Genomic DNA, 126,733 nt, shown 5'->3' with positions numbered 1-126,733 from the left:
AAAGGCTCCAATAGATTGCATGCTCTGAATTTATCTCATTTCTCTTTTGCTAGGCGTGTGGTGGTTTTAATTGGCTGCAGGAGGTTCGCCTGACATGACTGCTGTGGAAATAGCACATTACGAGCAAAGGAAAGCCTTACTCATACAGCGCACACATAGAAGTCTCTGTAACTGTGTCATCAGTGAGCAGGCAACTCAGCTGAGAGAATGAGCTCCCCACAGCCAGTAAATGACTCCACCCAGCTGGTCTCTGTTGTCTTTATCCAAAAACTCCCCTCTGCACCTCATACTAACATCATCTACATGGCCTGCACCACAACTGAGAGACATGGAAGCAATTAGCAGCAAGCACAGAAACATATTGTATAGGCAGGGTAAAGTCCAGTCTGAGCTTCCTAAGACAAGCACTGGCTCTGTTTTAGCTTGCAAGCAAACTGATCACTGCTGTCAGGAGTGGTGTAAGGAAAACGGAAACTCTTTATGGATGTCTTATTCCAAAAATGAGTAGAAATTCCCACATGGAAAAGACATAAAAAAACTTGTTGACAAGCTGACTTGATTCATATTTAATTCTTAGAATTATTTTTGGCTCAAAAATATGCTTTTGGGCTGCATTCCTGGCTAAATAACACTCTGAACCATATTAGTTTCACAAGTAATAGAAAGTAGTCTCATTATGGGTTAGGTTTAAGACTGTTAACGGAAAAAACAATTAATGAGCCAGGGAATGGATTTTGGGGAAAAAGACGGAGTAGTAAAGAGACGTTTAATGAAAGCTGCAATCAGATTAAATGAATCAGGACTTTACATTTTTGGACTAGCTGACTAAATGTCAGAATATTTCAAAATCTGTTGAATGTAAATTGTTTTCTTCGATGCCTCCTAACATTATGAACGTGGACTGTTTATTTGCTCCATACCAACAGTATATATATGAAGTTTTTGTACTTTTTTTTAGCCTTTTAAATGATTGCTTTCTCATTTTCAAAGTGTGTCTTAAAGTGGGCGAGAGACCCATTCTGCATGTAATGATTCAAAACCCTAGGTTCTTTGTGAAAACATTTTCATGGAAGAAATCACCAGATTACAGATTTTACAACTTTTTGTTTCTGGGGTTTTGAATTTAGTTCCAGGAGTTAATTCTCGGATGTCAGAGCAGTTTGGATGCAACTAAAATATATTTTTCCAAACCAGTCAATTGTAATATTTGCATGACCAGACTGGTTAACAGTGTGTTGCCTTGGTTAAAGGTTGTTCATAGTGCAAAAAGAAAACTAACTGGAATACTTTATAAATGGTCAGCACTAGTGTGAAATATATGCAGTTTATAGTAATTAGTTTATAGTTAATATATGCAGTTTATAGTGGTCTTTATCCGTCTAATTAATTCTGAATCCTGATGATATTTATTTTCACCACTCAATGCAACATTTCCTGTGATCCTCCCATCGTATCAGTGCTTTTCTTTCTTGTTACTCCGTCCTTCCACCCAGCCGGAGGTCATTATCATTCATATGGGGTATTACATAGTCAACAAGTTATTTCTTCCAAAAGTAAACCAACTCCTTAGTGACTGTGGTTCTGCCAGGTCCTGATGAACGGAGGTGGATCTGTCCAGAAAAGCTGGACGCGCCCATGACAGCAGCTCCTCAGAGAATCCAGCTCTTCTTGTTACTCATGGAAACCAACATGTTAATACACACAACTTTGCTGCAAGACTCAAATGTTCCGGGTTGTCTTCTCCTTCTTACAGGGGTGGGACAGTGGGGGATAGCTGTGCTTTGATACATTCTTTACACTATAATTGCATCAGTCAAAATGACAGAGGCAGACAGAGGGATTTCTTGTAAAAGAGAGTTTTTTGTCCTCATAACAGCTCCTTTACCTAGGCAAAATGTGCACAGTGATCTGTGCCAAATCCCTAATAAAAGCCAGGCACATGGTGCATGACGAGTGAGGCTTTCACCGCAAAACTCCAGAGGGAAGCGCAGCAAGAGCGACGAAGAAAAAGGAGGAGAAGGTGGGATGTAGGCAAAACTTCCCAAGATCTGGAGAGATAACAAACTTTAACCATTACACGCCCCGTGTAGTCAGGCTGAGCTATGCAAGCATTAAATCCTTATTTGTTTCTGGGATTTCTCCATTCTTTCGCAAGATGAGTACTACTGACTGATAAGAGGAAAGTCAGCAAAACACTTTACTGAGATAATTCTTTAAAACAGAGCCAGCTGCACTTTTGAGAAAATTATCTCCCGCTTGACATCTTATTGATTTGGCTTAATGGATAAAGCACCTAACTGCAACCACATGCGCGCACACACAGATAACCACCCAGCATCAACTTTGAACTCGCTGACAGTTTACTGAAACGCTGCCAGAAATATTTTAGAAGATAAGCAAGTGCTGAGAAAATGTTAAAAACTAAGAATGGTGTAATACTGTTTTTTTAAAATCACTTTGTCTGAAATGGAAAAAGAGGGGAAAACGGTGGGATAGTTGGGTAATTTAGGACACTGAGACCTCAGATTAGGTGAGTCATCATCATAGTTTTGTGAATCAGAAGTTTTATCAAGACCACCAGACTTTTTACCCTCCTCTGCTGGTCATGTGTGAGACATCGGGCAACTAAGAACAGAGGCTCCACTTTAGTTTAGCTTGTACTCAAATCAGGTCATAAGCTTAAACACTGAGTACTAGTACTGTGTGATGAATGGTACACAGAAGTCTGCTGCCTTATTTAGAATTGTACTTGGAAGAGAGTTTGAGTCACAAGACATTGACGGCACAGTCTCTCCCAAGGGAATTCATTACAGAGAATGAATCAGCATTTTATACAAACACAAGGTGTTGGTGTTTATGCTCAGTAGAATTTGCGTGAGTTCGATATTACCATGAATGGTCAGTCTCTCCTTAGAGTGAGACATTTGGTCTCCAGGTTGTTCAACATGAATCAGCATTTAGAACAATGCTGTGACTTCCTGAAGGATGCTGGAAATGGAAAAGTCATCTTTCAGTGAATTTTTCATTGGACAATGATATGAACTGAAATGAAACTGTAGAGGAGACATAACCTCAACTTATGTTTTCATTATTGTTTTATTTCATAAATGAGCATCATGACAGATATTTAGACATTAGCTTTTTATTCTAGTTACCTCATCAAAAATGGGCGTGACCCTTCAAATCAGGCTCTATTAAAAACAGCTGTACTTAGTTTGTCATGTTTCTCTGGAAAAATGTTGGAGAACCCATAACCACAATAACTAGAGAAAGACTATTTACAGAACATTGTTTGTTTCATTTAGAGGAGACCTTAAAGCTCATACTCCTTAACAAGGATGTCCAAGTATTTCCAAAAATAACATTAACAGCTATCAATAGGTGTACAACTTATCCCTGTTAGATGTCATGAAAAAAAAAAGTTTTGCAGTTTTGCTGTGTTAAAAAAAATCCGTTAAAGTGTTAAAAAATTAATAAAACAAAATGGTTTGTTCAGCTGTCTGATGCAAGCCTTCCGTCTCCTGTTTTATGAGAACTTTTACGAGAGGTTGGCAAATGGCAAGATAATGTTTTCCAATTGTTTTCTACCTGGGTGTTCCACTATAAAGAATTTATTTAAAGTGAAATAAGAGTTGAAGCTCTGTTGTTAAAAATGTATGTTTTGTCATTTTCCCCACAGGGCAGAAGCTACAGCTGTAGCAGAGAGTAGGTGGTCTTTCTCTAAAAGCCCGGAGCTGCGTTATATTCCATTACTGGTCAGGCCACAGTTATGTGTGGCCAGGAAAATGCATTTTAGCCATAAAGCAATTAATGTAATAACAAGGGTTTTACATAAATTCCAAATGAAAGTAAAATGGTGCTTTTATAGTGACAGAATTCATTGCGGTCTCAGATTCAGTAACAGGAATGAAGACATCAACACAATTGCATAAACAACATGTGACGTTAAGTAAGCTGTGAAGTGAGTCTCCGTTCCCCTGAGGTGAAGGAGATTCATTAGCGGCATGAACAAGCAACATTCCTTAAGACAAATGCAGGAAGACTGGGAATTGTTTGACTTCAATGCTTGACTGTGCTGGCGACCTGGCACTCTCCTAATAATGCAACACAAACTCCCTGATAAAATGTGCCAGGATGTAACAATCATTAAGATTTACACAAATTATGCTAATACATAGAACCAGGCTTCATGCAACGGATAAACCTGTATTTTCTAAGCAAAACAAAAGGCAAAATGAAAAAGTTATTTTTCTGTTTTTTCACTCCAGAGCACGCTGTTTGAATTATGGATTCTTTAAAGACCCATCATACAAGCTGTGGCAGATTCAGTATCAAGTCTCAGTGATGGTCTTAAAAGCGCAGGCCTTTGTAAAAAAAAAAAGATTTTCCATGGAAATGTACCAGAGCGGGATGCAGCAGCAATAAAATACCTGCCTGTGTGGTTTTTCCTGCTCTTTGATACGTGCTATTGTTTGAATTTGAATTGACTCACAATGCGGTGATCTGCTGCTTACAACACCTGCTTATTTATTTAAAGGCTTATCATATCACTGAAGAAATAAACTCAGAGAACAGGTGGAGATGTTTAAATGATAACACATAAACTTTGGCGACGAGTCAGATTTCAACTGGAGGAAAAACCTGCAGTTGAACCATAATATTACTACAAACCCTGAATCCTTTCATTAGAGAGGACACTTCGTTTCCACTCTACTCTACTCTGTTTGCTTGTGTGCACGGGTTGGTTTGTTTGTATCCCCTCCACCAAATATTTCATTGAATTCCTCATCAATAGAAGCACCAAAAGCTGATTGGGTTTCCCATTACCTCTCGTCCTGTGCCTCCTTTACTCCTATAAGGGTAAGAGCTATTACTAAAGAGCTTCAGACACACTGCACATAACCTTGCTCTGACTTGTACATTAGCAAGCTGACAGCATACCCTCTTCATGTTGGTTCAGACCAGCTGATACTAATAATGCACTGATCATAAACCTCAGAGGGCTTCTATATAAGGCTGCACAAGCATTCATGACACCTCGGTGGTCTGCACAGCATTGACATCAACATTGACTTATAAGGAGGAGCCGCACAGATTAAGGGGAGTCAAGGGATACTACATTTTTAATGGGCATTTGTTAGTCACCATACCGAGTAGTGTCTTCTTAAGGTTTCCAAAGGGTGACACGACTGAAATATGGTACATTCTTTTGAGGCCGCCACATAGTTTACGACCTACTGTGTTGTTCATCAGCCCCAGTAAGCAAAGTCTGCACAGGAAATAACACACAATACATCAGGAAGTTGACAGAGATGACAGATAGGGTAGAATTAATGGCATTTTACCCTGGCAAGTGGCAAAACTGTAATGTTGGCCATATTGGAGTAAAAGCTAATCTATTCTAAAGTATCTCAAAGCAGAAATTCATGTTATCCACATGACGGATGTGAATCATCCCCTAGGTTTTCCTCCTGTGTCACCGTGAAATAAGTATTTCTTACTAGTTTGGTGATTACTTAAGTTTCAGAAGAACCTTTAGCAACAATAATAACGGTAATTATTTTTTGTAAGACTTATTCAACTTATTCAATCTTGTGGCTGCAAAACAAGCCTGAATCATCACCCCTTCACCACCATGCTTGACAGTTGGAATGAGGTGTTTGTGGGCGTTTGTTTTGTCAAATGCGGTGCTGCTTTATGGCCACAGTCTGCACTTTGCTCTTGTCCATCCAAAAGGATTGTTCCAGAATTCTTAGAATTCTTGTGGCTTGTTCAGATGCAGCTTTGCGAGTCTTAGGTGTGCTGCCATGTTCGTTTTAGGGAGAAAAGGCTTTCTCCTGGTAACCTCTTCAAAAAAACCCATGCTTGTTCAATCCTATTCTAATTGTACTGTAATGAACTTGAACATTTATCATGCAAACTGAAGCCTGTTTAGTCTGAGTGGAGCTCCTTTTTGCAATTTCACAGGAGTTGCAGTCTGGCGTCGGGGTGAATTTGTTGGGAAGACTGTGGCTTTTTGTTAACACAAACCTGAATGCTCCAGACCAGCAAACTGCCAAAACTTCAGCTTTTATAGAGGTGGTTATTATAGAGGTGCGTTTTTCACAGGATTGCGTAGAAACCTGTGAAAACTTTCTTATCACTCATGATTTAAGACCCGTTTTTCCTTGTCCAATAATTTGATTTATGACCACATATCAACAAAAAACATAAACTTATCATATATGCTTCCATTTTAGTATTTTAAAACATATTTAGTAGGGTATTTTATTCGTGAAGAAATCAAGTGAACATTGCACTTGGGTATATACACAGTAGCCTTTGAAAAAAAATCATTAATCAGCCTTATATCTGCTGAGCCAAAATTTTAAACAAGCACTGCTGTGTCTATGTGAAGCCTCACAGAGCTGCTGAGCTGTAAATTAGTTGCTATGAATCAAAAAGACAACAGTTAAAATGCTATAAGCACAGAGGAGGTTGTTTTAATGATTCTGCACTGCATGGTTCTGTGTAAAGAGAGTGATAAATGTGAGCTTACACTTCAGGAAGGAAGCACCAACCTGAAAGCATTAACCAGAAACATTCAGGAAACTATGAACATATTTTGCCCCTTATATTGGTGTAGATGATGATAGTAAATGTAAAGATCACCCTTGGTGTATTCTTCATCTGTCAAATTAAAAGCAAAACGATGTGAACTTCATTATTTTCACGAGTTGTATTTAGAATTTTTCCATCAGTGAAATAAAATACATGTCTTCATTAAGTTGAAGAAGTGCTGAATGTCACTGCATTAGAGTGTCATGCATAAGAGTTCTGATGTCTCTATTAATGAAGTATCTGAAAGCACGATTATGCACGCGCTTAAACTGGCAGTGGGTGCTCTTAATTTTCCTGATATTGCAACAGTAACATGAGGCTATAAAAAATGAGCATATTTTTTCTTTGTCTGTGAGTAAAAGAAGAAACCGTAGCTCTATATATATATATATATATATATATATATATATAGAGAGAGAGAGAGAGAGAGAGAGATAGAGAGAGAGATAGATAGATTTTTACTCTAGTGCAGTTTGTTTTTGTTCCCGCAAAGCCGGGTGCGTCTGTTTCCATATGAGCTCTATCAAACATATTTAGCCGAGGGAGTGGGTGTGGGAAGCAAATCTGAGGGAATGTGTGAATGGTTATGTGTGTGTGTGTGTGTGTGTGTGTGTGTGTGTGTGTGTGTGTGTGTGTGTGTGTGTGTGTGTGTTAAACAATACCCTGAGGCTCTCTCAGTGTTCACACTGATTCAGTGCCCTCTCCTGCTGTACCCCCAGATCCACACATTTTAACAGTCGCATTCCTTCGCACAGGGGCCTGGCGGCAGCCCTGTAGTGCGCCTGCCCCAATAGCAAAACACAGAAGGGGGTCAGGGGGCATATCATTACTCTGTGAGACAAATAGACCATCCAAACAAAACATGACACCCTGAACGTGAATGCAAAATTGTCCAAAGGGCAGTGCACACATTTTTTTTTGTTCAATATTGTGTTTTAATTCAAATTCTGCAGTTTTGAGACCTCAACAGTCAGTGTCTTCTTCTTTTTAATGTAATAACATATAAATGTTGCTTCCTGAGTCCAGCTTGAAGTATTTAAGCACTATTAAGCTTCACTGCTGATACCAGTATTAAAGTGCGTTTTCACTCTCTTGCCAGTCTTGTTCAATGCTCCATAGCCAGGTGCTGGCATTTTGTCTCACTTTATCAGCCTGGACACTCTGAATCAGTGACCTTTCTCTAAAGGATGTCAAGTATTTTATGCAGCCTCTTAAAAAGTTGTGTATTTAGGCAAACATGTCAATTGAGGGACCACAGAGACTAAACACTCCATGAAGCGCAGTGAGCTGTAAATGCAGGCAGGTTAGAGAGGCTTTGTGTGTGTGTGTTATGGATCGTAGAACAAGGCTGGTGGAGTTGATAGTGGAGTCATTTCCCCGCTTTAGTACCCTGCTTCCTTAAACTGATTTGCAGATGCACATAAAAACCAAAATTGCTCATTTTCAGCCATTTTATGACTCTTTTAAAAAAGGCAACAAAACAACGGACACTGTTTGAGTTATCTTACTACCCACACAAGTTGTCTCAATTTGTTTGTATTGACAGTAAAAGCTCATAAGAGGAAACCATAATGCACCAGGGTGGGTAAACTTTCCCTTGTAAGGAGCCTCCGGAAAGATTTCAACATCTGAAACAAACATATGATTCAGCCACTGTGTTGCTAAGAGCTTGTGTTGAAAACAATAGACGGGCTTCTCAGCAACACGGGCCGGCTCAGGACTTCCACCCCATCATGACAAATCTGTCATCCAGTATGAAGTGTCTCATACTAGCGGGAGATATCAGCAACACTCACCACCCTTCTATTATAAACATGGGGAATGTTACAGAGTGCAGATGGGAAAGCAAAGCTGATAGGAACTGACTGCGCATATATTCAAGGTGTGTTTGCGAGTGAAGTGTAACAGAGTGAACAGTATGAACCCAGTGAAACAGGAAAACCAGGCAGGCTTTTACACTAGAGGAATTTCCTGCCTGTAAGATGTGTGTCATTGTGTTTCTCCTGCTTAGGAGAAACAGACAGACAGCTTTTAGGCTTACCATTTACATTAGCTGAAGAATCTAATTTCAGTGTCCTATTCCTCTCAAAGTCTTTGTTAGGTTTTACACAATAATATAGCCCTCTATTCAAAAACCACATTCTCCATCATTGGCATCATTTTTCTTGATTAGAAAAACTTTTTATTCTGAGCAAAATTCCACTAAATGTTAAAAACACAAGAAACAAACAGAAGTTAAACTTCTTAATCATTGTCACTCGTGACCTGTCTGGGTTTGAACTACTGAGTTATCTGTTGTGGCCTTTATTTACTGTCTGTTTCCCGGTGGTAAAATGGTGTTTACTCTGTGACTTAAAAGCAAAACAGTTACCGTCAGGGTGTCTCTCCAGCCCCGTGGAGCCTATCAGTATCATCTCACAGTTGGTGACACAAAGAGAAATGAGATCAGGAGGTGGGATGGAGGTCGGTGTCTTCTGGAACAAAGATTAATAGCTGGTAATGACTGTTTGCTGAATTAGAGCTAGAGATTACCTTTATTTTGAAACTTCGAGTATTTTACAAAACTGTCTTCTTTGCCACAGTACACCTACAGTACAACCTAATTTCGGTTGGGGATTTGAGTGTTTGTGGTATTAGAAACTAATGTAGTGTTAAGCTGGTAGACACAAACTGCTTAGGAGGTCTGGGAAGCCTGATTCCTTCTCACTTCACACTCCAACATTTTTCATCTTTAAATGTAAAGTTTAGTCTTTGCATCCCAAAGCACTCTTCACAGAGCTCCCTCTATTTAACAAAGCTTAAATGATTTTATTCACTGTGAATATATTTTTTACAGTTGAAGTGCACTGCTCTATTGCAGATCCACTTTAAAAGGGAGAACAAAAGAAATAACTGTTGTTTATTAGTAACAGTCTTATATCTAAGCTGGGGCCACCACACCCTTAGCTTAAGACAGTGGTTTTCAAACTGGGGGATGAGCCCACCTGGAGGGTCACATAGTCTTTGCAGGGGGTCATTGAATACCAAGGAGTGAAAATAACCAGAACAAATGTGATTTATTTAAGGAGAATAAAAAGTGAGAGTTTTCTGATGCTATTAGACTAACCTTTCATCAGAAATTTCTTTGGATTTATTTTAACTTAATCATTAATTGAAAACGATGTCTGTTCTTTCTTTGCCTTTGGGGGGAGACCTCGACCTTGTTGCACTGTGTAAACCAACCGAGAAACAGAACTTACCCATGTGAAAGCATGATTTCACACCTTCACATCTTGATATAGCTGTCCTAACATGTGATAGATGCTTGTTTGTTGTAAAGCATATCCTCAGTTATTACAGAGAAAGAGTCAAGAGACACTATACGTGTGTATGCATGGGTTCGCATACATGTACGTACTGCATAGAGGCTATACCACAGTGCCAATATGTCAGTTCTATATTTAAAATAGTTGACCAGCTGTGTTGAGTCCTGTGAAGTGTGCTATAAGTGTTTTGCAGCACTTCAAATCTGTTGCCATAGAGGCTGAGTGATGATGTCAAAGTCCAGGCATTGGAATAAAACCACACCCCCTTTTCAACCGAAAAGACAAGATGGAAAATACTGTTCAGTTAGCCAGACCCAATTACACATCACCGAAAGCAAAAGAGACTCTGGTTTTAGGCACAGAACATACTTAATAACGGAGCACGCTTTGTGCACTGGCTTGTTCCTGCTTGATGGCGTACATGCAGGTATGCATGAAAAGAAGTAGAGGAGGAATTACTTCAAAGGAAAATGTAACCAATACTCTGATGCTTTAACAGGTCACACAGATAAATGTGTGTGCACAGATAGCACGAAACCTATGGCTGTCAGTAAGTAGACAAAAAAGAAGCCCGTGATGACTAAGAGCTGATTATCATTTGCTGATACTATTATACCCTGTGTCTAACCTCATTCATGAGGTCATAGGACTCTGATTGCACCACCATGACTACCTCCAACTGCTTCAGATTTCAGAACATCCAGAAGCATCATTATAAAACAGCAGTGCACCTTTGCACTATCTTGTTATTTGAGAGCCATCGTGTGTTGGGGTTTCTGAATAACAGACCATGACCTCAGCTGAAAACTTTCAACAACAAATGTTTTTTATGGGTACAGCTCGTTTGTCTATTAACCACACCTTGTGCTTTGGCTCAAAATGAACCAGCACTCTCATCTTAGGGACTTAAAAACAGAGTAAGAGAATGAGACCTCTCTGGGATTAAGGCTTTGAACCATCGAGCACCCCCGACAGCTGTGAACTGCCCCCCCCCGACCCTCTGGATTACTCCCATCAGTTTCTGCTCTGTGTGTCAGAGCACTTAGAAGAGTTATAAATATGAGCAGCACTTGACAGAGAGTTCATGTTGCTACTGCCACACAGCCAAATTTGGCCCCTGTGTTCAATTCCTGAGGCCTCAGATGAATCAGCTAAACCAACAGTCACTAATTCCAGTCGGCCTGGATTGGTTTATTAAAGGTCTCATTGCAGTGAGTAGATGCTTTTCACAGCCTAACCACTTTCCTTGCTCCTCTCTCGTGTGACTCAGACAGAAATACATAATCTTCCTACACCCCCCCTTAAGCTCCCCAGAAGACATCATATGCCCAAATCAGATCCACACTGTAATTAGATAGAAATACATATGGATCACACATTGAGATCCAAGAGTGGCTGATGGACGTATAATTAGTACAGATTTATGCAAATAGGTCATAAGGGAAGGGGAAAAGGCACATGGGAGTCTTGCATTTGGAAAGCGAAGCAGTTATATTTATAGTTTTAAAAAAAGCGTGAAGTGACGTTTCACTGACCTTTCAATCACCTAGCAGCCTACCTTCTCTGCCAACAAATTTGGTCTCAAAGGGTCACGATAAGTGTGAGATAAAATCAGAAAGAGGCTTTAAGGTCCATTGTTAACAGTCTTAGTGTGAGTGATAAAAGCATTTCTATCACATTAGTAAACATATGGGTTAGTGGATTAGAAGATCCCTCTTCGAAGTTTTTTTTTTCTTCTCCCCTCTCTCTCTTCGTTTTTTTAGGGAATCACAAACTCCTCCTCTTCTAAACTCTGTTACGGGTCTGGGAACTCCCTGCTGTATGTATCCTGATTAGGTGAGCAGAGAAGGCGTGGGTCTGAAGAGGGGCAGAGAGAGAGAAGCCGCAAGAAGAGCGGGGACGCCGAGAGGAGCTGACGGAGCATTAATGAGATATTGGTCGCTTAGAGTTACAGGGATGCAACTGTAGTTTTACTCCCCACTGTTTACAGGCTTCATCTACGGACTAGAAAACAAAACATTTGGCCAATTTCGCCATTCAAAACTAACTTTAGTGGATTAATTTATTGTCAAAAATGGGCTTGGTGAGATTTCTCACAAAGACGCCGGGGATAGTAGCCTTTCTCGCACGCTCATTCCTTTGTATTATCGGGCTATTACTGACTTTTTCTAAGCCTGCCTGCAAGGCTTTCAACTTGGATGTGGAGAACCCAGCTGTTTACAGCGGACCCAATGGGAGCTACTTCGGATATGCAGTTGACTTTTATTTGTCTGATTCTGGCAGGTAAGTGTGCTTAATATAGAAAACAGAAAATGTAACTGCAGAGCGTTATGTAGTAAAAAAAAATAAAAAATATAAATAACATAGTTTCCGTATAAGGTCTGAAACATTTGAGGTTTATCTGGGCAATTCAAGTTTCCCAGTTGTACGCAAATATTGCGCACAGATTGCAGTGTTCATTGAAGTATTTCGGAACTTCTGGCCAAACTTCAGCCATCTACAGCTCACCCGTTAAAGTCAGAAGTTTCCAATATTTCATTTGTGGGATGTTGTTTTGGCTCGGAAAATCGGGGTTTTGTGTGTATACTGTGCTTCCTGGACGCATGCCTTGCGCACAGAGCGCACACGGTCAGTCTGCCTACAACTTACTGCAATTGAATTTATCCAGAAAATTTGATTTTTTGTTGTGTTTTCTGAAATAAAGCCCACATAACTCCAATATAAAAGACTGAAAGCTTCAGTCTTTTATATTGAGATGAAGATCAAAGATCGGAACATTCGGAAATCTTCCTCAAAGCTTAATCTCATTGTCCCACCAAATTACAAAATTAAGATGACCTTTTAATCCGCCCTTGCCTCGAAACCCCAGAACATGCTACCTCACTGCAACCTTTAGCGATCAAATCTCGGTATTAAATGCTGTGGCTGATTTTGATGCTTCCTGGTTCATCTGGGATGTGATCCCAGTGACTCGTAGCATGCAGTGACCGTCTCAGTATTCTTCCCGAGGGGTTTTTGGCATCAGTCACTTTTGGAAGTAAAACTTTGGCAGGCATGGCTGTGACCAGGACTTATACTCCAGTATTCTGTGGGGAATATAAATAAGGGGTGGGGTGGGGGATGCTCTGTCCCAGGATCATATAGTCTTTCTACCAGCTGGAATGCAGGAAAAGATAAGACATAGATTACATTAGTTCCTGACAGTTCTGCATTTGTGTTTGTTTTTTGTGTTGCTGACCATTCACTATATTTTGGTGAGTCCACTCAAACCTGTAATTGCAGTAATCATTAACAAAAGGTTATACAGCTGGAGTCAGGACTTCACTCCAATGTAATCACACTCTCTGGCTGACGATGTGTCTGCTGAACAGTTTCTCAGACCACTGTTCAAGCAGCCAGCATGCAGCGATTTGAGAACGGGCTTTGTGCCGAGTGGGCTGCGAGCATCAGCTTTAGTTTCCCTGTTTCTCCTCCCCACTTCCCTGGACGGCAGACTCTCAGACATGAACAGATTTCCTCCTCTTCTATGGCCCTGACTGTCTCTTTAAACTCCTTCTGCTATTGGTTTTTATTTCCCTGCCTGGGAAGCAGGGGTTTTAGGAGAGCTGTATGATTTAGAATGTGAAGCTTGCATGCACAGAACCCTCTCCCCCTCTCCGGCTTTCCCCTCCTTATTTCCTCCTATGCTGATGTCATTCTGCAGGCTTTTTAATTCACCCATCGCCTAAACCTTCCCCCACTGTCTAGCCTTTCTCCCCATCATAACTCCTAGTCTCATTAAGTATCAGACACTGTAGACGTCATCTTACCGATGACTTAATCTGAACTTTTTTACAGTTGAGTCGCTCTGCTCTTGGAAGCGGACGTGAGACAATGGTTTATATGTCCAGGACAAGGATATTGCTTAAATGTAGTTTCCTAAAACACACTGCCCTGTAATTTTCCTCCTGGTGATCTGTGTTCAAAACGCAGACATCAAATAAAACGAAAGTCTGAGAGAGCACATTTAAAACCATTACTCATCGCTTTATCTGCAAACCACATTCATCTGCCACATTTCATCCACACTTTCTTAGAAGTGTACACATCAAACATTATCAGCAGTGACATGAAATGAGTTCCTATTATCTCTTGTTTTGCCATCACATCATCATCGTCCACAATTTTTGGAGCCATAAGATGTGGGGGAGTATCTGGAACCACTGTGAGGTCAGTTGAGGGTTGCACAAAGAGATTCTTCTTGTCAGGATGAACTGCTGTGAGCCTGGCTCCAACCTTTAGGTAAAATTATTGCTGCTTTTCATCCATGCAGATTGCAGATGTGGATTCAGAGACTGAGACTTTCTCCTATCAATAAAGCTGCTGTCAAGTCAACAAAGAAGTGGGCTGCTTTCATCCAGTTTGATGATCCTTGACAGCTAGTTTATATATGTGGGTCTGCCATGCCCTTTGGCATGACATAATAAAGTTAAATTTAGACATTTGTGGATGGCCCCCCATGGAAGGACGCCTGAGGATAGAACTATGTGTGACAGCTCTTGTCAGAACAGGGCAGGAAGAGCAAGAGGATATATGGTTCCCTGTTGTGTGAGCATGTTTCTCCATGTTGAGTGAAGATGGACATTTCACAGGCTTGCTGTTTTCTGTGTACATCAGTCCCCTTGTGTACCCTCCTCTACATGGACTTTGGAGGGCCTACTCTTTCCTCAACCACTTAATCACAACCACTAACTGACTGCTCTTTCACTTTCTCTGGTGTCTGGCATGGATAAGGGAGTGGATCATACCGAGATAGAAAAGGTTAAAGATCAGGAGCTGTAAACAATAACATACCTTGCCTGGAGTGTATGAGCAGAAGAGACAGGTTGATGTGTTTCAGTGATGTGTTTGGTGATATGGATTAGCTTAGCCCTGTGCCTGTCCTGGTTTGGCCGTGACAAACACATGGCAAGGTCAGCCAGTCCATGTTGGTAACTCTCCTACAGTTTAATCTCTCAAACAGTGTTAGAGTTAAACTAATATTGACACTGGACTGGCTGCTAATGCAGCAGTGTTTTTTCTGTGCCTATGCAGGGGTCGCTCTCCATATATGATCAGTCTTATTTCTGTTATTGTTTTCATTGGTGTCCTGTTCTATAGACCTGGTTCTAAATCAAACCAGTAAGTGTTTGAGCTGCAGCACAGCACAGCTTGTATATTTGGGTTGCCAAGCTTTTCTTCATCCAGGTTCTCGTTGTTACGTGCAGACAAAGGGGCCCTTTGTCTAATGGCAGAATTTGTTTACCATTTTCCACTGGAGGAGCTTTCACTGTGACTCATTTCTTTTTTTTAATTTATTAGCCTTAAAAAGCAGCTTTAATCTTCTGTTGTCAAATGTTGTTTTCACCTACTGGCCAGTAGGTGGGAAATATTCATGCAGGTTTTTGTGAAGTCAGGCGGGAATAGTTAGCGAGGTTACACTGTAGTCTCTTTCTAAGTTTTGCTGTTTTTCTTTTAGTTAAAGATACTTTTTTATACTGAGTCTCTGTGTGTTGCAGTGGAAACAGATGTCAACGTGGATGGTGATGATGGCTTTAAAGGGCCACTGGACCCCACTGTAATGTCTATTCTATTAGCAATGTCCCGAGGATGTCAGGTTTACTTTGGTTCTGGAATGGTCAGGGCTGGCCGGACTGATACTTCAGATTTAATGTCTCACTGCCAGCAAGCCTGGTTTGTTTTACCTTGAATCATGAAATGACTCACTTCTATAGTAATCTGATATGGGCTGTCCTTTATATGGCAATAAGCACATGACGCCATTGTCCTCTTGTGAAATTCAAATTGGAATCAGTTTTATTATTTAGGAATATTTAGGTAACATTTAGCCTTTCTTGCCTATGAATGTGAGCTTCTGTATATGCATGTGTGGGTGCAGCAGGGGTCAGAGGGGTGGAGAGGCAAAGTGCTCCAACAGCTGCAATCCCCCATGTTTAATACAACAGCTTCTCTATTCTGAGGTGAGAGCATTAGACCCCCTGATGTGGCCATTGTGGAGAGGTGTGAACCAGCAGCAGTAAAATCCCTGCAGAGGACTGTGAAAGAGGAAGAGACTGTGATCGTGGTTGGGGATGGGCAACAGTTTGGTATGAGCAAATGCAAAGATGAAAATCTGAGTCATTTTGGATGTTTTTCTTAGTAGCTGGGTGTTTTAAATGTCTTGCTTGCCACTTGTGAAACAACTTGACACATCGACGGTTTTAACAAAACAGCTGATGCTTTCCCCACATTCACTCTAGTGAGTTCAAACTGATTGCTGCTTGTTGAAAAGTTGGAAGGAAAGGCAATGATCGCTGAATGAACTTGTTGTCAAGTTGCTGATCCGCGTAACAGCTCCTGGTTGAGAGCTGTGAAGAGAGTCAGCTGCTGAATAGCATAAAGTATTGAAGCCTTAGCTGTTATTTCTGGTTGTGACATCTGCTTGGATGCGCACACATTTTGCCTGTGTGACAATAAACAACATTATTTGGCTACCTTAGCTAGCAGTGCCTCAATTTCCAGGCCACCTGTTGCCCGGCTATATTATCCTTCTGAGGATACAGAGGAAATGGTTTTGCTGTGATATGGGATCAGATCCTTGAGAGACTGGGCTGTTTATCTTATCATCACTGGTGGGTGCTTTTTCAGATCTTAATGACTTCTTTTCAAGTCAGTGCTGGGATCTGGAAATGTCTGTAAATTGTTAAAAAAAAGGACATAACTTGCTCTAGGCTTTTAGAGCTACATATAGATCTGTTCCCCGTCCTGCAACTTACAGTAACATCTGACTGTTAAGAAAAAGGTGGCCTCTGCTCAGCGTAGTAGACTCACTGTAGTCAGCACGCGCCAACCAAACACTGCTACTCTCATCATATTCAGGCTCCTGGACAGCAGGACTGACAACATGTGTGTATGTGGTGTGTGTGTGACTAGACGAGCGTCCATATGGCAGCTGTAAGGACTCAAACAGCTTCTGTCTGGCCTTGACTTTGAGAGTACTATCCTATTTGTATGGGTCCATGTGATCTGCAATAAATCATCAGACACTACTGCCTCTCATTTCTGTCATTCAGCTGATCTCACTTCTCAAGTGTCAGTCACGCTACAGTTGGAAATCATTCAGCTTTTCTTATACGTGTTCCACATTTGAACTTGATTTCGAAATTTTGTCTCTGCTCCCGCTGATCCAGGTTTCATTCAAACTGTTCATGAGAGGGACGTTTAAATCTCTTTTTTTCACTGAAGGAATGAGAGCAGCGAAGGTCATGAGCTGTCTCTGGCTTAGATCAGATCACTGCATACGAGATCCTTTTTCTGATATGGAACCACTCCAGTGTTTAACCATATCCTAATAGGTTAGTGCAAACTCTGGGGCACATGTGTTTTACTTAGGTGTTGCTAAGGTTCAAGGGACGCTGGTTCTTTTCTCCGGCCCTCTTTGTGCACAAGAACCGTAGCATTTGTTGAGCCGTGTTTATGACTGCAGATGGTGACTGCAGCCGGCACTGGAGGCTTAAAATGTGATTGTAATTTTTCCCTTTTCGAGCTTAAATCTTTTTTTTTTTTTTTTTTAATAGTGTTCAAGTGACATCAGCCTTGCAGCTGGGTGGAAGACAATTAAATGTGGAATGGGGGGAAAAAATGCTGTGCTGAACAGGAGGGGGGTAACAGAGGAATTTGACTGCTGACAACTTCCCTCTGTAACCTCATCATAAAGCGTATTAGTTACGGCTACGCACTGTTGTGTCACATCAGCAAGTTCCAGCACTCTGTATCACCCTTAATTTCTCAACCCCACATAAAATAGTGGTTGCAGTCTGGCAATTATGGCGTGGTGAAATGTTTTTTTGTCGAATGTCCCCTGATTTCTGACCTTCTAATGAGACAAACCCAGTACTTGGTTACAGTGAAGCTGTTGTTTACACATTCCTTACTTGCAGCCTAAATCGTTTAAACTAGTTTAATTAATGCTTAATTGTCAGCTGGGTGGTGCGCATCATTAGTGGCTGCTGTAAGGCAGTTGGTGGGACATGAAGAAGCCGCTAATGCTTTTCATCTGCCCTGACTTTCCCATTAAAACATTGCTCAAATCTCTTTGTGTGCTGTGAAATTGGCTTGCCATTTGTTCATAGCAGCATGACCAAATGAGCAGACCGATCGGTTTGAGATGATCACATTTGACCTTTTTATTGCCTGTCAGATGGATACTGTACTGCTGTTTTCACGGCACTACAGGAATTATTTGCCTAGTCTCCACTTTAGCCATTGAAGCATTAATACAGCCCATCTCAGGAGTATCTCTGTCCTGAACAGCTGAGAAATCTTGTGCCTGCCTCTAATTACGTGTCTTTTCATGCCCCTACTTTTACCAAGGAATTTGATGAGTCGCACTCAGCAGACTGACGTTTGAGCCTCATTAAATGCTAATTATGCAAAAGCTCTTTCTTTTGAGCATGCAGCTATAAGATAAGGGTGGGGAAATGCCAACGAGAAGTTGACAGATCATCCAAAGATAAAGACCCATTAAATGCTAATTCTTCCTGCTTTACAGTGCAGAACTTTGTGTGTGTGCGCGTCTTTGCACATCTGCATGTATCAGTGTAAAGTAGTCAAAAAAACTGCCTTCAACTGCCAGCTTGCTGATTAAAGCATGATGTGCTTGTTTGGTTATTTCCTGATTTTTTTTTTCCTCCTCTCTTTGAAAAGCTGCCATGGCCAACTGTGGCTGGACTCTGTTCAGATCTGATTCAACAAAAGATGCTGGAGCTTTGTTTCCTCTGCCTTGTTATTGTGTACATGTTCCTCCAGCTGTGTCATTTATTGCATGCATGTGCTTGCAGATTAATTCTTAAATTATTTTGCCAAAAAATCATTTGCTCATCCTGGTTGTCCGAGAGCATTTGGCTGAAACAAAGGAAACTGTGCTCAATGAACTTTTCTCGCATAGGTTTGGAGGACTTGTAAGAGGCACACATGAAGTGTGTGGTCTGCTGGTGAGAAACTTCTGCTACTTCTAAACTCAGATCTGAATTTAAAGATAGCAAAAGCAAGCTCTCCATCTGTCTTATTGTGAGAATTCAGAACTAGGAAATCCTGCTGTGATTTACAATACCGAACATGCAGGTCTTTGCTGCTTTACTGGGATATCCCTGAGTCTGCATATACAATAAAAAATAAAAGGGTGGGGGGACACAGGTTCTTCCTCTCCAAATTGAATTGGTTTGCTTCTTTGTTCCTCTTCCAACGGGAGTTTCTGCTCTGGATTTGGAACTGGCATTGCACATTCTTATGAGGTACAGGCTACAGTAACAGTGTGACCGTGACCTTCTCTTTGTTCTCCCACATATGTGTTTTCATAACCATAGATGCTGAGAGGATTTCAAAGCTTTGTGCTGACCATCAGTAGACCCTGCCCCACCGCTGTTAGAGGTTTTTTCTCTGTGGTTTTCTGCATCTTAGCATCTACAGTCATGTTCCAGGAGGATTAATTACAGTGGATTACACCATCCTTGGAATATTCCACCGTTTAACTGCTGTTTGACTCATACTGATTCTCCTGTCTTTTTCTGGACCCTACTGAGTAGTTACCCTTCGGGCCATGATACTAAGTTTAGCCCCAATGTAAACCTTCATGCACTATTGGTAGATCTAGGGCAGGAAAGGGTGTATTCTTCCTGTTTTTAAGCTCCCTGGACACTGTCTGGTCTCATTGGTCCCATACCTCCTCTACCCACATCAATCCCAAATACGTCTGTGATGCTTGTCAGGTCAAGTGGCTCAGGAATGAGGTAATGGCTAAACCCTTAGGCACATTATCTAGCCCCCCCCCCCAAATCTTGCCTAAGGCTTGATTGTCTCAATTTACATAGCACCCCCTTACTGCTTTTATTCTTTTATTTCTGTTTGGAACTCACCTATAACCTCACTATTCTTTCCGTGTCTACTGGTTGTGCCTCTTCACGGGTGACTTGCCTTTCTGTAGTTGTACAGTGTAGCTCCAAGGACACTGATGTTTAGTATCACAGCTGTAGAAACAAGAGAGTGACTCTACTTAGCCTGTCTGCTTTTTTGTTTTCCTTGTGAATCTGGCCCACAGGGGAGCGTGTGTGACCATGCAATTGTTTCCCCTTGTATGTGTCTTACTGTAAACAAAGGGAGTGAATGTGCCTGTCAACATTGCTGCAGCTTGCAGTGGTTGTAGGGGATTATGTAAAACAGTGCTGCAACCTGTTAGGATGTTTAAAAAAACGTGCGCCGGATCATGCTTAAAGCTGTTCAGGTGGGAGGTCTGGAATGCAGTTTTTAATTGAAGTCAGGCTGGAGATGTTTTCACACATGAACTCCCAAAAATGTTGGAAAAAATTAGGTTGGGACAGTGTCCGAAAGTTTTCCTTTTCTCACATGTAGCTCACAGCAGGAGATGGCTGGCATTTAGCTGTGTTGGAAATATTCTCTTTACTTTAGGTTTGACACCTTAACCTAAAGCAAAGTACCCATGCTGTTCTCATATCGGTGCAACTTCAAATAACAGAAACATTGTATCTGTGTGGTACATTTGCACTCTCACATGCACCTCTGATTGATTAAGGGTGTAGCATATGTGTGAAATGACTTTTGAGCTACAAACCGTGGTTTGATTAAAAAATGTACGTTTAAAAATGCTTGGTTATCTGTTAGTCACCCACCCTGTCTGTCTTTTCTTTGCAGTGCAAGTGTGCTGGTTGGAGCCCCCAAGGCTAGAACAAAGCAGTTCAACGTTACAGAGGGAGGGTCTGTATTCTACTGTCCATGGAGCTCCAGCCAAACCGACTGCCACGCCATCAAATTTGACCTTGAAGGTAAGTCTTATGACTGATATTTACACTCTGGGCTTCATTAGCGCCAAAGAAGTTTTATGCTCTTTTCTAGCTTCGCAATTCAAAAGAAATCCTTCTCCACGGGGCCTTGATGCTGCAAATCAGTTCATCCACTCTCTGAAACAAACAATTTTCTTCTGCCTTCTCCCTCCCTTTATGTCAAATTTCTTCTGTTCAACCATGAGGTTTGATCAGAAGATGTGCTGTGTTTTCAGGCTCAAAGCTGGAGCTGTTTCTCACTGACATAATGCAGAGTTAGAAATGAAAGAAAAAAAGGAGCTTTTTACTTCATAGAAGGTTATTTGCACAATCCTGCCTGTTATCTGTGCAATGCAACTACACTCTCTTTTTCCTTTAACCTGTTTGTTGGGACATATTGTTTGCTCTTAAACTATTCAGTATTGTTGTTTCTCTGCCCATTTATTTGGAGGCAATCGGAGCATTTTCTTTCTGGAAAAGGAATCATTGTTTTACTCCATTGAGTGGTTGTTGGCTACATTAGTTCCTGGACTTTGGGTGTTCCTTTTTTCCTGTTTGTCTTCTCTTCAGGGATAAAAAGATAATGAGGTGTCAAAGAGTTCTTGAAGGGTACTACTTCCTTCCTCCAGATCATGTTCGTGTTGCCTGGCCTCGGGAGGTATACGGAGATAAGCAACCAATAAACAAATAGGTCGGACAAAGAAATATCCTGTTTGTATGACAGGTGAGGTAGACACTACTAGTCTTAACAAAGAGGCTCCAGTTGAGTCAAAATCAAGTAAAGTGGTTTAGAAGAACACGAGGAAGCGTGTGAGGTTGTCTTAAGAGTGGATTCATGTTTCAGTATGTTGACAGAGTGCCCACAAGCCCTGTTTTGCACAATGGATCCACGGCGAAGTGAAGAATGAGCAGGTCAAATTATAAATGATGTAGCAAAGACATACTCCTATACAAACACACAAACAGTATGACTCATACATGTAGGAGGATCCCATCACTTCTGGCTTCTTTCCTGGGAAATCCAACTTAAATTTATTCTCCCTAATTGACAAAGTGGAGAAATATTCCACTGCATGTTTCACAAGCCCCTTTCCCCCCTATTGGACGCCACTGCTTGGTACCCTTTGCTCCACTATTTTAGCACTGCTTTTCTTGCAACATAAAATGTGTCGTGCAGCCATGGATGCTGGCTAAAGGCCACGCGGAGTGATATCATGCACATTCAATGAGCCCTCACGGTCAAGGTTAGTCTCCTGGGCTGCCAGAGTCCTTCATATTTTGAAAATGCTTTGAAAGAGCAGATTAGAGTGCCAGTGCCAGCTCTCACATCTGGATCAGAGTAAAACTGCAGTGCTGTGGAGGAACGCTTAATCCATGAACATCTGCATGCAAATATGGCTATGACAAGCAGCTGTTACATGAATGACATTTACTGCTGCAATTCATTTACTGCAGCTTTGCCTGTATTTTCTTTGCCAATCATGATAGTAAAGACTAGTGCAATAAAAAAAGACATTTAGTGATTTTTTTTTCTTTTCCCCCAATTTATTCAGTATGAATAATAAAGAAAATGGCTCTAGAGTGTCTTGTATATTCTTGAAACAAAGTGGTGTCAGAGGTCGCCTGTTTCTTGGTGTTTTTGAGCTCTGACCCAGAGGCCACAGAACCTCTTAATTAGCCTAACTAATTGGGTCAAAGTGGCCAGAGACTCCCTCCTATCCACATCCTCTGCCACTGAGATAAGAGCCTGTCTATTTGAGAGGACACATACAGGATGGGAGGCAGGGAACGAGAGAAAAGAGGAAAGGCCAAGAAACCAGAGACCAGCTCTCTTCTGTCCCCCTCTCGTCTCCTGCTGTCAGTACTCCCACAGGGGCAGCTGATGTGATGAGTGAATTTGGCCATTTGTCTTCTACCTCACTGACACACAGCAAAACACATACACACTTAAAACGAGAGGGTCTGACCACACTAATGGCTCTCCACTCACCCACAGTTCAAAGTAGACAGTGAGTCTGTATGCACTCCAGACCTTCACTGCCCCTCTGCTCCCTGGAGAGACTGGCACCACATCACATCAGCACACCGTGCTATCAAGCCTCCCAGGGGGACTTTGGTCGGATCACATCTTGTTGTGGGTCCTTCTCTGGATTTCCCTTTATCTCCCCTGTGAATCTCCTCTATTTTCATCTTAAAGGAATTCCATATGATTACAGCTGGCTGCCTTCCGTCGCCTCACAGACAACAAAAAGAGCTTTTCATCATTCATTATAGTGACACAGAGCCATGGCTACCACATAAAGACTTTGCTAACCTTGTTTGGGTCCTTACTATGAGGTGCTTCCTTTCTGTCACCCTGCAAGATAACCTGAGCATAGTTAGACAGTATGAATTACAAGACCACCTTTTTGAATGCTACTCTTGGTTATCTTGGGAAGTTAACGCAAACCAACACAGATGTTGGTCAGTCTTAAACTTCACCTGGCCGATTAGCATTTGCCTTGACCAAACAAACCCTTCTGTTATGAAAATGTTAAAAAAAAAACCCATACCATGCAGCTAAGGCAGATTAGTTAAAGCAACAAGGAGCTGTTTGAAGTACTGGTTGGGGTTTTGCCCATGCAGCAAAAGCACTTCTTATCACTCTTTTGAACACTTGAATCATAGCAGCCTGCTGCTCGCCCATGATGAATACTGTTAGCACGAAAGCCCCAGAGATGGAGATTAAACAGAAATATATTTGGGTTATTATAAAACTATATTCTCTCTGCTTACTGCTTGGGTGATGGGAGGCATCACTCCCTGGAAACAGATGGGAGAAGGGGCTGTGCAGTTGAGGAGCCTTGTGGTGAGATAGTGAAAGAAAAATGAATAGGAAAATAGTGATAATGTTGAAACTGACAACAGAGAAGGGGAGAGTGAAGTGGGTGCCTAAATAGAGATGAGTGAGAAGCTGCTGTGAGGAAGTGAGGCCAGAGTGTGTTTTCCTTGGACCCCAGCCCCTTTGCTGTTTCCACAAAGACATGGTGCAGGCCTTCATCCGCAGCTCCAGGCTGCCTAGTTGGCTTGAAAGAAAGACTAGAGGAAGACAGGCATGGACAGAGTGAATATAATACACAATTCCTTCCTCACATCCACATGGGTCTTGATCTTTCCCAGTTCTGTCTGACAGACACTAGCTCTGTTCTTTAGAAAGACACCTGTGGTTGCAGAAGTCTGAGTGAATGGGGATTATGAGTGAAGGACTCGTGGAATGGCTGATCTTATACGCACTTCCCCTTACAGATGTCAGCTCCTACACTCATATGAGCGGTATGTGTCTTCCTTGCATAATCAATTAGTTCAGATTTCGTTCTTTATTGCAGCACAGATGTAGCATCTGTTTTCCAATAAAGTTGTGTTTAAACTGGACTCCCCAGACCATCTGTCGCATCACCTGCTGCTGTCAGAGCACTAAAGTGGGAGATCAGTGATACTGTCCAGGTGGTCAAACAGGGCAAAGGGTCAGCAGGGTTAAGCCACACCAGTCCAGTCCAAACCTGGCAAAAGCTAACACAACTACTATCTGTAGAACAGTGGCCTAGTAGGAAATAACATTCTTTTCAAGTCTAACCATCTCTGTATGAAGAAAGTGTAACATAATGCATGTTGTCTGCCAGTTTTTACAGATGTTTCCAAGAATCTGGAAGGGAGGGGCAGGCAGCGTTATGATGCTTGAGGTCCAGCTGAAGGAATGCATGTGTTATCATGCTGCTATAACTCAAATTCTTTTCTCTCTCTCTTCCTTTATTTCCCCAGGGGATCGCAATGTCTTGCTCAATGACACAAATTACCAAGCTGATTTCAAATCCCACCAATGGTTTGGTGCCACTGTCCGGTCTCATGGTGACACAATTCTGGTAAGGTAGCCTTCAAAGAGATGCATTTAAAATGATAGAATCTTCCTTAAGGGATGAAAACCTCAGCTGTTGCTTTCTGCTGTTAAGATCAGGAATTTCAGACTAGCCTGATATATGACTGTGAGAAACTTTTTACTTGAGTGATGACTCACTCTCTTGGCTGGGTGATTGCACATATCCTGTGTTAGTTAGAAGTTAGGAGAAGTGGCTAGATTATTGCCCATTAAGTTGTCATTCAGGTCCACTTTTCACCCCTAGTCTCAACTCACTGTACTCACAGCCACACACATACACCATGTGACATCAAAGTTTAGCTGCCTGTTGTTTGGTCTGATTGTACGGCTTGTGACCTGGGTTGAGTTACATGGTTACCCCCACACAAGACACTCCACTGACCTCAGCTTGAGACCCATTCTGAGTTCAACGGGGGGGGGGGGGGGGGGGGGGGGGGTTCACAACTGGAAAAACATCTCCCACCTAATGGCTCACCCTGTTCATCAACACACTGTTAATCCTCCACTTTTCTTACTTGTCATTCCCACTCCTGTGAACTGCAGGCTTGTGCCCCACTTTACTCATGGAGAACTAAGGAGGATATTCCCCATTCTGATGCTACAGGAAGCTGCTACCTCTCTGTCGAAAACTTCACCAACTTTGTGGAGTATGCTCCTTGTCGTACAGGTAATCATCACCTCTCTTCAAATCTTATCGGCATGGATGCTTTAATATATCAGGATAACACCAATGGTTGTTTCCTGGATGGTTTCTGGATATCATTTGTTGATGCTTCACTTATTCTGACAGTAAGTCCTTCATGATACACTGCTCCTTTTGTCCTTCAGAAATCAGTGGTCCATCAGGACAAGGTTACTGCCAGGGAGGATTCAGTGCCGAATTTACAAAGGTAAATGTACATTTTCTGTCAGTGAACCAACACGGGTTTCTTGAATAGTTGTATTTTTTCCCACTGAGGTAATTCACAGGTGTTATTTTTCTTTTAGGATGGCAAAGTGGTGCTGGGAGGACCAGGCAGTTATTTCTGGCAAGGTATGTAGGACCTGCATCAATCAAAAGTCAAAAACAAAAAACACACACGCACACACAGAAATCTCAGTATGTCCTTCCAAGTTTCTTTCTTATCATTATCTTATCGTATTTTAGGTCAAGTGATCTCTGCAGCTAAGGAGGACATTATCAGAGCATACTATCCAGGCTATTTTATTCAGGCGGTGAGTGGCCAGATCCAGACCAAACAGGCCCATTCTTTGAAAGATGACAGCTATCAAGGTAAGCTAATTAAAACTTTATAAATTTTGCTAAATCACATGTCGTCATGTACCTGCCACGAAAGCTAATTTTTCTGTTTCCTACAGGCTACTCTGTTGCAGCTGGGGAATTTAGTGGTGATGGGGTAGAAGGTAAGTCAACAAATCAGGTAGCAGACACTGCCAGCATTAGGTGAGGTTGACAAATAGTGAAACACTTAAAGACATTTACAGAGCAACATGAATGTTATAGTTGTAGTAAGATAAACATAAATCATTTACAATATTTTACATAATTATTGAGCTGGAAATGTCTTTAGTAAATTCTGTTATCCTCTGACTGGGCTTTAACCGTATTTTTCCCACTTTAAATCTTTGCTTTGTCTCACAGATTTTGTTGCTGGGGTTCCAAAAGGACACATGCTTTATGGTTCGGTAAGATCGCTTAATCATCACTCTCATTTTGGCTTTCATTTAAGCGCTTTTAGAATGGGAAGCCTGGGATTTATACTTGGGAATGATACAAGAAAGAAAACAACTTTAGCGATATTGTCACAGTGGGGATTATTTTTGCAGTGAATTCCTTTCCATGGATCGTGCTTATATTAGACCCTATAAAAGTTCCCCATATGTGCTTGCTGTGTTGCAGGTGTCTATTCTGAACGGTACAGATCTGACAAACATGACTGAGTACACTGGAGAGCAGGTGAGTCCAAAAACTCCCACCTGAGCCAACTACAGAAAGTTCTGTAATGCTCCACTTCCTCTGTGTTTTTATTGCTCAGCTCCCCATGAGAGCTCTTAATTTGCTGATTCATAGTAAGCATAAATAATTTCCTCTACTGCAAACCACAATAGAGACAAAAATCTAGCAAACACAATACTGCAAATCTCAGTTCTTGGGGGGGAAAGTGCAGTCGCAATTTGTGCAAATGGTTCTAGGAATAGAAAAGCAATCAACTTATTTCAACACTGGTGATTGACTCAGCTGAACAAATATAATCACAAGCGAATTTGCATACACTACGGCGAGACTGCTTTTGAAATGCTTTGTTGACTGAAAATCGTGACAGAAACTGAACGAGAAATGGAACCGACAGGCCTTCACTGGACCCAACCTGTAAAACCCATCAAGCCTTTGTGATTTCTTGAGTCTTTATGATTTTTTTTTGTTCTAGTAACAGAGAAAACACGCCTGAAGTTTAGTTTAACAGTGTGAGGGTTTGGGATTTTGGACTGCTTAAATTGTAATCATGTCTTCTGTTGATGTGATGTTTAAAGTCATGGAAACACCTTTTCTTTTTTCTTTTTTTTTAATAGATGGGCTCATATTTTGGGTATGCAGTGGCCACAACTGACATTAACAGTGATGGGTGAGTAGTAGCTGTCTGTCTTTCTTTATTTTATTTTTCAGTGCATCTTTTTTTTTCTTTTTTGTGATGTTCCTGTTTTGTCTGCAGGATGGTTGACCTGCTGGTGGGAGCTCCCATGCTCATGGTCCGAAGCTCTCATGGACGCCTGGAAGAGATGGGCCAAGTCTACGTTTATCTCCAGCGTAGCCCCTTGAAACTAGAGTCCCGCCTACCTCTAACAGGCACTCAGGTGTTTGGGAGATTTGGCAGCACCATTGCACCCTTGGGAGATCTGAACTTGGATGGTTTCAATGGTAAGAATAGGGAATTATAATATGGTAGGACAGAAATTGGTAATGTGGGGAAATGATATATAAGGCGACAATTTAAAAGAAAGAAATTTAGTAACAATCTATTATGATGCTGCTTTTTTCTCATTACACTTTGAGAATGCTTGTATGCTTTGTTATAATATCGAAGATTACGCTATAACACAATGACGCTCTGTAGAAATGTGCTTGCTTGAACCACTTATGGTCTCTAAAGAATGAAGCCGAATAGCTTTGGTGACTTCAACAATATTTATAGCCTACAATACATTTCACTTTATGAATGAACCAAACTAGAAGACTAATAATGCTAAACCTAAAGACTGTTATGGATGGTAACTAAGTGTTTAGCTTAAAAGATAAAACAGTTATTGGTTATGAACTTTAAGTGTTGCTGCTTATGTCACAATGTAAGGCATATAGTCAATAAATGATATAGTATATACAGTGATGAGTATGTTAAGTGATCTTGGTATAAGAGGATGAACATGAGAGCTTATCAGTAGGGCTGAACGATTATGGAAAATAATCTAATTGCGATTTTTTGCCCCAATATTGCGATTGCGATGCGATATGCGATTATTTTTTAAGGTCTTTGTCTTCTGTATTATTAAACAAAGACAAGCAATACATCATATAGTATGGCCAATACTATATTACATTAATTTTAAACTGTTCTTTCCTGGAAGACAGACCTCTGTTATGATGACATGAGGTGATGCATGAATTGATGACTGACATTTTTATTTAACTTCTTCAATCACAACAGTATATTTGAACATACACAATAGTTTATTTTTAGCTTACAAACATCTGAGCATAAAGTGCTGACAAGGAACCCTGGTGTAAACATTAAAATGAAAGTCAGTACAATGTGCAGATTGAAATATACATAAAAAAAATCAGTGGCTTTACCACACTCAGTTTTTCGACATCTGTGAACTACTAGACAGTCATTCAATTAAAAAAATAATATTAAATAAATAAAAAATACACACATCTTACTGATCTCTGCAGTCAGTAACATTACACATAAAGTGCAAACATAATAGCAATTGTATAAACACACACACAAACACGCCTTTAAAATTTAAAGGCGTGAAATTGGACGGTCTAGCCTTCTGATTAGCGTCACCGCTGTCTCGGTGGAGTTTAATAAACTCGGCCGTCTGCTTCTTGCTATCTAAAATATAACCAGACACTGGTGTAAATTCTCGACTGTCTCATACTTCTGTTTAATAAGTTTTCTGTTTGACGTTTAGTCAGCTGTGTGAAAACCAAGGAGGAACCCACTCGGGGGATTAATAAAGTTTTATTTTATCTAATCTAATAACTTTAATCTCAGCCAAACCGATTTACTCACGAACAAACAAAACACTGAAAAAAGCCCAACAATAACATTTTTAGGTTGTCTAAGTGACTTATATATTACGTTTAACCCGAGCAGCGAAACTCCGCGGTGATCTGAAAATGATGTGCCGGGAGTTGTGCCGTTCTCGGCCGCATCAGTAACCCTCGAGCTCCCGGCTAGCTGTCGAGCTGGTGGGTAGCAGACGCCTCTGAAAACGTCGAAGCACTTTTGCAAATATGGGATATCTTGATAAACCGAGCAGATATTTGATGTTTACACAACTACTTTCTCGCCTGAAAATATGTTAAAAGTTTATTTTGTGACCCAGAAAGATTAGTATGAGTAATTTTAAAACTTAGTAGCGGCCGCCATTGCTGGAAACTGGAGTTTGGCTGGGCCGCGCTATGAATTCTGGGATATGGTAGTAATTTGGACAGCCTTCGGCGCGTCGCTGTGACGTAATCGGTCTACAAATGCGGCCTCAGGAGGATGCAGCCCATGAATTTGGACATGTCCAGAGTATAATCGCAGCCTTTGCGGTTAGAAAATTGCACTTGATCATGTCGCGATATTATCGCAAATGCGATATATCGTTCAGCCCTACTTATCAGCTAGGATTCAGTTTTAGCTTTAATCACAGAAATGGACTGGAAGTTTCATTCCTACATAACTGGGGATTATGTAGATCACACAGAGCATCATCACATAGGTTGACTTCTAAATACCCCTGTGTCCTTATGTCAAAGAAAAAAAGTTTTGCTTCTTTGTGCAATTTCAAAACATTAGCAACACTTTGTAGAGCAAGGAAACCTACATACTGTAGGCTATTTAAGTAAATCATGCATATTAATTTTGTAGTGAAAAACAGCTGAAACTGTAAATAAAGTGCTCTGGGATTTTAGTTTCTTTCTCTAAATCTCAACGGTAATATAAGTTAATTTTTCCCCCTGCAAGATGTGGCTATCAGCTGTCCATTTGGAGGAGAAGATCAGCAGGGACTGGTTTATATTTACAATGGATACTCAGAAGGACTCAGACAAAAGCCATCTCAGGTGATTAGGGGGCAGTGGGCTGCAGGGACTATTCCTGCTAGCTTTGGATTTGCTCTCAGAGGTGCTAAGGACCTGGACATGAACGGATACCCAGGTAAGTGAGGATGAAATTTGTAATGAGCATCATTAACGGTTTATTTATTTATTTTTTGTGTGTGTTTAATTTATCTTTCTTAATTTCCTCAGATCTCATTGTTGGAGCTTTTGGTATTAATAAGGCTATTCTATATAGGTATGTTTTATTTTTATGTATGTTTTTGCTTGATCGAAAAGTCAAATTCCAAAATTAAGTCTGGGGGAAAAAGCATGGCTGTGTTCGTCTGCCTGGTGTGCCAAGATAAATGTTTGGTCACTCTACAGATATAGTGTAAGAACAAAACAAAAGGAAAGACATAGAAATAGAGTTTCCAAAATCTGAAGCTAATCTATGAAGCACTTAAAGTGGAAACTGTAATATCTGATGACTGTGTCTTCAATCAGCATTCTTGTTGTTGCCTACAGATCCCGGCCGATAGTCAACACCAGTGCCTCGCTGACAGTTTCCCCCACCATGATTAATCCTGAGGAGAAGAACTGCATTCTCACCACTGGAAACTCCAGCATTCCCGTTTCCTGGTGAGTATTCAGACGGTCCAGAATTACAGAACACTCTGTTTCCTGCAGCTCTTCACTTTTGGTATTTATTTGACCCAACTGCAGAGACACGGGCTTCCCCATTTCCCCCATGCATAAACATTTCTATCATAATAGGAAGTTTTGATAAAGAATATCCTTTACACAGTGATGGTATTCTGAGGACTGCTCTTATCTGACCTATTTTCAGAGTGTCTTCATATAACACACTTTATTTTGTGGAGTGGAGAGAGAAAAAAAGTTGAATAGAAGCATTGTTTGCAGTTTTCAGCCTGATCTAACTGTGCAAAGTATCCAGCTCCAAAAAAAAAAGAAAAACCCTAGAGGAAGGAGACCACGGTAGCTTGCTGCTCGACACGGTTGACACTGTGCTCCTGTTTCAGCTTCCCCCCCTTCTCTACATGCTGATCCATAAAGGAAACTGTTGTATACACATATGTCTTGATTGTGCTACGTTGCCTGGTGATGGGGAGATTTTGGTGATCGGGGGGAGGAGAGCAGAGGAAATAATGGGAGGGGAGGGGCTGGAAGGTTTTTGCAGTTGCTTTGAATGAGATATTGTTTGGTGGTGGAACACAGCTGGGAAACATCAGGACACGTAGACTCCCGTGAGCGTGCGCACACAGTTGTGCCGAAAAGGGCAGACACAGGAGCATTCATATGAAGTTACTGCTACTCTTCAAAAGGAGGCTTTGCACTTTCTCTGTCTTTTGCTCTCATTTTTCACCTCTCTTCCTGTTACTTTGCTTTTTTTCGGTAAAGCCCATCCATCTTTCTTTTCTCTTTTGCATTATTTTTTTTTCTGTGACTCTTTCAAGGGGTTACTAGTGATAGGGGTTGGGGGTTTTGGGGTTGCAGACTTGGACAGCAGCGGCATGTTGTGTGGCTGATGTCATGGGAGAGAGCTACAGGCTTATATAGACAGCCACTCACTGGTCAGCACTGAAACCTGAGTCGTTGCTCAATTTCACCCTTCTTAACTCTGCTATTTCTTTGTGCGTGGGGAGGGCTGCGGGTGGAAAGCGGAGACACACTGATTTATCAGCCTGGCCGGCAAAAGTAGTTTTATGCCAGCCTATCTCCAAACATGTGTGGTTTTTGTCATAATATTCACTGAAAGCTCAGTGTGCTCCACGCCTTGTAATGTGAACCATGTAATGAGCTGACACACACAAAAAAAGTCACCCATGAGAAAAGGCGAGAGAACAAGGGAGGGCATCTGAGGTGTCTTATGTGTACAGTATTTACACAGAGTCTCTGCCATTAATGGATATGCTTCTCTCATCATGTCCTTGTCCTTTCTTCCCAAAACAGTGTCAACCTGAGTTTCTGCATATCTGCTGATGGGAAACACCTTCCAAAGAACTTAGGTGAGCCAATTTTCCACATCTGCATTTTATTACAAACTGTCAAATAGCCACCAGTGGTAATGTTTTAAATCCATAACAGTCTGTAGGTTAAAGTGTTTTGGCAGCTAATGCAGATTTTCAGACTTTGTTATGACAAAAAGGGAGTGCAGCATGCCAAATGTCCTTTGTGATCCACCTTGAGTGATCTAACCTCTTCTGTCCTCAACATTTTTCCTCGTTACCTCTTAGTTATCATCTCTTATTAGTCCCCCTCAGTACACAACAGCTCTATGTGCCATTGACTATGTTGTGTGTATTTCAGAGTATTTACGGAGGTCCTTTTCAGACCTGTCACTTTGTGACTCTAGAACATTCATCACACCATGAATGGTCATTTGTGTGTGTTATGCGTTCCAGATTTCCAGGTGGAGGTGCAGCTTGATAGTCATAAGCACAAGCAGAAAGGTGCAGTGAAGAGGGCTCTGTTCTTGGATTCCCAGCAGCCTTTGCTCCCGATGACTGTGAGGCTGAACCACGGAGAGCGAGTGTGCCAGCATAAAAGAATCTACCTAAGAGTAAGTCCTCTCTTTCTCTAACAAAAAATGACATTTAAGCCTGTGCAATGCTTAGAATCATTATTGAAAAACTGCATATAAGTGAAGTGTAACTAATAGCTGTAGTCATTTTATAGTTGTGTTTCTGTGTCACTTTTGAACAGCCAAATTGCACGGTGGTATGACACAAAATGTGTTTTTCTCACTGTAGGATGAGAAGGAGTTCAGAGATAAACTCTCCTCTATTTATGTGGCCTTGAACTTCAGCTTGGACCCAAAAGCTGCAGCTGACTCCCACGGCCTGCGGCCCATCCTCAACTATCAGACCACACACGTAATTGAGCAAAAGGTAATTTGACGTGAACTACACTTCTATCAGCTAGGTTAATTAACCCGGGTATCTACAGAGCTGTTTAAATTATTATATAGTAAGTTCACTAATAATCTGCATGTGCGACTGAGATTCCTTCAACTCATTCTCTCTGATCTCTCGATTGCACTTTCCGCCATCATTCAGTAATCACTGGCCAACTCCTTACTGACTCTTCCGTTCATGATGAAAGTGTGAATCTTTTCTTTGTCGGCTGGGAAGAGATCCAGGGTGTCTGGAAAGTTGTTTTCAAAATGAAAATGTGAGACACATGTACAGTGGCGTGTTTCCTTGTCCCAGCAGGAGTAGCTCTTGGCCTGCTTAGCTACTGAGGTGAGTGTTTTCAGAGCTGCAGGCACAGAAGGATGGTCAATATTTCAGGGAGGGGCACGGACAGAATGTTGGCCCCTCTGGTTGAAGTGTCTCAGCATTTCTACATGAAGGCATCTTTTCAGCTGTGGCACAGCACGCACCATATGTTTAATTCAGCAACAGCCACCAGATTGGAGCATTAGGGGAATAGCAATCAGTCTAGTTTGATCTCCATCTCTTTCTTTTTCGTTCTCTACCCTTGTGTGTTTCTCTTTTTTCCTTTTGGACCTTGTCACTGCTGTTTTTCTTTCCTAAATATCAAAGCTTTTGGGCCTCCAACAGATGTGGTCTACTGCTGTACCAAGACCTTGAGACAAGCCTGAGAGAAAGAATTAGCCATAAACCTGAATCCGTTCTTTGAATGTATAAAAGCAGAGTAGGAGTGGTGTCAGACTGCCAACAAATTTAATTAATTTTGCTTTACTCTGTATGAATATAACGGTATACAAACAGAGTATGGTGACTATTATACCACAGCCTTGGCCTAGAATAGATACATGATGCCCTCTTGATTTCCACACATGCTTTGAGAATGTGTGGAAGGCGATATAACAGTTCATAGACTCTGCCAAGTTCGTACTCTCTCAAAGCTGGAGTGCAGTCTCACTCTCTCACCCTAACATTTTCCACATGTATCTGTGAAGATTTGTGGCATTATGATGGATCTATTAATTGCTATCGCATCGCTCGTCTTGCACATAGCATGCATTTGTATGCATGCCAGTAAAGATTCAAGTTGCAGCCACCTTTGGAGAACTTGGAACCGGCTGAAATTGTGAATCAATGCCCTCCTTGTTCTTAAAACAAAGTCGTCTGACCAATTGAATATGATTTTGATGAATGTGCTCCAGTCATATTGCCAAGGTTGTGTTTTGTTTTTGCCAAATGATACTTGGACTCATTATGTCACATGCTGATGTCAGTGTTGATGTTGTTTAAGTACAGTAATGGTGGTACGAATGTTGTTTTCCTGCCCCAAACAGACATATGAGCTGGGGTGCACATGCGGCCAAGTTAGCATGGTGGTTACCATGGTGTGCATAATTAGAGCTCCTAGATGGTGTAATGACAAGGGGGGTTCTTGGCTCTCTTTAATCTTCTTCTCTATTTCTATTTATTGTCTTTATCATCATGAACATCATCACACTGTCATAGTCGCGGCGAGATGCAATTTAGCAATCCACAGGGCTTTCCCTGCCACACGTTCAGCGGTCATCCACTTATCCGGCAGTGTTTCTGCTCCTTTCTTGTCTTTCCCTCCACTGTAATCTCTGAACCATCCCTCCTGCTGTCAGGTCACCAGAGATATCTTATGTCTCAGCAAGTTCCTTTAGGCTGTAGGCTTCTCCCTTTACATTTGATCATGCTCCACAGTGGTGTAGTGTGTGGTGAAGGCGCGGTTTACCACATAGCGCTGTGATGTGGGACACTGGTTAAAGTTGGGAGCTGGCTGCTTTGTGCTCAGCTCCATAGGAGTATCTTCTTTTGTACAGGCTCTGATCTGCACCCTGTTTATAATCTCCCCCAGTTTTACATTGCAAACAGAAAGCACGTGCGTGCCGGGACAGCTGGCTCATCAGGCTGTCTGTTGCTGTCATGACCTCACTGAGGCAGTTATTGTCTCTGTGTTTTTAGCTGTCTGATGTGTAGTGATGATGTCTTGTAAATAAGAGGGGTTGCAGTCCAGGTGTGTGTGCATCTTGGGTGGTGGTCCAGAGACAGGTGGTGGAATATATTAGTCATACTGCATGTTGCATCTTGCTACACTCATCTTGTTCTCTTCCTTAAACAGATCTTGTGATTTATCTTGTGTACCTAATTCTCTTCACGTGTAGAATAAGTGTCACAACCTACTGTGTGATGTTGGCCTGCACCCCTATATTCAGACTTTTATCATCTTCAATTTGTATCTTCTAGGCACAGATTCTGTTGGACTGTGGAGAGGACAACATCTGTGTTCCTGACTTGAAGCTGGCAGTTAGCGGGTGAGTCTTTTTCCTTAGCTGTTGCTAAAAATCCCAGAGCATATAGGTTTTAGAAAATAGAATAAAGTTCAATGGATATTACACAGTGAACCCTGAACAGGATTACAAACACTGAAATTTTCACCTCCGCTATGCAAAAAGAGACCCTAAAGCATAAAAACAGCTGTTATTGTTGTTCTCTACTTTCTGTGAGTGTGAGTGTTAATAGCTACAATTTTGAAGTACAGTAGGGGCACCATTCGTTAAAAACAAAACAAAGCAGGAAATAGCTCAGCTCCACAGGTGCTGTGACAAATGCTAAAGGGGGAAAGACAGAAAAGATGAAAGGAATCTGTTTGCAAGAGGCCCAACCCTGTCTTCATCGCCATCCCCGCTACACTTTGATTCGAGAAATCTGTTAGCAGTTTTCTCAAAAATAACTGCCTCCCTGATACTCCCTGCTCTGCTCTGTCATTTTGATTTCACATTCCTATATTTATCTACCATCTGACCCCATTTTTCCCAATGTATAACTTATCTATTACATATGGAACAACCTGCTGGGATTCTGCTGCGCCCCATCCGATAGAAACCCAGACGCAGAAAGTGTGATTAGTGCAATTAAAATTATACTTTGTTGATTTTCGTCTGCTCTGCAGTAAATTATGGCAGCCTAATAGTTGTTGGAGGGGGTGATCAGATGGTCATGATTTAGTGGAATTTCAGAGAAAAATGTATCCAACATTTGTACGATGTTTTTTTTTCTATTCCGCTGCCAAATCACATAACCTGTTAGACCAAGGGTCCCTCAGGGAAGTCTTAGGGTTTTGTGGTGTTTTCTAATTTTGAGGCTTTGTTTGCTTTAAAAAGTGCCATGTCAGTTAAAATCAGGCCCCAGCTGAATCTTTGGCCAGCAGAGGATCGGCTTTATAACTCGTCTCCCTTTTGCTGTCTCTTGCTTTTATGAGAATAGACTTTAATTAAAAGTGCCCTTGTAGCCCTTCTTGTGGAATTTCTCTTTGTGCCTAGCTTTGGAGGAAGGTGTAGGGAGTGAGAAAAAGCAATAATTGGGAGATGCTTTATAATTCTGCGCCTTTTGTATGTCTTTAATATCACATGGGGAAAAAAATTATGTAAAGTGGGCTATTTTGAGATTAATCTAATTGTTGCATTTTTGCAGCCAGGTTCTAAATAAAATAGATCTTATAAGCACAGAGCATGCAGTTATATTAGTTTTATTAGAGCAATTTGCAATTTATTGCCTGTTCCACTGCCAGCAAATGGGAACAAAGAATGCCCTCGTTTACTTGGAAAACAACTTAATCCATGTTTATTTATGGAGGCATTTATCTAGTGACCCAACTAATCATTTGGGGGTTTCTTTGTTTTGTATTTCTTTTTCCTTGGGTCCTCAGTGACAGGAAGGAAGTCTACCTTGGTGATGACAACTCACTGACCTTGACATTCAATGCCAGGAATGAGGGTGAGGGAGGGGCGTATGAAGCAGACCTGTATGTGGTGCTGCCCCCTGAAGCTGACTACATTGGCATTGCCCGCAATAATGAGGTGAATAGAAACAATCAAACTGACACCCTGATTTTGGGACTATTGGGACTTTAATCTTGATGATTTTCTTTCGATGTGGTTTGACCAGTCTGTCCTCTTTTCCAGACCTTGACCCAGTTGACTTGCAGCTATGAGACGGAGAACCAGACCCGATACCTCAGCTGTGATTTGGGGAACCCAATGAAGTCGGGCACCAATGTAGGAGCAATGTTGTCTTTTGGCTGTCTTTCTCTTTTAGCTCAGTGCTTAAGAAGTTTAAGTGTTGTGACACAAACAAGGTTGTTTGTTTGCTTGTTTTGTTTACATAGGACATATAAATAGTATCTGAAATTTAATGTATCAGTTATCAGTTCATAGAAACTAAAAAAGGAAGTGATGCGATCTTCATTTTGGGTGTGGACAGCACAGGAAAAGTCAACGTGTGTCAGGAAATGGTGTGGCAGGAAGTACAGGCTACATTTGTTCTATTGGTTCCCTTTTTTATTGATTGAGTCACAAGTCAGCATGTTTTTAATAGGTTTGCGGTGCAAGACAGTTGGCTACATGTTAACTCAAAGCGACAAAAAGACTTCTTTATTGTAAATGGATCTGACTGAATGACCCCTTAATAATGTGCAGCACAGGAACAAGAAGTCACATTTTTGTGCTGCAACATGCTCAAGCAGTCAGTCAGTAATTTTAGGTCCTTTCCTTTTCTCTGTTACTTGTAATGAGAAAAAATTCAGAGGATGTTAATATGTCTGAACTTCCTTTCCTTAGCTCTGGGCAGGCCTACGTTTCACAGTGCCGCGGCTGAAGGACACACACAAAACGATTCAGTTCGAGGCGCAAATCCGCAGGTACAATTTCATGTGATCACCAACACAGGAAAAAATAGCAAAAGTGTACACAATATCAACTACTTCTGATTTAATAGTACTGATTTTCACAACTCTCAAATTACATCAGCTAATCAGATCTTCTTTTTTTTCCATTCTCTGTTTCCACAGCAAAAATGAGAATAATTCCCATAGTGAGGTTGTAGCCTCCAAGCTGGAGGTGATTGTTAAGGCTGATGTCATTCTACAGGGGTGAGCTGAGTGTTAGAATTCCCCCATTCGTGCTTTTGTGACTTCATTAAATCCCTAGTGCCTCCCTACACATACTCTCATACCCCTCCTTCCCATTTTAAGTGTGTCTCGACCAGATAAGGTCTTCTTTCCGCCGGCCAACTGGAAACTGACCAAAAATTACAACGTGGAGGTGGACGTTGGGCCTGCCGTGGAACACATCTATGAGGTAATCGATGTTAGCTGTGCATGCTCAGTGGGGTTGAGCAGATTGGTTTGGAAAGCAGATATTATAGTTTAAAAAAAAAAGAAGGAGGAGGAAGACAGAGGAGGAAAACCAGATCACACGGTGGGATTTGCGCCAGTGCAGATCCATGGATTTGTGGATTAAAAAAAGTACACCAGATATTAATATTTCAACATGGGAAAGAAACTGCTTGGAGAAACAAATGAAAAACTTGAGGGGACTCTTACAGTTTTTTTAATGTTTGATATAGTAAAATGTTTCTTTTTCACTCCTTTTTCCAGCTTGTGAACAATGGCCCTAGTAGGATCAGCCACACCCTACTTGAGCTGCGCTGCCCTTTCCGTGTCCAAGGTCAAACTCTCCTTTACCCTCTGGAGTTCTCCACTGAAGGCCCCATTAACTGCACAGCTGACAAAAACATGAACCACCGAAACCTTAAAGTGAGTGACATTCAGATGAACACCTCTCAGGGTCAAATGAGGCAAAGTCAGAGAGTGAAGATCTCCCATCATTTCCCTGTGTGATTCCCAACGGTTGGCCCACACCCACCTTCTCCACCCTGAATCTCGACTCCACCCAGGACACTTTCCCCACCACTGCTTTGAAGTTCAAACTCTTCCCTATGCTCAGCACAGCTTGATGAACCACCTCACCCAGCAACACACTCATTCATCTACAACACCCCCTCATACTAAGTTGTAACTTGGGGATTTTGTGGGCAAAACATTTTAGTGTGGTTGTTTGTGTTTACATGTGACGTTTGACAGATGTTGAGCAGAGCTGTGAGTGGTCATCTGTCTTAGCTGTGATCTAATGTTTTTCCCACCCCCTAGTGAATTGCTAAGTATGGTGTATTTCCATGGGAATCCATAAGGAGTAGAGCTCACATGCTTCTGATTAATGACGAAAAGCCTCAGGGTCATGCTAACATTAGGTCTTATATTGACAGAAAGGGTGGTGCACTTTTTTTGCCTAGTGAGGTCAGTATCTGTGTTGTTCTAATGGGTGGCTGGTGTGTTTCTGTTTTCCTTTAGCTCCAGCGCTCATCCACGGAGTCACCTATTCTGGCGCTAAAGGGCCATGAGCATCGCCTCGAGAGGAGGGACGTCCACAAGAATCAGCTTGCTCATTTGACTAACCTGGTAAGGCACTTAGCGGGAAATTGTCACATTCTGTAAGAGCAACATGTTTTATGCATGAATGAACCCTGTCGGACAAAAGGGTGGAGTCTAGCAGTCGGGGACTTTAGTTTGTAGTTTGGAGTAAGTATGATGATGGAAGTAAATTCATTTTTGCACCACACATAAACTTATATTTGAAACTATAGATTTGATGCTTTTCTGTGCGACCCTGTTTTGGTGACACTGGCCCTGCTCCTACATGAAGCTCTGGGGACGGGAAATTAGGTTATGATGTCGTTAAAAGGGAGGGGTCAGAGGTTACAGGCTTGTCCCATTGTGGTGATTAACATTAAAGAGCCTTTAGTAGTGGTGGGGAAAAAGGCATGGGAGGCTTTTTGACTGTGATGCACTGCTTAGTTCACAGACTTGTCTCTAATTTTTGGCTCTGGGTGTTATAAGCCTGCTCAGCCCCCACACACTGGTCCTATTGATCCACCCAGCTGTAGGTAGCTGCTCTATCTCCCTCTGTCTGTGGATACCTGCCTCTACCAAAGAAGTCTTTGTCTCTGTGCCCGTCTCTCCTAACTGTGGTCGTTTATCAAGCATGTCCAATGACACTCTAGTATGAAGCAGCCCTTTCTCCTGTTTCTCTTGTGTCTGCACTTTTTCCTTATGCCTGAGAGAATAGACATCTCCATTCAGCACGAGTCTTGATCAGAATGCTTTACTGTTTTGTGGTCAGAGAAGGTGAGATGGTGAGAATTGTAGATGACCTGTTTAGTTTTTGAAGGACTGGGATTAACTGCACCAAAACTCAAAAGACTTCCAAATTACTTTGATTTAAAATGGCCTCACTTTCATTGTGTTGTGGGACATGCAACATTCAGTGGCACTGAATGGGGAGCTCTTTGAAGATAATAGTGGTATATCTTATTGTTCTAGCACATGTAATACATTTGAAACCACTTTACAGACTTTTCTGCTTGCTAAAAGCAGGACTTCTTGGTTCAAAGATACCAGACGACTGGGGTGTTTCTGTGCATGTCCTCTTTGTGCTTGTGTGGGCTCTCTCTGGGCACTCCAGCTTCCTCCCACAGTCCAAAGACCTGCATGTTAGGTTAATTGGTGACTCTAAATTGTCCGTAGATGTGAATGCCTGTTTCTCTGTGTTAGCCTTTCAAAGGACTGCAAGCCTGTCCAGGATGTACCCCGGCTCTCGTCTTATGACAGCTGGGATAGGCTCCAGCCACCTTGCTACCCTGAATTGGACAAGCTGCTAAGAAAATGGAAGGATGGAAAAAATTTGTAGGCTAATAATGGCCGAGCGCTTTACACGTATGTTTAAGGCCTTTAAAACCTCATGGGTTTACCAAGTTGGGATACCTGGCAGATGTTTATCTTTATCAGGGGCTGAACCAAAGTCCTCTTTATTAACAATCTATTAACATACTGACTGTAGACACGTATTAGTCTTAATTCTGTCCTTATTAATGTTGAATGACTGCCATATTTATGAACCAGCAACGGTAACTGTCAGCTTCAAGATTAACTAATTATAAATCTAACATCAAGCATGTCATATATGAAAAAGGGCTTCCACGTATTTGATAGTTCTGTTATGTTTTACCTTACCAAATGCTCTCATTATCTTACTTGAAATATGGCTGCAGTTAACAGTAGTTTTACCTGATCAACACTCTGATTCAAAACCACCTAATTTATTATTAGCACCATTGAAGCGTAATTGTAAAACTTTACAGACCGCTTCCGTACAGTAGCTGTGTTTTCAAGCTCAACTGTCATTTTATTAAGGATCCATGCCTCCATGATCCAGCTCTTGACCACATAATCCTGCCAGTGAGGATATATGTGGGAACTGGGTCTGAGGCATCTTTGGCATTCGACCATGTGCATGTCATTTTCACAAACCTTTGAGGCCCTGCTGCCCTTGGGCATCAAGCATGACTACCGAACGGAAACAGACTGATATGCTCTCTGTCTGTCTGAATAATTATTAAGACTGTCTAAGACTGAGCCTAAAGGAACTAGGCGGGTACCCTCTTCTCCTACTTTTGCCTTTCTCTGTGTAATAAGTAAACTAATGGGTTCCCGCAGGAAACCCGCCGAAACCTCTCAGTCTAGGGGTGGTCTGGCTACAGCACCTTTAAAACAGAGTGTGCACATGTTTTAAAATGTTAAATGTATCAAGCTGCACTATGGGGATCTAATTAAGATTGTGTACTCTACAGTCTTGAGAAAAATGGGCTGGTTTTAGTGGTTGGGCAATAATGTGGCGAGTGGTGCATGCTGCATTTTTACAGTCTCATGACATTCCTTCAATCTAATTCGAAGCAGGCGTGCAATAGGGATCATAACATTGGGTTCTTTGTTATATTTGTATATTTGTTCCACCGGCTTTTATTTATCTGTTCTGCTAGTTTTTAGATTTGCTTTAATAACTTCCACTTGAATTTAGGCTTTGTCATATTATTTAAGTTTAGTGGGAATAAATTTTTTTTTTAGATGGTATTCTCGCACAAAATGGCTTGAAATGTATTTAACATCGCAAACCACATCATAATGATGGCATTCTCTCTGTTTGCACAGAACTGCTCTACTGTGGACTGCTGGAAAGTTGAATGCAATGTGGGTCTTCTGCAGAAGGGGACTACAGCTATCCTTAAAATGCGATCCCGTGTCTGGGCTGAGACCTTCACTGAGGTTTGTGGGGGAAGAACCTTGCCATACAAACTCCCCACACACATACTGTACATTTTACATATCTTCCAAACATAAGACAAAATACAGTAATAAATTGATCTTCCCCTACCAGTGGCTGTATATTTTCTCATGTCAGGCTCTGGGAGGAAGTAAGAAGCCATTTTTATTAAAGCGTTATTAAAACAACACTGAGACTCGACCTCAAATGTGCTGCTAGGAAAGGCAAATAGTTGGAGTTGTCAGTAAGACATGTTTGGTTGTGATCAATTTGTACTCAGCAGCAGCTCTGAATCAGTTAACAGTATTACCAGTTACGCATATTTGCCTAAACAAATGAGACACCGGTTGCTTTCTGAGGATGCAGTTTGCTCCACACTGGTGTTCATACTGCAGCTTCTACCAGTGTTTGTCATGTCTAAAATACACAGATTATTTCCCATCTATGTGGTATGTACTGAAAATTTAATATTTGGTTATCACAGCTTCTCATAGGGTAGGAATGCTAAAGGGTGTTTCGCAGGGAGATGCACATGGTCAATGTCGCCACCTAGTGTATAACTAGTATATTATATGCATTTTGAATGTAATTTCTTTTTTCTTCTTCAGAGAGCTTATAAGCAATATGTGCTGGAGTGCCTGGCAGAATACCGTGTGAAGAAGATGCCATATGCAATCCAGCCTAAACTTTTTCCCAGTGGAAACAAAAAGGTATTTAATGTGTTTATTAAGTTATTCAATTTATTAGAACTTGTTCATTTCACACAAATCTATATTTTTAGTACATATTTTTGTATTGTTGTAGTTTGGAAGAAGACATCTTGTCTTGTCATCCTCAGGTGGTGACTCCAGTGGTTTGGAACAAGCCGGATATTGAGAACTCAGTTCCACTGTGGATCATCATCTTGGCTATTCTGGCTGGTTTACTGCTTCTGGCTCTTCTCATATACATCTTATACAGAGTGAGTACTGCTGTGATATAAAAAGAATCATAGCATGCTTTTGATCTGAAAGATCAATTAATGGGCTGGTTTTCTGTTCTCATTTATGTTTCCTGCATTTCTGAAATGTTTTTTTTTCTTCTTGCAGTTGGGCTTCTTCAAACGATCTGACCCTTACGGCACTGCCATGGAGAAAGCGGAACTCAAACCGCAGGCTGCCTCTGAGGCCTAAAAGACCACCAAAGCTACCAAAACCACAGTACCTGGCCATATGATTGCAACGGAGAATTGTGGTGGAATATGTAGAGTGGATTTAAAAAAAAGAAAGAAAGACAGAAGCAGTTGAAGAGTTACAAGAAAGAAAGACTACTGGAACTCCACTGTGCTGCACTAGAGGAAGACAAAACTCCAAAGATCTCAAAGCCAAATGAATGTTTTCTTTTTCTATTTTTAATTTATGTCTTTTTTGCTGGCAGGGTTGGACTGTTATCAAATGGAACTTGTGTCAATGCATAAGGCTAACATTGGACTGTACAACAAAAAACGACTGCAGAAGAAATGCAGGCTACCGTCAACCTGCAGATGCAGGAAGATGGGTTTAATTTTATGGATTCTTGGTATGGATCATTTTGTTATTTCCCTGTAACTGCCTTATATTGGTGCTAATGATCTGATATGATTGCTGCCTCTAACAGGATATGGCCACATGTTGCTTGTGGCATCTAGGAGCTGTGAATTATGCTGCCTGCTGAGGCCTGAAAGTATTCTGATATCTCCTAAACACATTTAATTGACAAAAAATAAGAAAACTGTTTATCTGCCTTTAGTAAAGGCTACATTACATCGACAAATATTTAACAACAAAACCTGTTTTAAAGCTCAGATTTCATAGCTAATTGTAATTCAATTCCTTTGCTAAAATTTAAGTAATTTTAAATCCCAACTATTCAGAGGTGCTGATTCTTGCCCAGTGCATGCTGGGATATGCTCCACCACTCCACCACTCCGGAAATTTAAAAAAATGCATAGATGGACATTTCTCACCCGACCATGGAACTGATCTCTCTCTGCCTCAGGTTGGTGGACAGTGCCGGGTTAAGTTGTTTTTGCACTCAAAGGAAATCTACTGATATTATTCCAAAGACACCAAAGACTGACTGACCTTCCTTTGAGTTCTGAATTTGACTCCTACTGATCACTTTGTTTAAATCCTGTATGTTTGAGTCGAGAGTTACCAGTGCTGGCAATGTCATTGTTGTGTAGTCGACTGGGATGGGACTGGAACCACCACAGACCTGTGAAACCTCATGTAAGGCCTGAAGCAGTGTGGTGCTTCTGTCAAAACGCAGTGTTCTCAAGATTTAGTTTTAATGTCATTACTCCTGCTTTGTTTGGATTGGGTTCATTCAAGATGGAAGCCTAAATGAAGCAAATTGTGCTTACGGTGGAGGAAATAAGCATATAATGATATATATATTTTTTAAACTGAAGACATGACAATCAGCAATCCTGTAGCCTCGACAGTAGGCTGAAGGCAGAATGATTCTTTTTCAGCATAAAATGTGTGTTGCTGTGAGATACTGTATTTTTCTATTCTTTTTTTTTTCTCTTTTTTTGTGTAAATGCTGCCCATGCTTAAAATGAGAAGTAGCTGAAGCCATCCCACACCCAGAGGCTGCAGGGACGCAACATTAAAATGCCTCGTGTTGGTTTCTTTTGACATATGCATAAGTTTAATGTGTCCTTAATGTAAATACTTAGTGCTTGTCAGTTACCGTTCCAGTTGTGTGTGTTTACATGTATACATGCGAGATTTCATGAATACATGCATTTGTGTGGATGGTATATTTATGAATGTTTGTTTTTGCCTTATTACCTTTCCCACTGCCTAGTCCTTTTTATGCCAATCACATCAGTAGCTTGAGATAATTGAGCTTAACCAGTTCTGCGTTACTTTTAAAATTGATAGCATAAATACCTCTAACAAAGGGATGACAGCTAGGCACTGGGAACTACATGTTGTTTGGAAGTGCAATATTTATATTCACTTGTTTTAATATTACAGTGCTTTCTTTTGATTTATGTTTTGTTTGTGATTGATTTGTGATAAATCAGACCTTTACGTGTGAAGGTGATGAACATGTAGCCAAATCCTTTGTTGGTGGTTCACTTGCTTTTTCTCACTAAGCATTATTTCAGGTGTGAAAGTTTTTGTTTTTCAAGGATTTTTCCCACTTCATATGTACTCACCACTGCAGGACCTTTCTGATCTCACTTTTTGTAGCATAGATTTTCATAAAAATACAAGCACATTTCTGGTATGTTGAATTAGTTTGGTGATTTATGTGCTCTGGTGTTGCACCTGTCCAAACAGCATCATACTGACCGTCTGCAATGCATTTGTTTGCTTCATTAAATTCTCTTCATAAATCCCCTTGTAGTTGATAGATACAATTTTCCAGATAGTCCACAAAATTTGCGTTTGGAAAATTATTTTTATCCTAAAATGTAGTCAGTAGACATTGTTTTTTTTTTTTTAAACGAAACACAGAAAATCATTATTTATAATGATGGGATAATTTTACTTCTTCCTCCTCAGTTACATCAGGAGAAAGCACTGGTTTCTTCATTTTGTTATTTACATGTCTTAGCCAGGACTTTCAAAAAGGTGTTGTAAATATTAATAAGATGGAGAATTGTGAATATCCTCACCCCATATTGGGGAGACCCTTTAATGTCAGGTGGAATGGGGGCTCTTTGAAGGTCAATTTTTACCTGTTACGGTTTGTACTTTAAATAAAATGATTCCTTTTTAAACATGTTTGTACTGTCATTAAATACACATTAGTGGGAAAATAATTTATTTAGAAAATAATATACGAAATTATGCATGTCAGTTAGTGCCAAACATGATCTGATACAATATATTTAATGTGAAAACACTTGTGCACTGACCTAAAGTGGTTAATTGTGGCACAGGTCTGTGTTCTTATGGCAGTTTTGTGGAAAAAACAATGTGATTCTTCCACAGACAGCAGTATAAAAAAACTTCACAAAATGAATTTTGACACCAAAGACAAGAATACTTCACTGTACATCATGTTGTAACATTTCCTTTTGAAGGGATCACTTGAAATGTTTAGACACCAGTGTGACATAAGGCTTTCTGAATAACCACAAGTCCTGTCAACACAGAGTCAGGGCCACTGGAGCTCATTTCTGTGCACAGAGCCCATTTTGACTGTCAATGTTTTGCTGTGCAGAAAGCTTCTCCAGTAATGTCCAAACTCCTTAAGTAACAATGAATTTCCATGGGATGCTACATCTCCAAAGGTCCAGTTCCCACCTCTAATTGAGATGAGTTTGGAGGTTTTATTCCGTTATACAGAGTTAATTTTTCGGCTGTGATTTTGCTTCAGTTTCACAGTCCTTGCACATTTTCAGTCATATTTCCTAGCAATCGATTGTTCTCGATAGCTGCGTAAGCTTGCGCTGGTTGTCAATCACCTTCAGGTTTTGGATATAGTGCCGGATGTTTGTGGAAGTCCGCAGAGGAAAGGCGTGATCTGAATCTAGAAAAGATTAAAATCATGCCTGAATCTGCACATGTTTAAGTTTTTGTACTTTTGTAGAAACAAGGTTAAACTGAACCTTCTATAGATCTTATGAAGAAAATATTAAAAACTGTCGAATGGCATTAGAGATGTGGCTTACATGTAGACAAGCGAGTAGCAGCGCCTTCCAGAAACATACGATCTGCCAGGCCTCTCTGTGGAGATGAAGGCACTGCAGAGGGAAAATAAAACATTATCTTACCCGATTTATGCACAAAACTGCATTGTATGTGTTTACTCCAACATGCATGTGAATTACTTCCAACTTTTCCTGAATGCATACAGTCTCAAAGGTATGAAGTCAGTGGGCCCGATCATTTTGCTGCCAAACTATCACTTACCATAAGGTTGGCTTCTGCATCCTCGAACGATTTTCACTGTTTTGGCAAGCATTCGCTACGACAAGGTGAGAAAGGAAACTCTTCAAGTCAGTCTATACTGAGGATATGATTTGTAAGGAAACAATTACATAACAACATTTGAAAATAACTTTTCCATACCATTTTCTCAAAATTGACCAGTTTGTCTACGTAGTTTGCGTTTCCCTCATGGATAAACGTCATATCTAGATATAGGAAGGGACAGAAGTAATTAGTATCTTAATAATAAGGACTTGCCAGTGGATTTGCGATTTACTGGTGTCTGTTACCTTTCAGCAGCAGAGGCATGAAGGGAATGTAAGGAGGACTGAGTTTAGCTATAGCCAGTCTGTATGCCCTGTGGTTGCGTGAAGGGTCCTAAAAGAATAAGCGAGCATAGCACAATCAGACCATTAGAAACCTTAAAGAAAATCTATTGTTTAGGACATTTATAAAACTTATTCAAAGCTGAGTACATAGTATAATTTACCATGAGTCTCTCAAGAGAACAGTAAATCCTTTTTGTCTTGCTGGGTATTCTCTGTAACAGACCAGCAAAAGATTGCAAAGTCAATTTTAAAGTATTTGTTTAATAAGTGTGGCAGAACATTTATTATTATCATGCCTGCTGCCTCAAGGGGGCTCTCACCTCCCAGGTCTTGTAAAGCCTCTGAATTGCACTGTTGCTTAAGCCAAACATCACAGCAAAGAATGAATTTAGATTCTTCTGCTCCTTTAATCTGTGATGGAGAGGACACATGACTGTAAATAAAGTGCAGTCCTTGAAGTGGATGGATAAAGTTTAAGATGGGGGGACAAAAGTAAGTACAAAGGTCCTGCCCGGATACTCACAGTGAAAATACCTGTATGATTACAATATATGATATTAAGCAGGATATTAATGTTTACTGTATCAATTTCTTTTTTTGGTATAAGACCATGCTAATTCTTCTAAATGTATACTATATACAAAAAAAGTATTGGGCCGCACCTCAGTGGATAAAAAATGAGTTGGCCTGGATCTTTTAGTTTCAAAGAATGAAAACCTTAATGCTTCTGCTTACTAAGACATTTTCAATGTCTTAGTAACAATTCAATGGTTCGAATGTTGTGGTAACAGTTTGGTGAAAACCTGTTTCTGTTCCTGCACGACTGTGCTCCACTGCACAAAGCAATGTGCACATATTTCACACATTTCTCTGTGAACCATAAATAATAATGGATTGGATTTATATAGCGCTTTTCAAGGCACCCAAAGCGCTTTACAATGCCACTATTCATTCACTCTCACATTCATACACTGGTGGAGGCAAGCTACAGTTGTAGCCACAGCTGCCCTGGGGCAGACTGACAGAAGTGAGGCTGCCATATCGCGCCATCGGCCCCTCTGGCCAACACCAGTAGGCAAGTAGGGTAAAGTGCCTTGCCCAGGGACACAACGACCAGGACAGAGAGCCCGGGGATCGAACCAGCGACCTTCCGGTTACAGATGCGATTCCCAACCCCCTGAGCCACGGTCGCCCGTGGCCAAACGTTTGCACCAAACCATCTGAGGTTTCAATCAACAAGTCTAAACTATGAGTTGCTTACTGGTAAAGTAGATGCACCTATGGTATGACTCTGAAAGTCGTAGATGACTTCCTTGTTGTGTCATTACATTAAAATGTGACATTGACCTTGAAGCTGACGTCACTGAGATTTAAACTGAGATTTGATTTATAGTAGATGCACCTATGGCATGAATCTCAAAATCCTACATTGCGTCATTCTTGAGTTATCGCAACCATAAACTTGACTGTCCACACCGCCCACCCGGTAAGGTGATGACAACACCCCATCGGCCTTTTAGGGCCGGGAAAAAGGCAAGACATGCGTGAGGTCAGTAGGTTTCACTGTTGAGATGCTTATTTGTTCAGTGGCCAACCTGCTTTGGCTAAATGTATGGTTTATGCAATTAATTCTTACACTGAAGCGATCTTGATAAACTTCTTGAGCAGCATAGCACGTTTCACGAGGTCTTCACATAGGCACAGCTCAGTCAGTACCCAGTGCTGCACCTCATTAAAGCGACGCACAAACCGCTCTAGGTTAGCCGTGATGGCTCCAGGGAATTTGTGGCGCCCAAAAATGTAGTAGACCAGCTCCACCTGGAGAGACACAGACAATGAGTCACAACCACTGGCATAATTTAAACACACCGTGAAACAAGCAGACAGGAAGTCTTTTGCAGGTATCTTTTGTTTCTTTAGAAATGTGAGGCATGCAGGAAATGACCCAAATAATCTGATGGCAGAGATGATACTGGTAGATAAAAGGCGGTAAAGTTTGAGAGTCATGCAAAGTTCTTTGTTGCACGAATGCTACTTTGAGCTTTGGTTATGTATGTCAGTGAGCAAATAAACAGCTATGGGCGTAGTGGCCATGAGATACAAAACACAACTACAAAGGGAAATCCACAACATTTAGAAAATGCAACAAAAACAACAATTCAGAGAAAAACAAAAACAAATGCAGAACACTTCAGAACATGCATAAAGAATGTACAACAGGCAAATACACTGTTGAGAAACAAAAAGGCTTCAAAACCAAAAAGGAAATGCTGTTATAGGTTCCCTCGCCACCAAAACAGTCTTCTCCTTCCTGCATGGTTCTTTCTTCTTTCTCACTCCCGTCAGGCTGTGTTTGCTCAAAGGGGATTACCAGATCATTGTGTATCACTCTCTAATGTTGTAGGGCTTTTATCTTACAATATAAAGTACACAGAAATAGCAATTTTTGTAAAATATGCTATATAAATCAAATTCAATACAATTAAAGTTAATTACTAGTTAATACTCTAGTGTTCTGAAGCAGTTTTGAAGCAGTTGATTGGTAAAATCAAACGAAACATCAATCATAGCCGCCAAGTTACCTCGTGCATGGCAGTGAACAACTCCCAGTCATAATTGGTGAGCTCACTGGCAATGTCTTTAGAAGACATCTGTTCAAGGACGTCAGCGCTTCCTTGCTCTGGACCCTGCTGCTCCTTTAGAGGTGTCTGACAGAGAGAGAGACGGCGCAGTGGCAGAGAGAATGAAAATCATCAGGAACAATGTTGTTCAGGTGAACATTTAATGACTCGCCTTATAGTTGGGGATGCTGCTTTCAACAAAACCATAATATGAAAAACCATAATAAACAACAAACATATTTAGAATATATCCCGTGAGTTAAATCCCCTCCTCATTTTCTATGAAATAGAATAGGATGATATTAATCGTTACTAGTTCATGACCATGCTACAGTACTTTATGGTGAAACTTGGCTGTGAGATGAAAATGGCATGAGGCTTTTATTAGGTGTTGCAGGTACATAAATGCAAAATATAGGTTGTTTTAGGTTTGGCTGCTAGGTAGTTGCTATGAAACATAATAATATTGTGTATGATTCAGCTTTTGTGGCTATAAATGAGATGTTACTGTTACAAAATTAAATGATAGGATGTTTTCATAGGTGCTGTACATGCGTAAATGCAGAAAACAGATCCTTTTAGCCTGTTGATAGTTGGTTGCTAGGCAACATCATAATGTCTGCCATAGATAACAACTGGCAGCAATATCTGATGTAGATAAAGGACATAGGATGTACCTGTCTTCCAAGTCTGGTTGCTCAACCCCTGATTGTGTAGGAGGAGTTGGTGGACAGACAGACAACGAGTTCATGTATTTTAATAAGTGTGTTTTAATAAACTAAATAGACCAAAAAATGGTAAAGAAGTTATGGAAGAAAACAAATCCTCACCAGTTGTTCCACTTCGCTGATTGTGCAGATGAACAGTCTCTCGTTGAGTCCCAGGGCGGTGTAGACTGCAGTAGCATCCAGCTTTAGCTGAGCTCTTTCTGTGCGCAGTCATAGGAAACAGAGTAATTTTCACCGTAATTAAAAAAAAGGAGAGCATTTGAAATTCTGTGAACACGACATAGGTTTGATGACAAACAGAATTACTCATCTGTTAGTACATTAGTCTAGCAATCTACAAAAAACTGATTATTTTAATGAAAAATAAGTGTTGGTTCTAGAAAACAAAACAAAAACATATGACTAATGCCTCCCACCTCCTGTGGAGTTCATTTTGATGAGGACATGATCTTCTCCAGCTTTTCCTAATGCTGACATTATCTCCTGTACAGATGTATTCACCGGCAGCATCGGAGTGAGAGGTTTGTTGTCTGGCCTGTAGATCTCATACAACACTAAATCAGAAGAGGACAGAAAATAAAATGTCACATCATGCTAATTTGGTGATTAATTTAAAGACTAATGGTGCCTGTTAAGTTACTGGATACTGAGATTGTTGTCCTTTATTGACATATTGCGTGACACACACGTCACAAGCACTGATTCTAAACCCTTTTCCCAACATCTGTCATCATGGCCATTCACGTGTTCATTTAAACTAACTCTAACCTGGATATGGACTTCAGCTTAGCATTTAAAACATTTTTGACTAGTTTTACTATTCCATCAATCAATCAATTTTCCTGTAGACTCCTGGTGGAGCATAGGGCTGCAACAACACCACGCCAACGGACTGTTCTGGGGCGTTCTCTTCAGCTGGGTTCACGTCATTCAGGCGGCCAGTCCAGTGCTTGCCTTGTGAAGTTGTCGGACGGTTTTCGGAGTGTGTGACCTATCCAGCCCCATTTTCTCTACTTGATGCCTTGACCGACCAGGTTCTGGCTGGTTCTCTTCCACAGGTCTGTGTTCGAGATCTTCTCAGGCCATCTGATGTTAAGGATGTGTCGCAAGCACTTGCTGATGAAAATCTGTATCTGTATCTCGGACCCATACAGGAGGACTGCTTTCACATTGGTGCTGAAGATGCGGATCTTGCCACGCTTTCTATTCCATACTGCTATTTAATGCATATAGTGACCAAGTTGAACTTTATATTCAGTATTTTTAGTGAACATTAAACATGAACATCTAGCAAAACTGTTTATACTGTTTAGCTATATTTCAGACACAAATTTAGCCAGGTTTGATTTTGAAGTTGTTGGTAAAGATAGATGTAAAAGTTTATGTATGATGTTTGTATGATTTGCCATCAATTTCAGGTCGTTTCCTTTTTTCCATTTATTTAAATATCCCCCACTAGACTTCTATCCTTATTATGGGGATTTGGTTTTCTTGATTATTGTCAGCTGTAGTGTTTGAGCTTTACTCACCTTTATCATGTGCTCTGATTGGTTGAACCCTCCCAACTGACTCCTCAAAGTTTGAAAACCAATCAAACTGGTGGTTCTGCCAATAATATAAAAGGCGACTCAGTGACACTTCAGCGACATTAAACTCTCTAATGGCAGTAGAAAGACATTTCTTACACTCTGTCACACTTTTTGGCAAACATCCCAAAGGGTTTAAGCTCCAGTAGGACTTGTAGTATAAAGAAAAACTTTCATTTTGGCCTTTAGCCTCTGTCAGGGTTATCAAAAATATACTGCAGATACAACTTTAAATAGAACACATTTTAAGTAGAGAGTTTAAGTAGAAAAGACAAGCTGTGATATATGTCTGGTATACATATCCATCAATCCACTCAAATGTGTATTTTTGGGGAGGAAATTTTATTTTTAGTAGAAAATTATTCAGCATACATATTCACCAATAGATATAAGGCCAACTGGGCCTTATACCTTATGAGCCCCCCCCTCAAAATAAATTTAATATGTCATGGCTGTGTCCAGGCAGGGATAGAGGACCCAAATGTAGACTCAAAAAGGGCAGATGTGAGCTTTAACAGCTTTATTGCTGGACACAAACTGAACTAAACCGAGAGATACAAACATAAGCTAAACCGGTAAGGGAGACAGAACACACAGCTAGAGTGAGGGTACCATGCGACGACGAGCAGTAGAAGACACGGACACTAAATACACACACTTGGTAACAAGGAAGTGGTGCACAGGAGGGCGACACACCTGAATCTAATTGCTCAAGGGAAGCAAGACAGAATACACTAACCTGAGACACGGACCCTCAAAGTAAAACAGGAAACACACAGACAGACCCTCCAGACACAGACTCAGACACACGATACTGACTAGACAGGAAAGGTGGGACCGCGGCAGGTAAACAGAGGGTGCACTGAGTACAGGGACATGAGGAGCACAGGAACCAAAACCTAAAGAACTTGAAATGCAAAACAGAAATCAAACCCTGATATATATGAACCAAGATGAAACCAAAGACTAATAAAAAATAACAATACAAAATCCAAAACACTGGGTCACTGACCCAGGACTGTGACAAAATATGGTAAAGGATAAAAAACTGGTTTAAAACCATAGAAAACATACTATTTAAAAAGTGCTCAAATATGATCCAGTTAAGGAATACCTTAAGGAGTTGCTACTGTAAGAGAATTTTCTTGGACATGATATCTCTGAAAAAGGGCCAATTTTCTTTACTTAATGGGTTGTTCCTCATACTACAAGAGTTGCTGGAGCTTCAGCCTCTTAAGACATCTGCTCTTCTCCATGCACCTTTGAAGTAGGCGAAGTTGTGCCAGAAACCTGTACTTTGTTTCCACACACTCAATAACTTACCCTGCTCAGTGACTGATAGCCATTCTCCAACCTGAAAAAGTATAGAAGAATTAAAGTGTTAAATAGTATGCGAAGAATATCTATGACTTGTGAATTGTTAAGAAATATGAAACATGATCTGATAGTGCGTACACTTTTGTCCTCCTCCTTTCTCTGAAGTCCTTCAGCACGTTGAACAGTTGTGAATTCGGTGCCATATCTTTCTTTAATCTCTGTTTCAACCCCAACATTAAAATAAAATGATTGATGAAAAAAACATACTGACACAAAAATCACACAGTGATATGTTTAAAATTTTAATTTATGACTTTGAGGCTGAGATCTCACCTCCAGAAAGTCCAAGGCAATAGGGTCTTCTTTCAGGTGAAGGCCAAACAGTGCCACCCACTGGCCAACCAACTTTACTACTTTCTGCTTAATGTTGAGAACATAGGCAGTCTTCTCCTGCTCTGAGCCCTCAGCAAGCTGTGCCTGGTAAGTGCAATGTTGGTTAAGGGTATAACACATAAGACCTTAATTACAAAATAAAAACAACATTAACTATAACAATTTATTCTGGTAATAAAATGCACTGAGAATTCCATTATATTACAAAAATACACTATAATACAGCTTTGTTTGACTACAGTAATTCTCATAAACATCACTAGCTTCACTGTTGTCAGTATAAATGACACTGTAGGATATTGGTGCTGTAGTGCAGGACAGAGCTGGCTGGAGGGCATGAAGACTTTGTGGGTGAGCAGGAAGTCACTCACACAAGAAGCTGCAGGGACACAATCATCACCATAATACAGTGATTACAAAGTAACTGACTTGGTCTGAACATTTTTTTCAACAACAGAAAACAGGTATCTGTAATCTTAACAGTGTCACCTATAGCATCATTTCCATTACACTCCAACTTTATTGTTTCCAGTAGGTGTTCCAAGATTTTCTCAGGTGTTCCTGACATAACTGTGTACCTGCAAAAAGCAAGACAGAAAAAAAAACAAAGAATAACTTTCAAAACCTTGTGTTTGCCTTACATTGATCCACATAAATAAAGCAATAAATTAATTAAAAAGTATTTGTTGTGTAAATGTTGACTTGTTATCTCCTCAAAAAGAAGAAGCACAAAAAGTCTCTTGACGTAATCATTGCATAGTTTGTCTAGCAGACTGTGTTTACAACACTTTGAAAGTTCTTAGCTGTATATCACAGCCGCGTAGACAATAGCGCTCTGTCTGTTTCAGATCATAGCTTTACTGTGTTTGCTTAAAACACTTCACCTTCCAGCACATCTCTAATTTCCACACCCCTCTTTCGCTCATGATGCTTTTACATGACGCTACCTCATGTTATTAACTTTTGTGTACTCTCTCACATACTTTGTTATGCTCTTGTCTATTTATGCTCTCCTCTTTTCCTCTTTTCTTTCCCTCACCCCTCCACAGCCAGCTGATTGCTGCCCCTCCCTGAGCATAGTTCTGCTGGAGGTCTGTTTCTGTTAAAACTAAGTTATTCTTCTCCATAATCACAAAGTGCTTGCTCATGGGGGATCGTCTGATTGCTGGGTTTTCTCTCCAACATCAAAGGATCTCTACAATGCAATATAAAGTGCCTTGAACTGTTTTGAATTGATTGCTATATTAATCAAATTCAATTCAAAACTTTGAGAGCACAAAAAGGGACTGAATGTTCAGAGAATAAATGTTCTTTTCAATTGTGTAGATTTACAAGTAAAGAGAAGAAAGTGGTTTAAACGTAATCTAAATAAGAGTCCTGCATCAACTTAATTGACCTTCATACTTGATAAAGTGGTTCAAGACTGATAACACGTCACTCAGAAAGGCAGGGTTAAAGTCCGCCTATTATGTGAGTGTTAGGTAATACTCCATTAATAAACGGTTAACCACATCTTTAAAAAAAATTTATGTAATCATCACTTATTGTGATGCAGTGTTTGTATTAGAGCCATGCATTATCAGCCCACACCCAGGCAAAGCGTCTTCATGATCATAAACCTACTTGTAAATTAACTGCAGTATTTTATAGAAGTTAGTAGGTCAGAGTCGCTTACTTGCTGCTGTTCCCTGCTCCTCCTTGTTCAGTCGAGTCTGCACTCTTTTCCAACACCAGCACAGTCTTTCCGTGCTCTTCCAGTCGCACTGTATTAGCCTCCACGTCCTGAAGGACAGAGAAGGATGACAACCAGTTTGAAAAGTTATTTGAAAATTTGCGTGAATCTCACATCTCTTAAATTGTCACATGGGGCTACATGTGTTCAGTAAGCACCCGATGTCTGACAGACAACTTCTGGTGATAAAAATGCAGTAAGAGGAAATCCAACAAACCTTGAGGATCCTTATGAAGTCCTGTTTATCAACACGAAGGAAATGACAATTGTCCTCTCGCAAGATGATGGTGGCGGCTCGAGGTTGCTCATTTAGCAAAGCTAGTTGCCCAAAATCCTCACCTTCATGTAGAGTAGTCACCAGACCCTATATGCACACAATACTCTGAGCTATACAGCATACTTGAAATCAATTGCAACGTGTTTTATTAGAGACAGTGGGTTTTATTAATTTGGAACCACTAGCTTTACCTTGCCGTGCGTGATCACATTTACAGAGCCTTTCCAGATGATGTACCAAGAGGTTCCTTTATCCCCTTGACTGAACACTATATTGAAAAACAAGCAGAAAGAAACCACATCAGTCAGTCATATATCTTTCTAACCATTACAACTCCTAGAAGATCACACCTTGAGAGCACCTTCCTTAAAAGTACTTTGTTAAATATGGCTTTAACATTAAAGAAATGGGTAGGATTGAAGAGAAAAAAGACCTGATGATCTTCTTATCCACAGTAAACAAAGAAATTAATTATAACATTAGACGGTCTGAATAGTCTTAATCTTATTTTCTGGAAACAATGAATGTTTCACAGAAAAAGATGCTATTTTCTGTGCATAAGAACCGTATTATCGTGTGATTCAGCAACACAATGAAGCTGTGTAAACTCACAGACTGTTCCAGCTTTGGCATGTGATTCAAAGACCAGCACTGCTGCCAGCTCCTTACGCACCTACAGGCACAGCAGGACAAGAACAGACAGAAGCGCACTGATACCTTTTGCTATCATTGTTGTAAATGGGTTTTTCTTGATTTTCACTTTCATATTTCCAGTGTATTTTTAACATTTCTTTCATGTGGCATAAAATACAAAAGAAAAATATTATGGTTGATGTATGCAAGTAGAATAGTGTCTTTTAAAAAAAATATATTTTAATAAAATATATCAGATCAAATCCATGGTTAACTATCACGAAAACTTGATAACAGTTCACATTAAAAAAAAAATCAATATGTAGAGCCTTTAAAAATGTTAGGGGAGTTTATAGAGACTGACTGAAGAGGAGAGATGAGCGGCAGCTTTGACGTGGAGCAGCTCCTCGTAGATAACCTCCAAGTCCTCGGGACTCCTCTGACTGGGGCTGTAAAAAAAAAAGGAAAGAAGAAGAACATAATAAGCCAAACAAAACAAAATACAGTAACTTTGCTAGCACCTTGAACTTGTTGTAAGAAGCTTTCTGACAATACAATACAGGTTATCATGAGGAAATGCTCACGTAACAACTAAACAAACTGACCATTTACGTAGAATCATAGTGAGCAGAGCATCAGGACCAAGCTGAGACAGCAGAGACAGAGCTTCCCCTAGTTCATCCTCTGAATCCTTCTCATTCAATATGTGGTTAAGTCCAAACTGGGAGTCTTGGAAGCGATAGAACTGTGTGTCCTTGTCGAGGAAATTCAACTCGTGTTTCACTTTGATTGAGACAAAACACAGAAGAGAAAATAAAACCCTTAAAATGAAATGCAAGAATGCGGTTAGACAACTCCAACACACACGTTGCTTTAGAAACAACAACGAGGCAGATGAGTAAATTTTTAGATAAGTTTTATGCCGGTCATTTATAAAACTTTAGATATATGGAAATAAATGCAAATGCTTTCTGAGTGAGTTCCTTCATTTGATGATGAAGCATTTCTGTCCTGATTGGAGTGGTCTCTTCCAGGAAGACAGTGTCTCATCCAAAGAGCTTAAGTGGTTAGTGAACACTTGACTGACTGAAAAAACAACGCAAAACAAATGTCATGGTAGACTCGGTCACCAGATTTCAAGATACTCGAGCATGTCTGGGACATTTCTAAGTGCTACCAAAAGCATTATCATCAGAATACATGAAAAGTAATTTGTTTGGACATTATTCCACATTCATCTACAGTTCACAAGAAGCCCTAAATTCACCCAACACATGACAAGTATCCTTCCTATTTTTCATCAAAATACTAAATTCTTCCCCTCCTTGAATCGCTACCTTATCGTGGTGGAGGGGTTTGTGTGTCACAGGGATCCCAGGGGCTATGTTGTCTGGGGGCTTTTGCCCCCTGGTAGGGTCTCCCATGGCAAATTGGCCCTGGGTGAGGGACCAGACAAAGAGCGATTCATAAGACCCTTATGAAAAGGACATCGAGGGAACAGTTTACCCTGCCCGGGATAGGGTTACCGGGGCCCCGCCCTGGAGCCAGGCCCGGGGAGGGTGCCCGAGGGCGAGCGTCTGGTGGCCGGGCCTTAGTCCATGGGGCCCGGCCGGGCACAGCCCGAAGAGGAGACATGGGCCCATCCTCCCGCAGGCCCACCACCCGCAGGAGGCGCCATAGGGGTCGGGTGCATTGTGTGCCGGGTGGCGGCCAGGAGCGGAGGCCCTGGCGGACTGACCCCCGGCTGCCAAGACTGGCAATAGGGACATGGAATGTCACCTCTCTGGTGGGGAAGGAGCCTGAGTTAGTGCGTGAGGTTGAGAGGTACCGGCTAGATATAGTCGGGCTCACCTCTACACATGGCTTGGGCTCTGGAACCAGTCTCCTGGAGAGGGGCTGGACTCTGTCTCAGTCTGGAGTTGCCCCTGGTGAGAGGCGGCGGGCTGGGGTGGGTATCCTAATATCCCCTCGGCTTGCTGCCGGTACGTTGGGGTTTTTCCCGGTGGACGAGAGGGTTTGTTCCCTGTGCCTTAGGGTCGGGGAACGGGTCCTGACTGTCATCTGCGCTTATGCGCCGAGTGGCAGTTCAGAGTACCCAGCCTTCTTAGAGTCCCTGGGGGGGGTGCTGGAGGGTGCTCCACCTGGAGACTCTGTTGTCCTGCTGGGAGACTTCAATGCTCACGTGGGTAACGACAGCGAGACCTGGAGGGGCGTGATTGGGAGGAACGGCCTCCCTGATCTGAACCCGAGCGGTGCTCTGTTATTGGACTTCTGTGCTAATCACAGTTTGGCCATAACGAACACCCTGTTCGAACATAAGAGTGTCCATAAGTGCACGTGGCACCAGGATGCTCTAGGCCGTAGGTCGATGATCGATTTTGTAATCGTATCAGCAGACCTGCGACCATATGTTCTGGACACTCGGGTAAAGAGAGGGGCTGAGCTGTCAACTGATCACCACCTGGTGGTGAGTTGGATCAGGTGGCGGGGGAAGACGCTGGACAGACCTGGTGCACCTAAACGCGTAGTGAGGGTGTGCTGGGAACGTCTAGCAGAGGCCCCAGTCCGCGAGATCTTCAACGCACACCTCCGGCAGAGCTTCAACAGCATTCCGAGGGAGACTGGGGACATTGAGTCCGAATGGACCATGTTCAGCGTCTCCATTGCCGAAGCTGCTGCATTGAGCTGCGGCCGCAAGGTGGTTGGTGCCTGCCGTGGTGGTAATCCCCGAACCAAATGGTGGACACCAGAGGTGAAGGGAGCCACCAGGCTGAAGAAGGAGTCCTATCGGGCTTGGTTAGCCTGTGGGACTCCGGAGGCAGCCGACAGGTATCGACAGGCCAAGCGGAATGCGGCTCGGGCAGTGGCTGAAGCAAAAACTCGGGTGTGGGAGGAGTTCGGAGAGGCCATGGAAAAAGACTTTCGGGCTGCCTCGAAGAGATTCTGGCAAACCGTCAGACGTCTCAGGAGGGGAAAGCGGTGCTCTACCTGCACTGTGTATAGTGCTGGCGGAGCGCTGCTGACGTCGACTGAGAAAATTGTCAGGCGGTGGAAGGAATACTTCGAGGACCTCCTTAATCCCACTGACACGTCTTCCGAGGAGGAAGCAGAGTCTGGGGATGAGGGGAATGACCCGCCAATTTCCGGGGGCGAGGTCACTGAGGCAGTTAAACAACTCCTTGGTGGCAGAGCCCCTGGTGTTAATGAGGTCCGCCCCGAGTTCCTGAAGGCTCTGGACGTTGTAGGGCTGTCCTGGTTGACACGCCTCTGCAATGTTGCGTGGAGATCAGGGGCAGTACCTGTGGACTGGCAGACCGGGGTGGTGGTCCCCATCTTCAAGAAAGGGGACCGGAGGGTGTGTTCCAACTACAGGGGGATCACACTCCTCAGCCTCCCTGGGAAAGTCTATGCCAGGGTGCTGGAAAGGAGAGTTCGTCCGTTAGTCGAACCTCGGATACAGGAGGAACAATGCGGTTTTCGTCCTGGTCGCGGAACACTGGACCAGCTCTTTATCCTCTCCAGGATACTTGAGGGTGCATGGGAGTTTGCCCAACCAGTCTACATGTGTTTTGTGGACTTGGAGAAGGCATTCGACCGTGTCCCTCGGGGTGTCCTGTGGGAGGTGTTGCGAGAATATGGGGTGTCTGGCCCATTGCTACGGGCCATTCGATCCCTATACAACCGTCGCAAGAGCTTGGTTCGCATTGCCGGCAATAAGTCGGACTCGTTCCCGGTGGGTGATGGGCTCCGCCAGGGCTGCCCTTTGTCTCCGGTTCTGTTCATAATTTTTATGGACAGGATTTCTAGGCGCAGCCAAGTGGCGGAGGGCTTTCGCTTTGGTGGCCTCAGAATCTCATCTCTGATTTTTGCAGATGATGTGGTTCTGTTGGCTTCATCGGGTGAGGGCCTCCAGCTCGCACTGGAACGGTTCGCAGCCGAGTGTGAAGCAGCGGGAATGAGGATCAGCACCTCCAAATCTGAGGCCATGGTTCTCAGCCGGAAAAGGGTGGAGTGCCCACTCCGGGTCGGGGATGAGTTCCTGCCCCAAGTGGAGGAGTTCAAGTATCTCGGGGTCTTGTTCGCGAGTGATGGGAGAAGGGAGCCGGAGATCGACAGACGGATTGGGGCTGCAGCTGCAGTAATGCGGACGCTGCACCGGTCCGTCGTGGTGAAGAGGGAGCTGAATGTAAAAGCGAAGCTCTCAATTTACCGGTCGATCTACGTCCCTACCCTCACCTATGGCCACGAGCTGTGGGTAGTGACCGAAAGAACGAGATCGCGGATACAAGCGGCCTCTCCCTTAGAGATAGGGTGAGAAGTTCGGCCATCCGGGAGGGGCTCAGAGTAGAGCAGCTGCTGCTCCACATCGAAAGGAGCCAGCTGAGGTGGTTCGGGCATCTGACAAGGATGCCCCCTGGGCGCCTCCTGGGTGAGGTGTTCCAGGCATGTCCCACCGGGAGGAGGCCCCGGGGCAGACCCAGGACACGCTGGAGAGATTATATCTCTCGGCTGGCCTGGGAACGCCTTGGTATTCCCCCGGATAAGCTGGAGGAGGTGGCTGGGGAGAGGGAGGTCTGGGCCTCTTTGCTTAGGCTGCTGCCCCCGCGACCCGGCCCCGGACAAAGCGGATGAAAATGGATGGATGGATGGATGGATACTAAATTCTTCAAAAGTTAGCTCTTCAGTTCTTACCATGGAGAAGTATTCCCTCATCCACTAAGACCTGCCATATTCCCACTGCCTGACTTCTTGATTGGAGGCCTTCATTTTGGGTCATCAGCCAGTCAACAAGGTCCTTACCGGAGCAACATTGCCTATGAGAGAAATTTGCATGTAATTAAGAGACACTGTTACTTTTAATCATGAACTAAAGCACATCGCCAGAATAGGTACCTGTATGTTTTGAGGTGATGCTTTCTATCTCGGATCAGACCAGGGTTCTTCTCAATCATGACACTATATACTGATCTGGCTGCCTTCACCACGCGATCTGAGAGAAACTTGATAAACATGAAAGATAGGTGAAGTTAGCAAATACAGCAAAGTTACTGTATTAGGTGAAGTGTTTTTTATAAACACAATTTCTGCCAATTTTTGGGTTGGTGAAAGGCCGAAGTCAGCAAAAGAAACGAGTGTTTGTGAAAGTGAGGAAGACAATTTCCCCCTCAGTTTTGAACAATGTTGTGTGTGGAGACTTCTGTAGGTGTTGGAGTGTAATGGAGTGTTTGTGGGGGTTGCACAGAGGTGAAAAGGTGTTAAAGATGCAAACTTAAATGCTCTGAAACTTCACTGACTTTCCAGCTTCTGACTCTGGCCAGCACAGAGCAACAACAAACTGTATGACAACTCTGAACTAGTTTCCCTTTAACCTGCTTTGATGTCCCCACCACTCATTCTCAACAGCACACCTACACACACACACACACACACACACACACACACACACAGTCCTGTTTTCATATCTTAGTGGGGACATCCCATTGACGTAATGCTTTCCATAGCCGCCTACCCTAACCCTAACCATCAAAAATGAATGGCTGAACCTAACCATAACCTAATTGTAACTCTGACACTAAAACCACATTTTGAGTCTCAAAAATGCCTTTAAACTCATGGGGACAGGCATTTTGTCCCTATAAGGGTTGTTATGGAGACAAACAGACCACACACACACAAACACACACCCAGACACACACACACACACACCATAATATAAAGGGTTGCATTAACCTAGACCATAACTTTAACCTAAACCCAAATCTTCAAATTTAGTGAGATTATGGGGGCTTTCTTTTTGTCCCTATAGTCCCAACAATATTGGTAATACAAATACACATAGCTGCACATAACACACTGAGGTCAGGCTTAAACTCACAAAGACCTGCACACAAGGGTGCACAACCTGCCAGCCACTCATGCAGAGGCAAAGCTTACGTAACAAGAATGTACTTTGTTTGTGGCTGAAATTCAGCTCTCCAATTTTAGACCTTCTCATGCTTTATGCTTTGTATTTTGAACATAAAAGAATTGATTTAAACTACCACCCAACGATATTTACTGTCTCAATGACTGACAGTCGCACAAACTTTAATTCTGCGCCTCCCTGGTTGACTCCCACAGGTCTTGTGATTACATGCTTGACACAGGCTGTGGATTTTCCCCTAGACACTGTTGTTTGTCTAAGGTGGTGACCTGGAGATTCACACAAAATCCAACACGGATTACTTCCTATATTCTTTTCTTAAGAATGCAATGCAAAGAAGCCAGCAACAGAAACTACTTTCTGTCTCCTGTAGGTTTCTGCAATTCATTCAGGATGTAAAAACACCTACTGTTTGACTTATCTGCTGACATCATGCCTCGATGACTCCAACACAGCCCCTGGTTTTCCCTATTTAAAGTGGGCCATAACACATCCTTGGTAAATCCAAGTTCACACAAAGTTGTTAATTCAAATTTAAAATTGCAATTAACAGCTGCGGGCACAGTGTACACTTTAACCTATCGCCCTGACACTGGACTCTTCCCAGACCTGACATCAACAGAGTAAATGCGTCCTGAGGCCTCTGCTGTGCCCTGCTGAAGTTAGTGTGTCGTGAGGTCACTTGTATTCCCAGAGGCCCATTTTCCCATGGGGCTCCTGCAGTCACATTCTCATGCCTGTCAACTCCCAACTTATTTTCTTGATGAGGCGACTTTCCATTACCTAACTCATTCCTTACAAAAACAACATCAAAAGCCATACATCACTGTGAGCCCTCTGCTGCTGACTATATGTGGTTGAGTCTGCTTCCTGAACTAGGCCATCTAATCCCATTATCTGAGAACTACAACACACATGTAACTGTTTCTAGTGAGTGAAATTAAAGAGCAAACATTTTTCCCACAGGTGTGCCAGTCAGTGACACAGAGTACAACACACACTCAGCCCGTGCATACACAGCAAAATCTCCAGTGTTAAATTAACACTGGAGAGTGTCTATATGGGTCCACACCTCTGAGTGTTAAATACAACACTGTTGAGTGTTAAATTAACACTTTTGACAGTGTTATATGTTTAAAAGTAACCTAGTCAGTTTTGAAGATTAACAATGGCTAACACTGAGCAGTGCTGATTTTCTAACACTGGAAAATAACTCAAAATGTTAGAAATATTCCAGTGATGTATATGCCATCTATAACAGTTGGACAGGCGGCCATAATATATTCATGACAGGGCACTATACTGTTGTTTAGGTAATTTTAAAGTCAGGAACCTACATTATTAGGTGATTTATGACTGAATATGTATAGTATAATACTCACGTGATCCATACTAGATCATACTCAAATTGTCAAGGAAATGATTCTAATCTGTGATTATAAATTACTACAGCCAATTTTTGCAGGACCAGGCAAAGAACAGCTGTTCTACAGGTTGTACAGTTTACTCAAACATGCTAGATGCTTGAGAAAAGCTTGTAATTGTCTTTATCACAGCTCAATTGGATTATCTTTTCTCTGTCTTATCCTTTTTGACTTAAATCTGATGGTGACTAAAACCATTAGTCATGCTCTTTTAAAATGTTTAATTTCATGCCTTTGTCTCATTCAGTGGAATATTGATGAGTGCAGCATTCACTGCATGTCTCCTTTGTAGGCGAGACATTTCTCTACTTTCTCTTTGACCTCAGTGGGCTGTGTTGTGTGAGAAGCACAGAGTGAGTTGACAAGCAGCTTCATCTTTGGGCTGATTTTTACCCCTCTCTTTCTCTGTGAGAAAAAACAACAACGCCACACTTCTTCAGCAAACATATATACCACAAACATGGGTAAAAATGTACGGTAAAAAAAAAAAAGGCTTTTCAGAGATTACAGACAGATTTCCGTTTCCATTTCATGTTTGAATTGGAAAATGTTGGAGCACAATCAAACCTTGCTTATTAAAAACACCAATCCTGTACAGTGCTATCATAATGTATGATGCTCACTACTGACTTTTAGAATCGGGAGCAAACATTTGCTAAGCAACAATAACAAAAAAAAACCCCAATGAGGTTAGCAACACATGTCTCCTGCAGATTCAGTTGCTCTGTCCTCCCTCTGTGTCTTTACAAACCCGAAAATATTCACAGGGTTGATTATTTACCCATATGGAAAAGATATATATAAATCTTATAAAGTTTGTATCTGTCTTGTGTGAAACTTGTATTAAAAGCAGATATAAGATCCCTTGAAAAATTACATAAATGAAACTTGTATGTTTTGGATACTTATGAAAACAATATATGAAAGTAATGAGAAAGTGGCCACTTTCATGAGTAAATCATATAAGCCTTATATGATTCACTATATGAAGTAGGCCACATCTTATGCAAGTCTTTTATAAGTTTTTACTATTTCTTTTCCATATGGGTAGGAGTTGAAAGATGCACTCTCTGTACTGCTTTCTACCTTTTCTGTCACAGGGAGACCACTGAACCTAAACAGAAGCCACTTTCCCTGTCAATTCTTCTTATCAGGGTTTTAAAGGTTCACTACTTGGCATGCTGTTGAAGAAGCTGAGATAAAGCAACATGAGGGGCCTGGACTGAGTTAGGTAGGACTCAGGAGAGTGGGGAGGGTCAATTTATTGTGGGCCTTGGAGTGCTCTTTAGACTCCTTATGACTGCTTGCCCCTGCAAGGAATGTGTTTTTTTAAAACTCGGTTGAGTAGTAATGCAGGATATTATAAACAACAAAAGAACAAGTTCAGCAGTTTGAGAGGATGCAAGCTCTGCAACTCTGAATTATACTGGAGGTCAGTAAAACTAAAGCCACCAGTGCAGTGAAACTTGTCAAAGGCTAACTAGAGTTTAATCAGCTAATTAGTGATAACCAACAATAGATCTCACATGTGCTTAAATTATCTTTCAGGACAGGGGTGAAGGTGTTTACACTCTGCTTTAAATCTTACCTCTGCTCTCACATTGTGGTTCTCCTTATGGTCAGAGTGAGAGTCTCAAAGCACCACTGAAATGCTGTTAAATGTTGGCACACATACCTGCTTCATAGTGTCCTTTGAATTCAGAGCCTCTGGCAGTGGAGTCTGGGAGAAACAGAAAGACATACTTTATACCCAGTGAACCGTTTCTCCATATCTAAAACCTCTAAAATAAAGAAAATAAATTGCTCGGGAGCAGCATTCCACAGGAACTAGCTGGGCTGGTTGTTGATGACAATCTTGTTGTAGCTAGTCTGAAAGAAACACAACCAAGCTGGACCATCGAGAAACGGAAAATTGTTTTCTTTTCTTTGGTATGAAGGTCACTACAGATGCATTATCTCAACCTGTGATGTGCCATTGTCTCCAACATGGTGTGGGTGGTTGTCAAGTGTGTGTAATGAAGTGGGAGGAAAGAGTATTTAGACCTCGGCAACAGAAGGTACATGGTTAAACTCTTTGAATTTCATTAAAACAAATATTTGCTTTAAACTACAGACTATCCTTTCATGTAAAAAGTAATTGAACCTGAACATTTAAAGATTAATACTGAAGCAGCTGCCACAGGTAAACAATATTGATGATTTTTCATTACACTCTTGAAATGCTCACTTAAAAGAGTCAAATCATTGCTATCTCTAACGTCCTACCATGTAAAAATATTCAACATTCCCACGTTTGTACTTTGACCCAAGTCAGACTTCCCCTTTGTTGCTTAGATTTTATGTTTTTATGACCATCTTGCGGCTGTTGTTGTCTGTCTGTATTCCCAAGGTAATTGGGTTCAGTGTAACTAATTGAAAATATAAAGGACACACTACGTTTCAACTTGCCTCACAGTTCTAATAATTTACTAGTGTCACTTTAACACAAATCTCTCTCTTTCTACTGAATTGATGGATTGTAAGAGTTGTAACAAAACAAAAAAAGGTAAATATGCAGAGCACTCACGTGACATAGAAGACATGTAAACAAACAGTAGCTGATGTGATTCTTCACATCCGAGATAGACATCGGTTTCTCTGCTTCTACTGCACACACACTTTGTGGCATGTTTTATTTGGCCTGCTGTACAGGCAGCTACATCATGTGATATTAGCCTGAATGGACCACAATTTAGCTTGTAACCCAATTGCCACTGAATGGCAGTAACTCCATGAAACATTATGCATAGCATAGCTAATTTATGAGCCAATCAAAACAAACGTGCCTCGTAAGTTAAAAACATGTGGAGAACATTTCAATATCTGTTCGACAGACACACTTAGGAACCCTTATGTATGTGAGGTATTTTTTCTGCATTGTGTCCATGTGTCAGCACTGGTATGCAGGAGCAAGAAGTCCAGGAGGGATGCTGCAAATGATGACAGAAAAATGAGCTCAGCTGTGCTCTTATCTGCCTCATGTGCTCAGAGAAAGAATTAGCTTAACCTTCAGGGCTTATTACTAATAACACACGACAATGAATAGAAAGATTGGATATCACTCTACTGCCAAACAACTAAACAGCTTTGAGTAAAACCAAATACAGCATACAGGCTTGCTATTACCTGTTACAGAGTCAGATTCCACTAATGTGCTGGCATAGCACAAACAATATTTGAAATGCACAATGCACAATGTGAATGCATGCATTTGTCAATTTTGCATTTAGGATGATTTAGCATGTTTTCAAGTTCTGTAATTTGTCAGCTGTAAGATATCCCTCGGTTTTATCCGGTTCAGCGATACTTCTGAAGTTCAAAAAAAGATTGATACTTTTATACTTCTAGATTAATGTGTTGTGCATCATAGTGTTATGGTAAAAAAATCCAAAGCAATTGTTGCTGTTCATGCAGAACTTTTAACTAGTTCACGGAAGTATGACATTGATATTTGGCTGGTAAAAGCAGGTAGTTTGGGACACAGTCTCTGCACGTTATCTTTGGCCCCCTGATAGTTAAAAATCAGGTAAATTTAGAAGACTTTCAGCGCTGTTATGTGTCTTCCTGTGACCTGGCAACCGAAACCTCCCTCATTTTGCATTCTTCTACAAACTCTTCTGTAAACTGAGCAAGGGTGTTTCAGGGAACGTGAACAATAAACAATGCACTATTTATAACCCGAGGTAAATAATAATAATGAAATATGCTTTGTTACCTTCCTGTGTCACCACAGCCAACTGCTACAACAATAGAGGAACCTGCTTCAGTCTACTTGGAAGCGTTCCTGAATATCTACAAAATGCAGAGACTCCAGCTGATTTACATAGTTAAGGCTGAGCTAATTTTATTTATTCTGTATATGACTAAAACAGCTGCTTAAATGGATGACATTCCATCTGTTTTCCTGGAATCAACTGATGATAGGTTTTCAAAAACTAAGACAGTGGCAAGAAATGCTACCGCAGTCAGCCACAACCAAAAGAGAAGGGTTCACACTCCTTGGTCTGTTTAATAGCCAAAACATCAACATCAATAACAATGAAAACAAGCTATAATAATAATTCAGAGGGAATTTTGAAAAGTTGGACTCATGAAAATGCTGATGTCAATTAATTTGCTCTAACTAACTAATTTGTAGGCTTGTTAGCTGCAATTGTTTCTGCTGTGGTTTCTATAATGAGGCTAGTATACAGAGAAAGTAAGGCTGGGAAAACTAGTAAATAGAGCAGGAAAGGCAGCATAGTGACATCAAATAAACAGAGAAGTGCCACAAAACTGGGCTGTACTCAGTTACATGCACTGTTCACACAACCACACATTTTGCTCCCAGATCTTCAGAAATGTTCTGTCACTTTTCCATCTTTCCTATTTCAGCACCAAATCTCGAAGCTTACTTGCAACGTAAAGGATACTTTTAGGGCCTTTTAGGCAACATGTGTCAGACATTTAGGAGATACCAATTTGCATACCAAATTATGATTACAGTCTTTTACCCTCGCAGTAGCTCTACCAGCAGTGATATCATATGAACTAAAGCAAGAAAGCAAATGACATCTTGGAAGCCCTATTTTGTGCCAACACCTCAAATTTATAAGCTTTTTATGTTATTTTATTTTTTCTTAATGAACGCTAAGCCTTTAAGTCATGTTACTTTGGAAATGAACGGATCAATATAAAAAGACAGTGAATTATGATGTCATCGTAGTCATCATTCTCATCTCTTCTTATCCGCATATTGTGACACCATGCAGTAAAAGCAATTCTTGCTTATGTTCCATGAAATATTCCGCAGTCGTTTCGCTTAAGTAAATGTATAAATATTAAAGAGGCATACCCAGCTGATGCCCCGTATTGTCTGTTTTTCCACCGAGCAGCGGTCCGGGAACACTTGGTAATTGTGAGTCCGAAAGAGATGCATCTTGTTTCGGATCAAAACAACCGACAAACAAGTTTCCCAGTCAGAAGATCTGCAGCTCGGCAGCTCTACACATTATTCACGGCACAGTAATCTGGATAGCCCCGTCTCACACTCATTACTGCACAGCGGCGACTCAACACGGCGACAATGTGAACTCATAACTCCGCATTTTGTCCTCCTAGTAATTCCAGGCAGGTCCTGCATCAAACTCAGATCTTGCTGCCTCATTGAGGTCGAGTCATGTACTGTTCAGCCATCCCTCGCGGCACAGGCGCACTGTTGCTGCGTTGCGTGTGTGCGCTCTTTGGCTTTTCACAAGAAACTGCATCAGAGAGACTGCCTCTTCTGGCAGTTTTACCACCTAATTAAAAACGGCGTTTGACGTATTTAGCTTGACCTCGTGTGCATGTAGAACCTTAACATTTTGTCCTTCAGTTAAAACACGTCAGCGAGTAGACAAATATGATGTGTATATTTCAACTCAAATGCATTCTTGAATGCTAGAGATGAAATTTTCAAAGATGTCAAACCTTACTCAAGTCTTAGTCAAACAAGTAATTTGCTAAAAATGTGCACCCTTTCTGTAAAATAACTGGCTTATTTGTTACAAATTTGCATCATTTCTTGGCTGAACTGTTAAAAAAAAATGGGTGAATCCACACAAACATTGGGGTCAGGGGTATTAAAGGAGGTATAATGTTGCATGAAGGTACTATATAATAAAGTTTGTTTAGTACAGTAGTTCAGGAAAACACACAAGCTGCAGCACGTTGTATAGACCACACACTTATCAGGTTATCCAGCTGCCTGGCTCAACTGGGCCTGTAGGCAGAGATAAACTGCTTCAAGGGCAGAAAGTAATTTAGGTTTGAGGACAACACTTAATGCGTTTATGCAGTTCTAGTTCACAGGTGTTTTTCCTTTGGTGTTGAAGTGTTATGTACCCATTAAAGCTTTATGAAATCATAAAATTCATAACAGGTGTTCAGTTTTGAATGGATTTTTCAATATTTCTTCCTGTGATTCAAACCTTACACCTGTAGTTCACACTTTTGGCTTTTTGTGTTCGTTTATAGATGCAGGTGACTTACGTCCCCCAACTCTGGTGTACGCCGCCTTGGTGGAAAACTGCTGTTTCTGACGTAGTTCTCCATCAAGAAAACAGCTTGAACAAAATCTGTGTGAAGAAAAAACAGCACAATGATTTTATTCTTTAACAGTCGAGAAAGTAAAATGGGAAGGTAGCGTTTTCCCTTGTCAGTTAATAGCAAAACAAGCAGATGTAAATTTGCAATGTCTTAAATAAGGACAAGGAGACCCTTCTAAAAACTTAATTTCCCATGTTCTGTTATAACAGGATCATGTCTGTGTGCTGCAGGCTGGAAAAGTTATGCAAGAATTGTTTAAATCCCAGCTATTGTTCTAGTGCAGGGCAGCCCTTCCTGTACTGACCTCAGTGTCTGAGTCACTTTGCCAAACCTTTCCACAACACACACTGACCAGAGCATCCATGTTTTCCATGCTTGGCTGCAATTTGAGCTGTGTGTTCAAACCGCCTCTTTTGTATGTTTTTATTAAAAGCTCAGCACCTGTTGCTGACCTTTACTGTAGACATTACTGCTTCCATCTTGGAACCCTGTTACATAATCGTGTGGTAAGTGAACGGTGGCTCTTGGAGTACAGAAAACTGTACTTTAAAAGGTACCGTGAGGCACATTTGCTGCAAATGTTCAAAAGAATAATGATTTCTTACCATGTTTAGACCTCCTTCGAGTCATGACAACAGTCACAATTGTCTCAAAATCCAATCTTAAAAGTAGCCAAGCAATCAAACCCAACCAAACAGAAATTACCGCTGAAGTTTAGTAGATAAATTTTGTGTTCTCTGACTAAACTGTGTGTTTCTCTGTGTCTTGAAAATGGCTCACAGGGGCTCTCTGATGCCACATAAAGAATGTTCACAACCAAGGAATCCGGTTTTCCTTCTTATGACCTCCTGGGGGAATTTAAATACAATAGTTTAGCTGATAAGGAAGAGCATATTGCTACAGTCTGGTTGATAGCATCTGAAAAAGTGACTGTCTTGATTGTCTTCTGTAAATAGCAACATATTACTGGGAAAACATTCTTTCAGGGGATTGATGTTTTGCACCAAATATCAAAAGACCTAAGCTGCACTTAGACTATGATCAGCTTTCACCCTGAAAATCCTAAAAATTCAGCAGTGGCGATTGCTTTCTGGCCCAGGGATTGAAATCAAATCTTATTAACTCGTTTGGAGATTTAGGTGACCTTGTTTTAGCTCCAGAGAATATAACCAGCAAAAAGCTCCAAGTTTCAAGGTAGACTGAATTTAGACTGTTGACACCTTGAACTCTTATGGACCCAGGTCTGCATTGCGTATCACATTCCAGGCTGGCACTTTGAAAATAAATGCTGCCCCCTATTGATGATGCACATGCCCTGCAAAGCAATTCACAGGGTATTTAGAAATTGAGCAACTCGCTGATCAGTTTCTTATAAAGAATGCTCAAAATGAAACAAACAAAAAAAAAAATGCAAGCATTAGTTATAGAATGTTATAGACTTAATTTTATTACAGCATCAAACTATAATGGATTGTTTTATGTGCAGCGCTTCTCTCTGTGTTTCTATCTCTAAAGTTGTATTTATTTGTGTGCGTGTGTTTCTATTTAGATCCTTCGGGAATGGGAGTGGGATTTCCTGCAACACACCCATGGAATGTACTTTGCCAGTAGTCTTTGTTGTGACTGTCTAGTGTCTCTCCATACACACACACACACATAAACACACACATGTCCGTGCACATACACACATTTTCCTTCCTTTATCCAAGCCAGTTAGCAGTGACAGGGAAATACGTGTTTGATCTGTTTGACCTTATGGTCTATTGAGGGCTGAAGCAGAAAGCAGAGCACACATAAGCAAAGACATTAAAGCAGTTGGAGACAATATTTCTGCACCCACTGCAACACTTTCACATTTGTCAACCACGTTCTTTCACTTCTAATCCCCGCTGTGCAGTCACATGTTGACATTTACATTACCGACTTAGTTTCAAATACTAAAAAGTAGCAATTTAAATATATTATTTGGAGAAAAACTAGAATTTGAACACCTGTGATGGAAAAGTGCCTTTATAGACTGAAATTATCCTTAAAACCCTGTCAGACAAATCAGCAGGGGCTTTGTAAAGCACAAGATATTATGATTAAAATAGACATATAATATTCATTAATTAGCACAACGAACCAAATGGTCTGCCACAATTCCACACAATCCTTTCCTCTGCAATCAGTAACTCACCAATGTCGCAGTCTTATAAGATTCTTCAGTTTGATTACTTCAGTTCTTTAATTTGTCTGCTTTCCTTTTCTAGCCTTCGCTTCTATCATATGTCTCTCAGTCAGGGTACTTTATGTGAGTTACGGGGAGTGCTACTGGACACAGCTTCCTGTGTCTTTCTGATTGGTCCTGAAAAGAGTGCCCGGGGGCATGGGCTTAGTACAGCACTGATACATGGCAATGTATGTGAGAATATGAAGACAGAATTTGAATCTAAGCAATGTGAATTGCAGTTCATCAGAACTAGGTTATGTGGTTTTCTTGTTTAACAGTCTCGACTGTAGACGAGCTGCAGACAACCACAGGAAATCTATGAGGCTCAGCTTCTGAGAAAAAAAGTCAGTACGCTTTACTATACATCCTTATCACTGTTCCATTCATAGTGAGATTATAAATACATTATGTTTTTCCATGGGAAAACTGCTTCATGCCTGCCACTGTTAGCCAGGAGCCATGATTTACTTTGAATACAGTCTTTGGTGTTATTCTTTTCTGTGTGCAGCTGCATTAACACATGTCCATTTGTGCAGGAAAATACTGTGATATATTTGTCTGACCTTATGACCACATAAACATTTGACATTTTACTCATAAACTTCTAATGCATTAAACAGAAAGAAAAGAGACAAACTAAAAATTCATCTCAGGTCAGTTAGTTTTTTGTGTGTGACCAAAATGCAAATGTATGAACAGCACTACAGCACTGTATAAGTTATAGGGATTTTAGATGCTTACATTCTTATTTATCAAAAGTACATCTGATCAAGCATCATGCATTCAAGCATCAAGCATTCAACATAAAATTGTCTTCAGAGACCTGATCAAGTAATCATGACACTTCTTCTTTCGGAGCTCCCTTCAGGGGTCCCCACGGTGGATTATCTTCCCCTATTCCTAGCATTCTCTTCTGATAACCCAGCCCCCTGTATGTACTTTTTCAATACACCCATTAACCTTCTCTGCAGTCTTCATCTTTTCATCCTACTTACCAGCTTCATATTCAAATATCCCTATATTCCTCCTCTGCACATGTCCAACCCAGCCTTGCCTCTCTAACTTTGTCCACAAACTGTTGAACCTAAACTTTCCCGCTGATATCCTCATTTCTTATCCTCTCCATCCAGGTGACTCCCAGTGAAAATCTTAGCATCTTAAGCTCTGCACCTCCAGCTTGGCCTCCTGTCTTTTTTGTTAGTGTCACCGTCTCCAAACCATACATCATTGCAGGTCTCACTGTCATCTTGTAAACCCTCCCTTTCACTCTTGGTTTTGTCCTTCTTTCACAAATCACCTCTGACATTTGTTAAATTATAATACATTAAAGCTGTTCAAATTTGCAGAATAGTTGCGCAAAGGTCTTTAAGGTGCTCAAAACAAAAGTCCCAGAGAATGCAGCGCACACAAACACTAAAGGCAATGGGTTGAAGTTAATAAACAAATTAAAAATTTATAAATTCCTATTTTGTTTTCAGTGCCTACAACTTTGCACAACACATTTAATTCTACAAAGCTCCATTAGAGAAGTCTAAGAGAAATGCTGTTTCTCTTTGCTCCACTAGGGGCGGTGTGTCGATAAGAAGGGGGTTTCCTCTGTACAAAGATATTTAAAGGGGAGGTGATAGTATGGCAAATTTTTGTAAACAGAGCATAGAAATTCGTTTTTTCCCTGAACTAGCAATGCTAGTTCATTTGTTTGTCCTTTGTCGTGTAACAGCGAGTGGCAGGTAAAGACCAATAACGAAAGTTTTTTACTGAAATAAATATTTCCTCTGCGGATGAAGAGGCAGCTCTCCGGGGTGGTTTTGTTTTCTCGATGATAGCCTAACATCTTTGCGGCGTACATCGGATAAGCTCGTCTGTTGTTATTTTGATGTTGCTTGCTAGCTGGAAATCTTAACGCCATTTTCGTCTTTGTATTACGTACAAGGCACATGAAGTGACTGATCTCTATTTCGAAATAGAGTTTTGCTAGCAGGGATAGCTGTCGGTCTCTCCCTGGGTCCTCTTTAGCGGAGGGGAAATTCATTTCGTCCTTTTCCTGTAGCTTAGGGTATTGCATAATGTGGCAGTAAGCTGTGGTTTAACCTAATAATAGTTTGTTTTGAGGGAAAAAAAATACTCCTTTATCTTCGACGACGGTGCTAACGTTGGCTAACAGTAGCAATATTCCAACATGGGAGTCACCAACATATACATTAAAATAGGATATGCTACTGTTGGTACTGTGTTTGGACTGTCGGCTTTCTTGGTCTGGAATATCGCATATAAACAACCATGGACGGCGGCTATGGGAGGCCTGTCAGGTATGTTGAAACACATAGCATTAACTAAAAACACTGCAAACAGTTAATGACTTTATCACGGGATATCGGCGCATTTAGCCATGCCAGGCATCCTAATCGCGATGTAGGCCTGGACAGTTAAGCGCCATAATCATATAACGACTCTTAAAATTTAGTCCGTCACTGAAATCTTTATAAGATACAATGCATTATTGGTACATTATGATTTGTAATGATATTTTTAATGCTAAATTATAATTATTTATCTTTCAAGTAGAAAAACCGTATTGTTCTTTTTTAATTAACTTCAATAATTGAGTAATTTAAGTGATTTACTTGCATTTCTGAGTATCATGTAAATTTTGTTTTAAAACACATTTTTTTGCAGAAAATTTCTAAAATAGTAGTCTTTTCTTGTTTTGTATGGGAGTAGTCTATTACATTCTATTACAACACTGTAATTTCCATAAATTACTGTCACGTGGTGGTTTTCTGTAGTCTTCAGGCTGCAGTGTTATCATACTCAATCGAAATCTGTGTTTTTCTGTCTTGACAGGAGTTTTAGCGCTCTGGGCTCTCATCACACACATCATGTACCGTCAGGACTACTGGCGAACCTGGCTCAAGGGTCTTAGATTCTTCATCGCTGTTGGAGTATTCTTCTCAGTTTTGGCTGTGGCTGCCTTTATTATCTTCCTAACTATGGCCATCGCACAGAAGCAATGTAATCTTGTCTTTTCTGTTCCTGTTTTTTTTTTTTTTTTTAATGAATTTTGTATTGTTGTTCATTTATGTTAAAATAAGTGACTGACAATTCAAATACTCAGAGAGGTGAGGATTGTTGTAACTCTAGTAGTAACCACCTTGTTTTTTCTGTCCCACAGCTTTCACTGACCCGAAGAGCTTCTACCTCTCCTGTGTGTGGAGCTTTCTGACCCTCAAATGGTCTTCCCTCTTGGCCTACTACTCATACAATTACCGCCAGGAGTTTGCGGACATCAGCATCCTCAGTGATTTTTAGTCAGTACTCATTTTAAAGACTTTGGTGGACTTAAGGGGTTTTAGGCTGCCAGCGGGAGATGGACAATGAGCTTTTATAATAAAGAAGAGGAAAAGCAGACATGGCTAGATTAAAAAAAAAAAAAAAATCATCAGACTTTTATCACATGGTGCTGCATTTGCTGCACTTGCTTAACAAGCTCTGTATTTGCATAGTAACCTGTTCTCCCACTTTTAATGGCCTACGTGCTACAGTCCTGTAGAAATTGTAAACCTCTGAAAACGTCAGCTGCTTTTGAATGAATTTGTGGAGGACATTTGAGACGTGCAGGTGGTTTTAAACAGCTACATCTTTGGATTGTTTCATTTTTAAACAGTCAGAAAATCCCCTCCATAACAGGCTTTTAATCCAGTGATTAGTGTTTCAAATGAAAGTTAAAATACTCAACCATAAAATCGAAACCAAAATTAAAACCATTTACCTTAAAAGTTATACTAGCTTGACAGCGAGTGATTGTTTTCATCCAAATTAGCTCTCAAACAGTCAGCACTCAACTGCAGAATACTCATATCTCCTGATAGTCACTGACTTAATGTTTGAGAAGTGTTTTATAGTTATTATAGTCCAGGATTTGCTAGACAATACCAATACCACTGTTCAATACCAAGTTCTTTATTCTGCTGCACTACTCTGCTATTGCTATTGGCGCTTGTTATTTTAGTATCACGACTAAACATTATGTGTGAAGCATTACTACAAAGATCAAGCTGTTGCAGTGCACTAACAAAAATGGCAACATTATCGAGAACGTTTTGTTTATATAAACTTAACTGAAACTTGTTCACCTTCACTTCTGTGTACAGATACAAATGTCTGTCTTAGATGAGTTAAATATGTTTTATGTGCATCCTACTTTTTGATGAAAATCCTCTGCGGCATTGGTTTTATACAGACTCATGAAAAAATGTATACACTCACTTCTTTATATTTTTTCCCCTACAAGTCCATGTACATGTTGCTACATGTAGCCACGTATCACCAGTACTTGCAGCATTTTACTACTGTTGGCACCATTCACAAACAGTACTCTCAGCTTTTCACAGTTTTTGTTTGGAAAATGACTGGTTCTCATAACATTTCTGTCATTGTCAATTTATTCGTTGAACTATGTTTTTGGAAATTTAGCTGCAGATATAAAGTTTTGTGTTCTCATCGAAAGCTTTCTGTCATGTGAAATGTTAAGAGCATTCATGCTTCTGTAAGAAAGGAAGAAGTGCTCTATTGTTCTCTCATTCTTGAAGGCGATGCCTTCATGTGAAGTTTGTGCTTTTCTTTTTGTTCCACCAGAGGGAGACTTTCATTTTATGTCGAGAGGTTATCTGAAGTCTGGCATTCCTCTTTTAGAGAAAACACAAATGGAACTACTATATAATTGCACTTTAGTCTATGATATTGATGCCATTGTTTTGCACACAAATTCTAATACAATGGGACAAAATCATGTGTTACACATTGTCATGTCTGTCTCACCCTCTTTTTGTGAAAAGAAGGTGTTTGTATGTATCATTTTGTTGCAGTTAGCAGGATTACTTGTATTCGCCAAATTAAACTGGTTTGTAATTGGTTTAGTTCCAGCTCTATCTTATGTCTACCCTTTTCCCATAAAATATGTAAAGTTGTATTTTTGTTTGTGTGTTTCTGTTGATAAGTATGAATATCAGGATGCTACATGTATATAGAAACTGAACCTATTAAAATACATTTATTGGTAATTACATCTTGTGTCCTTGCTCGGTAGCACACTGATGAAACGGCACATTCGGCAATCAGAAGTTTAACCAATTTAACTACACTGCTCAATAAATTAAAGGAACACTTCAGTCAGAGTATACCATCAAGTCAGTTAAATTTCTAGGACATTGATGTGGTCAGTTAAGTAGCAGAGGGATTGTTAATCAGTTTTATTTAATTTGTTTTAGTGAAATTCAACAATGAGACAAGCCTTCAAACAGGAATGTTTTTATAGATGGAAGCTGACATTTTTCCTTCCTCATCTCTTCTGATGACTTTTTTCACTGGTTTTGCATTTTGCTAGAGTCAGCATCATTACTGGTATCATGAGTCGGCACAGGTAGTCCAACTCTCCCAGGACAGCACATCAGTGTGTGACATTGCTAGAACGCTTTGTCAGGGAAGTCTCCAAAGCATGGAGGAGAATGTAAGCTCTAGGAGAGCTGGACTGGGCAATAGAAGGCCTTTAACTCATTAGCAAGACCAGTATCTGATTCTTTGTACAAGGAGAAACAGGATGAGCACTGCTGCAGCCCTATGAAATTGCCTCCGGCAGGTCACTGGTGTGTATGTTTCAGACCAAACAATGAGGCACAGTCTTCATGAGGGTGGCTTGAAGGCCCAACGCCCTCTAGTGGTCCCTGTGCTCACTGCCTGACACTGTGGAGCCTGATTAGTATATTGCCAAATATTACCGGAATTGGGAGTCCAGCACTGGTTCCTGTACTTTTAATAGATGAGACCAGATGTTAAAAGGTCAGGAGATGCCATGGAGAACATTATTTTTCTGGTAACATTGTTCAGCATGACTGGTTTGATTGTGGATGGACGGACAGACCTCTACTGGCTAGGCAGTGCTTGGCCTCATGTGGCAGGAGTATGCAAGCAGTTCCTGAAAGATAAAGGAACTGAAATAGCTAACTGCCCCTCACACTCGCCTGGCTGAAACCCAGTAAAACAGCTCTGGGACATTATGTTTTGGTCCATTCGATGCTACCTCAGACTGCCCAGTAGCTTAGTCATCTGGTCCAGATATGGGAGGAGATCCCCAGAAGACACCATCCATGGTCTCGCTAGGAGCATACCCTGACGTTGTCACGTATGCATATCTTGGGCCTTCACATACATCTGAATACAATTTTGAGTTGCTACAATGAAAATTCAGCATAATGGACTTGCATGCTGTATTATTTTTTCACTTTGATTTTTTTGTTGTCTTTGAATTCAGCCATCTATGGTTTGATAATGATAATTTTCATTAAATGATGTGGCATCCTTATGATTTCATTATGTGTTTGAAAGTGTTTCTTTAAATTTTTGAGCAGTGTATTTCACAGCACCAGGCTTTATCCTTTTAAGCTCCACCCAGCAGGTGTAGAAGGTCTTTAGCATTACTTCAAAAGTAATCAAACAAGTCTCATTTGAGTCAAACATCTGCAGACGTGCTTCAAGAGTAAGCAAGGCAAAAGTAAGTACAGTGTCTTAAAATTTCTGTTTTTTATTTAACATTGTACAACAAAATTTCTTTTTTTATGTTGAGCTTTAACATCTGTCTAATTGTGTTTGCCTTTACACACGGCATTTTAGTCAGCTGCAATCAGTCACACTACAGGCATACACCAGTTGTTAGGAATCGCTTATTTACATTAACAGGTTATATGTAAGAGATGTAATGTAATATCCCTAGGTTGTGATATTGATAAGATATATTATTCACACAGTATTTCCATATTGGAGATTTATTTATTAGACAAAAAGGCTAAATCTAATTTCATTTTCTTAATGCAGTTATATCTCTTTTTAGCTTTATTTCTTTAAAATCTTCTTTTCCTGTTTAGTGTTTAACAGTTTATAAAAATATAACAACAATTACAACTGACAGCTGTTGGATCATCTGTTCAATATAAAAAGTAAAAATATCTGTGTATTCATAATGTATTGTATTGTCATTCTGGTGAAAAATAACATAAGTTTTTCTCCTGCATGGAGAAAAGGATTACCGAGGACTGAATAAACTTGTGCATGATCTTTTATTTACCCAGTGTAGATCAAACATTTTATTAGTCCCGTGAAGTTTTGGCTGATCTTTCATTCATCAAGGTTAGATAAGGACCTTACACTTAAAATATGGGCCAGGTTTAGTATCGGGAAAGGTGAAGTATAAAGTTCCAGGTATGCTGTTGAGTTTTTATGGATACTTTCATGAATTAATGACAAATTTAAACAAAAAAGACACCAAATGACTTACTATATTAATGTGTTAAATTTCACTTTGAAGACATTGCATAAAATATCTGCCTGCTTAATATATTTTGCTATGTTGTAGCCATGCAACAGGAAAGCCCACGTTATGTGATTGACAGGCCGGCATATAACCTCCCTGACTTTGACAGAGAATTTGACAAAAAGAGTCGACAGTTCCCTGTTGGAGAAAAAGTAAAGAAACTCTTCAGGTACCGAACTGCAATCTTACTGCACAGTCAACATGAACAACGTGCTTTTCTCTCACACAAACTCTTCTGATAAGCCTCTGTATTATATTCAAAAGCACGGGGATACATAACTAGAACTCAAGTTTACATGTGTGTTATTGACTTTTATAAATGAACAAGCAGAAAACCAGAGATCTTCTAAGACAGTTTTTTGTTTTTTTGTGTTAGATGTTCTGTACCCAGGCTCAAAGGATTGTTACTTAAACACCTGCCGGTTCTAAGCTGGCTTCCCAAGTACAAAGTAAAAGAAAACCTGCTGTGTGATGTCATTAGTGGGGTCAGCGCCGGCACCATTCAGGTTCCCCAAGGTCAGTCAATCTTCTACTCTCAGATAACTCTGTATAACAGCCTTTGACTGATGCTAGCTGGTGGAGTGGATAACAGTTTTTGTGTTATTTTTTATTATTTATTTGACAGCTTCTTTTCTTTCCAGGCATGGCTTTTGCTCTCCTTGCAAATCTTCCTCCTGTCAATGGTCTCTATTCCTCTTTCTTCCCCCTCATCCCATATTTCTTCATGGGCACTGCTCACCAGATGGTCCCAGGTAAATCAGAATGATTTATCTACAGCAATTTTGTGTGATGACAGTGATAAGTTACCAGAGCTGCATGGTGCTGCACTGAGCCTGACTTTGCCCGCTTTGCAATATGGCAAGGAAAATAGATGTGACACCCTACTTTCTATGTCTAGGTACTTTTGCTGTTCTCAGCATTATGGTGGGAATCGTGTGTCTTAGGCTAGCCCCTGAGTCGGATTTCAGTCATTTCAATGCCACTCTTAATGCCACAGTAGTGGACACTGACAGGATGAATGAAGTTCGTCTGGCTATATCTGGTACTCTGGCCTGTCTCACTGCAATCATACAGGTACTTATACCACTAAAAGCTCAGTCCTTTAAGGTAAAATCTGAAAGGAATATGGGATATAGTTTAAAGGTGGCACACTGAGTATGATTTATGTCTGTGCAGATTGGTCTTGGCTTCATGCAGTTTGGGTTTGTAGCCATCTATCTGTCAGAGTCGTTTGTCAGAGGCTTCATGACTGCTGCAGGACTGCAAATCTTAATTTCAGTGCTCAAGTACATCTTTGGCATCACAGTGCCATCTTACAGTGGTCCGCTGGCTGTTATATATGTAAGTTACCCATTCATTATTAAAGAAAATATGATCGGATACTTTGCAAAATTATGATTTGCTGAAAATGATTTCTTTCCAAACAGACTCTCAAGGATATAATATTGGGCCTTCCTGATACCAATATAGCCTCCTTAGTCTTTGCTTTGGTCAGCAGTGCAGTTTTGATTGTGGTGAAAGAACTAGGTTTCCACTTTCGTCATAAACTTCCTTTCCCTATTCCTATTGAGATCATCGTCGTAAGTAGTTAAAATTTTTTCTTTTAGATATTTGAGATAGCTGTTGCACAGATGTTTTTCTGGGTGCACATAAGAGAATTAACAGTATATAATAGAATGTAGCGTGATTTCTGTTCCTGTTTTACACAGGTGGTGGTGGCCACAGCCATCTCAGGTCCGCTGCATCTTCCTGAGATCTACCACATGGACATTGTGGGCAATATTCCTCTGGGGTAAAGCAGACATCAGCTTTTTTGTCCTACTGTTATTCATGAAAGTCATTAAAGAATGTTTAACTCTGATTTGTTTCTTGTCTCTGTTTTCTAGATTTCCTGCACCGATCCTCCCAACAGTGAGTCAGTGGGAAGACATGTTGAGCACAGCTTTCTCTCTGGCTATTGTCGGATACGTCATCAACTTAGCTATGGGCAGGACACTGGCAGCTAAGCATGGCTATGATGTGAATCCCAACCAGGTTTGAAAAACTGCATCTCTCTTAAAAATGTAAGAAGTGTATTTTATTTCACTTTTGTCAACACTGAAATGGTCTTTTTGAATAGGAAATGTTGGCTCTAGGCTGCAGCAATTTCCTTGGGTCTTTCTTTAAGATCCATGTGATCTGCTGTGCTCTGTCTGTAACGCTGGCTGTTGACAGTGCTGGAGGAACTTCACAAGTGAGTGCAGATCATACTCAAATTATAACTAAGAACCTACTGAGGAAGATTTAGTATGGACTATAAATACAGCAAATGTTTACCAAAGCCCCTAACTACTGCACTACTGCTCTCTTGTAGTTTGCCAGTCTGTGTGTAATGCTAGTAGTAATGGTCACCATGCTCGCCCTGGGAATCTATCTAAAGCCACTCCCAAAAGTAAGTGGACATAACAGTGTGAACCTGAAATATCATACAAAACATACAGACGTAAGAGAACAACTGAGACATATTAAGTAACTTCAGTTATCTTTGTTTCTCCAAGTCAGTGCTTGGAGCGTTGATTGCAGTAAACCTGAAGAACACGCTCCTACAGCTCTCTGATCCCTTTTACTTATGGAAGAAGAGCAAACTGGACTGTGTAATTTAAATTATTTGATATGATATTGAAGCATAATGCAGTGGGGTTTTTTTTACTATATTTTTTTCATGTCTTATTGTCTCTTTTTTAGTGTGTGTGGGTTGTGTCATTCTTGGCCACATTCTTTCTAAGCTTGCCTTATGGTGTTGCTATCGGAGTGAGTTTTTCCATCCTGGTAGTTATATTCAAGACACAGTTGTGAGTAAACTGTATGAACATGTAGTACATTTGAACCAAAAATGAGCTCTACTGTTTTAGTTTTTCATAACTACGTTTTCCTTACAGTCGCAATGGTTCAACAATTGTTCAAATTAAGGATACAGATATCTACAGAAATCCAAAGACGTACAGCAAGGTATATTAAGTATATATCTTTTTTTTTTTACCATAAGAAATTACTTGGGGTAAATTGCATCTCATTTTTTTGTAACAACTCCACAGGTCATGTCAGTAACAGGTGTGAAAATAGTTAACTATTGCTCACCAATCTACTTTGCAAATGTGGAAATATTTCGCCAGAGAGTCATCAAAAAGGTAAGACAAAATGGCCACTTTTCCCGTCAGGCAAGGTTGGCCATGTGTTCATGTGACATGTAGATGTTTATATAGTATTTGTATACCCAGACTGGGCTGGACCCTGGCAAACTTATCCTGGCCAGGCAGAAGTTCTTGGACAAAGAACAGAAGGAAAAAGTGAAACAAGATAAGGACAAAACGTCAAGAAGGCGGAAACTCAGCTCTTTGGTTAACATGAAAGCTCAGGTAGGATCAAGTTCATATGACATCAGACTCATGTAATTTACGGGCCATCCAACTGTTGATATATATCCCACTGAGTTAAAGGTGATTCACTGAAAGTACAACTTGTGACCTTTCTGTACCTTTCTGTATTTGTTTCCTGTAAATCTAGACCATATCTCAGCTTGAACTGCAAAATGACTTTGATATGAACGATGGCAGTGCCAACAATGCTGAACTTCCTACAAGCTATGTCAACTTCCACTGTAATGACATTGAACTTGGTGAGCAGTTGCCTGACCAAGAGCCATCCAGTCCCCCTGTTCTCACCCTGGAGCCTCAGCCAGTGCCCTTCCACACCCTAATCCTCGACATGGCGGGGGTCTGCTTCATAGACCTGATGGGCATAAAAGCATTGATAAAGGTTATAAAGTTCTCTCCTGTGCTAACAGAGTCAGGATTAATACAATATAGGATTAATGTAATGTAATATAAGTACACTAAATGTTTTAAATTTTTTTTATGGTGCAGAAAGTAACCATAAAAGATTAAAGATGCAGTTATTTTAGATTGGAAAATAGTTTAAATTGGCAGCAAAAGTTTTTTGAAAGGGGTTTTATTATGTTTAATAATATAAAATGGATGTCTAACAGCTAAGTTAATTAACACAAATTATAATTTCAGAGAATTTCTCATTTTGATATTCCCATATCAAAGAGACTGAGGCAGTTATGTCCAAATAGAAAAAGAGAGCTTCTAACCTGCGTTGAACACGTTTTTGAATCATGAAAGGATGCCTTACTTTTTTCTCAAATATTTCATTTTCAGTTAGCTAGATGCTGTTCAGCCGAGCCTTTTTATGAGAGCATTAATAATTGGATTTCGTTGTAAGTTCATGTATGTGCATGTCCATGACAGTTTTTCTTTCTTTCATTTTCCACGCAGATGAACTCGGGCTACACGATGCTGGGCATTAAACTGTACCTGGCTAACGTTCAAGGTAAAATCTTAAACTACCTGCATTTGTTCACACCTGTTGGCTACTCTGTACAGTTGGCATGGCAACAAAGACCTAATCATTCATAAAGCACTGAGTCCATTAGCTCTGTGAAGTGCTCTGTCAGAGGAAAACAAGTTAGACATTGCTTAACATTTTGTGCAGGTAATCTCAATTTCCCAGCGAGATAAAGGGAAGATCCACAGTGACTGTAGTTTATCATGCTTGATTACTTTAAAGCTGCAAATTTTCTCTTGTTTCCTGCCTTAGAGAATTGTAATTACAATACTACAGGCGCGTTAGGCAAAATCACTACGTTTAACAATGTCTTTGTCCCTGTATAATATTAGTTGCCTTACTTTCAGCCCAGGTGTATGAAGAACTGGAGGCCGGGGGAGCGTTTGAAGATGGCAATATTGCCCGCAGTAATCTCTTTCTTTCTGTTCATGATGCCATTCTGTTTGCTCAGCAGACCTCTGGAGAGAGGGAAGTCTACTCAAAGGTAGGCCTCTCTGCATAAAATAACCTTATCAGACAAATCCTTTTCAAAACATCACATACAAACACATGCTGTTTAAAGCCTCTAAGGTTAGGGATATGGGGACAGATTAAACAGAGGAGAAAAATATATTTTTTTCTTAAGTGAAAAATTCCTCTTCTTAGTACAGCTTTTGTCACCTTATCTGGTTCAGCAAAGGTAAACAGAAATATCACAGGGTTTTGTGACAGAGTAAGCGCCACAACAAACAAAGCTGTACGTTACACCAAGGTCATGGCACATGCTGTATGCTCTGTATCTGATTTAGTCTCTCATATTGTTTCTCATTGTCACATGAGCTAGAGCAGCCTTTTTATTAATCTAACATGACATACACACCATGGAAGACAATAGCAAATTATTATAGGTGAAAAGGTAGAAAATTGTTAATATTTTTTTAATTCAGAAGATTAATAAAATAGATTATGTTGTACATTTCTAAATAGAAAGTAAAATAGCTCTGTAAAAATTGGTTACTGATAAAAAAAATATTACTTAGCATGGATAACAAATGATTTTAAAGTATACTTTAGTTCTGTAATGCAAAAGTCTAGGTCTTTGAAGAGCACTTTGGAGTAACTGCTTTCACACAGTTAAAGGAGATTTCATTGTATGCCAACTGTCTTACTGCATGTCTGTCAGTATTAATAGAATCACATTGTGTACAAGCCTGTTTAACTAAAATATGTGAAATGTTGTTGGCTGCAGGCCCAGGGAGCAAAACACGGACTTGATTTTAACATTAATGAGGAGAAGGATCTGGAACAGGTACACTGACGTTTGTTTGCACAACCTGATACAAAATGACAGGTTCACCTACTTATTATTAATTCTGTAGCGAACATTCTGTGTCTAAGAGTCACTTTACTTTTGCAGGAAATGTTTTGAAGTGAACAAGAGCAGAAGAAACATACTGAAGATATTGTCAATAATCTTGACATTATTCTGCAATTTATGAAATGCGTTCTTGCCAAAATCCGTCCTCTGCTTAAACTTTCATCTTTTATCCGACTATCTAAAATTTTCCTATGTTCTACCTTGATCAGTAATCAGGGGCAGTATCCAGTACTTCACGTCACTGGCAGGGGGTGGCACGTACTAGCGCAAGAGACACTAGCAAGAAGCAAGTGCTAATGAAGGGAACTCTGGGGCTCAGTTTGCCTACCTTTTACAATAACCGAGGAGTGAACTGCTGACTGCGCAGTCATACAGAAGTGCTCCTTTAATTAAATGAGAGTGTGCATGGCCACAGCTGTGAGCTACAACTAGCTGAGCAGTCTGGCTAAGCCCCTGTGGAGGTAAGGAACTGCAAAAGGCTAAACATAAGTGAAAGGAAGATTACATAGTATCAGCAGTTTCATGGCTTTGTTGTTGCAAACTCTGTTAAGCATCAGAGTCTTCATAACTGTCCATAAGGCAGAATTGAGCTACAACAACCAAATAACACTCTTAATTGTTGCCTCTTGCGCCAGTATAAACTGTAAGAAAGAGAAATGTGTGGGCCAGATAACTTGTGTTTGTGTAGCAGGTGCTTAAAGGCCTGTGGTGTCTAGTCTAACAGCAGGCTGTCAGTGGTGTTGGTATGCCTGTGATGCATGAATGGATTTATAACGCTATTAAGAAATCATCCTAAGGTATTCTGGCACACATCTGCGCCTCTGCTCCCCTTCGTCTCTGCAGCAAATTGGCACCACAAGTGATTACAAGGTTTCTATGGCCATCAGCTTTAATTTGGAGCCTTGGGAAAGTCTTTCATCGCTTAATGCATGTAAGTGTCTGTGTGTGTTTGTGTTTAATTCATCACCTGCAGCTTACACTTCTCTTTCTTCTCTGCCTCATTGTTTTCAGGCTGCCTGTGTGGACTTGATTTGATTTAAATTAAGGGATATTTTGATTGAAAGAATTAGTTTGACTATTGTTTGACATATGGTTATGAGCTATTATTGTCCTACTTTTCTTGACTATAAATGTTTCAATGTACTGTGTAAGAAAAGGCAATCTCTCTGTCATTTTTCATTTTCCATACACAACACTAGCAAAAGCTAATAGACCACTATATTCATTTGTTGTACTAACTTTAGCCAGTATAGCAGTTTTTATTATGTACATGTGATAACTCATTAGAAAAAAGTTTTCAAAGGAGTCTGTGCAGTCCTTTGAAATGCAGAGGAGTTCAGCTCAGTGACAGCATCATCACCCCTCCACCCCCCTTGACAGTTGGTATGGGTTGTTTGGCTGTGGGTTGTTTGGGGTGGTAGAACAGGTCAGCTACTAACCAGAAGGTTGATGGTTCGATCTCAGGCTCCTCCAGTCTGCATGCCAAAAATATCCTTGGGCAAGATACTAACCCTATGTTGCTCTCCGATGCATCCATCAGAGTGTGAATGTGTGTGAATATTAGATAGTGAGCACTTAACAGCTTATAAAAAGTGTTTGTGTGACTGGGCGAATTAATTAGCTGTATAAAGTGCTATGAGTGCTCAGATAGAGTAGAAAAGCCCTATATAAGAACCAGTCCATTTACCATTTGTGCTGATATACTATGTTTGGTTTACCAGACGTGGTTCTCTGGTTCTCTCTGCATTGTGGTCAAACATATCTACTCAAGTCTTATCTGTCAACCTTTCCAAAACATACATGCTCAGTTTTTTTTTCTAATGGTGCTGTCATTAACTTCAACATTTAACATGCTCACTGAGGTCTTGGTATGTTATTTTTCATTTTCTTTGAACATTGAATGGTTTGACTTTGAATTTGCTGGGACATGCAGACTGTGGCAATGTGTTAACGTACACCTGAATAAACCAATAAACAGCCAAAATGTATTCTTTTATAGAGGCAGTCACACTTACTGACCATCAGTTAATCAGATGCATTTGATTAGCAGTACCTGGCTGTTCCTCTTAATTCCTATAGCTCCAGTATTGGTGAGGACTTCATAAAGTCATTTGAAAATGTTATTTTTCAAATTACTGTAGTATTTAATTTCAATCACTTTCAATTAATTTCCAGTTTATAATGTTTTTTTTAATTTTATTATTTTTTATAAATGTTATGTTTTTGAGTTTCAGTTATATTATGAAAGTTATTAGTTATTGGTATGAATCAAGATGTCTTTCATTGCAATACAAAAACAACACTCTGTTAAGACAAGTCCCTCACATTCATGTAGAAATCCCAAACTTAGTAAGCATCTACATTACTTACTCTTCCCTGTGCTAAGAAATTTTGATAATATTGATTGTTGGCCTAAATCAATTTTCTTTGTATTTTTAGTTAAATATGTTACTTCATTTGTGTTGTTTTTATTTTTATCTCAAAAATAAATGATTGAACGATGAAATTAAACGAGTTATTTGCAGTAACATTGTGAAATTTCAGTGGTCATTACTGAGCATTAAATTACTTTACAGTAACAATACTGTAGGCCTATGCACATGTTTGTGTGTAAAGCAGGCCTAGCTTAAAAACACCAGGTGACTTAATACACAGTAGTTTCTTGCACTTTAGGAGAATCTTTTAATTTGCTTCCATACTGTAAAAAACAAAAGTAACAGAATACAGTAAATAATGTATGCAATAAATATATGGATCACAGAAACATGTCAGTCATAGCTTTTGAAATCGTGTGGTTGCAGCTTTTTGTGAATTGTTCAGAGTGAAAGGGATTAAAATACTGTAACACCCCCAAGCCACTGGTTCACATCGTCTATGCACCCACCCATGAATTCTGGGCAACTGTTTTTTCTTATTTGGTGTTGTTACAACTTTACAGTTACCATCATATTTTATTCCTTTCTAACGTATTCAAATTGAACAACAGACTTTGGACTACTTCTATTTTCAATCGGACCCCCTTGATACTGTGACATTACTCCATAATTACTCTTTATCAATGAAGCAATAGGTAGAAAAAAACCAAACCTTTCTGGAGGTCAAACGATGATTACACTGAACTATGAAATACCTCCAGCTAAATCCCTTTTCAAATGAGATGCTGTTATAATGGACTAGCTTCTTAATCCTATAATAGCAAGTTCACATAAAAATTTATTTTACACCCCTTGCACATTCATTGACCATGATGGTTTAATTAACAAGGTTCCTTTTAGTAATCTGAGACCAAGAGATTTATGTATTAAATTTGTTTACACGCCCAGTGGTTTCATACTATTGAGACTAATTGCATGGTGTCAGAGGGTATCTTCTCATTGAGTTATGGGACCTTGTCATTTAACGCTCGTGTACTTTTATGAAGCGCCTTCCCTGAGAAAATATTTAGTTCTGACCTTTCAAAATCAGATTTAAAATTGGAGCGCTTGGATAAAGACCCAGGAAGCCAAAGACTGTTGTGCAAATTGGATGTGGGCTTGTGAGCCTCATCTGAGGAAATGAGGATGATGGAGAAAAAGCATATCAGTTCTGTAAATTTAAATAATTGTTGTCTGACATTGATCAATTGACAGCAGTTGGTGCTTTGCATATGCATTTTACAGGCCTGTGTTTGGGGATCTGTTCTGCATCATTAACAAACTAGTTTTAAGCTGGGGCATCATAAATCTTGATTGTGTAATGTCAGCAAATTGTCTTTGGACAGGGTTTGTTTCCAGAGTTGCAAAGAGCAAATGTGACCAGTGATATCTGGTATTAATTAATGCTGCCTATTGTCTCATTCCAGTAGTTCAGCAGCAACTAAATGCACCAACAATGGAACGTTCTCTTGTGATTAATTAAGGCATAAAATCATTAAGTCTGCGTGTCTAACTGAAAGATGGTTAATTATTTATAGTTGAATTAAGCCAGGACCCCACATCTGATTGAAGATGCTGTTCAACCTTCTTGCCATTTTTGTTTTCCTCCTATATCAACTTGTAGATGCACTGAATTTACACGCTACCATTATTGCATTAAAAGCAAAAGCAATGCTAACTAATTATTTCAAAAGCCACTGACCTTCATTAAATGATTGAAACTACAAACAGCAGAATTTTTCTGTTGAAAACTCAGAGTTGGCTTTATTTTTTGTTTTTAACAACTTAATTGTGTGATTTCAATTTCATAAACAGTATCATAAACAAACTTGCAACAAGAAGATAACTCTTTAGAGAGATACACAAATTTGACCTTGCTAATCAAGACAGATTTGCAGCTATTGTGTTGGACAGGTATGCAAGTGAGGTGTTTTATCATCCTATCAAGTCATTAAACAGAGTGGGGGTGCTGTTTGCGTTCCTGTCTCTTACTAGATTAAAAACAACAACAACGCAACAAAAACCAACCCCCTCCCCCCGCCAAAAAACAAGTGATGACTATAGATTCTGGCTCCTTACTGAGCCCTTCAGTATCAGACAAGTATTAGACAAGACAATGCAAAACAACGCAGTGTGGTGCAATGCTGGGAGAAGTCATTAGAAGACTACACAGAGTGTAGAACAGAGCCACATGATGCTTTGCAGCATGTCATCAGGGGTGTTATGAGTGTTATTACACAATGATAATTTAATCGCTGCTGTATAATTATTTCATTTATTTTGAGAATTGAATGATAAGCTCACAGCCCAATTTAGAAGATCTCCATCAGCACTGATGGAGTGTTTGTATGTTCAGACTTTTAGAACCGAACTGTTCAGCACAACAGACACTTGACTTTAGAGACCATCACTAGGCATAACTGGGTGCCTACAAATGCCTGTCACATGGAGTATGCTGAGACCATTAACCGCATAAGCATTAGTGAAATTGCCACTTGCTTCAGCTGCATAATATAGCAGAATCATTAACACAAACACATTAGCATCCCAGTGAGTTCTACATGAAAGTGATCCATAAAATTTTCCATAAATGCAAGTCTGAAAGCTGAAAAAAGGGGGAAAATAGGAAAAATAGGAATAGGAATAGGAATGGGCTTCAATACCAGACCAGTTGAGACCAGTTTGGCTTGCTCTCTTTATGCCTGATGTCTCATGGGTAAATCTGCCTTTCTCTGGCTCAGAGGAAACACACCTGTCAGAAACACACAGGAGAAATCTTCTGCTTTTATCTCCACAAGTAGACAAGCCAAGCAGCCATTACTGAAAACCCTTTACCAGATGTTACCATGACTTTGCTGTTGCTCACCTCTTGGTTATTCATAACCTTTCTTTGGGGGAATTCAACCTACCTTTGGGATGACTTTTTCTAAAGTCTTAAATTAGAGCTAAAATAACTTAATCTGTTGTAAAATGTATTAACATTCCCTGATTTGAAAGCATCATGCTTATCTTAACATGTAAACTGCTGCACACAATGCACTATTCTATACAGTAGAATAGTGCAACCAGATATTTTTTATTCTTTAACACCCCCCCCCCCCAAAAAAATAACTAAATAAATAAATAAATAAATAAATAAATAAATAAATAAATAAAATAAAATAAAGGGAGATTTATGGTGGAAGTTGAAGTTTCAGCATTGGCCATTTACTATGTTTAGGCATATGAGGCGTTTTATTGTGACAACAGTACACAGTACTGCTTAGTGATTCAGTGTGCCTGACTCACTAAAACTCTAACTGCATCACATTATGACCATCTGTTCACCTTTCTCTTGCATTTTATTAGATGACAACTGCAGGTGAAACTGCTTTTCTATGGCTGCTCTCGGAGTTAAAGCAATAAACGCAATATACAAACTCACTTTAAAACGATAAATGACAATATGCATTATTTTCTGCTTTTATAACATGGACATTTATTATAGCCATTAAAAATTGCTCATAAGTAGGGTTCAACCCCATTCACAAACGCAATCAAATGATCATGCAGAATCCTGTATTGACGTGCCATAACCACAGGATGGCACTGTGGCTATATCTGTCAACCCAGAAAATCCTCCTGTCTGATCAGCACTAAGAAACTTTGAAGAAGTCTCAGACACCCCCCCCCCCCCCAAGGAAACCATGAAAGGTAAAGTTGTGAAAGCTGAAGTCGAGGCGATTAAAAAAAGTATGACTTTAAAAGAGCTGGTGTTGTGATCTTGTTTCCTGTGATCCATATATATTGAGCAAAGGCAGAGTGATGGTTGAGTGGGGACTGCAGCACCTCAGTGGCCCTGCAGATGAATGAAGATGCAAATGGAGGGAGGGGGAAGTTAAAGCCTTTAGTGACACTAAGCACACCCCAGAGGCCCTGGTGCAGAACGCTCAGCCTCAGCACATCAAGGACGCAGCCCTCTGTCTGAGCGTCCCCTTGGCACGCGCTACATCCAGTCCGTCTACATTTTCATCCAGACAAACACTTGACTCCTTATGCCAAGCTGAGCCAATGACAAGAGACAGATGTGTCCTCCTCAGAGAATCCAGTTTGATAAGCTGGTCCACAAACTATTAAATAACCCAAAGAAACCACAGGAAAAAAACCCTCCTTCTGTTTAACATGAGAATGGATATGCCTGGAAACCGTACCTTCAGACGCTGGCATCGTCTTGGCTGCAAATGTCAATTTCATGTCACATTCTCTCTTTATTCAGCCATGCTATCTGTGATTGCTACATCCTTTGCATGAGAATGGCTTGAAATGAACGCTGGCCTATTCTTCGGATCTCTGGAAATGACATGAATCTTAAAGGATGGGGTTGAATCCAATCACATGATCAGGCTTTACTTTATAGAATCTAAAATGGTGCACCACATTGTATCCTTTTACAGTTATGAAGGATGCCTCAACAAGATCATGGTGTGCTCATAGCTTTCTTTGTCAACCTTAGTTGACAAAGTAACTAGAAACTAAGCTTTCTGGTGGGACCTTCTCTATGCTAAAGAGTGTCACAGTTATGATGCAGGCCCCCTTGTGACATGTTGTTTCTGTGAGTCATTCAGGCATACAGAACTCTGGCTTTCCTCTCCACTGGTTACAGAAATACGGGTGAGCCCACAGCAGGTGAACCTGTCATACTCAGCACCTGCAAGATCCTAACAGCCAGCAGGGGAAAACTGAAGGACAGAGGAAGTTTTGTCATGAAGAGTTTTACTGTGCCACCTGGGAAGCTAAGCGACGAAGGTGAAACACAATGTTGTTTAAAGACACATGGCGAGAAAGACAAACTGTTACAAAATGTCATTACTGCATGCTACAGGGTTAAGGCTACATTCTGGCAATGTAAGGCATCTTTATTTTCAAAATCAAAGTCAAAGAAGTGTGAATTGCCTTATGCATTTGAATATTATGGCAAACCAAGAAGATTCGAATTCAAATGACATCACTGTAAAGGGAACCCTTACGATGTTCTAGGATTTTAGGCCAGTGCTTCGGTAATACAACAAAACTCCGCACACACTTTTGGTCTTAGAGCTTTGCTCATACAGCTTTGCTTGGCACTATAATTTGTTTAAATGTTGATTTATGAACTAATAGTCGGTAATTGCTACTTAGTGCCACTGTTAATCCAAGCTGTCTGACTCCTGAAGCACATTAGGCCAGATTTGTATAATGAAGTAATTAGTTCAATTATGACGAAGAAAGTAGTGTTAGAGTAAGAAACAAGAAGCTCGAAAGTACTCCAGCGCCGTGAGCTTGTTTTCTATCTTGCAATTATGAAACTGTTTGTCTCAGCAGAGTAAGTAAAAAAAATATTCTGAGAAAATGCTTTTCTTAATTAAAACTTGCACATGTCAACAAAGTAAATTTGAAATTAGACATTTTTATTTTGTTGGTCTTCCGATACAAATTCTGGACTGACTTACTGCATCTCAAATATCAAGTTATTTCAGCTTGCTAAGAGTCCTTCCCACTTTACACTTTCAAAAAATATAGCCCTGTGTTTTCTGTTTGGCTTTGTCACCCGCTGGAAGCTGCCATCACAACGAGTGCTCCATTGTCTGCTAGCATTGTCATTGTTATTAGTCTTTTGGATTGCCTGTGGAGGTATCGGCAGGCTCCGGGGAAGCAGGCGCCAGGCTGGATAATTAGTTGTTCTTCGATGCCAGACGGGCACGTTGCCGTCACTTGGAGGGGAAATGGAAGGTGGCATCACTATCACAGTAACACTGGAACAACCTTTGGTGTAAGGGCTGGGTTCCAGCGCATCTGTCACAGTACCAGTCATCTACCCACTGGCAAGACAATAACACTTACCAGTCTAGCAATACACACAAGGATAATTATTTGATCTCAAACTACATTATGCTTGTCACATTTATCATAATTAGCAGTAGTGATTTAGAATCGATATTTAGGTCCTGCATTGGTTCTGGTGATGATTGAATGTTTCAGGCATATTTCTCTGCAGGACTTACCAGAACAGCAAAACCAAAGAAGACAAAATATGTTCAGCTTTTATTTTTGTACACTTATTTCATTTTTGATAATTGGAATGTTTACATCTGACATTCCAGAAGCTCCCCAAACTACATGGCTTTATTGCTGGAACTGCTGGTGGCTCTGGAGTGACAGTTCTGAAGCCTTCCATGAGAAATGTGGACAATGACGAGGAGTAAAGCTGTGCCTATGAGCAAGGTGCCCCCGAAGCCCAACAGAAGACCGTACAATACTGGCATAGCTACATCCAAAGGCCCCTTCTGGTACGGAGGGACGCGAACCTGCTCCACAATCAGATCCAGGTCACGCCATGTCAGATCGCTAACTAACACACACACAGACACACACACAGCACAAACAGGACAGACACACTTACCATCTCAAAGGATTATGGGAGCATTTCTGTCAAGTTTTAACTTGAATGAAGCACCCAGGAGACTGACGAAATGGACAGGTGATAATTACATTTTGGGTTTCCTAACTGTCCTGGGAAATATTACTTGTATAGCGAGAGTGTTGATACTGAGAAGTAATGAGCTGGAAGCATGCCCACGACCACCAAATCTAATCTGTCATCTCATCTAAACACTTAATAGATTCAGGGTTCAGTGAAACATTATACCATTTGTCATTCATGGAGTCTCCAGAGGAATAACCCAGAAATCTCCTTTGGACATCTGTAGTCACAGATCTGGGCTTAGCATGGACACAGATGCTAAGACTTAGTTGTCTATCATGTTTTCCTGTTTTATGATCTACCAAGCTCAAAAGTGAAAAATTCAAGCTTTGAGTTAAGTGATCATACCCGTTCTTTTTCTGACCCTCTGGTGTCCGCGCTTTTGGTGTTTTGTGTCTGAAACAAAGTTTAAAGAGTTGACATATTTGTGATAATCTTCAACATAGCGCTTCAGGCTCAGGGCTTTGTCCTGGTTGATGTTCTTCCCCACTTCTGTGAAGACAAAATAACACAAGCGATCATTATTTCTCTGCATCTCAAGGTATAAATGTGTTTACGTATCCTATAAAAGATTGTAAAATTGGATTTGATTGTTGTTTTTTTGCAATGACCATAATTACTTCTAGCAGGAGAGCTCCTGCTGTCCTTCAGAATAAAACAAAATGAATCTCTGAGGTTTCGATGTATGAGTAGAGCTCTTCAGAAATGCAATCAAGTGTAAGATAATTGCTACATTTTGCATCCAGGCTTTTCCATCAAGGCCCCCACTCCACCCCACCCCAAACTCCAGCTCATCTCTTCCTATCCTTTCCTTGTCTTTTTTTCACTCCAAAGCTGCTGATGAAAGGAGCAGATGGTTTGTTCTGTGGCTGGTGTCAGCTCCACTGAGTCCTCTGTCAGATCATTTACACCTCCCTCTACCCAACGCCACTCGGCTGTGGACTTGTGTGCACACTGGACTGCAACACATGCCAACGACTGGCATTCTGCAAAATATGCCACTTTTGAAGTTCCAATTAAAATAAATCTCAGAGTAATGAAGCAATTATACACTGTTGTTAAAATCTTGAGGAGGCCTTCTTGACCGAAATAAACCAATTTTGAAAATACACTGCCATGTACCCAAATGAGGCTTTGTTCTAATTTCCTTTTGTCAAGGGACATGCTGTGATGTCTGCTCATAGGGATTTGTTCCTATCAACAACACTGTACTGTGTATAAAAAGTCAGCCATTTTAATTTGAAAACCACTACATTAGTAGCACAACACAGTTGTTCTGTTTAAAAATAAATGATTCCATGCTACAGGAGGCAGGAGTCACCATTATTCTCACCAGTGGCGATGTCTGTTCTGCCGATGTGATGCAAGGCACGTGAAAGCCTGTCATAGTAGGTCTCCTTGCCGTACCTCAGCAGCCAGTCTGTCAGGGCCGTTTGGCACTGGGCTTCACTATCTAGTAAACACAAAACATATGGCCCTCAGAAAGACTTTTCTTTGACTGTCAGTTTGCTGCCAGAAACTCTCTAAGCTGAGCTGGCTGTGTGAGAAACAGACAGGTTTCAAGGTGCGCTTTGTCTTTATACCTTATTACAGCTCATAGCGTCTTTTCATCTCTCGCTAAAAAGTTAACTTTGCATTATTTGTTCTATAACTTATTTTTGCATTGAAATGAAGAGTGACACTTAATGTTTAATGTATAAATAAGAAGCTTGTGACTTATGTGTTGCTGTCATCCTCAGATGTAGAAGTTTAGCTAACCTAGAGCAGAAGGCGTCTCTCTCTTGGCTCGAGGCTGGAGACCTAGGAGATTTTTTTCTGGCGAGAGGCGCTGAAGGTGCTCAAATATGTTTTCCTCTGGGTGAGAGAGGGCAGACAGGAGGTCCTCACACTCCCTAGGTGTCAGCATCTCCACTAAACGTTCCAGTTGTTGGACATCAATGTCTTCCGCCACTAAACAGCCATGACACAAACTACTAAAAGCGGTGCATAAACTCAAGGAAGACCACCAGTCTAACCAACAACATGGCAACGTGACCCTACACTGAAATCAGCTGCTGTCACATTAAATGTCATGCTTAATGAAGCATGGTGCAGACACAACAGAACATTTCTGCAGCACGGCTGTGCTTTCAATTAACAAGTGCCGCTTTTATGGTGTGAAACTGTCATTTTATCCTTCTCATCTGCAGTGCATAGAAACTCAATAATTCATACTTTATAACAGAGAACAGGAAAATCACAAATTTCATACTTCCTGTGTCAGCTCCAGTATTGCTGTCTGCTAATGGATACGAACCCAGCATAAGAACATTTTCTCTCACCTGTGTCCTCTCCGACTGTTGAACTGTGTAGCAGAAAGAAGAAAGAGAAACAAAATTTCAAAATGTCCATGTCAGCTGTGTAGACCGATTTAATGCTGCTAACAATCAAGGATGTTTATTTCCAAAAAGTCTAAATGATCTAGAATTCAAATGTAAACAATGTAGCTGAGTCAGTTTTGTTTTGAATATGACTGGAATCTATTTTTTGTTAATCATTCATTAATATCTTTGGATTAGTAATATATCTATTGTATGTCAAGGGTTATAGTTAACAACTTTTTTAAAAAAATCTTTATTTAAACAGCAAAAATATCCATTGAGTTTACAAAATCTATTTTACAAAGATGTCCTGGCAACCATAACAATAGTAAAAACAACTTATCATTTTGGGAAATGGAAAATTCTAACAAGAAAAAAAGAGTATTAAAAAATACTTTAGATTTATTAGAAGATTTATTAGGCATGATTTTCAGGTGTTTTGCAGCTACAGGTCATTTATTTTGTTTCCCATTTGGGACAGACAATAAACATACCCCCCACTTCTTAAAAACCATCTTAGTTTATTTCCAAACTTCAACAGGAATAATACAAAAACAAACTTAAAACTTATTACAATGGCTACAAATGAATGACAACCTTGATCATGCAACATCCTCAAACTCAGGGCTACAACTTTTGATTGGAAGACAGTCGCACAAGTTGGCTTGTTGGAAGCAAGAGCCTGTGGACAGCCCTATCACAAGCACTGTGCTGAAAAAAGATACAATGACTAAATGACTATCACCCAGTGGCTCTGACCTCACTTGTTATGAAGTGATTTGAGGAGTTGGTCCTAGCACTGAACAGAAAAGGTGTCCCTCCTCTCTACATTAATACTTCTTTTCTTACTGGTAAAAAGGTCAACAGAGGATGACATTTCACTGGCCCTTCACATCGTCCTGTTACAGCTGTATCTATGGATGTTGTCACTTATTATAGCTCCAACTTGAACACCTCCTATCAAGCTGGCTATGAAGCCTACACCCTCCCCCAACCCCAAATGTGTTTTTGGTAATCACACATTTTTTGTTAACTTAATAATCCTATCTTATAAGTAAATGTCCTGCATTTATCACAACCCAAATTGCTTGAAATGTATTTGAAAAATGTAGCGCATTATGATGATTTTAACTGTCAGTTGGCCACTCTCTTTTATAAGCGTGCATAAGGAGATGCCACTTCCCTGTAGCAACATAGTGGATGGATTGACTCACAAGATTTCACAGGATTTAAGTCTGATGTAGGGGAGATGTAGGAGCCATGTGAGTATTGTTAGTTTGTTCTTTGGTTTACTGTTTTGAGCTGTGTTTGTTACCATAGTGACATGAATTCTGCATGCTTCACACAAGGGGTGTGTTTTCACATTACTTACCTGTTGACTCGGGCAACATCAGTATGGAGAGCATGGTGTAACATGTCGTTCGTGCCTTCGTGCATAGGCAAAAGATTCAGCCACTGCATTATTGCCATTTTCATACACATCAAACATTTTAGAGACTGCTTGTGTCCTGTTTACAAGGACATTGTCATCCTGGAGTGGACCACTCCCATTAGTATAAAAATAATTATTCAAAGGAAAATAGGATTTGACTCAAAACTAATTTGCATTGATTTAGGTGTGAATGCTTCTTCTAAAGGAAAATGCTGAAACCAAAAAAATCCCAGTGAGATGCGCCCCCAAACCAAAACACAGGGAACCGGATCCCCTCACTGTAAAGGTCAAGAGTTCATGAATTTCCTTTGATTTGTTATTCGTCTGTGTCTGGGGGCATTTCATCAGGGCTTGCACATTTTTTTATTGTCCCAATTGTGTTTGTTTGCTGTCTGAAAAAACCCCCACATTGCTTGTAGCAATGCACTTAAAAGCCTGGTAGTGCAAATCTCTAAAACCTTTTAGAGGCCACTTGGAAAAAATCTTAATATTTTTCAAGCCACTGTGAAAAGCTTCAGCCACTGTTGAGTTTATATTCACATGCATGTACCCACATGCATAACCATGAGCCAAGAACATGCTGCTTAGCTCTGTTTTGTTATTATTATTTCAGACAGACCCCTGCCATAAAGACAGATGAGCACAAACCTTGAGATGCAATGCTTTATTTTAAAGGACACAGTTCTTAAAATCTCCAAGTCTGGTTTAAAAAAAGAGAGAGAAGAAAACCCTGTAGTTATAGACTTTATAAAAGCTGCAAAGCATAGCCCACACATGGAATCTGCATCACAAAATGCTGAAATCTTGCACAGTGTAACACTCAGGAATGGAAAAGTAAAGCAGCAAAGACTATTATCTTTGCCTTTCCCTTTAATGTGCGCTACTGGAGAGAAGTGTGATGGGAGTAGTGGAGAGGCATCTCTCTAGCACCAAGAAACATGTTTAATGTGTGGGCTACAGTGAGGGCATGTTTTAAATTGTTAATAAGCTTCATTTGCCAAACAGTAAAGGTTGTTTGTGTGGGCTGAGTCTTAAATTCTCCATGTTGGCTAATGAAAAAAAATCATGCTTTGGGGCTGAGAACCACGGAAACTCGGGTGTGGGTGGTATAATAGCTCTGTAATGATTTGAGATGTTGCACTTTTAGAAAAAAAAGAAACACTGGGCACAAGGTTTGGAAAATTTATTCATATTAAACAGTTTTTCAATGCAGTATATATTGATTGAAAAGTATGCATAGCTTATTTCACACAAAAAGTACATAAACTATACTATACAACAGTGAATAAATGGAAGCACCTTGTGAAGAAATTAATAGTTTCCAACATTGAAAATGCAAACCATAAAACAGCAGGTAGAAACTGAGAAACTTCAAATTGCCACGTTTATAACCTATGACTCAGTTGCCTTCTGCTGTTGTGACTGAAGTCGTATTTCCATGTCTCTTACACTTCACACCACTGAAATCTGGTCAAATACAGATACAGACTCCGGTGGAATGAAGGATAGAACACATGGAATATTCTGGCAGCGTCTGAAATTAAAGATAAAAATGTACATTGCCAAAACACTGCGCAGTTTTCTTCAACCTTCTTCTCTGAATTTCTTTCTGGCTCCGATTCATCCGTTTCCCCAAAGTAATATATCAAAATCAGTGTGTTTTTGCAGGAACATTGATTCCTAAGTTACATTAAGGAAAGCCTTGAGCTTTACTTTCACTGTTAAGCTTCAAGATAGAGGCAGAACCTGGAAGTTGGTGCAGAGCATGCAATTGGGACTGTGAGATTTATGAGGAAGCCTCCGAGGTTGAGGGGGTGGCAATGAGTGCGGCAGGAATTGGATGTTGGCCTCTCCCTTAGTTTAAGTTTGAGCCTGAGCCTGAGCGAGACCAGGCCTGCCCTTCTTTGTGGCTCGAGGGTTTCAGGCTGCTGTTAAAATCCTTAGCTCTGGCACGTTATCACAGGCCTGAGCTGAATGACGGTTTAGTCATCATTGATGCAACTGCAGCACAGGTCTCCTCGAGCCCACTGTGGCCAGCCGTGCTATCTGTATACCTCAGAGTCCTGCTCTTGGGGAAACAGAGTGTTCACTCTCCACACCTGAAGCTTTCTGATAGTACTTTTTTTTCTCTTTTATGCACTTAGTCTTGCACACTTTTATTACTACTTCTTATATTCAAAAATCTCTGCTGATTATGCTGGACCTTAACACAAATGATGTCTCCAGGTTAATTCCACAAGCACGTAAAAGCGACTAGCTATGATATGCAGTAGTAGAAGCTAAATTCATATGAAATGAATTTAAAATGCTTTTTCATTGAATAAAATAATACTGTACCTTGCCTTAAACTCATCACTCACCCTTTTGCTCCTTCATTTCCTTGGTGACTCAGTGAATGGAAAGCAAATCAAACAAAAATGCTCAAAGAAGTCTTCAGGAAGGAGTGAAGGTGCAGCTGACAAAGAGCTACTAGGCTTCCCTCTGACTTTTTTCTCTACCTGATCCAGGTATTGGTGTTTTAGAGGACTGTCCCAACCAATAACATTCAAGCACCTGAGTAGGACCACCTATTCCTCAGTCATAAAAAATCTGCCACACCCTGCCATGTGCTACAATGTATTACCAAGAGTTAAGAAGCAGAACAGAAAAAAAGAAACCAAATAAAAATAATAACACAGAATCAAAAGTAAAGTTCCCAAATCCAAAATGTGAACACCATTACAACAGTATTAGTAAAATCATCATATTTTAGATCCGTTATTAACATAATAGACATAACATCTTATTCACTTCAAAGGCTTTAAAGGAAGCCCCCAAGGGAGGCAAAAAAACTTACAAATGAAAGACTGGATTTCATGTAATATTAAGGGCTTTGTGTTCATTATTTGATGAGTCTCTGCTGTAATTTGCTCATTTTCATCTCACCCTCTAGAGTAAACCACATTCTTCATTAAACCAGAGCATCTCTGAGCCATTATAGTAAAGTATTTGAATTATAATATGCAACTATGGCAAGAAAGAAAAACAGCCTTTGGAATTAGTTAAATGTGTATATCTTTACAGTCACGTTCCTGATGATCAGTCCCTTCTAAGATCATTGTGAACCACAAAACAGTAGATGATTAAAACAACTGTATGCTATGCATACTTTAGTTAATTTTTGAATAGCATGCGTGCATTTCTTAGCAAGAGATTCCTAGCTTGGTGTACGTACCCTACGTTTAGCCTTAGATGAAAACGGGGCGACACCAGCCATCCGTCACTGTGAACTTTTTGAAAAGCATTCCTTCCCTCAACTCACAATGGCAGAGTTGTGGGGGATGGGTGAGGAAACACAGCACTGAGACATTCCTGAGGTAGAGAGCTGCACCATGCCTCACCTGACAAGATATTCCTCTGGAGAGTACATTCATTTGAGCCCAATCTTCTTTATGTGTGATTTTATTGACAAGGACACCAATATCTTTGAGTTATGAGCTGTTGTTCTCCAGAGACAGGCCGTGTTTTACCTTTGTGTTCGGTGTGGGCCAGATAGCTCTGGACAGAGTGACTCGTTCAGGGTAATCTTTTGGACCACTGGAAGGTGACAGCTGAAAAACGAGCCTCTAAAAACATACCGTTTGAAAGAGACCCTGTGGCTGGCTTACTAAACACGCAGACAAAGACTTTGCAGGAGGATTTCTTAGCTCTGTTGGTTATATCAGAGCAAATGGTCAATTGTTAGAAGGGATAATGCTGTTTAGTTAAAAATGTTGACGCGCATAAACAAAAGAGAGAAAAAGACAAAGAAACAAAAAAACTATTCCTTCTGTTTGCACAGTCAAACTTTACCAGACTGGCAGCATGTATCAGCATGCATCAAACACATCAACTGATGTCTCCTTGAAGTCTCTGATAAAAGAGGGTGCTGTTTTTGGGCAAGCTGCCTCAGAAGAAATCAAAAGCCCTGATGTTAAACAACACCTCCTATCCACGAAAATCCACTTTCACAACACATATTTGTCCTATGAAGTATTCTAAGAAGTGTACTGCCTGCTGAGTTGATTTGACTGCTCCTAAGTAATGTGGCGCTTCGTATCACATCTGCTCTTACATAATTTTAGTTTACCAAGTTTTATTGTCTCATGGTTTGTTAAGCATATTGATGCTATGATATCCCAAAATATCCCAACTCTTTTCATTGCAAAGAACATGATTGAAATGCTGTTCTTTTGACCTTAAACTGGTATTTTATGTCCCAGTGTGTGGCATACCTCGAACTTAACAAGTTGGTCAACGGCGCATTCACTCCAGAGGATTCAAAAATGCTGCACCTCCACCGAACAAGCAAGGTTACTGGCAACAAAACACTGTCATTCAGAGATGTTGTTGGGTGAGCATTGACCCTTATGACAGAGATTTGTTGAATGAAAAGGTGCTGTATTTCAGTGCACTGCAGTCCCTGGAGGCACAACAAAGAGCGATGGCTCCATTGTAACACGTCACTGTGAGGAATGTGAGAGCATCAGCACAGTATTTAGAAAGTCTCTGCAATGCCACATGGGCATGCCAGTGTATAATTAATATCTATCTATCTATCTATCTATCTATCTATCTATCTATCTATCTATCTACCTACCTACCTACCTACCTACCTACCTACCTACCGTCCGTGGGGCAAAAAAGTATTTAGTCAGCCACTGATTGTGCAAGTTCCCCCACTTAAAATGATGTCAGCCACCGATTGTGCAAGTTCCCCCACTTAAAATGATGACAGAGGTCAGTAGTTTGCACCAGAGGTACACTTCAACTGTGAGAGACAGAATGTGAAAAAAAAATCCATGAATTCACATGGTAGGATTTGTAAAGAATTTATTCGTAAATTAGGGTGGAAAATAAGTATTTGGTCACCTCAAACAAGGAAAATCTCTGGCTCTCACAGACCTGTAACGTCTTCTGTAAGAAGCTTTTCTGTCCCCCACTCGTTACCTGTATGAATGGCACCTGTTTGAACTCATCATCTGTATAAAAGACACCTGTCCACAGCCTCAAACAGTCAGACTCCAAACTCCGCCATGGCCAAGACCAAAGAGCTTTCGAAGGACACCAGGAAAAGTATTGTAGACGTGCACCAGACTGGGAAGAGTGAATCTACAATAGGCAAGCAGCTTGGTGTGAAAAAATCAACTGTGGGAGCAATCATCAGAAAATGGAAGACATACAAGACCACTGATAATCTCCCTCGATCTGGGGCTCCACGCAAGATCTCATCCCGTGGGGTCAAAATGATCATGAGAACTGTGAGCAAAGATCCCAGAACCACACGGGGGGACCTGGTGAATGACCTGCAGAGAGCTGGGACCAAAGTAACAAAGGTCACCATCAGTAACACACTACAACGGCAGGGAATCACATCCCGCAGTGGCAGACGTGTTCCGCTGCTGAAGCCAGTGCATGTCCAGGCCCGTCTGAAGTTTGCCAGAGAGCACATGGATGATACAGCAGAGGATTGGGAGAATGTCATGTGGTCAGATGAAACCAAAGTAGAACTTTTTGGTGTAAACTCAACTCGTCGTGTTTGGAGGACGAAGAATACTGAGTTGCATCCCAAGAACACCATACCTACTGTGAAGCATGGGGGTGGAAACATCATGCTATGGGGCTGTTTTTCTGCCAAGGGGACAGGACGACTGATCCGTGTTAAGGACAGAATAAATGGGGCCATGTATCGTGAGATTTTGAGCCAAAACCTCCTTCCATCAGTGAGAACTGTGAAGATGAAACGAGGCTGGGTCTTCCAACATGACAATGATCCAAAACACACCGCCCGGGCAACAAAGGAGTGGCTCCGTAAGAAGCATTTGAAAGTCCTGGAGTGGCCTAGCCAGTCTCCAGACCTCAACCCCATAGAAAATCTGTCGCGGGAGTTGAAAGTCCGTGTTGCTCGGCGACAGCCCCAAAACATCACTGCTCTCGAGAAGATCTGCATGGAGGAATGGGCCAAAATACCAGCTACTGTGTGTGCAAACCTGGTAAAGACCTATAGTAAACTTTGACCTCTGTTATTGCCAACAAAGGTTATGTTACAAAGTATTGAGTTGTATTTTTGTTATTGACCAAATACTTATTTTCCACCCTGATTTATGAATGAATTCTTTACAAATCCTACCATGTGGATTCATGGATTTTTTTTTTTCACATTCTGCCTCTCACAGTTGAAGTGTACCTCTGGTGCAAATTACTGACCTCTGTCATCATTTTAAGTGGGGGAACTATCTATCTGCAGTAAAATGCAATGATGCAATGTATGACATGTATAACAATCTAGAAATGTGTTGACTGATGACATATGGAAATGTTACATATTGTAGACATATCACATCTGGTGCAGATGCTTAATATTTATTTATGAATGTAGTATCAAAAACATTGCATTATGAATTTGCTTTATTGCATGTGCCACCATTTTTACTCACACCGCGATAAACCTAAATAATATTTGCATAAAAAAACAAAAACACTATTAATTTTTAAGTATTGGTGCTCGCTTTAGAGGCCTTTGACACATGTTGCAGTTTGAATGTATTTGCGTGAGATTCCTGGGTGTTGGCTGTGTCTGCAGGCTCTATAGCCTGTGGCTGCCCAGAGGTTGTCTCCTTCTACCTTGATACTCCCCTCTGTCCTTCTCTCTTCGATGCCTCATTGGCTGATTCTGTTCTGATTTGCCTGGGCAAGAATGCACCCACCTTCTAATGCACTTTTATGTTCAAGCAAATTGACAATGAAGAGTGCCATCATTTTGCAGCATAAATATTTCATTCCCCGTTTGGATGCAGATTCGAAATGTCACACCCAGAATACAAATGGGCTGTGTGAATGGGCTGAAAATAACAAAGGCTCTCAGTGAATATGATTTGTGTGAGCGCTAGACAAATATGGTGCAATGTGATTAGGTCTTATTGAGAATCACTGTCACTGTAAACTAAATAAATAAATAAAGTCTGAATAATAATCAAATTTGTAATTTAAGCTATCCCCGGCAGCCAAGACATGCAATTACCTTGAATGTCCAACACTTTAAGATTTTAAAAATTGCTGAAAAATAACATTGATGAGAGGCCAAATGGAAACAGTTTCAGGCAAATTCAGTACTCTCTGATGCCAGCTGCCTACAAGAGGTGAGATTTTTACTTAGTGAGTCTTTTTTCATATCTAGATATGTATAGTTCTGAGGCTTCCTGGGTCATGGCATTTTATAACAAGTACATAACGTGAATGAGCGAACAATATCAGCAAGCAGCTGAGCACAGCTTTTGCTAAGCAATGAAACCTGTGTTACTGAAGACAAGTAAAAAGGAAGAAAATAAGTACTTGTGCTCCCCCCGAGTTTTTTTTATTTTATTTTATGTTACTGATACGCTTTTGCTTCCACTTCCACTACATTTTAGAAGGATATCTGGTATTGTAGTTTTTACAACACTCATAATATTATTAGGGGAGTGCAAAGTGCCACTGAGTGTCTCCTTCCAGCTGACTGCATATGCTTGTAAATGGTTCAAAATAATTCTTAATTGGAGCACTGTGTGCAACATGCAAAAACTTGTGTCCCAAAATGAATCTCTTGGGGTAGGTGGAAGCTGGATAATTCTTCCATTCATGTGTGAGACAGGGGGTCTGTCAGCACCCCGTGTTTATGCACTTCTCTCACTGACATGGAACGCGCTCTAATAACTGTGGAGGGATGGCATCGCAGCGGGAATCGTTAAAATGCTTCTCTTTTGCTGCAACATTGTGACTTATCCAAATATTACTGGAGCATAAATGGCCAGTCGTTGCCATAACCGCAGTATAGTACAAGACACCACAGACGCTAAGCAACTCCTAAGTGTGGAAAATTGTTTCAATTCTTCTTGTAATAAAGGCATTATTTCATTATTTCTGTGAGTGCATTTTTCTGTCAAATGTGCTTACTTACGTTGAGGCCACAAATAAAAAAGCTTCTCAAGCACTCCCAGTTTTTACACTGCACCGCAGCCTCACCAGCGAATGAGTCTGGGCTTGTTTTCTTGTCAGCGTACCTGTCTGTTTTTTCACTAAGCCTCTCTATAGAAATTGGGAACATTCCAGTAGGCTGAAGGTGCTGATTACTCCTGCTTTGTTTTGAATGAGAGCGTATAGAGCTTCCGTGTGTTGTGGGAGGAGATTGGGGGCAGGCATAGTTGAGAGGTCAACACTCATTTATTGACAAAAGGTGAGACTGACGTGACCAACACCCTTTGATTATCTAGTCCATTAGTTAAACTGGTCACACAACAGACATGGAGCTTTTGGGTCAAATAGCACTGCCAGAACTTTGTCTTCCAAAAGGGGATTTCATTGTTTGTTTGTTACTGTGAGTCTGTCTGTGTATCATGTATATAATTGTGCTCTATATCCACAGCTTAACTTTGCTGTCTGACTAATGTGGAGATAAAATTCATGTGAAGCTTCATTCTTCATTTTAGATGTAACTTGAGACCTAAATTCCCAACTCAGATAAATAAAGTAGAGGTTATTCAAGCTGTATTTCCTGAATCCTTGTTTTCAGATGCACAGATTCACCCTTAAATTGATTTTGTCTTTTCCTGCTAACCTTAGGGCACTGGGTTTGGTTACCTTGGCGTAAAAAGTCAATACACTGTCTAAGGGGACTCAAAGAGGTCACTGAGAGCCAATTTAGATTTCTCATTCTCTAAAGTCAGAAGTTAATCCAGAGACAAAAGAATCCGTAGAAAAAGTGAGAAAGGTGTGACTGATTGTACCGATTTCCTCTTTGTAAAAAAAACACAAACAGAAATGGACCGAAAGTGTTTTCTCCAACAAACACACTAACAACATATTTGTGATTTTCTCAAAATAACAGTAAACAAGTTTTTTACTTTGACATGTGGAGAAAAAAAGGAGAATGTAATGTGATATATACAACAAAAAAGCAGTTCCACAGAACAAAATGAATATTAGCAGAGGGACTAAAAACTGTGGAAAACAAAGGTCCCAAAAGGGTCCCAAACTTAACAAAAACATAACAAGATTTTTATTTCACTAGTTAAAAAAAGTCGTATTGCTCGTATTGCTCAGATTTCTCAAAAGTATAATGTGCAGACTGATATGTGACATTTGATATATTTTAGATGCTGAATTTTTTTCCTGCAACAATAGCTACTAGTCACCCTGCTGTGATCAAAACTACTTGCACAGTATTATGAAAATTTCAAACATTTGATTATGTTGGCAGGTTTTGACTGGCACAGTGCTAGTATAGACTTCAACACTCGTTTGTGATTAAAAAAAAGCACAAGTGATGCCATTGTAGCTACTAATTTCTCAATGGCATATTTCACACTATTTCTGTGAAATATGGAGGAGGTGTGATTGTAAAGCAATACAAAAAAATTCCAGCAGAACTGACCTGAATATAATGTGAGACGGCAAGTAACGCCAGGCAGTTCCCAAAACTCACTGTGTATTGTCAGCTGAGGGTATTTATAGCTTCCCCATAAACAGCGGGATAATATGTGAGAAAATGTTCCTGTGAATTATTATAAAGACACATATGGGAAAATGGCAAAATTACAGTAACTTCTGTAGTCTTTTACATAGAATCTCAAGCTGCATTATCCCCACCAACTACCTGCCATTGCCCTTGTATATTTATTGGTTTTATTATGGTCCTTTATTTTTCTAGTTTTCACTCCCTCCTGCCTTCTGTGTCTTGTCTCTGTCGTCATGTGAGGTGTTATAGTATGGCTTTATGATTCAGTCTTCTCTGTATTTTGGTTACTTCCTGTTTTACTTTTAGGTTGATTTTCGTATATGTCTTGTTGTGAACTGTGCATGTGCAAACGGACATACGTGATGGTTTAGAGAATTAAAAGAGTTAGTATAGGATTGCCTTGGGTCACAATGATAGGTTTCTAGACTACTTTAGGAAACAAGGTGGTTAGTCAGACATATCTCATGTCTTTACTATCTTTTGAACTTGACACTGTTACAGTGTGTAGGTCTGGTCTTTAAACTCTGACTGTATTGAGAGCAATCAGTTACTGTAAAATTAATTTAAAGGAGTATTAGAAAAAAAAATGATAACCAAAGCTGACAACTGAGTAAGATGTTTTTGTAAAGCTCAGGAGCAGTTATAATCCTCACAAAACAACAACACTCCCGCTGCTTTTCTGAAGCACCTAATCTCTCAAAGGATTGGTGGACCTGGGCAGCTTTTAGGCTGTCGAAGCTTAAATCACCTTTCATAGAGTTGTTTTCCTCAAAGTCAAGGAGTTACCAGATAATCCAAGGCAACATCACTGGTAACAGTCAGAAAATAAAAAAGTGATACTGTGGACCAATAATAACTGTCAGAAAGGCTCAGTTAGCACTTTGATATAAGTATAAAACGATCCAGTAGAATTATGAGTATGACTGTTTTTATTATACCATATGGCTACATGTATCGACATGTTTTAGTCTTAACTTGCTCCTAAGAACCTCTTATGGTATGTGATGCATGATGTTGCTGGAAGAGGTTTGTTTGTGTGGGAAGGTGCTGTTATTACTAAGAAAGAAACTCTTCTCTTAGAGATCATTTGTTAATTAAAGCTGGGTTAAAGCTGCTAAGGCATTGGGGGTATTGTGTGGTAAATCAAACCACTGACTTTGATTTACTTAAATGTATAATTGCAAGAGACAAACTAACAAGTCACTATAATCAACATTTTTACCTAGGGATAATTATTTCCGGTCTATATTATAATGCAAATTCATTATCAGTAGACGATCAGCAGGACTATGCTTTTCGTGTCATGTTGTTTCAGCAGAAAAACTTGACTCCTATTTCTCCAGGGCTACCAAATTATTCATTTTTCAGTTGTCTACTGTTTCATCACAGAATGACACATGACTTGAAAAAACTTGTACTTGTATTTAAAAATCAAAGCAATGAAAACTGATCAGGCAAAAATAATGTGTTTGTTGCGTGATGAACAGGTATAATATTTGGTTCCTACGAGAAGAGGCGTGAGTTGTTGTGAATGTGTGACACAAGGTTTTCATTCAGAATGTGTTTCTGGGAAATTACAGCCCATGTAGGCCGAAAGGCTGAACAAAATGTGCCAAGTGCATATGCGAGATGCACATTGCAGGTGTGTTGTGTATCTTTGTGTACTATCTAAGCGTGTGCATATGTTGATTTCACCTTTTATATGTCTATTTACTGTGCTCACACTTATAATTTAGAATACTAAATTTCAATAAATGACCAGCTTTTTGACCAACGTCGTTTTGATGGGTGTAAATATTGTTCTACCTCGAAAAGAACAAATAAAAAGATACTTAAAATATCATCAAGTTAATTTTTCTAACATCAGCGTTGCCCTAAACACAGGGGTTGGTTAATTTCACCCTTAAGTCTATTACCCCATTATTACAGAAGTCAGATGGAAGTAAGCTCAGGGTTTGTAATCTGGTTATTGATCATTTTTTACCCACTGCTTATCTGAATAGAACATGAGGAGGAGAATGGATTTCTTACTTTTGAAAATAAGATCCACAGCCACTGCCTTTACATATTTATTTGGTGGCAAAGGTTGGATAACACAGCTGAGAAGCTAAATTATGTATCAACATCTAATGCTGATTTCTCTTCATAGGCCAAGCTCTTTAGACGAGAAGAGGGCAACAGCGATGTCAGATGTATAACTCTACACGGACCTGTTTATTCCACTGAAAGTATACACAGCCAGAATATGTCCTGTTTTACATGTAGATAAAAAAAAGTATTCTGGATTTGCGATCAGATTGAAAGCAATTTTTTTTGCTATAAATATTCATTCTTGGCATTTTTTATTCAGTTGTTGTGAAGCTCAAAATTAATGGGAATTTATCTGGTGATCTCCTATCTGCTATGTAGATTCATGACATTTGGATGTCTCTTCTGGGATAACCCTACTTCCTCGGGACGGGTTTTGTATTCTGTTATGACCTGAAGCAAGTCTACACAGATTTTCTCAGAATAAAGCTGATGTGGATTTATCTAACAATGAAAGATTTATTTTACAGTTAGTCAAGGATTTTAAAAATGCCTTTAGTTTCTCTTGCTGTCTGTTCCGATTCTCCTCCCGCGTTTTTCTTCTGCTTTCTTTTCAGGCAGGAATTTTCCAGAAGAGTTTCTGCAGAACTGTGGAATGCTGACAGGATGGAGCATGTTTCCAGTTCTTGCACTAACTGAAGAATATGTCAGAATATGTGGTGTCTGTGCAAACTAGCCCACTTTAAGAAAAACAAAGGAAGTTGTATCAGGCCATCAACGTGTCAAGAATTAAAGGTCAATTATAGTATTTGGATACCAGGTTTTATAACTTTATTACCTGTAATACATGTGCAAAAATATTGTGTAAAGGAAGTAAAAATACAATTTCTTCTACTAAAAGAACACAATGACGTTTTTTGCTGCTTTGTGAATTAGTATTCTCCAGTCTTTTACATCGGAATTATTCAGGGAAGTGACAGACATGCTTCATGCAATAGCACTGGTATACCAGAGGAAAAAAAGTTTAAAGTGAGGTCTTACCGAGGACTCAGACTGAGCTCTACATGTGCTTTAGGCTGACTCACAAATGAATGTTTTGCTTTCACCTCCTCCTCAACTTTCATTCCTCACAAGCTGAAGTCTCCTACTAAGTTACTGCAGGAATTTGACAGAGTGGAGGATGCCTTTATTTTCTACTGAACGATGCTGACACAGAGCTACATGAGCTGCGGCTTTGTAAAGCTTCTTGTCCTCTGTGATCAAGTCTGGTTAAGTCACTGGACCTGCTTGCCAGTGAAACCTGAGCCAGTAGTGAAATTTTCTTTGAAATGGAAAGGTAATACAGTTTGCCTACCGAAAGTGTGGATAACAATTTAGTGCTTCTTGACTCTCTCCATTATGTGGGAGTACCATCAAAATGCATGAGTGCAACACATCTCTGTGGAGGTAATGGGATCTGACTCCTTGATAATGGTGTACAATTTGAAATCTCATTTTGGTGGAATGGTTAAGCATTAGCACCAGAAATGCTTGACCATTATCTGCCTTGATGCTGTTGACAATTCGAATGATTTTCAAATTAGGCAAACTTAAGCACAATGTTCTTTAATAAGAAAAATACTTGAGGGAAGACTCATCACGTAGTTACCCAATTTATTCCACTGGGTAATGAAACTAAGTAAGTTGCCAAAGAACAATAACAACCTCGGGAGCAGAGCTGACGACCTGCAGGAAGATCATCAAGTATGTGCTTTGCCTGGCCATCCGTGAGACTCAAAGTGACCTTGTGCGCCATCTGCTGAAGTATAGACAAAAGTCTGATTGAGCAAAAGCGTAATTACTAGAGATCACTATGCTTTGAAGCAAATTACAGAAATCTCAGTAAATGTACGGGTTGTTTTTTTTTTATTTCAAAGGAAAAGTGAATGCTTAAATGTTTTAGCGTGATGCCATTATTATCATGCTGTGCTTTCAGTAAGTAAAATTTTTTGAGATTTATTTTGTTTGTTGGGACATGTTGGATACTTTTTCCATGAATAAATAAAAATAATCTGAGATGAAGTTTATAGGTAGATTTGATAAAAAGGAAAACATTTGTTGGCAAAGCATTATATACAAGGTTTTATAACATATTGTTTCTCTGGAAATCTTTCCTTTGAAAGTCATTCAAAGACAGTGGAAGTCATCAGGTTTCTTACTTTCCACAGTTTGCTAGGTCACTGTACTAACATCTCATCTGAAACCTAACATTTGATGGCATTTGTCATTCTGGTCAGTCAGTAGCTCTTATGGACCTTTCTTACCCAGACTGACTGAGAACTTTCAGTTGATTACAATTCATGGTGGATCCACAGTGTGAGCCTGGAGAAATGTGAAATGAGCACCCTGACCAGCCCCTGTTTAATAGGTTCCAACTATTTCTTCCTATTTTGACATCTAATTTAATTTTGCTCTTTAACTCACCCAATATGCACTTGACACAGAATGTGAACACAGTGAGTCACCCCTGTCATTTCATACCAAGGTCTGACAAAGGTTACTCATTATTGCCATCAAAAAGAGGATTTTACAGCTCCAGATTCTCTCCAGTCAGAGGATGTATATTTGTAAACTTTAAAGCATAGATACTGCAATGCTAAACAATAGATTTTCAGAAATTTTATTTTGTAATGCAATTTTGCGTGGCTTTTTGTGTGGTTATTTATGGTGAGGGCACACCGAATGCTGCACACAGCATATACGCCATCTGTCTCTCTCAGCATGTAGCCTATTTTCACTCTTGAAATATTTCTTTTTCTTTTGGAACTGAGATATGGATATTTTGAGAAATGTGCAGAAACTAGATTTTTGTAACTTTTGAAAGTTACAAATGGTTTGTTTTTTCTCTGTATGAGAGTGGGCGAGGCGTACGGAGGTATTTTCTCCAGCCGGGGGAGACACATAAAAAAGAATGTTGGCAATATTATTTCTGAAACCGAGTTGACGTTATTGCAGTTTTATGTGTCATGGGAAATCATTGTGTCCTGGGTGGCAGCAAATGATTATTGAGAGCTAATAGTGTGTGATGTTTAATATAAGGGAAAGAGCAGACAAAATCACTCATAGCACCGCGGGGAATAAATTAAGGGTGAGGGAAAGTGAGGATATGAGGCATCTCTGCAGAAAGAGAATCTTTATTACCACCCGCCTAGCTTTGTGTTGTGTCATTACTGGGACACAACAAATTTCATACTGTGCAGCTGGTTGAGAACTCTATTCCCAGTCTCTGCTGGAATGAGCACCATGTGTGGACTGCGGTATTTACTGAAACCAATACATCCAGCAAATATTGACTTGTGAAATGTAGTGGGAAGCCACGGACAGCATTCCTTCACTTCTTTGACCATATGTTTGACTTAACAAGTCCAGCGTCCTTTCATTATACATCCCATGTTCTCAAGTGTATCAAGGATAAATTTGCTGTCTGCAAACTAGATCATACATAATTTAACTTCTGCAGCCCAGTGGTCTGTGGTGTCAGGTCATTGAGTCTCCTACATCCAGATCCCCAGGCAGGCAGAAACAGCTTTCTCTCTCACTGACCTTCTGCAGGGCAAACTATTGCTCGTGTGTTGTGGAGAAAGGCAGTATGGTCTCAAGAGGCCAACCTGTGCCTGGGTGTGCTTATCAGCAAGCAGAAGACAGGCTATTTTCCCATATCCTTCAGTGAAGGGCACCTGGAGAAGCTTCTGCACAAGTAGGTAGGGCTAACTATAAAGTATATTGGATTACCAGACAGAACAGGGAAGGAATATATTAAAATGTATTAAAATGCCTTAATATGCAGAAATGATCAAGAGACAGAATAATTTATCATATTTTTACATGCTGAATAATGAAGTCGTAGTATTAGTAGTAAAACCAACAAACCCAAAAATGACACAAAATCAATGATTTCTTGGTTTTAATTGTTAGCTTGACATCCCAGTTAGAAAGCCAGACCATCCTACACTTAGCTATATACTGGGGGTATAAATGGGCTCTAACTGTAGGTTAGTGTAAAATGCATGAAGAATTGTGACTCACATGGTAAATGGTAAATGGCCTGCATTTGTATAGCGCTTTTCTAGTCCATAGGACCCCAAAGCGCTTTACACTACATTCAGTCATTCACCCATTCACACACACATTCACACACTGGCGATGGCAAGCTACATTGTAGCCACAGCTGCCCTGGGGCGCACTGACAGAGGCGAGGCTGCCGGACACAGGCGCCACCACCACCACATTACAGTTATGCTGTCAAATCAGTGCCTACTTTGCTTCCTGCATTGACCTTTATGTAGCTTTGACTGATTGTACATGAGCAGATGCGTTTACTGGTACATAATTCTCTGGCATGACTGGGTTTTGCTGAGCAGAACAACATATGTAAAAGAAAGTCTTGATTGAAGGCGATTTACAAAAATACAATACAATACAATACAGTTTTACTTGTATAGCACATTTAAAAACCAAAGGTACACCAAAGTGCTTCACAATAATATAAACAAGTTAAACATCCTATGCCCTTATGCCATCTAATGTAACAACTGTAGACACTTGAATTGTAAACAGTAACATGTAACAGTAAACATGCAGATATGCAAACTAAAAATTAAAACAGGGTACAAAAATGGGTACAAAAATGTTTTTGATAAAACAAATATATAACTGTTTGATTGGAGACGTAATATTAGCGGCTAGCCCAGTCCAAGAGGAGTTAAAGCACTTGTGAATGTAATTACAATTAAGACTACATTTTCAGTTTAAATATGGTGATGTGAAGGGAGCAGTGTGGGAAAATGAAACAGGCAGAGAGGCTGGGAATGTATCCAGGAAGATATGAAGGAAGAGATCACAGACTGCAGAGATCACAGACTGTGTATTTGCATTAGAGGTTAACTAAAGCCTAGAGAACTGTGTTAGGGTCTTTCCCACTTAGCTTAGAAACAAGGGGACCCTGGAGCAGGGTGCCGCCGGTGCGTCGAGCCACCTGGGGGGCTCTTCAACTGGTGGGGGAGATTGTCACATCTTGCAGGAGCTTTCCTCTCTTCAGGAGCTCCCTCTGCAGGAGGGGGAGATACAGGAGAGGTGGAGGAAGATCTCAGCCTGGGTGTTTATTGTCTTATGTAGTCTGGAAGATGAGTGGATGGTGGGGTGGGTGCAGTTTTCTCTGTGGTGGGGTTGGGTGGACTGTCCCGGGCTCTGTGGGGCCGGGCGGCGCTGCTGCACTGGGCCCGGTCTGGATGGGCCTGGGCCCCCTTTCCCTGGCGGGTCGCGGAGTATGGGGGTGCCTACTGGGGTCAGCGGGGGAGCTGGCCCCAGGGAGGGGTCACCTGCCCCTCCCTTCCTTCCCTCCCCATCTCCAGCTGCCTCCCTCTTCCCGCTCCACCACAACCACCCACACATGCAGGGCCTTGGAGTAGGGGTATGTCACCAGGGTGCAGAGGAGGCTACCCCCCCCCCCCCCCCCCCCTCTGTCCCCTTCTGGCTGCCTCTGCCTCAATTTTATCCCACAACTTAGACATTCACATTACTCACACTCTCATTACACATACATATAGGATCTTGGGGGTGGGCACGATACACGGAGTCCAAAGTACCATCAGGGTGTACACCCCACCCCTGGCATCGTTGCCCACCTCTCAATTTTAAATACACGTAGACATTGAGGGCTAGCAGGAGGGACCATGCGCTTACCTGCTGCTCTCTGGCAGGTAGCTCCAAGCCCTCCTGGGTTTTAAATGCACCTTAGAACACACATGCATCAACATTACAATGAGCGGGTGGAGGGAGGTTCGGAGTCTTCTCTCACCCCCGTTCTCTGCGACCTGCTGGAGCAGGGGGGCTAGGACTAGGAGGAGGAGTTGGCCGTCCGACTGCGGTCTGGAGTGTGGAGCCTTCCTGCTGCTGCGGAGTCGGGGCGGTCTGCCTCCCCCCACCGCAGGGAAAAGGGAAACACCACCTGGGTCTGGGTGCAGTTCCCCCCTCCAGGGGCGGGGGCACCTAGACCCGGTTTGTAGAGTATGCTTGGGGAGTGTGATCGTGTGTACAACGTCTCTTTATGTATGTCTCCACGTTGGTTGAGTGTGGAGTAAGTGCATATGAGAGCATGAGGGTGGGAATGGATGTTTGTATCTGTGTGTGCCTGTATGTCTGTGTCTATATGTCAGGTTGGGTGTCAGGCGCCACCTCTCTGGGGACATCTCAGGCCCTCCAAGGTTTGGAGGCCTATCTCCCCCTACCACCACTTCCCCTGCCAGTGGCGGACCCCCTCAGACATCGGTGCGTTGGTGGTTCTTTGTGTCCGGGGATGGGCGTCCAGGTACACACCGGCTCACTCCTTGGCGGCCGCTTATCGGGGCCTGGAGCCTGGGGCTCGCTCGGGCCACTTCGGAGGTGGGGTGCCCCCGGCCTCTCGGCCTGGGGCTCGGTCACTCAGGCGCAGCTGGCTGCCGGCGGAGCTCACGGGCGCGTCACTGCAACTCCCCCTGGCTTCTGCTCCGCGGCTGCTGAGTGAGCCCTCATCTGGGACTCTCCTCAGCTCTTTCCGGGACAGTGGCGCAGCTGCCCCTCTGTTGGTCTTCCTTGGTCTCTTGTGTTCTGGGGGCCTCTGGATGTCTGGAGTTTTGATCTCCTCCACACCTGCTTCACGCCCTGGAGGACGGGGCTGTGGCCCCCCCACACCCTCTAGCAGATTATTACATGAAGGAACCTTTTAAAAAAACAAAAAACAAGCACGTCCATGCTCACAGGTGTACACACGGGTGATCACACCCACAAACTACACCCTTTTTGGCTCCTACCTCAAAGCACACTGTGTTCTGTTGATCTTATGTGCTGCACAATAATGTTTAACATTTAGTATTTACTGTCATATTCCCATATATCATTGTGATGTTGTTTATTCTATTACTCTTGTTCTCTTCTGCTTGCTTTCTTTTTTCTTTCTCAGCAGGTGATCCAGGTGATTGATATATGCATTTTTTTTCTCTGCCCGTTCTGTTGGTTTTTGTCTTTTGCCCTTCTCCCCCGTCCCTCTTCTCAGCTGTTTCTCTTTCCCTCTTTCTTTCTCCCCTTCTTTCCCCCAGTCAAGTCTGTCCCGTATTCAGTAAGTGAAAATAAAATAAACAATAAAAGGTGAATCAAATGGACCATTACGGCAAGGCTGGGATGGTCAGTTTGGTAAAGTAAATCCGTTGGGCATCTTTCTTTGCCTTTAGACAACAATTCTGATGGCAAAACAGCCAAACGGGACAGGCCAAAAAAAAAAAAAAAAAAAAAAAAAAACTTAGAAACAAGGCCTTACAGCTATGAAAAGTTGAGTGGAGCAGAGGGACTATTCTCTGCTATAGATCACACTATATATACTAGATAAAAGTTAGAGTGGATGATTTTAATAATTTATATAAATTAACTTATATACAGTAGTCTAGTAGTTAGCAAAGGGGTTTTAGGCATAAAGTTGATACATAAGCTTACAGCCCATGAGGGCAGGGATAGCTCAGTAGGTAGAGTGGTTGCCCCATGATTGGAAGGTCGGGAATTCGACTCTGCTGAACGGCTGCCCTCAGGCTGAAGCTTCTGAGCAAGGTACCGTCCCTACACACTGCTCCCCGGGCACTGCATTGGTGGCTGCCTACTGGGTGAATGGGTTAAATGCAGAGGAGCAATTTCCCTACGGGGACTAACACCTTATTATTATATTAGCTTTTGGGAATTTCAAAAAGTAATACATGTAGGAAAATTACATACACATTGCTTTACAATAGAAAAAAAACCAAAGTAAAAAACACATTTGCTCTCTTAATGTATATTTGAATACCTGTAAGGTTTCTTAGTACAATTATGAGAAAGAAAAGCAATGTATTCTTTTCCGCCTGTCCCGTTTGGTTCTTTTGTCATCAGAATTATTGTCTAAAGGCAAAGAAAGATGCCCAACGGATTTACTTTACCAAATGGACCATCCCAGCTTTGCCGTATTGGTCTATTTGATTCACCTTTGCTTTTATTGTTTATTTTATTTTATTTTCACTTGCTAAACATGGGACAGACTTGACTGGGGAAAACAGTAATCTATGTGAATATCAATACTAAATATTGAATATTATTGTGCAGCACGTAAGATCGACAGCGCACAGTGTGCTTTGAGGTAGGAGCCAAAAAGGGTGTAGTTTGTGTGTGTGAGCACCCGTGTGTACACCTGTGAGCATAAGCGTGCTTGCATTTAAAAGGTTCCTTCATGTAATGATCTGCTAGAGGGTGTATATAAAATAGGCTTATGTGTAAATTGTAAAAGAACATTTAATGTTGTGTGTTATAAATCCCTTCATTTCATCATTAACATTTATTAGTAAATCTTCTCATAATTAAAATTTTAAATGTAAATAGACAGCACTTTTTTGCCAGGTAAGCACTATGTTCATATGAGTAATTGCCATTAACATTTATGCTTTTACATCTTCACAGTTTATTAACATGAAGAGATATTATGGTAAATATACTGCCTTTAAGGTTATTATGATTTTCTTTGGGAAGGAGTCAAGATATGTTTTGTTCAATAACACCTTTCAATAAATCAATATATATCATAAATAGCAACATATCCTTGACAAAGAGCTTAATTTAATGACAATGTATATCCACATAAAGTTCTTATCGATCACTTAGAGTTCAGCATAGTCCAGCTGGGTTCCAGAAAGTCTCACTCATGTTTCCAGTGCATCTAGCAATATATTGCGGTCAACCATGTGGAATGCAACGACAGCAAGCCTAAGAGTTTTCCACTGTCCATGTCTACATGTGCATGGCATTCAAGACCTTAATATGAGGAGTGGATAAAATTCTGACCGGAAAACAGTAAACATCATGTGTTTAAATGAATCAAAAATGCTTACTGGAGCTTTCTCCAGTGACATTTGGCCCACTAAAGGCCTTGCCCTCTGTAACATCTCACAGTCCTGGAGGTCTCAACAGAGTACCAGTGGAGAGATTGGTGATTAAGTTAGAAGGTCAGGTGGAATTGATTCTTTTCCCAGCGGTACTTTCTTGCAGCACTTAGACTGGAGACGAAAGCCAATTTGTTTTGGGAGCATAGGATTATTTTGGAGACTCTCATTGCTCCCTTCATTTCCAACTCATCTCTTGGGGTTTTCATCTGCTCTTCCTGACCCTGTGGTGGTGCCTTACTGGACAGCTTCAGCTGCTGGCTGGAAGTCAGACAGACAGTGGTCAGACATGGGGAACAAGAAAAGGCAAGCCCTACGGCGATTGGCTTAATTTAGCTCAATTACTTCATGAGATGGCATACACTAACCCGGAATGATCTCTTCTAATGATTCATTAGTACATTAATCACCCATTTAGCTAATAGCTGGTACAAACAAAAATCATTTGCCCTTGGTGTGTAAGACTTTTTCAGTCTTTGTAGGATAACACAGTGATGAGTCAAGCCTTCAGATTTTGACTGGATCACATAGTACAGAAGCAGCATATATTTAACATAGAACAACACAATTGTTAATTAATTTGTCAAACAAAATGTTCTTTCCTTTTATTGTTTTTTTTTTATATCAGAATGTGTGGTCTGTATGGCAATTTATGGAGGAGGCAAAGGCAGGCGTCATGTATTTCATGTCATGTAGACAATATCTGAGCTGTGTAAGCTTCAGGCTGACAACTTGTTCTCTTGTCTTAATGCTTCATCAAGCATTGACAGCAGGCAGTAATTGTGGACCAAGCTTATGTTTTGATAGAACTAACTGACACAACGCTGACAGCACATACAGCTGCCATCAGTTATGAAGCCACTGACATTGTCTATGTGCTTATTAAACTGAACTGAATTCAAAGACACCTGAAATGTAGCAAAAAACAAAACCAAAACCCCCCCACATACGCATCTTTAACTGCTGACATGTGAGTCAGATAGGAAGCCACAAACACAAATAGTTTATTGTGTGACAAGTGGAAATTTATGCATTACATAAAATTTATCTTTTGATATAAAAAAACACAAAAAGCCCCACAAAAATCGTTTCCAATTCCACGTATTTCTCCCTGTTAGTGTAAATCCATCCATTATTTGTTTTTACACCCTTCCATGTGTGCCCAATGTGTGTCTGAGAGAGTGAGAGGTCCACTGGGACTGGGATTGTGTGTGTGTGTGTGTTTTAACGATTCAACCTTTTTCTCCCGCAAGATTGCTGTGCCATAGCTGCACGTCAGGTGGCTATTCCCCTCATCGCGGGTGGTGGATGGAGGCACTCTGGGTGAAGAGTGGGTGTAAAATGTGCTGCTAAGCGTCTTACCACACATCCCAAGGGAAATGCAGACACTGAACTCTCCCTCACTGATACAGGAAATGGGGGTAGTGGTAGGTTGGTAAGTTTGGGCTGTTGTGTTGCAGGCTTGGCAGAGCAACAAATGCGGTCATGACGTAGGTAGTGGCTGCTTGGAATGGTAATGCTGTTATTATGATTTTGAGGGAATGTCTTCATAAATGTCTGCTCTCTGGGGAGGTGGAGAAGAGATGCAGGGGCCCTTGCACGGATGGACTCTTTTTGCCATGAATAAATTCATGTCCACTCCCGTGTGCTGCTGCAGCCTCTGTTTGCTCATCTCGTATGCAGCTGATTCTGCTGCCCATCCCAAGAGATGAAAGTTTGTAAACATGAATAATAATTAGGAACAGGTCGACGGGCAGGTAATCTGCATGTGAGTTCCAGAGGCGTACTTGCCCAGTATGCAGCCAGCTGGGTGGCTTTCATTAGCATTTTGTTTGCACAGAGATGCAGGTAACGTTTGATCTCTTATCAAGGCAAACAGAGTAGATGTAATTTCTAATTGCTTTTAAGAGAGATTAGGTGTTATATAAAGAGGGGAATGGATAGCAAATAGATTTCATGACTTCTGGGCATCCTTGATTTTTCAATAGACATTTATGCTAGCTACCACACATACCCCTTAGCGAACTGCACCCACACAAATTTTAGGCCTATTTGAGTTTAAATAGCAGACAAACAGTGAGTGTGTCTTATCAGTAGGATGCATATACACAGGAAGTTTATGCAGTAACACTCTGTTTACCAGACAACATAGCCATCTTATTTAGTTTTAATTTTCAAATGTTCTCAGACCTCAGTGTTGGGAATTGCGTAAGACTGGCACATGGAACATCTGGCATGGGGCGCCTAAATTGGAACTTATTGGTTTTAAAGATTTGATAGGAAGCCCCTAGTGGCACTAGCTTTCTGACTTATTATTATAATGACAGGATGCTAATGATTAATTAAGAGCCTGATTTTCATTATTACTGTGGCAAGAGAGTGGTTTGATCTTGAAGTGACTTTGGAGCACAAACAGAAATGGAAGCTTTTGCTATTCTGCAGCCGTACCTTTTCCTGGCTCTAGCAAGGCCCTGACAGCAAACAAATCTTTGACAAGTCCCTCTCATTGCCCGGCCCCCTTTTATAGATAGTCTTAAGACTTTAATCCGGATCCGGTGACAGACTCATCCTCAGTCAATAGGGTAAAGAGAAGCGCATGCAAGGGATGTGTGGACTTGTCCAAAGGCTGGTTCAAGTGCTCATGACCTGAATCTTAAACTGGAGCTCACCTCAGATGAAGGGTATTGAAGGAGGAATTGACGTAATGTTTTGTGAATAAGCCCACGCCTTTATTCAATTCTGTAACGTGTTCAGTCTCACTGTTTGACTGTTGTCAAAAATATATCAGGTGAATGTATAACACATTTAAAAAAGTGTCCATAAGCTATTGTTTTATTTTCATATAGTGTGAATACCAGAAGAGCTCACATAATGCACACGCTGTCGTCGGCTTTATCCACTTCCACATTTGATTTTTAGAAATATACATTACCTCGTGTGTGTCCACTGTGCTATATGTGTGGTATCTCTGTACTGTCAGCAGTGATCCATGTGCACTCACATTTCAGTGGTTTAAGCAGGACTGTGTGAAAAGATCCACTGGTTATAACGATGTGCCCTGCAGGTTCTAATCTGTCTTTGTTAGGCCTGCTGTGTGTCCTATCGCAACCGCCTTGGCTAAGACTGATTACCACCATCTTCAACAGCATGTGCAGGTGCATCTAATATAACAATGTGTATCCATTTTGTAATTGTCAAAAGAGGCTAAGTAACCCTGTTGTTTCTGCATAGGGACAGTAGTACCTCTTTACAAAATGTGTTAAAATTAAGTTTAAATAGGAGGTTAAAAAGCTTAACTTTATAGGGAATAGTGATATCAGTGATCAAGCATGTTTTTGATATAATGTTATTCTTAATCTTAGTGGATTATTGCAACAGAACTGAGCACAACAGTAATTTAATGACTGCAACCGGTTCAAAATGCTGCTGATGGACAGACACATGCACAGACTCCTTGAGGTGTTCCCACAGCATTTCAACCAGGTTGAGTTCAGAACTTTGACTGAGCCATTGGAATAGCCATTTTTCAGCCGTTCTGTTCTACATTTGCTGCTGCTGCTGTGTGTGTGATCATTGTCCTCTTTAATGACTCAGTTTCGGCTCATCTTGAGCTGTCAGACAGAGCCTCATATTTGACTCTAGAATGCTTTGATATTCAGAGGAGTTTATGGTCAACTCAATGACTGAGAGATATTCCAGTGACATGATTTGAAAAAAAGATTCCCAATTATCCCCCCCACCACAACTGACAGCTGGTATGAGGTGTTTGCTGATATGCTGTAATTGTTTTTCATCAAATTTGGTGCTGTGAATTATAGACAAGCTGTCAAGGTCCAGAGGCAGGTGACTCCGTGGTTAGGTTTTGTTTATTCTTTTTTTAATTCTTTGTCATGGTTTTGGCTTTTGTATTTCCTGTTTTTTAGTTATTCTTTTGCACCTCAGGGATTTTCTAGCCTTTAGGTTTTGTCTTTGTGCCTATGTTGTGTTCCTTGTGTTGTGTTGTGTGTTCGCCTCATTTACTGTTTTATTTGGACAATCCCATGTCAGTGTGTCTAAATTTGCTTCCCCTTGTCTCGTTATGTCTAATTAATCCCGGCTGTGTCTCCTTCCTGTTTCCCATTCCCTCATTACTCCTCCATATATTTAAACCCTGTGTTTTCCTTTGCCCTTTGTCGTGTTGTACCGTCCTATGTGTTTAAGGCTCCCTGCGTTTCTAGTTTCCATTTTTCTAAGTTTAGGTTGTTTTTTGAGCCTATGTTTGTGGAGAATTTTTCCAGCAATAAAGCCTTAAGTTCATCTTTTGTGTTTAAGTTCTGCATTTGGGTCCACCTCCTTTTTGCTGGCCACAGCTTCACATGACACAAGCATCTCCACTTTGATCTCTTCTGTTCACCGGACATTGATCCAGAGGTCTTGTGGCTTGTTTGCATGTAATGTTGAAAATCCAAGCCATACTGAGATGTCCTGAGAGAAAGACTTTCTCCTGGCAGTCCTAAACAAGCCATACTTGTGTTTTGCATTTCCTCTGAGCATTGCACAGTCTATTTACTCCTGGAAAAGACTGGTAACTGTCTTGATTGTTTTCACTTGTGAATAATCTTTCTCACAGTAGAATGATGGATGCCAGCTTGTTTGGAATTAGACTTTTAGCCTTTACCAGATTGATGGCAAGGAATTATTGCATATTTAAGAGTATTGCTGGCATCTATCCTCCTTGGAATTGTGTTTACACACACCTGTCTGCTCCACAGACTCTATGTACAGTATTCAAACCGATGGTCCGATAGATTCCACTCGATAGTGAAATAGACTTCTCTCTCCAACTTGCACGCACAAATCCCCCTTGAGGAAAACAGGGCAGGCTCCTGGACAGAAGAGAGAATTGTAAGAGGCACATACACACAAACACACAAAGACAGAGGAGAGAGAGAGCCAAGTTGGAGAGCGAGAAGAACTTGGAGGGGTACCAGGAGGACTGAAAGACTAAGGCAGGTACGCGTGTTTGCTGCTGATCAGTTAACTAACCAGGGCCTGCCAAGAAATTACCCCTCATTTAAAATAAGACAAACACTACAGTCAGCAATCTCCAGTTTAAGCGCTGTTAAAAGCAGCTTTATTAACTATGCAAAAAATATCAATTAATTAAAAATAGATATGTTGGTCTAGCTAAAACTTCACAGCACAGTGTGGAGCACTATTCAGTTAGTATTCACTAATTCTGTGATCACACTCCAAAATCCACTGCAAACGATTCAGGTACCTCACTTGGTGCCACCACAAACCTGACTACTCCCAGTAAACACAACGGCTGCTACCTGGAAAAACTACAAGGCACAGCAGGGCCAGGTTTAAAATGTCACTGACATAATGTCTAAATGACACAGAAAACAAAACAACAACAACAATCTTTATTTATAGAGCACATTTAAAAACCAGCGGTATACCAAAGTGCTTAACAAAAGAGACAGAGAAGTAACACGAGTATTATAAGGCCTTAGCAAAGTATCAAATATACTCACAGGTCAATGCCACTAATACACAGGGGTAATATAAAATACATATCAAATAAAAACATAATAAAAGCACAAGCCATAAAAAATATGTATAAGGAAAAATAGAGTAAGTCTACGAGTCAGGTGCGACAACAAAAAAATAAAAACAGAAACAGTTAAAAATTCTAGTGGATAATAATCAACAAAGAAACAAAGAACAATTAGAATCACACATAGCATTAACAAACATGAATTGCATTCATGCAACAAATATGTTCAATAATTACCCAACACTTAAATACAGCTTTTCTAAGCCCAAAGGAGCACCCATGATCCCATTTGAGTAACTATTCTTAAATAGAATTGCAACCAGCAAAAATAAATCAATATATATGTGTATATATATATATATATATATATATATATATATATATATATATATATATATATATATATTAGGGGTGCAACGATACACAAAATTCACGGTTTGGTTCGGTTCGATACTTTGGTGTCACGGTTCGATATTTTTTCGATACAAAAAAAAATGTTCATGCCTTTTTAATTTGTCAGTTTTTAAATTTTATGTTGCTGAAACAAAAGTGTAATAAAAAAAATAAAAAAATCTCAGGGCTCACAAAATTTCAAAATCCCTGGTAGCCCTCCGGGACTGGGACTCTTCAGTTTTTGGTAGCCCAAAATAAATTTAAGTAGCCCGAATAAAAAAGAGAGCAACTTTTTGATTTATGTTTTGTTTCCTGTTTTGTTTCCTTTACAATATTATACATTAAAGTATAATATTGTATAATTATATAATATTAACTTCTTATCTTGTGCGCGTTTTTTATTTTGACAGCGAATGCGCACCTGCGGACCACTTATGTGCACCCCTGGTTATATAGCTCATCATATTGCAGCCACAGAAATTATTTTGTCCATGAAACCATAAAGCTGCACTTTCTTTTTGCCTTATAGTCTGATTTGTCAAAACCTTTCTGTTTTGTGGTCACTTCTTCACCCTGACCTGTCTTATTTGGCTCAGCAGAACTAAAATATATATCCTGCTGCTTTTACACACGCACTCACATAACGCTCAGCGATTCTCTGTGCAATCAACCTCTCACATGTTTAAGCTTGCTGCGGGAGATTTCACTTGTCATGTTTGCATAGTAAGCTAACGATTGATAAGACGATGTCAGAGGAATTGGTGCGCAAATTATCGTCACTCACCAATCAGTGCTGACGCTCTCTATACACAGTTCGCGCGATTGCAAAGTGAAAGCAAAAAACAAGCACAAATTCAAACGAGATTTCAATATGTCACATATTGACAGTGGCTCACTGATGCCAATGACATAATTACCCAGCTACATTTCCGAAAGAATGCAAAAGCATTGACATATATTTTTCCTTCCTATGATAGCCCGACGGGCAGGGCAGAGACAGATTTTGGTAGCCCGACTGGAAAGATCGCTAGCTCCGGGACGTCGGGCTAGCAATTTTGCGAGCCCTGTATCTGATTGAGGAATCACTCATCTTTGGAAAAGAGAGGTTATTATAGAGAAATGGCTCTTTCCAAAATAAAAGCTATACTATACGCTTCTTCTGGGCTTTATTCTCAGCAGCATATTAAACATATTAGGTCCCCATAAGGAGAATCATGTGCTAACGGCTGTCTAAATGACTCGGCTAAAGTTAGTAGCATGCCTGCTTGTTGTTTTTGTCTGCTTCCACTTGTCTTTTGCACTAGGATGATGTCAGAGTAAATGTGCAGTCATATTCGTTGTGTTCCCACTAGTGCTGTCAGCGTTGATCTCGTTGAAATGACGTTAACGCCACAACACGGCAAATTTCCGTTAATGAGCTACCGCGGATCGCCCCGTGCGTGGGGCTGGACGGCCAACACGTTAACGAGCTAACACACTAGTTCCCACCCCATGTAATTGAGCATTGCATGGCACATCCAACACACTGTTTCACTTTAGTCCATGACGCGCTTACCTTCAGGGTCATTCGTCACATGAAAACCAAAATAGTTCCAAACGCCACATCTGAATGAGGGTGGAGGAGGTTCAATTTGCCATGTTGCAAGGAGAGCTTAACATCTGTCTCGCTAGCTTGCCCTGCGCTCAGTGAATCTGCGTTCGACTACTCCGCCGAGGCTGCACTGTCGAGCGCAGATTCACTGAGCGCTCAACACAGACAGCATCGTCAGAAGGAAAGTTGATAAAATAAATTAAAAATTTTGTATTGTTCGATACATATGCGTACCGAACCGAAAGCACTGTATCGAATGGTTCAATTTCAATACGAGTATCGTTGCACCCCTAATATATGTATGTATATATATATATGCATATGAAAATGGAGGAGTTATACTTACATACATTTAAGTTGTCCAAGGTCACAGTTTCCTTCCACTAATTGCTATTATATTAATAGCAATATATATAGTTACTATTGTCCTAATGCGTACATGTTATTAAAATTTGGGATATGATAGTTGTATTCATGTATAGCAACTTGAAATGCTCCAAAAAATGGCAATTTTTGTATGGCTTCTTAGGAAGTGCTTTAACATTGATCTGTATAAAGAAAACACAAAGAGTCAAAAGTTACGTCATTAACACCAGTTTATTTTGTTTTTATTTAATTAATTTTTTCCTTAAAGTTTATGACATACCTCTATGAAAAACATACAGCCCACAAGTTATAAGTTAATCAGCTATAGTCACTCATCGCATTCATCACTGATTAAACCTCAAAGTATCTCTTATATTAC

General features: G+C 40.6%; 5 protein-coding genes across 9 annotated transcripts; 3 read left to right on the top strand and 2 right to left on the bottom strand.

Moving 5' to 3' along the window:
• Positions 1–11,749: 11,749 nt before the first annotated feature.
• Positions 11,750–45,707, top strand: itga5 (integrin, alpha 5 (fibronectin receptor, alpha polypeptide)). Its single transcript, XM_082520260.1, has 30 exons — positions 11,750–12,188; positions 20,631–20,761; positions 24,557–24,657; positions 25,215–25,338; positions 25,500–25,561; positions 25,659–25,704; positions 25,819–25,944; positions 26,031–26,075; positions 26,314–26,357; positions 26,572–26,628; positions 27,243–27,295; positions 27,383–27,588; positions 29,909–30,100; positions 30,193–30,238; positions 30,508–30,621; positions 31,954–32,009; positions 32,406–32,563; positions 32,754–32,891; positions 35,202–35,269; positions 36,664–36,814; positions 36,920–37,012; positions 37,574–37,653; positions 37,804–37,884; positions 37,987–38,092; positions 38,392–38,550; positions 39,145–39,252; positions 41,839–41,952; positions 42,559–42,660; positions 42,789–42,911; positions 43,039–45,707. The coding sequence occupies exons 1-30, from the start codon at positions 11,980–11,982 to the stop codon at positions 43,120–43,122; spliced, it is 3,177 nt and encodes a 1,058-aa protein (XP_082376386.1). The 5' UTR covers positions 11,750–11,979; the 3' UTR covers positions 43,123–45,707.
• Positions 45,413–72,215, bottom strand: rapgef3 (Rap guanine nucleotide exchange factor (GEF) 3). 2 transcript variants are annotated; one of them, XM_082520263.1, is made up of 28 exons: positions 72,111–72,215; positions 69,875–69,960; positions 65,502–65,546; positions 61,373–61,479; positions 61,172–61,293; positions 57,085–57,262; positions 56,844–56,928; positions 56,459–56,519; positions 56,038–56,114; positions 55,787–55,933; positions 55,513–55,619; positions 54,327–54,415; positions 54,138–54,216; positions 53,778–53,928; positions 53,583–53,662; positions 53,451–53,481; positions 52,071–52,146; positions 50,958–51,095; positions 50,644–50,741; positions 49,775–49,900; positions 48,829–49,010; positions 47,513–47,603; positions 47,354–47,404; positions 47,154–47,241; positions 47,005–47,069; positions 46,846–46,900; positions 46,605–46,676; positions 45,413–46,462 (listed from the first exon to the last, which is right to left on the bottom strand). In XM_082520263.1, the coding sequence occupies exons 2-28, from the start codon at positions 69,935–69,937 to the stop codon at positions 46,344–46,346; spliced, it is 2,583 nt and encodes an 860-aa protein (XP_082376389.1). In that variant the 5' UTR covers positions 69,938–69,960; positions 72,111–72,215; the 3' UTR covers positions 45,413–46,343. The 2 variants fall into 2 exon arrangements, with proteins under 2 accessions (XP_082376389.1, XP_082376388.1); XM_082520262.1 differs by lacking the exons at positions 69,875–69,960; positions 72,111–72,215 and adding an exon at positions 68,700–69,124.
• Positions 72,216–73,724: 1,509 nt separating this feature from the next.
• Positions 73,725–77,203, top strand: slc48a1a (solute carrier family 48 member 1a). The gene is made up of 3 exons (XM_082519276.1): positions 73,725–74,452; positions 74,988–75,155; positions 75,316–77,203. The coding sequence occupies exons 1-3, from the start codon at positions 74,323–74,325 to the stop codon at positions 75,450–75,452; spliced, it is 435 nt and encodes a 144-aa protein (XP_082375402.1). The 5' UTR covers positions 73,725–74,322; the 3' UTR covers positions 75,453–77,203.
• A 1,317-nt stretch (positions 77,204–78,520) lies between these two features.
• Positions 78,521–87,750, top strand: LOC309696266 (solute carrier family 26 member 9-like). Of its 4 annotated transcripts, XM_082517416.1 has the most exons (22): positions 78,521–78,690; positions 79,549–79,675; positions 79,883–80,022; positions 80,148–80,258; positions 80,405–80,580; positions 80,683–80,847; positions 80,934–81,086; positions 81,216–81,298; positions 81,393–81,540; positions 81,626–81,739; positions 81,860–81,937; positions 82,044–82,139; positions 82,231–82,337; positions 82,425–82,494; positions 82,581–82,673; positions 82,764–82,901; positions 83,050–83,301; positions 83,823–83,877; positions 84,240–84,376; positions 85,121–85,180; positions 86,093–86,180; positions 86,261–87,750. In XM_082517416.1, the coding sequence occupies exons 2-22, from the start codon at positions 79,551–79,553 to the stop codon at positions 86,287–86,289; spliced, it is 2,418 nt and encodes an 805-aa protein (XP_082373542.1). In that variant the 5' UTR covers positions 78,521–78,690; positions 79,549–79,550; the 3' UTR covers positions 86,290–87,750. The 4 variants fall into 4 exon arrangements, with proteins under 4 accessions (XP_082373542.1, XP_082373541.1, XP_082373544.1 ...); XM_082517415.1 differs by having other exon boundaries at positions 86,093–87,750; XM_082517418.1 differs by lacking the exon at positions 86,261–87,750 and having other exon boundaries at positions 85,289–86,185.
• Positions 87,751–93,794: 6,044 nt separating this feature from the next.
• Positions 93,795–96,573, bottom strand: tmdd1 (transmembrane and death domain 1; the record flags this gene model as incomplete). The annotated part of the gene is made up of 5 exons (XM_082519949.1): positions 96,484–96,573; positions 95,921–96,112; positions 95,496–95,615; positions 94,511–94,654; positions 93,795–94,030 (listed from the first exon to the last, which is right to left on the bottom strand). Exons 1-5 carry the CDS (start codon positions 96,551–96,553, stop codon positions 93,795–93,797), a joined length of 762 nt encoding a protein of 253 aa, XP_082376075.1. The 5' UTR covers positions 96,554–96,573.
• Positions 96,574–126,733: the final 30,160 nt, after the last annotated feature.

The sequence above is a fragment of the Aulonocara stuartgranti genome, assembly GCF_965226115.1.
Source record: "Aulonocara stuartgranti genome assembly, chromosome: 20".
Taxonomy (NCBI): domain Eukaryota; kingdom Metazoa; phylum Chordata; class Actinopteri; order Cichliformes; family Cichlidae; genus Aulonocara; species Aulonocara stuartgranti.
The sequence above is the reverse complement of the archived record's forward strand: the minus strand, read 5'-3'. Positions and strand labels throughout refer to the sequence as shown.

What these genes read in the sequence shown, in the direction of transcription:
- slc48a1a (XM_082519276.1), top strand. Translation starts at nt 74,323, where the DNA reads ATGGGAGTCACCAACATATACATTAAAATAGGATATGCTACTGTTGGT. An exon ending in GGCTATGGGAGGCCTGTCAG is followed by an intron (nt 74,453 to 74,987) that starts GTATGTTGAAAC and finishes CTGTCTTGACAG; the next exon opens with GAGTTTTAGCGCTCTGGGCT. An exon ending in GGCCATCGCACAGAAGCAAT is followed by an intron (nt 75,156 to 75,315) that starts GTAATCTTGTCT and finishes TCTGTCCCACAG; the next exon opens with CTTTCACTGACCCGAAGAGC.
- itga5 (XM_082520260.1), top strand. Translation starts at nt 11,980, where the DNA reads ATGGGCTTGGTGAGATTTCTCACAAAGACGCCGGGGATAGTAGCCTTT. An exon ending in GTATGCTCCTTGTCGTACAG is followed by an intron (nt 25,339 to 25,499) that starts GTAATCATCACC and finishes TTTGTCCTTCAG; the next exon opens with AAATCAGTGGTCCATCAGGA. An exon ending in GCATTGCCCGCAATAATGAG is followed by an intron (nt 36,815 to 36,919) that starts GTGAATAGAAAC and finishes CCTCTTTTCCAG; the next exon opens with ACCTTGACCCAGTTGACTTG.
- rapgef3 (XM_082520262.1), bottom strand. Translation starts at nt 68,783, where the DNA reads ATGCATCTCTTTCGGACTCACAATTACCAAGTGTTCCCGGACCGCTGC. An exon ending in CAATACGGGGCATCAGCTGG is followed by an intron (nt 65,547 to 68,699) that starts GTATGCCTCTTT and finishes TGTTTCTCCCAG; the next exon opens with ACTCCACTGCCAGAGGCTCT. An exon ending in TTTATCAAGATCGCTTCAGT is followed by an intron (nt 47,604 to 48,828) that starts GTAAGAATTAAT and finishes TCTCCATCACAG; the next exon opens with ATTAAAGGAGCAGAAGAATC.
- LOC309696266 (XM_082517415.1), top strand. Translation starts at nt 79,551, where the DNA reads ATGCAACAGGAAAGCCCACGTTATGTGATTGACAGGCCGGCATATAAC. An exon ending in GTCCGCTGGCTGTTATATAT is followed by an intron (nt 80,848 to 80,933) that starts GTAAGTTACCCA and finishes CTTTCCAAACAG; the next exon opens with ACTCTCAAGGATATAATATT. An exon ending in GTACCTGGCTAACGTTCAAG is followed by an intron (nt 83,878 to 84,239) that starts GTAAAATCTTAA and finishes CCTTACTTTCAG; the next exon opens with CCCAGGTGTATGAAGAACTG.